General features: G+C 41.9%; 3 protein-coding genes across 39 annotated transcripts in view; all 3 read left to right on the top strand.

Moving 5' to 3' along the window:
• The first annotated feature begins 27,186 nt into the window (after positions 1–27,186).
• Paxbp1 (PAX3 and PAX7 binding protein 1) lies at positions 27,187–57,351 on the top strand. The gene is made up of 18 exons (XM_075959892.1): positions 27,187–27,635; positions 29,028–29,156; positions 34,468–34,644; positions 35,691–35,912; positions 36,332–36,435; positions 37,303–37,520; positions 38,036–38,225; positions 41,333–41,456; positions 44,718–44,817; positions 44,903–45,018; positions 46,285–46,484; positions 47,438–47,582; positions 48,092–48,213; positions 48,796–48,872; positions 49,474–49,540; positions 52,470–52,616; positions 54,443–54,597; positions 56,217–57,351. Exons 1-18 carry the CDS (start codon positions 27,290–27,292, stop codon positions 56,332–56,334), a joined length of 2,757 nt encoding a protein of 918 aa, XP_075816007.1. The 5' UTR covers positions 27,187–27,289; the 3' UTR covers positions 56,335–57,351.
• A 2,602-nt stretch (positions 57,352–59,953) lies between these two features.
• Synj1 (synaptojanin 1) lies at positions 59,954–141,345 on the top strand. Of its 36 annotated transcripts, none has more exons than XM_075959712.1 (33): positions 59,954–60,066; positions 60,933–61,078; positions 84,517–84,603; positions 86,870–87,137; positions 90,338–90,563; positions 91,467–91,550; positions 96,078–96,139; positions 96,892–96,988; positions 97,732–97,901; positions 98,846–98,927; positions 100,915–101,067; positions 103,782–103,938; positions 106,137–106,160; positions 108,684–108,875; positions 110,670–110,754; positions 113,601–113,741; positions 113,841–114,033; positions 114,281–114,439; positions 116,333–116,489; positions 116,995–117,112; positions 117,209–117,424; positions 120,773–120,851; positions 123,895–124,057; positions 127,383–127,592; positions 128,517–128,651; positions 129,249–129,287; positions 131,014–131,061; positions 132,084–132,122; positions 132,282–132,352; positions 134,122–134,230; positions 134,436–134,653; positions 137,088–137,108; positions 138,562–141,345. In XM_075959712.1, the coding sequence occupies exons 1-32, from the start codon at positions 59,969–59,971 to the stop codon at positions 137,103–137,105; spliced, it is 4,044 nt and encodes a 1,347-aa protein (XP_075815827.1). In that variant the 5' UTR covers positions 59,954–59,968; the 3' UTR covers positions 137,106–137,108; positions 138,562–141,345. The 36 variants fall into 36 exon arrangements, with proteins under 36 accessions (XP_075815827.1, XP_075815817.1, XP_075815807.1 ...); XM_075959702.1 differs by having other exon boundaries at positions 137,085–137,108; XM_075959692.1 differs by having other exon boundaries at positions 103,773–103,938.
• A 2,122-nt stretch (positions 141,346–143,467) lies between these two features.
• The window catches only part of Cfap298 (cilia and flagella associated protein 298), a 15,384-nt gene continuing 14,672 nt past the window's right edge, over positions 143,468–144,179 (top strand). Inside the window, exon 1 of one of the 2 annotated variants that reach the window (XM_075959907.1) lies at positions 143,468–143,748. In XM_075959907.1, the coding sequence (XP_075816022.1) occupies positions 143,610–143,748 (139 nt within the window). In that variant the 5' untranslated portion in view covers positions 143,468–143,609. The remainder of the gene's footprint in view (positions 143,749–144,179) is intronic. The other variant, XM_075959915.1, reaches the window with a different exon arrangement.

The following is a 144,179-nucleotide window of genomic DNA, read 5'->3' as shown; positions in this document are numbered from 1 at the left end:
AGTTCTTGTAGACCAGGCTGGCCTCGATCTCACAGAGATCCTCCTGCCTCTGCCTCCTGAGTGCTGGAATTAAAGGCGTGCGCCACCACCACCCCGCACATCTGAGCTTTTCTAGGGAGAGCTTTCATCTTTCTTCTTCAAAAGTTGCACTTAAGTGAACCTAAGAAAATTTAACTGGACACTAACCCGTTATGGGAATTTTGAAAAACATCAGCTAGACAGGAAAAGAGCTAGGATTGGGAGGGGGGGCCTAAAGTGGCCAAGCCTCAGTTTGCCACGACGATGACTCTTCCATGACCGCTTACTTGGTTTGCCATCCTGATTTTTATTTGTATGTATATATGCATGTTTATATATATATGTGTGTGTGTGTGTATATGGTTGAAAATATTATATAAAGTATGTATGAATATATGTGTATGTGTGTATGTATGAATATATGTGTGTATAGGCATGTATGTATGTGTATGTATAAATATATGTATGTATAGGCATGTATGTATGTGTGTATGTATAAATATGTGTATGTATAGGCATGTATGTATGTGTGTGTATGTATAAATATGTGTATGTATAGGCATGTATGTATGTGTGTGTATGTATGAATGTCTGAATATATGTGTATGGATGCCCTTGGAGACAAGTGACTGCAGTGGTCATTGCCTGCACTAGAAACCCAAATCTCTTTCTTGAAGGCAATTTCCTAGGAGCAAATAAGCCAGAATTAGGAAGGAGATGAGTGAGTCATGCAGTTGGTCTTCCCTGCCACCCTCATCTGGCAGAGCCCTCTCACCAAGACAAGAAGCTGTGCACACTTTGTCTGGTGGTATCCTGCCAGTACCCACTGACGGCAGGAGTTCGTTCCATGGGTAGCACCTGCAACAAGGCGTTTCTGCGAACACCTGGAAATGTCCCGCAGCAGGAGGCAGAAAGTGTGTGTGCATGCGGATGAGAATCGAGTATCACCAGTAGATGGCGGCCTTGGTCAGTTCTCGGTCCTGCTGGGCATACCAGGTGGCTTGCTGTGGTGTGAAGCAGAATCTGGGGGAGGGATGCTCGTGGTCAGGATGCAGGTATTTAACGAGGTGAGACCTAAGGATAGTCGGGTCCTGTGTGAGGCATCCATGAGGGTGGGTACCACCAGCGGTCCCACGTCCACGGCTGCAGTCACTCTCTTGGGATATGGAGTTTCATTATGACATTTTCACGGACATACATAATACATTCTGATCATAGTAACTCAGTCCTTATTGCCCATCCGTGTAGCCACCTGAACCAAGGGCCTTTTCACCCAGCTGCTTAATGCCCCAGAACACACCACGCTTGACTGAACGTGCAATCTGTTGACTTCTCAGGACCTGAATTCAGTGACTGCCCAATTGCTAGCCCTCCACCTGGATTCATGAACCTGTCTATCCCTTTACACTGGCTGGCTAATAAATGGACACTGTCTCTCCGTTCTTCTATTTGTCTCCTCCCTCTTAAATATTTTACAAACTGGGCCCTTTGCACAACTGGGGGTCATAAGCTAACAGGTATCTGGCAAAGGGAGCATAGGTTTGCATTCTTTACTTGAGATGGGGCCTCGTGTTAGTAAGTTTTACGTTACTGTAAAAATCGCTGAGATAATCAACTTGTGGAGGGAAAGTTTGCTTTTTGTTCAGTTTTGGAGGTTTATGTTCACGGCTGTTGGCCCTGATGTTTGAGGCCTGTGGTGAGCAGCAGCGGGAGAGACACAGCCCCATGCTGCCGGCTGGTGCCGGAGACACAGGTGACGTCAGGACCCTGACCACACTACAGAAAAGAACCTCAGGGTCAGTCAGTAGGAAGCATGGTTTACTAACTAGAGACCAGAGAGTCGAGTCAGGTGTCTTTACAAAAACTGCGTTCTGTGGGCTTTGAAGTTACACCGACCAAAGGACAGAAGGAAGTTTACTACTTAAATGGAGTCGGGCCAGGCACGGTCTACACACCTTTAACCCTGTGCTTACAGGCAGGGGCAGGCACACCCTGTGGGTTCAAGTCAGTCAGGACTACACAGTGAGACCCTGTCTCAAAAAGAAACAAGTTGGCTGGCAAGAAGTCTCACTCAGTGGATAGAGAACTCGCCATCCTGAGTTCAATTCCTGGATCCCACATGATAGAGAGACCCAACTCCCAAAAGGTGTTCTATGACTTCCAAACATATGTTGTGGCACACACACACACACACACACACACACACACACACACACACAGAGAGAGAGAGAGAGAGAGAGAGAGAGAGAGAGACTTGAAATTGGAAGTAAAGCTGACACGAGTGTGCTCTTTATTCTTTGCCAACCTCAGTGTAGAATCATCACGGAAACACCTTTGCATGGCTAGGAAGGTGTCAGGAGGAAGACTCAGCCTAGGAGGACAGAGCTGCCCTCAACAAGGGCTCATTCCAGAGGCTGAGGTCTGCCTCGTGGAGAAATAGGAAAGGAAGGCGACAGTGAGCTGAGCCCCAGTGCTCATCTTTCCCTGCTTCCTGACAGCAGCTGCAATGTGACAAGCCACTTCACGCTCCCACCACCATGGCTCCCCACCTTGACCTGTGAGTCAGGGGAAGCCCTCTCTTCCTTAAGTTGCTGCTGTATTTCATCAGAGCAACAAGAAGGAACTAATACGGTTGGCTCATTTATTTCTCTTAGCTTCAAGGTTTCCCTTTCTCGCAAATGGAATTGTGGGGCAGTTTTATATGGTTCATTGTTCAGGTTTAGGGCTGAGAGAGGAGTGTTGGGGTCGTAAAACTCAGAAGCCACCTGCATGATTGATCTATTGTGTCTTGTTAACGCTCTTGTTGGAGGCAGTGCTCAGGAATGAGAGGGATGCCCAGTCTTCCTTCATCTTGTCCATTCCTTTGAAATGCCTGATGCTCATAGTGGAACTTGAACTTGTCCAGATTGGGTGTCATGGTCTAAGTTGATGTGGATGACTGACCAGGTCTCTTCCTCAAGAGGGCACCAGATCTCATTACAGATGGTTGTGAGCCACCATGTGGTTGCTGGGAATTGAACTCGGAACCTTTGGAAGAGTAGGCAGTGCTCTTAAACGCTGAACCATCTCTCCTGTGAGAAAACAGACCTGATGGGGAAGGGGCTTTTTACAGCTACCCCTCCCCGTTCTCAGGCATCAGCATCCACTGTCTCACTGCATACTTGACTCAGCCTTTCAGAAGAGCATCACACGCCAACTCACAGATGAGGAAGTGGAGGCTCACAAAGTTTTCAAAACTGTGTAAACAGGTAATGGAGTCAAGACTTCAACAAAGGTGTGCGCTCTGCTGTGCTGTATACAGAGTGTGTAATCATGTGTGTGCTGTATAAGAGTGTGTAATCATGTGTGTGCTGTATACAGAGTGTGTAATCGTGTGTGTGCTGTATACAGAGTGTGTAATCGTGTGTGTGCTGTATACAGAGTGTGTAATTGTGTATGTGCTTTATAGAGAGTGTATAATCATGTGTGCTGTATACAGTGTGTAATCGTGTGTGTGCTGTACATAGAGTGTGTAATCATGTGTGATGTATACAGAATGTGTAATTGTGTGTGTGCTGTATACAGAGTGTGTAATCAGGTATGTGCTGTATACAAAGTATGTTCCTTTTCCTGTTGCTCTGATAAAATACTCCACAAATTCAACTTAAGGGAGAAAGGGCTGATTCTGGCTCCTGGGTACCATCCTCCATGCTGGGGAAGCTGAGATGGCAGGATGCTGAAGTAACTGGTCACATTGCTTCCATCCGGGAAGCAGAGGGTGATGCACATCTGCTCTTGCCCAGGTTCATTCCTTCCCTTAGACAGTCCAGGATCCCATCAGGGAACGGTGCCACCCTGTGGGCAGATCGTTGTATCCTAAAGAACACAGTGAACACAGTCCTCCACAGGCGAATCCAAAGACCAGTCTCTGAGCAGATTCTAGATTGCATCAAGTTGACAGCTCATACCAATCACTACAGTCACTGAGAAAGCCAGGATCTTCTCTGTGGCTATAGGTCTGAAGAATTCATCTGGAGTAGTTCCTACCCTCTTCCTTCATGGACATCTGCGTTAGCCCAAACTGTGATGCCCAGATTATCTCATGGAGCTCGTGCCACCACAGAATCGAGTTTGGGAGAGTCGGGGGGCATTCTTTTAATAATCATGTTTTAGAGGAATTTCATATTTACCATAGAGAACAGGTAGAAGGTACAGAGAGGTCCTTGGCTCATCTGTTACAGCCCATGATCCAGTCGGTATCCACGCACCGCTGAAGCAAACTGATGTAGCTTCCATTTTACCAGCTGTCTTTGTTCTTCCCAGATGTCACATTAGTTTTAGTGGTAACATCCAGAACTCATTTTAAAACTCTTTTAAAAAATCATTCAACAAAGGAATAAAGTTTAAACATCCTTTGCTTCCAAAATTTGTATCTTAAATTACCCAAGGAAAACTCTATTGTTACTTTTCTTTCAAAGTCTGGGGTTGGACCTTTAACTTGAGTACAGAAGAGAAGAAAAAGCCTAAGACTCATAGGTCTAGCTCGAGAGACTAGAGCTGTGAGTGTCTGACTGTGAGCGAGAGACCTAAAACCCTCATGGTTCTGGAAACAGGCAGGAAGCACGGTAAAGGCTTGGCAGTCTTTCCTGTTGCTCATCTCTAAACAAGGTGATCAGTATCTCACTTACTGCTTTGGCAAACTCACCCAGGAATCTGGCCAGCGGTTTGAGCAACGTTCTCCTGGAGTCAGTTTCATAGACCTGGCTCATGAGAGGATGCGGGAGAGTTTCACAGCAATTGCTATCACAATCCCTCAACCTAGAAGGAGGGTAAGGTTTTGTCAGGCTCTTCAGTGTTTGTGAGAACTGTCTCGTTGGTGCTCTGAATCCACAGGTTAACCATCTGTAGATTCAACCAGCCTCAGATAGGAAATAGTCATCAAAAATTTTGACATCAATACTGAACATGTATTCTCTAAATAACACAGCAAAATGACATTAATATAGCATTTATATTGCAATTTAGTATACTTTTAAGTATACAGGAGGTTATAGATACATGTTATATGCAAATACTGTCATTTTCTATAATATATATAAAGTCTGCAGACTGTGAGGCAGGGCATTAGAACTACCACTGGCTATCACGGGGCATCTGAATATGTACTAACTCCCTGTTTCAGGCTCTGAAAGGGTGCGTGTCAGGAGGTGTGAGTGTTCAGAGGCTCTGACATGGGGTTTGTGAACCCCATTCTAAACAAGTGTGTTTAACCCTCATCAGATTCATTGGGTGTTGTAATAGAAGCGGCAGGGTCCCCGGCACCCGGCCGCCCACATGGCTAGCTTATGCCCCGAAATAATTACACGGAAACTGTATTCTTTTAAACACTGCTTGGCCTCTTATTGGCTAGCTCTTACATATCGATCTGACCCATTTCTAATATCCCTGTAACACCACGAGGTGTCTTACCAGGGAAGATCTTAACCTGCATTTGTGTCCGGTAAGCGAATCATAGCAACTCCCTGACTCAGCTTCTTTCTCCCAGCATTCTGTTCTGTTTACTCCTCCCACCTATGTTTTAACCTATGAGGCCAAGCAGTTTCTTTATTACTTAACCAATGAAATTAACACAAAACAGAAGACTCTCCCCCATCAATTGGGAAGTTCTGAGGCTAGCTCACACCTAGGCTAGACTTACTGGTGACGTTACAGAAGCTTGAGGGAAAGAAACCTCATTTAATTTTGTCCAATACATATGGCTTTTAGGATGATGCAAAGCCCAACACAGAGGACACAGAGGACAGTGACCTCAAATGCTTACTTCTCACACCCACACGGAAACTCATCATGGTTTCCTGTCGTGGCTGAGCCGCAGGATGAAATTCTTGTTAAAGGACACGGTGGACTTTGATTTTTGTGTGTTTGTTTTGATTTTAGAGACTGGGTATGTAGTCCTGGTTGTCCTGGGACTCACTATGTAGACCAGGCTCTCCTTTAACTCCCAGAGATCTGACTGCCTCTGTTTCGTGAGTGCTGGGGTTGAAGACACGTGCCACCATGCATGGAAGGATTTGTTGTTTTTGTTGTGTTAGAGCCAGAGCCCTGCTGTGTTGCCCTGGCTGGTTTGCTCTTCCCTCGCCTCAGCCTCTAGAGTCACTGAGAGAGCAGGTGTGTGAAACCCTGACTGGCCTGCTTACTGATTTGACGACATGTTACATTCCACAGTTCTGCAATACCAAAAGCAAAAAGAAACAAAGACCAAGTGGATATATCTCTGGCTTAGCTGTGGCAGGAGATCGCTGGGATGATATACTCAGGGCGCCCTGTCCATCAGGTTCTTCGCTACAGGAGAAAAGCTGTCAGCAAAAGAAGCAGGGCTTTGTCACAGCAGGAGCCTAGCTTCTCCACCTAGCTTCTCTCAAAACAAACAAATGGCTGGAATCAATGCCTTAAGGGCTGGTTCTTTCTGGAAACCCCAGCGGGCTCTGTACTTTGCCTGTTGAGCTGGAGGTTGCCTACACTTTCTGGTTTGTAGTGAGAGCGTTCTCACTGCCTTTTTCTTTCCTATCTCTCCCTGGGATCTTTTCTAAGGACCCCAATGAGTATAGTCAGCTCCCTCTCTTTAGGTCCTTAACTGAATGCTACCTGCAAAGCCTGTCTTGCCATTGGCTATGGTGTGAATGGGAAATGCCCCCCTCCCGACATGCTCATGTGTTTGAACATTTGGTCCCCGGCTAGTGTGCTGTTTGGAGACACTATAGAACATTCAGGAGAGGGGGTGTAGCTGTGAACACAGGTTACTATTCTGTAAGCTTGTGTATCACATGTACCGGGGATTGGGACAGAGGCATCTTTAGGGACCACTGTTCAGTCTGCCTGTCATTGTGGTGTGAATAGAAGATCAGAAATTGAGTATTTTGGAACCGGTGAGATGACTCAGTGGTTAAAATTGCTTGCCACCAAGCCTAATAAACCGAGTTCATGGTGGAAGAGAGAACGAGCTCTCCCGAGTTGTTCTCCGACCTCCCCTCACTCACTGTTGCAGGCAGACACCCCACTCTCATACTCAAAACAACTAACGGGAACTAAAAATAATGTGTTTTACTGACAACTGTACTCTTGCAGTTTCTTTAAAAAGCTCACACGTCCGAAGTGATAGATATGGGAACAGGCAATGAATTCCTTCAGTCCCCAGGTCAGCTCACCAATAGTTTCAGAACTCCCTCTTCCTACACTGGCTGTAACTATGAATTGACTTGTTACGGAAAACTATGCGGTGAAGAGGGGAGCTTTGCACTGAGCCTGTTCTTGAATCAAACTGTTGGGACAAGATGCTGCGAGCACGCCAGTTACTTCTGACTTTGAAGAGGCCTCGGGTACATCTTGACAGGACGTGGTGAGAGAGTCCCAATACCACAGCGGTTTCGGCCCTGGGAAACTGCAGTGTGTGGACAGAGCTGAGTACGGCGGCCGTTACAGTGCACTCGTACACAGCATTGACAGTGCTTATGAACAGGTCTGATGCATTTGGTTTGCTCTGTTTCCAACCCGTGTGGTGGGATTATCATCCGGCACTACTCTCAAAGACATGGGACTCAGAACGACTCTCCGGCTGGCCCAGCCACGTACACTGAGATGAATGTCAACAGTCACAAAGAGACTTTAAATTGAGTTCGATAATGACCCAAATTATATCCTTGAAGCTAGTTTTGCTAAAATTTCAGTATCTGAGACATAAATTTTTACTTTTTTCATACCGATAAGTGTATGAGGTGATAACAGATAGTTTACTTTTAAATTTCAAATTATGCAAAACGTTTAAATCAACCAACATCCTGACGGCATCACTGGTGGGTGTTTGGGTCCTGCCCCACTGTGAACTCTGTAAGCCACAGTAAAGGAGATACACATGCTCTTCACCCACAGAGCGGTGACATCACTGCTTTTAGAGCACTGGAAAAGCCACACAAATTCAGAGGCTCACCCCTTGTGCTGCTGTGGAATGGAAGAAGAAAGAGAAAACAATGCTTATCACATTGAGAAAACAGCAGGAGGAGGTCCAAGTTCACTGAACTTTCCGCCTTATGAGCTTTGAAATATTAAGCAACAAGGACCTCATTCCCCTCTAATCCCCTCTCACACCACGTATCTCTCACCTGCCTCTGCAATGCATTCCTGGAACACACCCAAGAAAGGTCCTAAAACCTCAAGAGGCTTTCCAAGATCCTACACTAAGGCTCTGACAGCATCCTGTCCCTGTGAGCATCCCGCCCACTGTGGTGTGAGTTTTTCCTGGGGCCCCAGCAGGTGGTCATCTCACCTGAGGCCAGCTGGCTGGCCCAGTGAACCTGCTTGCTTGCTCACAGTTGTCATCGTAAAGACACCAGCCTGGCTTCAAATGAGATAGAAGTTTATTCTGGAGCCAAATATGAGTGACCATGACCTGACAACACAGATTTAGGTTACCCATAATTCCACATTCCAATGTAGTAACAGTTTGATGAGGCTTTATAGTAACAGAATAGAGATGTTTCCTAAAGTGCATTGTTCCTGGAAACGTGAAGGTCTGTGAAGGCTGTGTGGTACCTTCTTTCTTCTTGCTTCCCATGATTAGAGTGGATTAGTCTGGTATTGACCAGTGCCCTCGAAACATCGCTTTGACGTGTCCTTTGACCACCCATCGGTGCTATATCTGCTCTGAGATTTGCACCTGTGCACAAATGTCAAACCCCCATGGTTATAGCACTGCCCTTACATCACAGCCCAGTGACATTTAAGGAGGAGTGTGCTCCTCCCCAAGCTTTTCTTGGTAGTTTTGACATCTCCTAGGGCTCTTGAGTCTTCCTCAGAATTTCTTCTCTGTTCCATTGGTTGAAAGTCAATCGCACAGCACCGTACCATCAAAGGAAACTTAGACATGAAGTCAAGTGTGCCAGGAGGGGAAGAAAAGCTGAGGTAGCGGGCAGAGGGCGTTTCTGATATACCCGTACCAGAAGGCAGAAAAGTGGCGGGATGACAAAAACTCAGATAGTGTCAGCAGACCCAAGACTTTCTATCAAAATGGGAACTATGTCACTCTTGAGATCTGAGACTTTAAAGCAGGAGTGAGGTTTTAAAGCAGAGTACTACGGAGACTTAGCTGAAGAACTCCCAGTAGCAACTAATATGAGACAAACTGGGTGACGGCAAAGACTTCTGAAGTAAGCATATACGGACATCATTTGCTTCAGTCCAATTCCACAGAGATTCCTTCCCAGTCTAGATTACACCCAGCATTTACAGCAGGCTTAACCTTAGCTCCAAGAGGACCGTCTTAAACTGGCTAAGTTACATTTATAAGAAGAAACTATGTCTGAGGGAGGAGAGCTTCTGGACCATCACCCCAAACACACTTGGAATGTCATAACTAGTGTGCCGAGTTCTGTAAACTTGGTGGACACAGAGGACCGAAGCATGACTGGGGAAATGCCGTGCTCCCCTTCCAATCATCGCAGCAATGAAAAATCAGACGGGACTGAAAAGTTGAATTCAGAAGTGTATTGAATTTTTAAGTCAGAGGGGATTTTTATTTAAAAATGGAAAATTAACTAGGGAAATGACCCCGTAAAGAAAATGGATGCAATGCAAGCGGTTGATAAGGGCTCCAGGAAGAAGCAAATGGTTTCAGACTTATGCCTAAGCTGTAGTACTGAGGATAAAGGCAGAAAACAGATAGGACCTGGCACTCCAAGAAATGCATTTTAAAGCCAGTATTTGGGGAGCTAGCAAAGAAGTCTATCACAAATGTAGTACCCAAAGTGCCACTGCAAAAATATTAGGAGATTCTGTGGAGGTCATGCAATAAAGAGGATACTAAATATACCCCACAAAGTATATTAGCTTGTTTTCTATTACTATAAGGAAATATTTGAGGCTGAGAGGTTAATAAAGAAAAAAGTTTCTTTACCTTACAGTTTTGAAGGCTAAAAACACAAACAGCACTGGGCCAGCTTATAAGGCCCCATGGTAACCGGCATCCCCCATGGTAAACTGGCATTCCCCATGGTAACTGGCATTCCCCATGGTAACCGGCATCCCCCATGGTAACTGGCACCACAGTGGAAGCATGTGGGAAAGATAGACTGTGGTGAGAAAGAAAACCAGAACTCAGAACGGGGTGGGGGGTGTCCGTCGTTTTTCTAACAGCATTATCACCAGGACCAATCAGAATCCAACAAGAATTGCATCGTTATCTGAGAGCAATGCCCTCAGTGGCCTAATGATCTCCCAGTCAGCTGTGCCTCTAAAAGGCCCCACTACCTCCACCACCAACACACTGGAGACCCACTGAGACATGAACTCTTGGCAAGGAACCACAGAATGGAGTGTGTCCCTACACCATTGGCACACAATTTATCCATGCTTGCTGAGAGCTTTAGGGGCAGCTGGTCGGTTTACACACGAGTTCTGAGGGCACACAGGGTCTGGTACCTTGCCCTACTCTGGTACTGCTCTTTGCAGCCTGCATCTACCCCTCCCCCAAGTCTCTGCCTCCCCGTCCCTTCTCTTCCTCCTGGCCTCCAGGGTGGAGCGCCTGTCCCAGGGAGATGCTTTTCATTTCTATCTATTGGGAAACTTGAGAGAGTGGGGTGGGGCAAGGACTCTTCAACTTATGGCTTTGAAGGCTAAAATTACAAATTCCTCTCGAGTTTGCTCAGCTAGAAGAAAACCTGTCTCTGCCAAGACCCTCTTGTCTGTAGAAAGTATGAGCTTGTCTGAGAATCAAGACTTAAGCTTGAGTACCTACCATTTTAACCAGCAAGATCAAGGTATGCTTAAAATGCTTCCATGACTCTTCAGACATGTAAGTCAGGTTTGGTTTTGCTCTGAACTGGCTTCCTGTGGCTGACATGGCTGAGCTGCACTTTTCCACCCAATCAGCAAAACCGGCTGAGCTAGCTGCAAAGCCAAAGGGGAGCCCCTTTCATCAGGGGGAGGTTCCTCTCCCACTAGAAAGCACAGTAGACTGCCACAATCCCTAAGTGACTGTCTGTCCAGCAGATTGAGCGTGTGCATAACTACACCTTGGTTTGAAGATGCCAAATAAGCTTCACTAAGAAGGTGACATTTAGGGAATGGACTATTTCTTCTTTTCTTTTTAAAAAGAAGCATGCTATGCTTAATATTGCACCTATGTACTCCCATACATCTAAGAGAATATTCCATAAGTCTACAAGAATACTGCATCTATGTACTCCCCATAAACCTAAGAGAAGTCACTTTAAATGGCTGTGTTTTCCTACTCTAAATATTATGTTCCTTTGATAAGACATGGTATGTATTAATTATACGCAATGAATTTATGGCATTCACACACACACATGCACGTGCACATTTTTACATGCCTCCCTTGTCTCTCTCTACTCTCTCTGACTCTGAGCAGGGGAATACTTCTAAAGTGATGAAAAAGGGGAAAAACATAATATTAGCATAGAATGACAAGAATCTGGAAAATCTCAGAAGGGGATACGGGGCTGTGGTAGTAGGAGCGACAGTGGGGAGGGAGCGCTCAGAGGTCCTATTGGGCTGGAACCCTCTGTCCCACCTTGATATGACATCTTTTTCTCAGTATTCCACCTCCTCTTGGCTCCACCATGGAGCAATTGTTCCTCTGCCACAGCAGGTCCCTCGTGTGCTACCACACAATCCAGGCAAAGTGATGTAGCTGTGCCCCTTGTGTGTATATCATGGGCACAAATCAGTGAGCATGCAGCAAAGCTAGGGATACACAGTCTATGTAACAAACATGCAGAGAGAAATCCATGGCAAACCGAAGGAGAAAAATGTCGAAATGGAATGGAGTGGCTAGCAGGCCATTTGCCCCAATCTGCACACCCTTAGTGAAGCTTCCAGCAACTGCCTCCTCATCCGGGCCTTTGGACTCCCTGGTTCAGCAGGCAGGGACTACCTAAGTGCCCACCAGGCCCTGACCATTGTGAAGAGAGTCTCATCTCCTTGGAAACATTCGGCATCCATCTTCCAGAAAACAACGATGCTCTTCCCTTCCTGCTCCTTCTCTTCCCTGCATGCCCTGCACAGTACCTGCACCTGATGGATGACAGCCACGTCCTCCCAGGCTGTGGCTGATGCACAGATATACTCTTTCCACCACTGTCCCTGCCACTGTCTCTTTTAGGCAGGGATCAGAGAGCGCCAGTGATATTCACAGTATTCCTAGTGTTGTGAACACAGGGTTACTAGGACATGGAGTCCCAGAAACCTGATAGAATCTGGGACAACTGACTGTCTAAAATGGTCTAGTCATTGATAAAGTCCCTCCTGTCCCTTACAAAGTGGGGTAGTCAGTCACCTATGCCTTCTGACGACAATTACCCAGGTGAGGCTCTTGTTCAGGGAGCACACTGGCTCCTCAAATTTCTCAGAGAACTTTACTCATACTCTTTAATTAACTCTTTAAGAATCTCCTATGCCTGCTTCAAATTAACACAAGACACTACAGAAAGCTTGTCCAGTCCTCCAGTAAAGCCAGTCCATCTCTCTGCTGCATCTGTATACCTGGCAGCCTGCGGAGAGACACCAGGTTAGAAGGGGAGAGAGCACTACACACCAGGAACTGTTTATTGGGGCCCAGTATAGGCATGGCCCCAAGGAAGGGATCTTCTTCAGAATACAGGAATCCTTCCTTAGCTGTGTGTGCACATCCTAAGACCCTGACGATGCCTGATTCAAAAAACAGCACTAAACCCTATGCGCACTGTATTTTTCCTAAACAGAGAGACTCATGACAAAATCTAATTTACAAATTAAGATCACAATGGGATTAAGAAAAATTGTACCATATGTAAGAAAGTTGCACAAACATGTTCTTATCTACTGTTACAGAGTGCTTGCCATCTCCCCAATGATGGCTTCTCTCTGACGTAGCCGAATTTCCAGCATGTGATGGCAATTACAGAGTAAAACATGGGGTTCTCAGATACTAACATGGTATTCACAATTGATGTGGGATACCTTTCGGTATGCTGTAAATATGTTTTATTCTTTGGTTAAAAAAGAAGCTGATTTTGCCAATAGCCAGGCAGAATAGAGCCAAGAGGGAAATCCAAGCAAAGATAAAGGGAAAAAGAAGGTGGAGTCTGGGCAATGTTAGCAGCTGCTGGAGACGCAAGATGTGAGGTAACGAAGTCACAGGCCTCGTGGTAAAATATAGAATAACAGAAATGGGTTAATTTAAGTTGTAAGAGCTAGTTGATAATAAGCCTGAGCTAATAGTTTGTAATTAATATTAAGCCCTCGGAGTGGTTATTGGGAACTAGCGGGCAGGAGAGAAACTTCCAGCTATACACAATAGTCTGATAACAGAGACAAGCCACTGCAGGGTACATTGTGCTTCTATGACAGGCAAAGGGATGGTTCATGTTCTAGGTGGTACACGGCAGGACTACATTCTTCGCACTCCTCAGAGCAACTCAAAGTTGGAAACTTCTGTCTTACAAGTGAAACTACAGATAGGAACCACTGTGCCCTTCCGCCTTCTTTTCTTCTTCATTTTGTAACATGGTCTGGAATTTTGAGTCACAAATGATAGATTTCAGAGGTGTGGGGACCTAAATTCCTCTAAATGACAAATTCACTCAGCCTGATGCTTTCCAGATAGTTGTTAAGATAGATGCATTGAGGAATTGGGATTTTAAAGGTGCATTTATGGAGATTGGGAAGGTGGCATGTCAGGGATTGGGTGGAACCTTAGCACTAACGAAGGCCTTGGGTTCCTAAGAGAGGGTACATAAGTGAAAACACAAAAGACAACCACACACTTAACCTCAAACTTTTGCACAAAGCACTGTTCCAGAACAGAACTAGGGGAAGTTCTTTTCTGGTCCCCTTTCACAGACCATGGCTCCTCTGGTCCCCCTTTCACAGAACACATCTCCTCTGGTCCCCCCTTTCACAGACCATGGCTCCTCTGGTCCCCCCTTTCACAGAACATGTCTCCTCTGGTCCCCCTTTCACAGAACACATCTCCTCTGGTCCTCCTTTCACAGACCATGTCTCCTCTGGTCCCCCCTTTCACAGACCATGGCTCCTCTGGTCCTCCCTTTGACAGACCATGGCTCCTCTGGTCCTCCATTCATTTACTCTGTTTTTGTTCAAGCATCTTTGATCTCTCCACACCCTGACCCATCTTTATCAACTGCCCTCCCATTCTTTCTGCTCTTGCTCCAGAAATCAGAACTTTGATTACTGTCAATAAAATTGTTAAGGTACATTAAGGATAGCTTGGGAATCTAACAATCACTTGTAACTCAGTGCTCAAATTATAAAGACTTAATTTTAAAATGTAATTTTGGCCCTGAGTCCATCCAGTAGTTTAAGATGAGAAAGTTAAGATATCCCATGTAAGACAGTTAAAACAAACTCATATTATACATTGTGGTCAAAGGAACCAAGCAACTAAAAAGTAAATTACTTCAACGTTACACAAAGAAAAGTTTCTCTCATAGAGACCCAATTTACCATCAGTGTACATTATTTTTAAAACCCATGTCAGGAGGATAGAAAGATGGTTCAAAGCTTAAGACCAGGTTCTGTTCTTCCAGAGGTCACGAGTTCAGTCCCCAGCATCTGCGCTGGCTTGCTCACAGTCATCTGTAGCTCTAACTTCAGAGGAGTTTTTCTAGCCGCCACAGGAACTTGTACATAGACACACAGAAAAATGAATAAGGACCCAAAATTAAAAATTTAAAGCTCATGCCAGTTGTGATACAAATGTCTAAACTTAGACTAAAACAAAGTTGAAACATTACTTTATTCATGACACCATAGTGATAGAAAAAATTTCATCACAAAATCACAGGTTAGTCACGTTTATCTTACATTTTCCCATCTTAACCTTAAGATAAGGTAACTCAACCTGAAATTTCTACATTTTCATAACTGGCAGGGGAGTTGGTCAATCAGACTAATTAACATGGGCCCATAATATCAGCATTTAAATTAGGCCAAACAAAGCCTAAACTATGGATTTTAATAGAACTTGTCATGGCCTCATTACTGATGTAGATCAGCGGCAACATTTAAAGTGAGGAAAAGACAAGGAGTTGGGAAAAAGAGAAGGCAAGAAAGATGTAAGTAAAACAATAAATTATATGTATTTGCCATCACTATTGAATATATTAAAAATTGAATTTTGATGGAAACCTATAAATAATGTGTAAAAGAGTCAAGTTAGAAATATATGTGCCCACAAATGCCTTCCATCTGGTAGCTGATTCTGGCTCAAGAGCCTTTCACATATGACTTATATGATTCTTCTGAGAAAGTGTGGGCCACGTGGCTTGGGGCTAGCAGTTTGTCACCTGCAGCCAGCTGGTAAGAGTTTAGCCAGGGCTTTAAAGAAGGAGGAAGACACACACCTTCCTCACACACTCATGGTGTATTAAAAATTGTGCTGGTATTCAGGTTCTGAAGCACACAATCTATGAATAATAATAGATATTATCCTTTATTTTAAGCTCTGTGCATAATCCTCAAAAAATGTTTTATTTGATTTTTGCCAAATTCTTATATCTAATGGTTAGAAATGGTGAGAAAATAAGGTTCTCATATAGATGCAAAATTTACCTTAAATTTGTATCAATAAACCAAGATCTATACTGTAGTGACAAGGCGAGCAGGCCTGCTTTTCATCCCGCCCGGCTCCTGCATGACTAGCTTAACACCCAAAATAACAACACACAAAATTGTATTCATTTAAACACTGCCTGGCCCATTAGCTCCAGTCCCCTATTGGCTAACTATCACATATTAATCTAACCCATTTCTAATATTTGTATTGCCACTTGACTGTGGCTTACGAGCATGAGTTTAACCAGTGTCCATCTCAGAGAGGAGAGTCATGGCGTCTGCCTGACTCTGCTTTCTTTCTCCCACAATTCTGTTCTGTTTTCCCCACCTACCTATGTTCTGACCAATCAGGCCAAGCAGTTTTCTTTGTTAATTAACCAATGAAAGCAACAGATAGATAGAAGACCCTCCTACATCATTTCCCCTTTTTCTGTTTAAACAAAAAGGAAGGCTTTAACTTTAACATAGCAAAATTACATATAACAAAACAGTTATCAAGCAAGAATGACAGTCAAAATATTTATATCTATTTTATCTTTATCATAATAATGGAAAACTGTAACTGTAACTAACCATTCTTCAACTCCATCAAAGACTCCAGAAGGATATAATATTACCTAAGCAAATAAGAAATAAGCAACTTCCAAACTCTAGAAATGACAGAGACATCTCGCTGCCTATACAGTCACCCAAAGTTCTTTTTTTAAAAGATTTATTTATTTATTTATTTATTTATTAAGTATACAGTGGTCTGCCTGCATATAACCCTGCGGGCTAGAAGAGGGCAGCAGATCTCATTACAGATGGTTGTGAGCCACCATGTGGTTGCTGGGAATTGAACTCAGGACCTTTAGAAGTGCAGCCAGTGCTCTTAGCCTCTGAGCCATTTCTCCAGCCCCCCTCCCCCAAAGTTCTTTTGTACTGCTGGGGCATCCATCTTCAGCCTTCAGGCCCATAGTAACTAGAAGACATTTCCATGAAGCAGGAAAATTCAAAGACAGTTCAATCACTTTCTGCTGTGTCCTGCAGAATGTCTCACAGATTCTTTCATGAGTCAGGAACCCCGAAAGACCATCTCACCTTTAGGCAAGTTCAGCAGTCCTCTCTGTGGGTTCTTTGTGTCCAGTTTATGCAACAGTCCAGGTAAGAGCAGTTTCTTGACCAAATGGCTAACCAACTCCATAAGGAGCCTCTTCGATGCCCATCTTCCTCTTGAAGTAGATTGGTGCTGCCAGGAGCAAACATGTCTCATTGTCATGAAAAACCCTAAGTTATTAAAACATTTTAAATGCCATATTCCGTAGTCTTTGAAAGATATGAAGAATGCCTATTTAACTGAAACATATCTCTATATATCTAGAAAAATCTAACTAACATGACTACAAGCTTGACTATTATTGGTGATTATCCATTAACAACCTATATTTCCTAATCATACATTACATTTTTAAATGAACTACACAATCACAATACCTTAATCAAGATTAGAAATATGCATATACATATAACAAAATTGACCTTAAACTTGTATCAATAAATCAAGATTTATACCAATGCAAATTATTCATCTCTATATCATATCCCCCTTTAAATGTAAAAGAACATTTATAAACAATATTTGGGAATATGGATGCGGTTTTTTCTCTCCAAACTGCTTTGTGCTGAATGGGAGAGCTAATATTTAGGTCTTTTATGGTATAACTTGTGTGCTAGATTCCTCTCAGCAGTTGAGCAAAGTAATTTTTTGAGGGTGCTCATAGCAACCTTTCAGGAAGGCGTGGTCTATCATACCATATTGGGATAGAAGCAATCCACACGGTCTCATCCTCTGTGAAAACAAAAACTTTTCCAAAGTATCATAACATTAGATCCAAATTTTGAGGTCAAGGTATTTTCAAAATATTTGTAACATGAGGGCCAGGCTTGCTTGTTGGGGTTTCCATCCCGCCCGGTACCCCACAGCCGGCAAGCTCCCCAAAAAATCACACAGAGAGCTCCATAAGTTATAAAACTGATTAGCCCATTAGCTCAGGCTACTTATTAGCTCTTGCAGCTTATATTAACCCATTATTTTTATCTATGTTAGTCACATGGCTCTGTACTATTCTCAGCGGGGCAGCTCACATCTTGCTTCTTCTGTGGTCTGGGAAGAACTGTGGAGGGAGCTTCCTGCTTCCCAAAATACTCCTGCTCTCATTGCCCTGCTTCTACTTCCTGTCTGCTTTTCCCGCCTATACTCCCTGCCTGGCCAATCAGCGTTTTATTAAAATACATGATTGACAGAATACAGATAATTCTCCCACACCACTCCCCCCTTTTTTTAAACAAAGGAAAATATCCATAGTCCATTTATTGGGAATGTGTGCATAGTTTTCCAAGCTACTTCTGGCTGCTTGGGGGCACTGATAATCTTATGGGGACCTAAAGAAAATTTAAAGTTATGATCAAGTCCTGATTGGAGTATCCTATGAGGCTTGATCATTGCAGGCAGCAGTCTTGAACCTGTTCTGGATGAAGAACTCAGACATCTGGGCCATCTGTTCCTGCCAGAGATTTCTCAGGTGGTCTTCCTTAATCAAACTGGATTTTTTTTTAACTCAGAATGAATCCACAGCCTCTCATTTTCTGTGGAAACAAAAGTAAAATCTCTTCTCCAAAGTAACATACCTTTTTGACTTCAGTTTTGAAGTCAAGGTATTTTCAAAATACCTATCTTGGATTAATTCAGCAGCATTTATAAACAAATATCTTTTAGCAGCTGTTGTTCCTTCCTCAGCATTCAAACAATTCAAAGAGAGTATAATAGCATACAGTATCAAGACTCTCTGTGTATTTTCCATCTTTATGTGGCGTTACTTTAACCTATATATCTTTTCTTTTTTCTTTTAACTTTTGGCTTTTTGAGACAGGTTCTCTGTGTATCTTTGTCCTGGAACTTCCTCTGTAGACCAGGCTATCCTTGAACTCACAGAGAACCATCTGTCTCTGCCTTCCCAGTGCTGGGATTAAAGGTGTGTGCTACCACACCTTGAAGTCACAGAGGTCAGTCTACCTCTGCCCCTTGAAGTCTCAGAGGTCAATTTACCTCTGCCTCCCAAGTGTTGGGATTAAAGGTGTGTACCACCACACCCAACTACTCTCTTTATTTCTTTACTTTAAGAACTTATAACTTTTTTCAAGCCTGCATATATTTTTAAACACACTGTAAACCATTTAGAAGGGTTTTTTTTTCTTTGAATCTCTCTTTATTGTATATCTCTCTTTTTCTGACTACATGAGTCTTTAAGGAGAGGGTTAAAGCCGTGGCTTTGATTGCTGGATCCAGCCCATTCCTCAGCTTTCCAGCCTCATGGTGGAGGTACTGACTGTAGCCATTTTTATTGCCACAACTCTATGGCGTTTCAAGGTCCCTACCAGCAAGCAAGCTGCAGCATTCTGCTCACAGACCACACTCAATCGAACTACCTGCCTGAAAGAGTCAGAGTTTGCCCTGGCAGGACAGCCCAGAAAGCCAGAATTTTAAAACAGTGCAGCTTTTTCCCTGCTACAGCTGAAAACTGAAAAGCATGCATTCAGGTTTTCATCAACACTGTTTAAGTGTTTCGTGGTAGGACCTCTTAAAAGAGCTGCAGGGTTTTACAGCTAAAGCTGAGTCAGGAAGCCTCTCTTAGATGAGAGCGCTTGCTTGCCTCTAGCAAGCAGAGCAGATCTGAGAAATTGCTTCTACCAAGAAAACATGCTTTATTCTTTCCTAAATATTCTCAGGCTTTCTGTGGATGCAGTTATCCACATGGGCGCCATTCGTAGTGATGAGGCAAGCAGGCCTGCTTTTCGTCCCACCTGGTTCCCTTTATTAATTAACCAATGAAAGCAACAGATAGATAGAAGATCACTATACCAATGCAAATCTCTGCAGCATGAGACACTGGCCTGGATAAAGTACTGTCAATGCTCATTTTGTACAACACATTCAGAAGAAGTATTTCAGGAGATGGGCACTGGGGTTACTGTTAACTGTCATGCAGGACATGCCCTGTCTTCACTCCGGAAATCCTTAAATACTAACAGTAAAGATACTTAATGGCCATTGGTACCTGTGTTAATTTTTTTTAATGACAAAGACACCCCTCTCTAGATCTTTAAAATCTAGATTGGGTCATTATTAATTGCTTGATGAAAAAATATCATTTCACTGAATTAGAATCAGTGGCTAAATTTTAATAGAGTTTAAAGCAAGTAATTTAGAATTGAGGGGAAGTGGTGTGAGGGACTGAATTTAGGACCTCACACAGGCCAATCCCACACACTGCACCTAGGAATTTTTCAGTCTTCTTTGTTAGGGCTGCCATGTGCTGTGGATGAATGCACTTGTCTCTGCACGGGTTGCTTGCAACAGTTGCATATCTCAAAGCAGTTTTAGCTGAACAAAAGGTATAGCTGAAATACTCTTAAGTGAGCAAACTTTTAAAAGATTTTTTATAATTGAAGTGATAAAAATAATATAAAAATCTAAAGACTGACTTATTTTGTAAGAATCTTTTGGTTCTAAGGTTAGTGTGTTGTCTGGGACAGAGTATCGTAATTTAGTCCTAGTTCAGTTAGAATTTACTATCTGGAGTAGACTGGCCTGCTTCTGCTGGGGTTCTAAGTTGTTTTTTTTTTAATTTGATACATTCTAAATAAATTCACACAACAAAATGAAATGTTAACAACAACCACAAAACAAAAAGGAACTTATTAATAAGGGTTCCAGAGCACCCACAGTCCATCCAAGTCCACGGAGTCCGAGAGCAGGGACCCTATCTCTGTACCTGATTTGCTACACTAGCTAGTCTTTCTGGCTCCTGAGTTTCCATGGTGTATAGGGTTCTTGAGAGTCACAGAACTTACAGAATGAATGAATGACTCAATCTCTCTCTTTCTACACACACACACACACACACACACACACACACACACACACACACACACTTTATTGAAATGACTTACTGCTGCAGTCCAACAAAGGCTAGCTGTGAATGTAAAGTCCAGGAATCCAGCAGTTGCTCAGTCCTACAAGGCTGGATGTCTCAGCTGGTCTTCTGTATGCTGGAATCCAAAGAAGCAGGCTCCAATGCCGTGAAGGAATGGATGTGCTGGCAAGGGGAGGGCAAGCAGGCAAAGAGCAAAGCTTCCTTCTTCCATGTCCTCACATAGACTTCCATCAGAGCTGTGGTCCATAGTAAAGGTATGTCTTCTTGCCTCATGATCCTGATCAAAGGTATGAATCCTCTGACCTCAAAGGTCTGGACTAGAACTGGATTCACTCACTTCAAACCAAGCAGACAATCTCTCAAGGGTGCCCTCAATTTCTGGATTTTTGTTCATTCCAGAAATAGTCAAGCTGACAACCAAGAAGCATCACACATGGTAATTTACAGATGTCCTATGGCTTCCGAGTTCACTGCAGTCCCCACCACTGACTGGGACTGCACATGGGATTTCACATGGGAAATCCTGGAGAAAACTGACGGGTCTGCTCTGGGCCAGTCAGGGCAATGTTAACTACCCTTTCCCAATGAGGACAATGTGGCCAGTCTTTCTGCCATCTGCATTATTTCTCTTTGGAGGGGGAAGCTCCCAGAGGTGAAGGGAATCAGTCTATTAACTATCTACATTAAGGGAGCCATTTTAGGGTTGATAAGAGACTTGGCTCTTGAGGTGATCCCAGGTGTCCACAGGGATTTCCCCAGTTAGGTCCTTGGGCAGCAGAGCAGAGGGTGCCTGAACTGTCCTTGCCCCACTATCACACTGATGTTTATCTCGAATATCACCATAGAATCTTCATCAGGCGACAGATGGAGATAGAAACAGAGACCCTCATCAGAGCAACGGACTGAGCCCCCAAGGTCCAGTTGAAGAGCAGAAGGAGGGAGAAGATGAGCAAGGAAGTCTGGACCACGAGGGGTTGGTCCATCACTGAGACAGTGTGCCTGATCTAATGGGAGCTCACCAAATCCAGCTGGACAGGGACTGAATGAGCATGCGATCAAACCAAATGCTCTGAATGTGGCTGACAATGGGGGCTGGCTGAGAAGCCATTGATAAAGGCACTGGGACTTGTTTCTACTGCATGTACTGGCATTTTGGGACCCTGGTCTATTTGGATGCAAAGCTTCCTAGGCCTGGATGTAGCGGGGAGGGCCTTGGACTTCCCACAGGGCAGGGTTCCCCGCCCTCTCTTAAGAAGGGAGGGGGAGGAAGGAGGGTGAATGGGGGAGTGGGAGGGGAATAGGAGGAGGGGAGGAAGTGTAAATTTTTGAATGGAAAAAAATCTAATAAAAAGAATAAAAACTGAAAAAATAAAAAATAAAAAAATCTTTAAAAAAGAACTTATTAATTTCAGTAGCTTATAACAAATACATTGGTAGGATGTCTTGGTATTAAAAATGTCTAAGATATAGTAATTATTCAATCAACATAAAGTAAAACATTGTCACTAGGTAAACAGGATGTGTGCCAGATGCCTACCAAGTCAGATGTTGTTTTAGTTCCTATGAGGACAGCATTGAAAGAGTGTAATCTCTTTTGGAGCTGGAGAGATGGTTTGGGGGTTAAGAGGACTTACTGCTTTTGTAGAGGACTAGAAGTTGATTCTTAGCACCCATACTGGGTGGCTCACACTCCCCTGTAACTCTAGCTCCCGGAGATTTGATGCCCTCTACTAGACTCCAAATGCCCCACACTAATGTGCACGACCCACCACACAGAGAGACATAGCTGAAAAATAATAAAAATAAGCCTTAAAAGTCTCCTATCCCCCAAAGCTTACATTTTAAATTAATAAAAAATGCTTTCAGTGAAGTAAGATCTGAAGACATTTAATTAAATTCAATTGACTACATTTCTTTTTATTCTAGATTAGAATGATTAAGATTTCCAAAGTTATACTTAAAAAAAAAGAAAATCTTCTGGGTCATCAGTTTCTAGAATATTAGAGTTTACCTGTCAAATAAAAATAAAAACCACATAAAAGTATGGAAGGACTCATAGCTTTTGCTACATTTGTTTGCCAAGTAAGAGCATGAAAACACACACAGCAGCAGCAGCATTGATAGGAGAAAGGGAGAAATAAGTACACAATATTATAGGACTATTTTGTTCACCAATGAACATTATGCTCCTTTACAGAAACAGGAGTATTTTTTAAGAGATTCAAAGATTTACATTTGGTAAAATCTGGTCTCCAACTCCAGGAGCTAAGACTGAGTCACCCAGTCAAACTGACTTGACTATTTTGTCAGGATTTCTGAGTCAATTAATTCATGTGAAGTTGTGATTTAGAGGGGGAAAAACAACAAATCGACATTATTTTAAAGAAAACAGTTGATGTAGCAATTGTATAGTAGTTGTAAATGATGATGTGGTTACGTAGCGTTAATAAACACATTAGTTGACTGAATACTCAATGCACCCAGGGCTTTTTCAAATAATTCCTTTCTGGTGTTTGGTCTAGCAGCCGGCAGACAATTAATCCAATCAGCTACTCGGTTTTCAGAACTTACTGCCCACTAGGTTTGTAAAGACTGGTAGAGGGGACTTAGGCCGACTCAGGCAGCAAGTAACACTTAGTGCTTAACTCTGCCCGCTTTATCACCTTAATAGGTAGAACAGTAAACTTACAAACATCTTCTTTAATATTTAAAACAGCAGGTGTTTTCCCTTCTATTCACTTCCACTTGGCAGTTTTACGATATGTCTTTTTAAAGCTTCAGGATGACAGTGCAGCAGTCTGCACTTTCCTTGAAGTTCGGGGAATCAAACAGGCCCTTGCAAACGGCAGGCAAGTGTCCTCGCCCATATCCTGTGTCTAGACTGCAAATCTGTCTCAGGGTGCAGGTGTCTGGAGGCTGACCAGGCACAATTTGAACCTTGTTATTGAAAATGGGGGTACAGTTTCACCAAGGATGCTGTGACCAGAACTTTACCAATGCTGAAAAGCCAGAACATGAGAACCCAGAGCAATGGGAGTAGAGTAGAAGTCATGTGATACCAATTCTCCCCGATCACTGAGAAAAAGGGTTGGGAAGGATGCTTGTAACTGTACATCTGGGTCCTAAGAGGGCAGACCTCAAGTCTAACCAGAGAACAGGAGAAGAGAACCAAACTATAGGAAACAGAAATTCCTGGTAGATGCAGGACCTTCTACCTCATTGTGGAACTTAAAACTCATTGAAAATTGGAGGGCGGGGTATAGGCCAAAAGATACAGCCATGTTTGCTGGTACAAGTACAAACCACACAAGTTCTACACAGGGCAAGAAAGCTAGAATTAGCAAAAATAAAAAGTGCTGCCAGGAGCCGTAGCAGTTCTAATCTGGGATAACCTTTAGTGTAACAACTTGTCAAAGCTCTCCAGGGTAGTGCTGCGTATTACAGGACGAGGGGGGAGATTTCTACTCTCAGAAATTTCAGTAACCGTGTGAACTAAATAGAGCCACAGAACGATGGGGAGGATGCTAGCATGCACAGACACACGTGTCCCATAACACGTGAGACTCAGACAAGGAGACGAGGTTTTAGAACACAGTTGACTACAGAGAGGAATAGGAATGAAGGTTTGGGGGGAGATAGGTGTGATAAAATTTCTGGGGGGAGGAGGCAACAGTATGGTGAAGAATAGGCACCTTGCCACACAGGTAAGTCATGTCGGAGCAGCCATCTGAAGGACAGGTGACAGGGACCCATCTGCCATGGCACCCCTCAGCCTTTCCACTGCTGTCAGCATTCCCCAGTTGATAAGACTCCCAGGGAGGGGACTCATACAATTGTGGGAACTTAGGGGAACTCTATCTTCAGGCTGAAAGGGGAACTTCAGAGAAAGCCTCTCTTTGCATTTCTTTTAACGGGGACAGTGAGGTGATGTTTTTCAGAGATACCTGGTTCTCTTTTAAAATACCCCACAACCCAAGCCCCACAGTTTGAGGTTTGAGATTTTTTTCTTTTCTTTTCTTGCTTCATTTTTCTTTTTTTAAGACATGTTTTCAGCCCAGAAGTGGTGACACACGCCTTTAACCCCAGAACTTGGGAGGCAGAGACACGCAGATCTCTGTGAGTTGGAGGCCAACCTGGTCTACAGAGCAAGTTCCAGGACAGACAGGGCGACACACAAACACAATACTCTTAAAAACAAACAAACAAAATACAGGTTTTCATGTATCTCAGGTTGGCCTTCAACTGGAGGATAGATGACCATGAACTTTTGATTTCCCTTCCTCCACTTCCCAGTACTTGGGATTACTTCCAAATAAGTATACATATTTTAATGATTTTGTTTTATTATGTATGTATGTTTGCCTTCATGCTTGTATGTGAACTATGTGTGTGCCTGGCACTCCAGGAGACCAGGAAGGGTTTAGGATCACCAGAACTGGAGTTATTCACAGCTGTAAGGTGCCATGTTAACCAAACCCAGGTCTTCCACAAAATCAGCAAAGAGCTCTCAACTGATGAGTTATTTCTTTGGCTCCTAGTGTGCATGTTTTAAATCAGTCTCCCCTTTAACACAGATGGTGTGTAACCGAAGTGCTTTTAGCCTACATGTAGGATGACATACACTGCTGGGCACCACATGCATGCAGAGACCAGAAGAAGGCATCAGAGTCTGGACTTAAAGGGTTGTGCACGCTCCCGCGGGTCTAGCTAGCTAGGACTCCAACAGGTGAGAACTCCAGCGGGTTCTCAGGCTCTGTTGGGACCAATTGAGCCCTGGCCTTCAGCTGCTCTTCCCTGTCTAGAGCCTTCTAATTGAAGTTACTAGAAGCTGTGCCTAGCCTAGAGGATCAGAGGATGGGATTTTCACCTGTTGGCCATTGACTGCAGTGTATTTAAGCCTACATGGTGCTATTAAAGATGGGCTTTTGGTACCAGCGTCGGAAGGTCTGTGTGTCGGTCTGTCTCTGCGTGTGTATTCTCAACCTCCAGCCCCTTGCCGGAAGCTCAAGAACTGGGTTTTAGCGCTTAGAGCGAAGACAGGGGTGGGGGGTGTTCTTGCCCTGTTTTGTGGGTTCTGAAACCTGTAATGAGTCACTGACACTCTCACCAGGATGTCTGTGATTGAGGTAAGATAAGACTCAAGCTTGGTGACAGAAAAGAAAGGTGTGTTAGCTCAACTTCAGGCCTCGAGGCTTCCAAGGTTTGTATTTTTTCTTTGTGACAGGAAAAAAAAAAGACAAATTTTCCTTCCATTTTGTCTTAGGGTGTTTTTGCTGTGGACACCATGACCATGGCAACTCTTATAAAGGAAAACATTTAATTGGGGTGGCTCGCTTACAATTTCAGAGGTTCAGCCCATTATTATCACGGTGTCATACAGACAGTCATGGTGCTGGAGAGGAAGCTGGGGATCCTATGTCTTACAGGCAACGGGAAGTCAACTGAGACCCTGGTGGCATGTTGAGCATAGGGAATCTTAAAGCCTACCATAAGCTAGAGGACAGACTTCCTCCAAGGCCATACCCATTCAAAAAGCTCTACCTAATACTGCCACTCCCTATGAGATTATGGGGGTCAATTACATTCAAACTACCACACATTTGTTTCCAAAATTCACTATGCTTTGGAGGAAAAAAACCAGTTGTACTATTAATAGTTAACTTTTTTTTTTTTTTGAATCAACGTTGCTCGCTTGGGAATGGCTGTGGTAACAGGAAAGCAGGAAGGGGTATCATCTCTGGGGCTTTTGGGGGAGGGGGTTGTTGGTTGGTTGGTTGGTTTTCAAGACAGGTTTCCTCTGTGTAGCCCTGGCTGTCCTGGACCACGCTGTGTAGACAGGCTGGCCTTGAATTCGGACATCTACTTGCCTCTGCATCCCGAGTGCCAAGATTAAAGGCATGTGCCACCACTGCCAGCCTCTCTCTCTCTCTCTCTCTCTCTCTCTCTCTCTCTTTCTTATTTCTTTTTCTTCGGTCCCCCTCCCCTTTCTTTTTTTCTTCGAGATAGGGTCTCTCGACCACTTTAACCCCTGGGATGAGCCACCCCAGAGACACTTGGGCACCTTTTTTTTTTTTTTATCTGTGGGGCTCGCCCCAGGGGGATTTTATACTATGTCTTTGGAAGTGTTACGTTGGCATAATCTGCAGAAACGGGAAGTATGAATAGATTTACTGATGATATAGTAGCATCACCTCTCGTTATTAGGAGGAATAGTAACCATGGGAATGCACTTTCCCTCCCCAAACCCAAGTTAGCTAGCTCCTCCCCTCTCTTCGCCCCGCCCGGGCCTCGGGCCTCTGTTTACCCTGCTCGTGCCGCGAGGGAGGTTTCCACACGCGCAGGCTTCGCGTAAGCGCGGAAGACGCATTGCAGCAATATCCCGGGAGGCGACAGACTATACTCTCTCCTCTCATCTCGATGATCCTCTTTGTGACCTGTGGAACAACCCGGGAACGGGCGGGTTCCGCGCCCACAGTCCTCCGGGCCGCCAGAGGGCAGTGCGGAGAAACCCCGCCCGGGTGGGCGGGGGCGCGAGGAGGGCGCGTGCGCACTCGGCGGTGCGTGGTCGCAGACGAGCGCCGCGCCGACCCGGCCGGAGTTGCTGCGAGTGCGCGTGCGCCGTCGCGGTCTCAGCGCTCTCTCGTCCTCCCGGTCTGCGAGCGGGTGCGGAGGCGCGGTGCCGGGCGGCTGGGATGTTCCGAAAGGCCCGGCGGGTGAACGTGCGCAAGCGGAACGACTCGGAGGAGGAGGAGCGGGAGCGCGATGAGGAGCAGGAGCCGCCGCCGTTGCTGCCGCCACCGGCCTCGGGCGAAGAGCCGGGCCCCGGCGGTGGCGATCGGGCCCCCGCGGGGGAGTCGCTGCTCGGCCCGGGCCCGCCTCCGCCGCCCTCCGCTCACGCCCCGGGCCTCGGCCCTGAGACCGGGGGCGGCATCCCCGGCGGCGCGGAACCCGGCAACGGGCTGAAGCAGCGCAAGAGGCCTCGTGAGAACAAAGAGGTGCCCAGGGCCAGCCTGCTGAGCTTCCAGGACGAGGAGGAAGGTAAGCCCCCGCCCGGCCCACGCGGGCCCCCGAGCCCGAGCTCGCCCCGCCGCCGCCGCGCCCCTTTCTCCGCCCCCGGCCTTCTGCTCGGCCTGGGGGCGCGTTCCCGCGCTGCCGCCAGCCGAGGCGACTCCGGCCAGCGCGTGCCCTCCTCCAGGCTGTCAGATCCGCTCCGCCACCGTGAGTGCAGGTGGAGAAGGCCCGGGGCTCCCCGGCCCGCTTCCTCTGTGCCTCGCGAGTTTCAGACTCCACGAGCCCCTCGCCGGACTCCTGCCCCTAGTGCTCTGCAGGCCTCTGGACCTGCGGTTGGGTGGCCCCTCGGTTTCGGCATCCTTGACCAAGAAGGTCGGGTTGATGCAAACGTGTACCTAGCTAGGGCAGGAGACAGAGGTGGTGGAGCTCCAGCCCTGGTTCCGAGTGACCTTGAGCCAATCAGTCCCCTGTCGTTTGTCTTGGTCTCTCGGTTGAAGTAAATGGGCGGAGCAGATGGCCGCGCTAGCTCCTGGCTCTTGGAGCAAGAAGAGAGATCAGGCCGCAGGGGGCTTACATTTCTGATTGTTAATTTTCCCTGCATCTCAGTATAAAAATTATGAAAAATGAGATGAGTTTCGAGTCTTGAGTCGTGACTCTGAAATGCTTCCGTGTTTTTAGAAAGATGCGTGCCTTGTCTTTGGCCTCCCAGGCTGTTCTGTTTGAACCGGAGGTGCAGGCCGACTTTGGTGGTAAATCGGCGGTTTGGTGAAGTTTTTGTTCTCGACTTGGATTTTCAAATAAAAAATGAGGAATAATGACTCAAACTCAGTTTTGCGAAATGATGTACTTAGGCATATTCTTGAAGTAACTCATTGTGATAAGAGCTACTCAGAGTCGGGAGAACCTTGTAATTTGGAGTATATTATTTCAGCTTCTTTGATTTAATATTTTAAGGAAACATTCTGAATTTTTTTCTGACTGGGATAGATGAAATAAGCCAAAAATTAACAGATAGTTGTGAAGTTCCTCGGGCTACCCATTAAAATTTTCAAATTTTCATTTAGTTTCTGGGACTGATGTTTTTGATTTTTTTTTCTTTTTCTTTCTTTTTTTTTTTTTTTTTGAGATGGGGTCTCTATAGTTCTGGCTGCCCTGGAACTCACATTGTAGACCGGGCTGGCCTATAACTTAGAGATCCCTCTGCTTCTGCCTCCCTAGCTCTGGGATTAAAGGCATGCACCACCAAGATTGGCAATATCAGTTTTTGAGGCTATGATAGATTGAAATAAATTTTAAATGCCTTAGTGATTTTTGCATGTGAAAATGTATTTGGGAGAACTCAAGCCTGTGAAAACATGGGGAAAGGAAAACATTTTCTGAGTTTGTTTGCTTCAGACTTCATTTCATTTCTTTTTTAAGAAAACGAAGAAGTTTTTAAAGTAAAGAAATCAAGTTACAGCAAAAAGATAGTTAAATTGCTTAAGAAAGAGTATAAAGAAGACCTTGAAAAATCAAAGATCAAGACAGAACTCAGCACAGCAGTTGACAGTAAGTACTGAATAATTGTCTCTTTCCCACAGAGCTTTACGGTCTGTATGGTGAGTGTGTTCTGCTGCCCAGTGTCTCCATGAAGTTGCAGTGCTGTTCCGTCTTTGCTTTCGCACCCTTTGTTAACTAGGCTGTTGGCTCCTGTATCCTTGCTAGTGTAGAGGCTGCTGTATGGAGAAGGGAGAAAGATTGCTCGTTTCAGCCCTAGAGACAGCCTTAGCGCTATTAAAAGTTCTGTACTACTATTTTACAGGGACAGTCTTTGGATTCCTTTGGTAGCATTTCCATTGTAGATGTAACTCTTAGAGGACTTCCCATAGGGTAACTTAATACCAGCTCTCAGTAGCCGTGTCTGACACAAGACCAGGTACATCTTCATCTCGACACCCCAGTTTGTTTGAATCTGCTTTTCCTTACCTCCCATTCTCTCTCGCTGGAGGCAGACATTCTACCAATAAGCCTGGTCCAAAGCTTAAAATGCTTCAAGCAGTTCTTTTGTATGATTGTGTGTAGTCATTATAATCTAAGTTACTCTTGTGCAGATGTTTCAGAGAAATCTTTATTCTGTAGAATTAAAGGAAGTGTTTCTTAGGTTCTCAGCTACAGGTATGCCATGAATAAGAGTGCTGTTGTATGTCAAATGCACAGTGGAGTTGTGGAGATGATATTATGTAGCATGTATGTAACATTATCCAGCAGAAGTGTTAGCAAAGTGAGTAGGCTAAAGAATGACCTCAGACTGTGTTTCGGGAAGGAGGACAGGGATCTGGGTAGTTGGTGACTAGGATTCCCCAGCTAGAAGACAGGATCCGAGTACCAGCAAGGATGAAGAGCAAGTCCATTTGACGAGCCATTTGGGAAGTGAGTAGTTTGGGGTCTGCGTGTGAAGGCCGCGTTATTGGCGGATGGCAAAGGGTGTGAAGCTCCAGAAGTTGGTAGCCATGATACAACTCTGGTAGCCTGGGGAAGCTCAGCAGGCTTCGCACGAGGAGAGACTGAGGCCTGAAACAGTTGGAACTCAGTGGCCAGCTCTGACGTATTCATAGTGCCGCTAGTAAGCTGAGTAAGAGTGATATCTGGCTCTGGGCAATTGTCAGTGGGTTCAAAGTGGTTGCTGTTGCTGGGTGGCGGTGGTGGCTCACATCTTTAATCCCAGCACTTAGGAGGCAGAGGCAGGTAGATCTGAGTTTGAGGCCAGCCTGGTCTATAGAATGAGTTCCAAGATAGCCAGGACTATACTGTAGAAGGTGCTGTGGGCCTCTTCCTGCCTCCCAGCTCCCGGCCATCGGCTAGCTTTACCCAAAATAATTACATGGAAACTGTATTCTTTTAAACATTGCTTGGCCCATTAGTTTTAGCCTCTTATTGGCTAGTAATCTGTGTAGCACCACGAGGTGGTGGCTTGCCGGGAAGGATCTTAACCTGCATCCATCTCGGAAAGGAGAACTATGGCGTCTGCCTCACTTCCCTTCTTCCCAGCATTCTGTTCTCTCTACTCTACCCACCTATGTTCTGACCTATCAGGCCAGGCAGTTTCTTTATTAATTAACCAATGAAAGCAACACATTGACAGATGACCCACCTACATCACTACACAGAGAAACCTTGTCTTGGAAAACCAAAACCAAAAAACAAGCAAAAAAGTAGTTGTTGTTGTGGGTGTGGGAGATGTGGAAACTGGCTTATTTGAGAACTATTCCTAGGGAAAATAGGTATACTTTCTGTATGCTTTTGCTTCTAGAAGAAGCACCCAAATTAAAGCTTTGTGCCAGAGAAAGTGAGAACTGTTGTAGATTATGTTCTGGTACAGGGAAGGTGGGTTGGGGGAGAGTATTTTTAGGAGAACTACTATTCTCGCACTTGGAAACTGCTGCATGTTCCCCCGTAGTTGTTGAGAGCCATCTTGTGTGGTGGAGTAGTGCTTAGAAGATCACAAAGTAGAAAATAAGGAAGGCCTGGTGGTGTGTGTACCACGTACTGTTGGGCTCTGAATTGAAGCAAATAGGAAGTTTTTAATGCCATCTTTTGTGATCTTCGGTCTTCTACCCTCTCCTAGTTCTGCTACTTACTCATTGGGGAATTTCGTGTTCTCTTTGGAGGTAGAGTCTGTGTTGGTATGTGTCCTTGCTGTTCCTGAGATGACAGTCCTGGAAGCTTTTGTTCACTCATCATCTAGAACTGCTTGTTCCTCTAAGTACTTAGTTAGATAAAGATGAATTAAATTAACTTCAGGCAAAAGCAGCATCCCCTGCCCCAGCTGGCCTCAAACCTGGAGTTTGAGGGTAACCTGGAGCTTTGTTCCTCTGCTTCCCCTTTCAAATGTGGGCCACAGTCCTAGGTATCAAACCTAGGGCTTCCTGCACACAAATAATAACTGAGCCCTACCCTCAGCTTCATAAGTGGAGGCCTAAACAGTGTTAATTTAGCATTGCTGAAGAGAGAGGATTGCTAAAAGGAAAACATAGCCTCTAACAGAAGTGCTGTCTCTGTGCTTTGCCCGTGTGATGTTTTCAGTCACAATCTAGAGCATACGAGCTTCGTGGGTTCTTGAAATGTACAGACAAATTTTAACTGTTGTTTGGAGATGGTATCTACTTTAACAAATTTTATTTGTTAAACTTTATTTGCTATTTATTTTTCTGCTCTCCTTACCTGAATTTGTCCTTCATAGAACTCAATGTATACACATAAGCTTGAAGTGTAGTACTGGAAGAAAAAAAATACATAGGTGTATTTACTAAACTAGTTCCCCCCCCATATATATGCATACACAAAAGCTTGTATATATACTATAAATTAGTAACTTTTAGCTGAGAACCAACTGGGGGTTGTTGTACCCATTAGATGCCTGTTTTTAAAAAAAGAAAAGGGAAAACCCCTCAGGAAATAGCAAATGTTGATAATACAAAGAAATTGGAATATTTATGCACTGTTGGTGAGGAAGGTAAACAACAAATATAGTTGATTTGATTTGAAAGTACTTGGTCAGAATTAATAGCTGGGATAGTTGCTGCCAAGAGCTAGACAGAGGAATAATAAAGTAGAAGATTCAGGAGTGCCATGTGTAACCCACGCTGAAAAGAAGCAAAACCAAGTTCCTAAGTGGGATGGGATTGCCCGTATTCATGGTATTCACAGCAGCAGCACATGGAACAGCAGTCCGTCCGCAGACGACAACTTAGTGTGTGTAGACGGGCAGTGGGACGCTGAAGCTTGGGAGGCAGAGTCTGACACAGACTATCATTGAATAAATCTGGGACAGTGTGATTTCAGTTACAGACGATAAAACAGTCAAAGATCAAGCCTGCCAGTGGTGGCACACTCCTTTAATCCCAGCACTGGGGAGGCAGAAACAAGCGGATCTCTGTGAGTTTGAGGCCGGCGTAGTCTATAAGAGCTAGCTAATTCCTGGACAACCAGGGCTGTTACACAGAGAAACCCATTCTCGAGCCGCCCCCCTCCCAAAAAAAAGTCAAAGACCACTGTTAGAAGGAAGGCTTCCAGGGACTAGACTATGTACGTAAACTGGTGTTGACTCATAGGTGTGTGTTTTCAGTTTAACAGTGTGTGAGGGGTAATGGGAATAAAATTATTAGTGATGGTTACACAGTGCCGTGAGTGTGCTTAGTACTGAACTATACACTTTGAAAATCTTTTAAATTAAATTTATTTGGAATGTATGTGCAATGCATGCTACAAGGTGCATGTGGAAGTCAGAGGATAACTTTCAGGAAGTCGGTTCTCTCCTTCCATATGGGTAGGGAGGACACCTGGATCTGCTGAGCCATCTTCATTTATTTTCAAGTTAGGTGTTATTTACCACAGCAATAAATCGCCAAGGTGACACACAAACACTTACAATCTATAGAATCTTACGTGATGTGAGTGCGTCAGATCTGATTTTAGTCAGAGAAGCCGTTGGACTTGGAGGAGAAGGGAATAGACAAATCAAGAGTTGAAGATGGCTCGGTGGATAAAGGGGCTTGTTGCCAAGCGTGGCCAGCATTAGTGCAGTCCCTAGAAACCCACAGTAGGAGAAAATTGACTCCTGCTGGTTGTCCTTTGACCTCTATATATACACGGTGGAAACATTTGCCCACACACATAAGAAATGAATATCAAAATAAATTTTTAATAAAAAGAAAATGGTACTTCATCTAACCATGTGATTGAAGTCTTGGGCCTCAGGCTGCACTTGGGCAAAGTGGCTAACAGGGTCAGGCAGCATGCTGTAAAGGGCCCTTCCAAGTCCAGAAGAGCAAGCTTGTGGAGAGCATCTTTTTAGAGTAAAGTATTGCACTGCTCTTTAATCAGTACTCATTGTTCCTAGAGTGAGCATTATCAAGGTCAGTGGTTCAAGGTAAAAACACTGGGATTTTCTTGATTTTTGCCTGGAACAAGTGGTAGAGATTATGTTAGTTCTAATTGTTAGAAACCAGGACAGTTTATCACAAAGGTGATGCCCTTGTGGGAATGTAGTCTTAAAATCAGCCTTCAGCTTAGGCTCGCTCTGTACTCCACTGCTTCCTCCCTGCTTTCTTCCATGTCATTGTTCTTAGTGTCGTGTAGTTTCTACCTGTTTCTGTCTCAGTTCTGGGTGTTCAGAACTATCAGGTTTTCTGTACTTCGTGGCATAGTCTTTAACATTGAGTTCTGAGAGTTGGGTCAGGTTTGTACAGTGTAAGTATAATTGTCGGAGTCCCTTCTAGATGAAAAGTCATATTTATACAGTCACTCTTAACCATCAAAAACTTTGTTCTCAACAGAAAATTGTCTTGAATGGGTGTCGTGTTCAGTGGAAAATGGAATGAAGTGTGAGCAGGCACTAGAGGGAAGGCTCAGCAGCTAAGAGCTCTGACTGCTCTTGCAGAGGCCCTGGGTTCAGTTTCTAGCACCTACATGGGGTGCCTTAAAACGGCTTATAACTTCATCTCCAGGGGATTCAGTGCCCTGGCCTCTGAGGGCACCTGCACTCGTGTGTACATCCACACACACACAGCTGCACATAAGAATAATAAAGTTAAATTCTAAAACCATTACCAGTGAGTTTTAGAGAAAGATACTACAAATTTTGATAAGTTTCTCAAAGAATTAACTATAATGTATTGTATTCCTATCCCTGTTTTCTCTGTATTGTATTACCCCTACCCACACACCTACTGAGCTATTTTATATTCATGCCTGAAGTTTTTAAGTACTAGAAATAATGAAAGTTTTAGTGGATTTGAGCTCATGATTTAATAAAAAGTGCATTGATAGTTTATCAGCTTTTGTTTCCAATAAAATTCAATTGCTGTTTTTAAAAATTCAGATGACCAGCCTCTAGACAAAGCATGCCATGCTAAGGACACAAGTCAAGAAGATGGAGTTGTCATCGGTGAGCATGGTGACGATGAGATGGACATGGAGAGTGAGAAGGAGGAGGAGAAGCCCAAGGCTGGTGGCACCTTCTCAAATGCTTTATCGTCTTTGAATGTTCTTCGTCCAGGTGTGTGTTTAGTATATCTTAGCCCAGCCTCAGGATAACTATGATAGGAAGAGAGTTAAGGAAATGTGTTTCTAATTAGAAAACTTTTTAAAGGCAGGCTCTTTTTTTGTAAATGTAGAAACTAAAGGAAACTGGAGTTTTCCCAAGTTTATTATTACTTAAAACACACTTTAAAAATTGTGTGTATATGTGTGTATCTGTGTATGGGTCTGTTCATGCTGAGTACGGACAGGTACCTGAGGAAGTGCCTAAGGAGGCTGGAGAGTGGTTGTTAGCCACCTGATATGGGGGACAGGAACCAAACGGGGCTTCTGGAGAGCAGCCATCTCTCCAGCCCCTCCTCAAGGGAAACAAGTGAACTTAATAAATGCCATATGGTCCTAAAACTTTTCTTTATCTCAGTTGGTTTCTTTTCCATCCCTCCATTAGATAAAGACTCTTTTTTTTATAACTTCTACAAAAACCACAACTAATTGCTATTACTTTAATAAGTTGCAAAAAATTTGGAAATATAGAAAAAGACAAGATCTCCTGAGTAAATTGGGAGCATGGAGACCTTGGGGGAGGATTAAAGGAGGCAGGGGAGCGGAGAAAAATGTAGAGCTCAGTAAAAATCAATAAAAAAAAAAACTTAAAAGGCCAAGAGAAGGTACAAAAGATTCTTTTATTACAATAAATTTTTGGAAAGAAGTCTTTTTCCCTCAAAGAAGTATGATTTCCCTTTATCTAAATAAAAAAAAATCCAAGTTTAAAAAAATGGGGAAATAAGTTGCAAATTTGTACACTAGCTAATCAGTTTTAAAATTAAAATTAGTGCTTTAAGTAGCCAAATGTAAATTGTGAAGAAATACTAAACTAAGATCCTCTGCTGGCCTGGGGAAACTGACTGAGCCCGTTCACCAGCTCACCAGTCGGACTGCATGTAGGCTTTAGGAAGAGACACCAGGAGCAGTGTTAGCCTTGGCGCTAATGCTGACAAGACTGTTGGGTTTACTCTTCCTACCCAGGTACTGCTGTGTTTTATGTTTCTTGACCTTTGTTTCCAGGAGAAATCCCAGATGCAGCTTTCATCCATGCTGCAAGGAAAAAGCGCCAGATGGCCCGGGAACTGGGGGATTTCACCCCTCATGATAATGAGCCTGGTAAAGGCCGCCTTGTCAGAGAGGATGAGAATGATGCCAGCGATGATGAAGATGATGATGAGAAACGCCGGATAGTTTTCTCTGTGAAAGAAAAGTCACAGAGACAGAAGATCGCCGAAGAAATAGGTAACGTGAGGAAATTGATAGCAAGCACGTTGGCCTGAGACTGTCTCAGTTGCGTTTTACTGCCTTGCCTTAGAGGATTGTTCTTGCTCAAGTACAAATATCTTCCATAGCTGATAATTTTTCAGCATTTCTTGGGTAACCAGTATTGTCTTAAGTGCTTGTGCATAAATTTATATAATTTATAAATTACATTTATATAAGTATTCTTAAGCTGTTGGCTTTGTGCTTCCCTTTGTAGAGTTGCTTTTGAGCTTAAAAGAAATGAAGAAACCAGTGATTGTAAGCATAACATTAAATACTGCTTTCCCTTCAAAGAACCAAGTGTCAACTAGCTGAAAAGGGTGTGTCAGCACTTGTGAACAGGACAGGATCTTTCCCTTCTTGCTGTTGGATGTTGATCTCTCTTGTTTTGATTGCAGGCATTGAGGGGAGTGACGATGATGCTTTAGTAACTGGAGAACAAGACGAAGAACTCAGCCGGTGGGAGCAGGAGCAGATTAGAAAAGGAATTAATATTCCTCAGGTAAGAAAACCTAGATTTTTAAAAATGAGAAGAGAAGTAGATGGGAGGGTTTTGTTACTGTCGTTACAGTGCAAACGTCAGTGAGCCTTCGCCACTCATTTCACAGAGGTCACAGAACTGGCGTGCCTTATGTATTCATAATGCCCTTAGAATAAACTGCTTTAAATTCTCCCTTTGTATTAAGAATGGTGGACAACTGTCCAGTTTCTCCAACTGGTCCTCAGCAGCAGCATCTGGAAGCCCATTACAAAGGCAGTCCAGGGTCGGAAGGTGGGGGTTGGGCCCGGCACTCACTTAGTAAGTTATGACAAAAGTTTGAGAATACTGCCTTGATCCTGTTGCTGTTGCTGCTGTTTTAATTCCAAAGACAGTTTTCCAGGTATGCAAACGAATGAGATGATCAAACATATCTTCCAAAGTAGTTCCAATCACGTGTTCTGTAGCAGCATGGGAAGAGTTGCATAATGTGAGTGTTTTTACTGGTAGTGTGAGGAGTGTTGAGAGCAGAATATAGGGAAAGCCTTGGGCTAGTTGCAAGAGGCTTAGTTGTAAATTCTGATTGCCTGTTTATTTTCTGAGCACAGACAAGCCGCTTATCCTGATAAAATATTACCTGGATCATTCCATCTTTAAATTCTGGGAATCTATATTTCTGTAAATCATTAGAAATAAAACCAGTGATTTTTATTAAGAACTAAGAATTTATACAACTCTATATTCATTTGATTTTGAAGAATTCTGCATTTATTTTAATTTCTATTTGGGAACTGGGTATAGCTTCTGCTTTTTGCTTTTTTTGGTTTTATTATAACACTAAAGACATTTTATATTTTAAGTTTAGCTGTGAGTTTTCTCATTTCTTTTCAGGTTCAAGCAAGTCAGCCCACTGAAGTGAATATGTACTACCAGAACACTTACCAGACAATGCCTTACGGTGCATCCTATGGCATACCTTATAGTTACACAGCCTATGGATCATCAGATGCCAAGTCTCAAAAATCAGATAACACAGTCCCTTTCAAAACTCCCAGTAATGAGATGGCTCCCGTTACTATTGATTTGGTAAAGAAACAGCTTAAAGACAGGTAGGGCAGATCAACTTTTTAAAGACCTGTCCGCTTGCTTTCTGGTCCTTCAGGCAACTTGTAGTCTGGGGTAGCGATGCAGAATGCCGGCAAAGAAGACTCACTGGCCCACCTTCAAAAGCTAAAAGAAGATGACTTCATGCTTTGCTCTGCTACCTTCTTGGATTACTCCTGCCGAAGCCTCAAAGTTATTAAAATGCCACTCCATGAGCTTGTCGAAGACAGTGCTGATTGCACCTCTTGGACTCTGAAAGAGTAGTCAAGAGATGGGGGGAGACACAAAGCAGGATACTTTGGGTAGCCCTCCAAAGAACTATTTGAAGTCTGTAAACTGCCTTTTTAAATTTATTTTTTATTAATTAATTTTTTTATAAGAAAAGCAGTACAGACGAAACCATTCCAAATATTTTTTTGTTCTACTAGTGGAACTAAAATGCATTATACTATTGCAAGAGCCCCGAAAACAGTGAGGTCTAGATGTAAATGTGTTATATTTATCCTTTTGTGTTCTTAAGGTTGGACTCCATGAAAGAATTACACAAAGCCAATCGACAGCAGCATGAGAAACACCTGCAAAGCCGAGTGGACTCCACCAGGGCTATTGAGAGATTAGAAGGGTCTTCTGGGGGTATTGGTGAACGGTATAAATTTTTGCAAGAAATGCGAGGGTATGTCCAAGACTTGCTTGAGTGTTTCAGTGAAAAGGTAAGAATGCAAAATTACTAATCTCTTTGAATAAGGCAAAAATAGGGAGGCCTAGATAGCTTTTCTTAGAGCATCTTGTAATTCTCAGAATAATGTGCTCACTCAGCCTTAGAAGTGTTTCATTTTTACTCCATTGGTTAAGGGCAACACAGTGCCTTGTACCAATATTTCTGGCCTGCAACGAATTGGTAGAATAAAAGGAATTCACCTAGCAGTTTTTTGTTTTTGGTTCAGGCCTAAGTTATTTTTATTTTTTTGGTGATTGTAAACATTTTGTAATTATTAGTAGTACATTACATGACAAGATTTGTTTTGCTTTTTTAAACTAGATATTTTGGTGCTGTTTCTGTTAGTAATTTTCATCTAACCAGACCAATGCTTCATTCATTCCAGAAGCCATTCATTATCATAAGTTTTTATTCATTGAACATTGCTCATTTCTTCTGGATTCATTGCTTTAGTATGACAATTGATGCAATCTTTTGATTACACTTAAATAATGCATATGCTAACTTCCCAAGTAAGTTCCTGTTTGTTTGTTCGTTTGTTTTTGAGATAAGTGTACTCTACACATGTCGTGTAGGCGTGTGCAGTGATAATTTAGAGGTTTTAGAGGTGGGAGGAGGAGTGGCGGCTCAGCAGGTGAAGGTCTCCCTGTTCAAGCGCCCTGTGAACTGGAAGGAGGGAAGCAACTCCCTAGAGTCGTCCTCTTGCCTCCACACACACCAGCAAAGCATCCACATACGTCATGCATGCATACACAATAATAAAATTAATGCAGAAAATAGGGGTCTGGCTTGATGGATTGGTTTATAAGCATTCATGCATTTTACCTTATCTTTGAAAAATATTAAATTCATGATCCTTAAATATTCTTTTTCAGAATCTCAGATAGGAAGGCACATTTTCCTTTATTGCTGATGAGATTTTCTCTCGGATCTCTAAGTGTAAAGTATAGTTATATGATTTTGTAAAATGTTTGCTCTACTACACAATAAAACCAAGGGCTTTCAAAAGAGTAGTTAGACTTGTCTCTCTGGATCTTTTCTGGTTCAGTTATGTGTGATCAGGTCTGGGATGGTAGCATTCATCGTGCCTTCTGTAGCACTTAGTACGGTTTGCTACGGTTTTGGAGAAGCACCTGCAGTGTGATATTCCTTGTGGCAGGTCAGTTTGGGGCCAGACAGAAAGCACGAACTCAGCTGTCTGCTGAGCAAGGATTGGGACAAGACTGGAAGTGGGACCTACATGCCAGAACCAGCTAGAATAAGGACCATTGCCTGAAACAGTGCTGTGTGTGTGTGTGTGTGTGTGTGTGTGTGTGTGTGTGTGTGTGTGTGTGTGTGTGTGTCTGGGACCTGCTGCTTTAACTGTCTTGACTTTTACTTCAGAGAACTTACAGACTTAGGCACTCAATTGCAAGCATAATGCTAACATGTAAAGTTAGATTGTCATCCCTGGGTTAAGAAAATATGGTAGGACATAGTGTCTGTTGCTGATTTATTAGTGTGTTTCCTCTCCTTGATTGCCATGGTTGCCATGTTCCTGGAGAAGTTTACTTAGGTAGTGCTAGGTGGCCATAGACTCACTTTGATATTTTTGTACCAGATCTGAAGCCTTGCATAGTGTATTTCAGAGACACCTACTTCCCTTCATTTTCACTTCTTCATATGCATGTGGCCAGCTGTGTGTGCTTCTGAGTGAATTCTGCCATCAGTTGTCATCTGTAGAGTATTTGAAAATTCAAATTTAAAAGTAGGGATAATTGGCTAGATATGAATGTGTGTTTAGTTATGTAGTATAAATATTTTTTCAGAATAAGTTAAGCATTTCTTTTGTTTCTCTTATTAAAGTCAGAGTGATTTTTAAACTTAGCTGTAAATCATTCTAACGTCCATACCTTAGTTTCCCCTCCAGTCATCTTGTTGTGTTTTTCTTCTTAAATTTGCTCCTATATATAGTAATAATGATAATTTTTATTTTGGAGTGGATAAAGAAATTGTGCAAACTCTTGATCAGTCGATATTATAAACCCTTTACGATGCCAGCACAGGCTTGAGCTCTCCCAGTGGGGATTTCTTTAGTTTGGCATGCTTGTGAAAAGGAGGTTGTGTGAGTTTAAATGAGAAGTCACACTGGTACGGCAGTGATTGGGACATAAAGTTTTAGGTTAGATAGTGACTTTAAACCACAGAACACTCATTGCTGATTTGGGGCCATTGCTGCCTCTAGTGTGGCAGATTAGAGAATAAAGTGCCTCTATCAGTTTGACCTCTCTGAACATTTGCCACTTTCACAACAGGGTCGTGCAAGAGTATAAAACTGCTGTATACAGACATCTTTGTATCCCACCCCACCTTTTTTATTTTCCATGTACAATCTGTTCAGTTCAGGAAGATGCTTGTTGCCAGTGTTCCCAAACTCTAAATACAGTGTTTTTCAATTGTACCAACCACCAGGAAACTAGAGTTTCTGGTTTGTTTGGTATGTGCAGTAGCCTTTAGTGTTTTGTGAAAGTTTCATAGCATTTGGTTGTTTTTAAAGTATTAATAAAGAAAGATGTTCTGGTTTTTTAAATTTTAGATGCTATGTTCTGTAATTCTGTATCCATTTTGTATTAAGTAAATTAGCTAAGTGTATTAGGCTAGAAAATTCTGTTGACTTTGAAAGCTGGTAATTTGTGAAGATTTATTACAAAATAAAGAAAACTTAAACATTTACTAGGAAGAGAGACATTTCAGAGTTTGATTTCAGACTGGTTAGTTATAGCTATGTAGTTCATGTTGCTGGAAAACTAAAATGTAAATTTAGAAGACTCCTAAAACACACATTTTCTCTGAAGATGAAGCGCCCAAAGCTTTTCCTTATTCTGTTAACAGAGCGGTCCATTTCTTGAGTCCCTTTGCTGTGGTGACCAGGCACTGGACGTGTAGTTGTAAGCAGCGGTGCTCCCTCACTCAGAGCTGCGCTGCCCTGCGCTGGTCGCGGTGGGACTCACGATTGTTTTGTCCATAGAGTACTTTTTCAGAAACCGGAAATAGCATGGAACCCTCAGATGAGTAACAGCCGAGGAGTTTGGTGTTACGGAGTGTGTTGTATTTTTACAGGTGCCACTGATTAATGAACTTGAATCAGCAATACATCAGCTGTACAAACAGCGAGCTTCCCGCCTTGTCCAAAGACGACAAGATGATATTAAAGATGAATCTTCGGAGTTTTCAAGCCATTCAAGTCAGTCCATCTTGAAGGTTTTTATTTTTCATTAAACAACCTTGTTTACTTAGTGCAGCCTAATTGAAAATTAGACCGTTTTCTTTTAAAGAGCGTCCTTGTCCATCAGTTAGGTAGATCAAAAGTTGTAACGCATGGACTTGGATTATGTTTAAGAATCCGTATGACCTAAGCAAGGAGCTGAAAAATGTACTAATATTCTCTCTGTCTATTCTTTCCTGGGTGTTCTTTTCAGTCACCTGTAGAGCATAGCAAATACATGATCAGTATTTATCTTAAACCACTGTCTCTTTGCCCTAATGAACAGCCCACCCCACCTCTAATTTCATTCTGCTCTTGACACTGATACAAATGCTGGTTTTGATCACAGTAAGATGCTGAATTTAGGGACTTGGGAGTTGTGGGAGGAGGGATGAGGAGGCTGTGTTGTGCGGCACATGATAGCTTTAGGAGTAGAGGAGGAGTTTGGTGCTGGCCCTCTGGGTAGAGCAAATACTTCTATATTTCTTTTTAAATGTGCTTTGTTTCTAGTTTCCTGCATATACGTATTGCGTATTTTCCTATTTTAGTCAGCTAATGTCTACAACTCTTGAAGTTTTTGGAAAATGTAGAAATTTAATTGTATTATGTATGACATGAAATATGAAAAAAACCCAATTAATTGAAAACTTTTAAAAATTCCTGTAGGTGAGATTTTTTTAGCCAGAAGCCCTGGAAAACCTTTTAGTTCCGTTTTCCTCATTGCCCTCCATATTCTTGGGTGGTCTGCTGGGACCTTCCTAGTGTGGGTTTCTCGTGGTTTCTCTGTGCTAGCAGTCACTGTGTATGACGGTTACTTGACATGCTCATTTAAAATGCAGATCTTCTGGTCCCGTACCTGGAGATTCTTCTAGGTTCTTCCTGTCCAGGAATCTGCATGTTAAACAGCTGCTCTGAATGATTTATAAAGGAGCCTAGTGCTGTTTATAGAACAGTACACAGCCCATCCTCCCAGTCAGGCACTGGCTCCATGAGGAGCATCCTCCTGTGTGTCTGATGGCTGTTGGAGAGGCAAAGAGAGAAGCTATAGTGGTTCTCAGCTCTGACCCATGCAGATTCAGCTGCGACCCATTTGAATGGCTTTGGCCTGGCTTTGCTGTAAAAGTTTATATTACATCATTGACATTGGGCACCTAAATGACTAATGCGTCCCTCCCAGATTACTTTTGATCCAGAGAGCCAGATTTCGGGGGCAGATTGCAGGTAACCATTGTACATCTAAAGGAAATAATTTCCTCTAACTTTATAGTGTGAGCTATATATCATGTATACTATCCTTGCTATTTATAATCTATTCTTCATGCTATGAGGCTATATAGTTACCTGGAATTTGAAGTGAGTTCTATGATGCATGCTAATTAGACTGAAAAACAGAAAGTATTACAAGGCAGTGGAAAAGTAAAAAAAATCACTATTTTTGAGGGATATAATTGACCGAGAATTAAGGAAAATTACATGAGATAGTAAGGAATCAATTCATTGCCCTTTTTTAAAAAGAACAATATCAGGTTTATCTCTTTAGGTTATAAAATCTTATCTGCAGTTACTTTATATAGTTTTGACAAAAATGAAGGAAGCCAAATCTTGAGTCTTTGGTTTCTACCTAACCTGTAAGCTCTGGAGAGTATACCCTAATGTCAGCTATTTTGAAGGAAGAATTAAAAACTCAGTTTGGAAAAATCAACTGTTATAAATAGTGAGCTCTAGAATAGTTTGGAGACTTTATACAGAGCAGAATTTAGGGCTTGTTTTTCTGTTGCTCATTTCAGTAGCAAAAATCTCCGTGGACAATCTGCATGAGCTTTAGATGATGCCATTCATTGCGTGTGTGTCTGTCTGCCCACCAACCCCTTGTTTTGTTTTGCTCTTCAATAACTATTCGTATTTTCCAGAATTTAAGTAGAAGTGAGGGAATTGCAGAAGACATTTTCCTTTCACCTCGTACTCTAATCAAGTTTGTCGAGCCACTGACACCTCATTGTAGGAGTGATCTAGTGGACGCTCCTCTTAATTCTCACACAGTGCACAGGGCTTCCACTTTTGCTTTTCTTTTGTAAAAGATTTGTTACTGTGTTTTAAATTACATGGGTGTGTGTGTGCGCGCGCGTGTGTGCGCGTGCGTGCGTGCACATGCACTGAGTGCTGGTTCCCTTGGAGGTCAGAAACAGAACCCTATAGCTAAAGTTAGCAGGCTGTTGTAAGCTCCCCGATGTGGGTACTGAAACCCAAACTTGGGTCCTCTGCAAGAGCAATGTGCACTCTTACTTGCTGAGCCATCTTTTCCTCTCCAATCTTGTGTTCTATGTGAATAGGCACTACCGCCAGAAAGGCCAGTATTAGTAATGGATCAAAGAGACTGAGGAAACAGATGTACTGTTTCAATAGGGAACCTCAAAGCTAATGTATAGCTTCTGGGAGATAATTTATAGGGCGTCCCTCTTTTTAGATGTGTTGCTGGGGGTTGAATGGTCTTGCTACCTGCAGGCAAGCTGTCTACCAGCGGACCTGTGTCCTTGGCCTAGGTAACAAAGGGTGGATGCTGTGAAGGAAGCAACTGCCATTGTTTTGAAACTGGGATGAGGACCTGGGACATAAATGTCCCAGGAGAGGGTTGGAAGCTAAAGGTAGGACTCTGCCATGGAGTTCTCAGGGGGCTGGCCTTGTTACTAAGAGGAATCATAAATTGGCAAGGGTAGCATGGTGTGAAAGTGCTGAGTGCAGCGTGTGCCCGCTCGAGTGCCAGTCTAAGAGCAGTGTTAGTGAGCATCCATGGGCTAAGACAGCATAGGTTATTAAACCCTTGACTACGAAACTCTTACGTCTTTCTACATGTTTCTCTGCTGCCATTGTCATCATTCAGCATCTTTCTTAAAAATATCATTTTTTCTTTGCATGGAGAATGTGATTTTTTGTTTGTTCATTGCAATAGGATAAGGTAGTCCTGTTATTTAGACAGAAATAGCGAGTTAGCCCAGCGATCATTGTGCTCTTAGAAGTCATCGTTTTAATTCTTCTACTTTTTCTCATGGGAACTCAATAATTCCAAGATTTGTTCTATACTAAAAACCTATCTAGTTCTGTATTTAAAACCTATCTAGTCGTTGCAGAATCTTGCTGTTGGGATTAGCAAGCAGTCTTATCATAATGGCTTGATCTGTGCAAATTCTTTCCTCATAATTGTTGAAGGAAGACTGTTAATTTTAGCTATTTGTTGTTTTACAGATAAAGCTTTGATGGCACCAAATCTTGATTCCTTTGGACGTGATCGGGCACTGTATCAAGAACATGCAAAACGTCGGATTGCAGAGCGGGAGGCCAGGAGGTGATTTTGAAAGTACTTGCTGTGTGTTGTTAGGAAAGCTGGAGTTGTTTTTAATCTCATTCAGAAATCAATGTTTGTTATGTAGGACTCGCCGTAGGCAAGCCAGAGAGCAAAGCGGTAAGATGGCAGATCACCTTGAAGGCCTTTCCAGCGATGATGAGGAGACGTCCACAGACATTACTAATTTCAACCTGGAGAAAGGTGAGACTCATCAAATTGTTCTCTACTTGGTTGTGCTTTAAATTTTTTTCTTTTTATGAAATTAAGAAAAAAAACACACACACACTTAGTTTTGTGTATGTCTGCTTTCCACCATGAGCTTGTGGAGGCCAGGGCAACTTGAAAGAATTGGTTCTCTCCTTCACCGTGTGAGTCTCCAGGGACTGGACTCAGGACACCATGCTTGGTGGCCCCCTGAGCCATTGTGATAGCCCTTGTGGGTTTTAATCATCAAATGAACAAAGTTTTTGTGTCTTTTATAATAAGTGAGGTGCTGTTTTACATCCATTTAACAGAGTTGGGAGATTTAATTAATATTTGTATATAAACCATGTGTTGGAGCCGGTGGTCCAGCTAGTGAAGCTGTCTGCTTTGAAAGTTAAAGCTGGAGAGTGATGTGTTATTTCAACCAAGAGTAGGAGTTGGTACAGCTGTATGCTAGGCATTCCTAGAGTGTTCCCTGAGTAAATCCTCTTTTCCCACCATTGGCTGTAGTCATTTGTAATTATAGTGACTATGTGCTATTAGAGAACCTTATTAACTGTGACACCCCCCCCCCCCCAATTGAAGTAGAACTTAAAGTCTCACACTTGCGAGGCAGTCTGTCACTGAGCTGTAGTCTCAGCCTTTAAAAATATATTGGGAGACAGTCTTTCTAAGTTACCCTGACTGGTCTTGAACTTGTGATCCTTTTGCCTCGGCTTCCTAGTGTTAACTAGGCTCAGTTTCTCAGACTTGTGGTTTTTGAAACAGGGCCTCATAGCCCAGGCTAGCTTTAGCTCATTTGTGCCCATGCTGAGTTTCTGCTCGTTACCTAGTCAAGAATGTTATTGAACTCTTGGTCTTCCTGCCTCCACTTCCTAAATGCTGGGGTTGCAGTGTGCATCAGCACAGCTAACTTGACGTGTGAAACATTCGAAAGGGTGATGATGCTCAGCATTGGTCCATTATCCAGACTGAAGATGTTGGCATTTGATTGGTTTGCTATTTCTGTGTGTCCTTGTATGTCATTGCTTCTTTGGAAATGGATCACTATAAACATGACATTCTTTCCACAAAGAATTGGAAACAAGTTTCAGTTCTCCTGTCTGTATTCGGGTTCTGAGGATTGCCCCCAGGTAGCAGGGCTTGGGAACAAGCTCCGTACTGTTGATCTCCCTCAACAGTGAAGACAGTACACTTCTGTGTGCTGTGAACACTTGAGTGGTATCCTGCTGCTTTCAGACTTTATTATTATTATTATTCTAGATCGCATCTTGAAAGAATCCAGCAAAGTTTTTGAAGATGTCCTTGAGAGTTTCTATTCAATTGACTGCATTAAAGCACAGTTTGAAGCATGGCGTTCAAAATACTACACATCCTATAAGGATGCTTACATTGGTCTCTGTTTGCCAAAACTTTTCAACCCTCTCATCAGACTGCAGCTCCTCACCTGGACTCCTCTTGAGGTGGGTGGTTTCTAACACTCTTGAAAAGCAATGTAACCTAGGATTTGGGTTACTTTTGCCTAAAAAGCTAGAGAGGGAAATAGAGCATACTCTGTAATCAGTTAAGATAGACTGTATCTGAGGTTAATCTGTTTTTAAATAAAGTCTTTTTAATTACTCTTCCAAAAACTTTTTTTGTGATGTCAGTTTATATAAAATTTTATTCTTAGCGAAAATTAACACTGGGTTATGAGCATGAAGAGAGAGAAGTTAGTCTTTGTATCCTAGGAGAGCGTGGACCCTGTTGGGAAAGTGCCATAGGAGAGTTGTAAAATGAGGACTTGAGCGGTGGTCATGAAAAGTGCAAAGGGTGAAGTGCATTGCTAGGTGTGAAGAAGGAGTCGGGAGAGCCTGAGGTCCTGCCCTGAGGGCGACGAGGTTATGATTGGTCTTTCTAAGTTACTGACACGGTGACTTCAAAATAAGGAAAGGGGCCTTTCAATGAAGCCTCTTAACAACCTAAAGGAATGTGAGTTCCAGAAACTGCTTGCTTAGTTCCTGGAAAGTACCCGATCTAGTGGAATTTGATCCCGTGAATGTGGTTTCAGTAGGGTGCAGAGGCTTAAGGCTGTGTGGATCGGAAGGATTTTTTATTTAGCTTCTTCCTGTAGCCACGGCTTTTAGCTTTCTTGGACTTCTTGAACACCTTTTGCTGTCCCAACATCTCAGAACTGCTGTGTCCCATGTAGGACCAGCCCTGCTGCATGTTCTGTCCTGAACTAGCAGTTTGCTCCCTCTGCGTCTTTTCTTTCCTGATCATGGTCCTGTGCCCTTCTCCTAATCTGGAAATGGTATTTTGAATATTTTTTTTATGTTTTACTTGCTTGTTACAGCTGAAGGGTAACTCTAACGTGGCTGAAAGTAGAAGTAGACATTGTTTTAAATGTTTGAAAAAACTTTTTTAATATGTTTAGGCAAAATGCTGTGACTTTGAATATATGCTGTGGTTTGAGTCTCTGCTGTTCTATGGCTGTGAAGAACGAGAACAAGAGAAGGATGATGTTGATGTTGCTCTGTTGCCCACCATTGTGGAGAAGGTGATTCTTCCCAAGCTGACAGGTAGGTGTCAGGAGGGACCTCGTTGTACTGGGTTTCTCAGACATGCTTCAAGTTCTTTTGTTCCGTGACCCTTCCATCATAGATGTTACACAATCAGTGTTAGGTACCAGTTAACTGACTGGCCCAGGGATTTTTAAAGATAGAAAATTCTTAGACTGGGGTTTGAAGACCACTGTGAGAGCAATAGTTGCAGTAGGTTGGTTCCAGAGACTCAAGATTGCTTGATGCCGAAGTGAATATTTTGAGGGAGTCATACACATTTGTTTTGTTCATTTTCTTGAAAAGTGAGAAATCGCTGTTACAGAAATCTGTTTAACTGTCAAGAGGTTTGCTGGTAGAGCTGTTTTAAAATTTTTTAACAAAATTAAAAATAAAGTTGGAGTTTAATTAGAAATTTTGGTTGTCCGGGATACAAGAGAACACAAAAGTAAATGAATGCATTTATGACCAAAGGACTGTCTGACAATAAAGTAGGCTGCAGGTTTAACATCTTGTCTCCCTTCCAACAGTGATAGCTGAGAACATGTGGGATCCTTTTTCTACAACACAGACTTCAAGAATGGTTGGAATCACACTAAAATTAATAAATGGCTATCCTTCTGTAGTCAATGCAGAAAATAAAAACACACAGGTACTTTACTTCCTATGCTTGGGAAGTTTTTTTCTTCTTCTTTTGAAATGGACCAGAGTTTAAGAGAATGAATGGTTATTCGGAATCAAGCAGGAATCTGGATTCTCCCAGTTGGGTAATCCGAGCTGTTAAAGCCTGGAATGTATACAATTAAGCTGCTGGTTTTCAGTTGTACAAATCTCTATGAAGAAAGATCCAGTTAGTCTATCACCAGCACAGCCTACTTCCAGTTCCACTGGTCAGGCATCCCTGTAAAAACTGCAAGTAAAACCACTAGATTAGTCCATGATTGATGATTGAAGCTTAAATCGTATAAATAAAATGGCCAGATACTCTTACAGTTAACCCCCAAATGTAAAATTTCTCTCACTGAGCTGGCTGGAAAAGACTTTCATCCTTGTTGAATTTTGACTAACCTCATTTTGAAAACGATCTATGCTGATTTTAAATCTTTATATAGATTTGAGTTTAAAAATTTGTAAATAGCTTTATTGATTAGTAATTGTTGAGAGGTTATCTGGTAGTGTTGTAAGTATTAAAATTATTTAACATAATTCAAATATAATTCTTTTAACTCTATAGGTATACCTTAAAGCACTTTTATTGAGGATGAGAAGAACTTTAGATGATGATGTATTTATGCCCTTATATCCCAAAAAGTAAGTAATTCATGCGAACATTAAGCATAACATTCCATGTTTCCTTTTAGAGTGTAAGCTTCTAGAAAAGTAAATGTAGCTTGAAATACAAACTTTACTTGTGTAGTAAAGACTGGAGGGATTGATCTTCTGAACAGAATAAAGCAAATAATGCTCTTTGTTCTTTCTTAGTATCTCAAAATTCAGTTTTGTGGTTTGGGTTCTGCTTAGACTCTTCCTCTCTTTTTTTAAAATCTACCTCTGTCCTCTCTGATTTTTTTCCTATCCTCTCCCATCTCTCTCTACCCTCTCCTCTCTAGTCATCTCCTTTTCCCTCTCTATCCTCCTCTCTCACTACCCCTGAACCTCTCTCCTCTCTATCCCTCCTCTTTTATCCTGTCCCTCTCTCCTTTCTCTGTCTATTCCTGTCCCTTTCTTTCTCCCTCTTTATACTCCTATGTGTTTCTTCTGGGATGAATGCTAAAGAAACACTCTGTCCTGATCCTCACCCGAGCTGCACACTTCTGGGTTCTGATCTTGTTTATTTGTAGACATTCTTGTTGATAGGAATGAAACAGCATTTACTTATACAGTATTTGATTGTGTTTTATTTCTCTTTTAGTGTCTTAGAAAATAAAAATTCTGGGCCTTACTTATTTTTTCAACGACAATTTTGGTCTTCTGTCAAGGTATGTATATATTCATAGACCATCTAAAATTTGTAATTTTTTGGACTTTATGTAGCATATTTTGAAAGACTTTTTGTTTATTAACTCTGTAGGCTTATATTGGTGTGGTATTACACACACACACCTTTATCTTATAACCAAATATTATCCTAAAAGTTTATTTCAGTTTAATGTTTTCACAGGAAAATTTGAAAGTGAGGCCCAGGCTGTCCCACAGGCTGCTTAACTAAGCTTCAGCACTGAACACAGAGTGACATGTTCAGCAGCCAGAACACCAGCTCCCTCTTGGGCTTCCGGGGACAGCACTGGCCAAGACAAACGCCTTTCTAGTGTGCTGTACACTCGGCAGGTGGATAGCAGACAGATTATACCAGCTGTGGTGGTATAGATAGATAGATGAGGGTCCCCAAGGGAGCTCAGATGGGCAACTCTAGCATTGTGGTAGTCGATCCTGTCTCTCTCCAGGAAGCGACCCTGAGATTATAGTATAAGAGGATTAAGTAGAGTCCAAGTTAAGAGAGTGGGCTTTGATTAGGATTGAAACAAGTACTGGACGGTGGGATGAGGGAGCAGTAGAGTCGTGTATCCTGGAGGTCATAAGAAGCCATCAAATTCTGTCTCTCCGTTTTCCCTTGGGCTAAAGCACACATTTGGCTTTCAGTACAGTTTTCTGAGTTTTCATAATATATAGTTGTCATCACTAACACGATGAAAGACATCTTCATAAACTTCCCCTTCCTGTTTGTGTTCTGTGGTTTTCTTTGCAAGAATGTATTATCAGTGGAAGTCTAAGGTAGGGACTGAGTTTGGCTCTCCTTGAGTGTTTGAGATTCACTGGCATTCTGTTATCAGTAGTTTGCTGCTTTTTACTGCTGGGTGGGATTCTGTAAGGTGCCAGGTATAAGAGTTGAGCTCTTGTTTCTGTTTAGTTCGTTTCCTAGTGAGGAGGAATTGCGATGGTTTCCAGTTGGAGTAATGAGCGATAGAGAGAAAAAAGCAGGAGAGGCTGTTTGTTTCACACCAACAGCACGTGCAGAGGTTCTGTTCACTCCTTCCTCTGCATTTTCTACATTGCTTAGTGGTGTTGAGCCTTCGGTGTGTTCTTAGGTATTTTACTCATGTTTTCAGTTGACTGTTTCCTTATTGAACTTAGAGTTCTGTGTTCTGAAAGGAACATAGGGTTATGATTTTAAACTTTTGTCTCTGCTTTGTCATTTAACTTTTCATTCAAGTATTACAAATTTGGAAGTTGTGGTGGGTTTTTGTTGTTGCTGAATTGGGGTCTCCTGTAGCCCAGGCCTATTTCAGGTGTGTAGCTAATGACGACCTTGAACTCCTGTCCTCTCACCTTAGTGCTGGAGTTGAGACTGCACCACTTGTGATGGTGCTGTGCACTGGGCCTGGACCAGGTGTGTGCCAGCTGAGCACATCCTCAGCTACACAAGTTCTGATTTGTTTCCTTCTACTGTTAGGCTTGTTGTAGAAGTCACACTTAACTATGAACTTCTGAACCTGAGGTTTCAGTTTGGGTTTTCATAGCTGTGTCATCCATTTCCATTTTTAGTTTAGGGGCTGCAGAGACGGCTCAGTGGTTAAGAGCACAAAGGACCCAGGCACTCACAGTGGTTCAAGGGGATAGAACACCCTCCTCGGTTCTCCTTGGGCACGGCACAGATGTGCAAACGTGCATGCAGGAAGAACATCCATACACGTAAAATTGTATTTAGATGGAAGGCCTGGATTAGATCCCTTTGTTCCAGGCTGTGTGAGTTGGGTGAGTGTGTGTGATGGTGGTTTCTAGTATGGAAAGGACAAACACACGGCCACCTTTAAGATGACTTGCTGTATAGATCTTATGTGTTGAAGTAGGTTGAGGATGGTGATAATGAAAATTAGAACTCTTTACTATTTGTTTATTATGCCACATCCTTTATATTGAAACCTCAGAATGTCAAGTAGATACCATCACTGTCAGGGAGGCACAGTCTGAACTGCAGTGCCATTCCATTGGTAAGACAAGATGCGAATCTCATCCATGCCAGCCTGTCTGAATAGTCCGTCCAAATAGGGTACTGCAAGAGAATTAATTCTGAATACCCTCAAGCCTCCATTGTTTGTAATGAGTTTTCTCTTAAACAGGACTGGTTTTTTGTTTGTTTTTTCCTTAAGAAAATTGAATGGAAGTACTTGGGTCCTTTCTGTAGGTTTGTTTCTGTTATGGAGCTCTGCTTGAGCAAAGGTAACTAGTATGCTTGCTGTGACCACTGGAGGAAGGTGCAGAGGTGCACTGAAGGTGGGGCGCAGAAAGGGGGTGATAGCTTAGATTTGTGCAGTTAGAGAGGCAGACAGGTTGGATGGAGGTGGAGTCAAATTACTTGACGAAGAGGCCAAGAATGAGCAATGTGTGCTTCTGGCCTGAATGGTTGGAACATAATGCCACCGTTTACCAGACTGAGACATAGTGGGAAACTAGACCTTATGATACATGGGCTGAGGCCTCCATGTCATGACAGTGTCCTTCATTTTAGACATAAATGTCCAGAGAGTGCGTCTATGCAGACCGGGAGATTTGTCAGCAGTGCCGAGCTAGAGTCCGAGATGAGGTCCTGCTAAGGGCCTGGGTACTGGTTGGTCTGGGCAACAGCGTTGCCCGAGAGTACTTTCTACACTGACAGGAAATGTTCTCTCTGTGTGGTGACCAGTATGGCATCCAGTAGCTACACACTGACGTTCATGTTTTAGCTAAAATTTGAAATTCAAGAATTCTTTTACTGTAGGAAATATTTAGGTACTTCAGAAGTGTTTATTAATACTTTGTCAAGGCATCCATCCATCTTACTTCATCTGGTATTTTACTATGTAAGTAATTTACTTTGTACTTTATAATAATTGCTTGATGTTACCTCTCAATTTCTTCTTTTTTTAATAGCTATTGGGAAATTTCCTTCAGTGGTATGGCATTTTCTCAAACAAAACTCTTCAGGAGTTGTCAATAGATGGCTTGTTAAATAGATACATTCTCATGGCTTTTCAGAATTCAGAATATGGAGATGACAGCATCAAAAAAGCCCAAAATGTAAGTTGGATAACACATATTGTATATTTAAAGCATGTACTTCAAAGCGAATTCACTTTTCTTTGTTTGAAGAATAAGATTTTTGTAAAAGTTAGCATTTAAACTACCCAGGTAGTCCCAAATATGTTACATATTTTTTTAACCCCCAAAAAATAATTGATCTTAACCAAGAGGCCAAGAGATGATACATTAAAAGTATATCTATCTATATTTGTGGTTTTGTGAGTGTTTTGTAGATAACAATTAAATTTTTATTTTAGAAGTAATTTTCTTCATGGTTGATGGCTTTGAGCAGTTTAGAATAACTGCTTTTTTTGCTCTCACTTAAATATTGGGTTTTCTTTCTACTTACAGTCATAGGTTACACAATTTGATGGTTTTAAAATAATATATTTGTAATAACCATTAACAGTTAATCACTAAATCAATATAAATTTATTAGTAGCAGTAATTTTTTTAACCTCTTACTAAATCCCAATACTGACAGGTAGCCTCAATACTTGCAAATACTTGTGTATGTTTCCTGTAAAGCTGAATGTTACTCCTCATGTGGACATTTTACTGTTGGCCAATCTTAGTGACCTATTTTCAGTGTGCCTTTCAATTAAGTAAGACAGCTTCACTGGAAGAAGAAATACCCAGCAGTCAGGAAGACTGCTTCATTCTCTTTGACCTTTACGACCTTGACATCTCTGAAGGCCAGTCATTTGTAGTGTGCTTTTGGTGTAGTTTGTCTAAGCTCTCCATTAGATTCAGGTTCTGCATCTCTGGCAGAGGTTGTTCCCTATTCCCTGAATGTGGTTATCTCTTAGAAGTAGACTTCTGCAACCGTGCAACATGTCCCCACTCTTTTGTTTTGTTAAACTTTCTTTTTATTTATTCTTTGTATCTTTCACATCATGCTTCCTGATCCCACCCATCTCCCCCCCCAATAAAACAAAATAAAATTTAATAGTTAAAAGGAGGGGAAGAAGGGGAAAATCTCATCATGGAAGCTGCAGTGTGACACAGTGAGTCACTCAGTAAACCCCTTTATCCACACATGTTTACATGGGGAGGGGGCGTGTCGGTCCTGCAGACCAGGGCTACAGGATCTCCATGACACAGGGCAGCAGTGGGATGTCCCAGTGAGCGCCCAGTGTCGATGGTGTAGCAGAGATTCTTTGTGATGAATAGGTCCCCTCTTTTTAAGAGAGTGCTTTCTTTCTGGAATGAGATGTTTTGGCTCACTTTATATCTGCTGTATCCCTGGGATAAGTCATATCTTTAGTAACCCTTGGTTCTTATAATGGCTAGTCTGTTTGGATAACAGCTGCCCAGAGTAGATGGTTTTCTTGAAAAAATCAGTCCCATATTTTTTAAGCCTTAGCACTAAGGCCAGAATGTCACAATTCCTTGTTCACTGGGTTAAGGCTCTGCTGTGTACCGTATCTCTGGTGTAGATAGTTTTAATCTTACTTTGGGTAACTGGGTTCCTACAACCAACATGGATACTACTTACTGAAGTTTTCCTGAAGGAAGAGACTATAGTACCATATCTATACATGTGTTTTTACATGGGAAACATAGTTTGTTTAAAGTCACATTGATAACTGAAAAAATATAGGCAACCAGTTATCAATTTTATGTCTGTTTAAATAGTTGGCAAACTATCTTGTTTTGAGTGTCTGAAGCATTGTTAAAAATCAGATGTTGGTTTAGTTAATGTAAGAGGTCAGATTTTTAAAGAGCTGCCTTATGTAGTAGTAAGGATCAACCATTATTTAAGTTTGTGTTTTGGACATTTTCATTCTGTTTTAACTATTTTATTTGCATCTTCTACATAGGTAATCAACTGTTTCCCTAAGCAGTGGTTTGTGAATCTGAAAGGAGAAAGAACCATTTCTCAGTTAGAAAATTTTTGCCGATATCTTGTACATTTAGCAGATACAATTTACAGGAATAGTATTGGGTGCTCTGATGTGGAAAAAAGAAATGCAAGGTAATTTATTTTTTTCAATTAATGAAATGAATCAAATTTCTTTTATAGTCACATTTAATATTAAATAATCAAGAGTAGTCATTTTAACTTGTTTCTTAATTTACTGTTTAAACAATTTCATTACATTATATATGTATATATAGGATATACTCTGATCATATTCTCTTAAATTTTACATGTACTATTACAAACCTACCAAAATACACAACTTCTGGTTTGTACAATTTTTTTCCTTTTTTTTTCTTCAGTACATTAAATTTGGAATCTTTTAGAGAAAACTTAACAGTAAGAGTCAGAGTCATGCCTGAGGCAGTAGATAAACTTGGATTTTTGTCTTCTGTGAAGAAGTGAATAGACTGAGAGTTTTAGGATGTAGTGATCCTTAGCCATTGAGGTCTCGTTCTGTGGACATAAAGCCCGGAAAGAGCGAATGGCCACTGAGATGTGGACTGTGCTAAAATTGAGTATTTAGAGCCTTGATGCTCTCTTGGTCCCTATTATGGACTAAAGAGCATTTCATGATTGTCTTGGGAATAGCTTATGTCTAATTTTCATGAAAAATTTCTAGGACACAGGTGTGAACCTCAGCTTATTAGGAGGCTTCAGAGTGAGCTCAGGGCTAGCCTGAGCACTTTGTAAGCGTTGGTACAACTGGGTCTCGTTAGACATGTGTTCTGTTTTCTCTGTGTCCTGGAGGGAGTAACTCTGGGGGGCGGGGAAGCTTGGAGACGTGCACTTGAGCATCCTTTCAAGAATTGGATGTTAATATCTGAGTTTCTCATAAGGGAAGCAGGCTTTATCAACTGAATTTTAAAGGAGTTGAAGTTTGGCTTTTCATCGGCTGATGATGAGGAGAAATGATTTTATGTTTAAGCTGTATTCCACAAGAGCTGGGACTCTGGTTGGGAAGCAGAGAGATGGACGGATCTCCAAAGGGGCTTGTGATTATAACTGCTTTTCTTCCTAGATATTGATGAAAATCATTTATCAAAACAAAATTATTTCTGTTTAGAATGCATTTCATGTCTCTGGGCCAGTTACTTAAACGTAAGGGTTTGTTTTGTTTTTTTGTTTTGTTTTGTTTTGCTTTTTCGGTTTTTTTGTTTGTTTTTGTTTTTCGAGACAGGATTTCTCTGTAGCTTTGGAGCCTGTCCTGAAACTAGCTCTTGTAGACCAGGCTGGCCTTAAACTCACAGAGACCGGCCCGCCTCTGCCACCTGAGTGCTGGGATTAAAAGTGTGCGCCACCACGCCTGTCAGTAAGTTTTATTTGGATTAATAACAGATTTTTTTTAAAAATTTTTCTGTATTTGAGAGTGGTATACACACTGCCGTGAAGCATGCACGGAGGGCAGAGGCCAGCTTCTAGGATTTGGCTCTTTGGCTCTTTCCTTCCACAGTGTAGATTGGAGGTGGACTCTGCATTAGGTTTGGTGGGAAGCATCTTTATAGTGAGCTGTCTTGTTTTAAAACATGCTGTAGCTTGCTTGTCTTAGTCTTAATATTTTAAAATGTATACTTGGAAAGGTTGTTTTGCAGATTGTTTAAGGTAGATGTAAAATAAAGAACAGATTTTTATCTCAATATAATGTAATTTTTAAATTTTTTCTTCTCTTTTAGAGAAAACATAAAACAGATAGTAAAACTTCTTGCAAGTGTTCGGGCTTTGGATCATGCTGTGTCTGTTGCAAGTGACCACAATGTGAAAGAACTTAAGTCTCTGATTGAAGGAAAATAGATCAATGAGACTGAAAAGTGTTTGCTTTGCCCATTCCCAGTGTGTAAATTTTGTATATATGTAAAGTTTCTTAAACTGTAAAATACTGATTCTTGTTTAAATACAAAAACATTATATTACTACTGTGTCCTTAAATGTGAGTTCTTCAGAATGAAAGGAATTCAGATTATTTCTAGGAGTCTTTAAGTGTTTTCCTTACTGCCTGTCATATTTTGTTTATGGGAGTATTTTGTATCATTAAATTAACTTCATTTAAGTGTCCTCTATAAATGACGTGTGTGCAATGTAAATTGTGTAATTATGCATACATATATGTATATATTTATACTGCCATGGGTTTTCATGCTGGAAATATGGTGTTTGGTGTTTTTCTACAGAGGAAGCTTTTTAACAACAGAACCTTACCCAGTAGTGGTCGTCTTAGGGAACTACTGCACTGCTTCAACAGAAGGGCTGGCAGGTGATGACCCTTCACCCCACTTTAGCTAGCATCATTATCACTTGTAGCTGTACTGCCTTAAAATGAGAGCTGAGTTACGGACGTCGCTGAGTGAGTGTGAATTTCTGTGAATTGGCCTTAGAGGCCATTGTGAGTTTAATATGAGCTCTAGGTGAGATATGCAAGAGTTTGGGGTGGGAGGGACCTCAGTTTAGTTTCTGACAATAAGCCCACAAGCTAAGTGCATGGTTTAGGCTGACTGTCCTTTCTCATTCATGAGTTTACTCCCTATCCAGCTTACAGATACAGATATAGTCTATCATATTTTAAATCCCACATATGTGAGTTATATATGCAATAAAGAATATGCCTTGCTGATTAGACACATCCAAGCAATTTACTATTGGTGGGCTTCTGTAATGTTTATACCACATTGTAAATACTCAGAGAAACTTGTTTTAATGCTTTCTGATTCTGTGGTTTTCAAAAGAGGAACTTTTTGGAAATTAAGGACTATTGTTTGATAATTATATGTGTAATTAAGCTTTAGCCAAGCATTAAATTAATTTTTAAATACATCCTTTGTTGTATTTTGCTGGTGACTTAAGTTTAGAGTATTCCAAATGATTCATATAGTGAGACCATTCAGTCTAGTGCCTACTCTTAAAGCCAGATAATTCTACAGGACAGTGTTGTGCCCTCCTTCCTCCGTCAGTTTGCTTGTAGGAGCATGTCCTAACTCCACGTGGTCATTCTGAGGGAATTTTTTTTATGCTTTATGGGCTCCTAAATGGAATTAAACTCTAAAAAATTCATTCTCAATGTCAGTGGATTAAAACAAACACAAATAGGTTATTGATCCTTAACTATGTTTCCAAGCCTCTCACATAAATCATTTCTGTATGTTTTTAATAACTCTTAGGATGAACACTGAGACTTCCTATCCTAGCTTTTAGTTACAGCCTTAAACACTATCCCAAGACTCTGGAATGTAGCACAGAACTGTGTTTAAAACTTGATCTTTATGTTTCAACAGCTTAGCGAGTAATGAACACTAAATAGGAATTCTCAGTTGCTGTGTCATTGTCACATACTAGTTGAGTATCTTAAAATAATTATTTTTGAATGCTGAAGGCCCAAAATTGGAAATAAGTGTCACCAGGACTCTTGTGTCCTGTCAAGGTTCTTACTCTTGGCTTGTCAGAATTATCCAGTTTGCCGTTTGTCTTCAAGTCATGAGTATCTGACTCCCCTTCTGTCTCCTTTGTACTTGCCTTTTCATATAGATATGTCATGAGTATCTGACTCCCCTTCTGTCTCCTTTGTAAGGGTACTTGCCATTTCATATAGGTTTCCTGCATATACGTGGTAATCTATTGGACATCAGAAACCACCTCAAGACTTTTGCCAAGTCTATCTCCTATTTGCTGGCTTCAAGTATCAGGGTGTGAATATTTTGAGATGGTTTGTCACAAGCCTCACTCACTATTCACTTTCTAAGCCAAGAAGGCAGTGGCATCTCTGCAATCCTTCAGACCAAGTCTATACCACTGAAGTATTTTAAGTTAGCCTCTTGTAAGGACAACAGTTGACTCAAATGTACAGCTAATTGGAAATGCTGTAACAAAGTAATAAATAGGAAGAGGACAATAAGGACCTTAAAAGTCACTGGTATGTTTTTCAAGTCCTGGACTTAGTTATGATTAAAAATTTATTTTGACAGGACTTGGGTAAGCTTTGACTTAAGACTAGAAATGGATCCTGTTTCCTCTAGTTTTATTTGAAGAAAGAAATTGCAACCTAGAAGTTCGAATCTCCACTTCCTTAGTTAAAAAATAAACCAAGAACAGTCAGAAAGCTTCCATTAGAAAGAACCAGGGTTTATGGTATAGTCTCAGATTCTTGAGTGAAGAGATTGATTATAGCTCCACTTAACTATGATTTCCGGTGTCATAAAATGGTACATTCCTAGGGCTGGGGATGCCCTCTGTAGAATGCCTGCCTGGTATGCATGAAGTACTGGGTTGAGTCCTTGTCACCACATGAACCAGGCATGGTGGCACACCGGCCTCGACTTTGACTCTTGGTCTCAGCAAAGGTAGCGCTCCATAGGTAGTTACGTCATATTCAGGCGTCATGTTCTCACCCCTTCCATTTCTTTAAAGGATTGTCCCCAACTGAAATGGACACGTCTCGAAAGGAAAATGACTAACACAGTCCACTGCAGCATTTCAATTATCACTGAACGCTTGTGGTTACTGTAACCACAACAAAAAGCAAAAGTTTTTCTAAGGGGACTACTAAGTGAAAAGAACTCAGAATTAAATCCAAGTGTGTTTCTCCTTGAGTAGAGTGGCTTGTGTTTTTAGTATGTGAAACCAGGGTTGAATTTGTCTTCGATAAGATGGAGAAATGTTGAGTCACATGATAGAGCCTGTTAGAGGAACTAATTTTGTGCAACGCATCATATTGTGGTTTTAGGGGGAAAACAGCAAAAAGGGGAAGAGGCTAGAAAAAAGCAAAGGCAAGCAGAAACATGAATGCTGGGTTCCTCGGGTTGTCAATTCTTTCCTAAAGCCCTATTAACTACATCTTTCCTCTATTCTTGTCTATGAAATAGAAGCAGAATAAAATAATTCTGCCGAACACAAATCATAAGCATGATGGGTTGAGAAAAAGAAACGGTATGGAACAGTGTGAACCTCTTAATTATAAGATTCCACGGTCTGCATATCGGCACATCACTAAGTGACAGCCATGTTTTGTTTTGCAGCCTTGAGGTGGCTGCTGACTCCCTCGCTCTCTTCCACAGTCAGGAGCGGTCTCCAGGGCCTGACACCATGGACAGCTCTCGGGGCGCCAGCCCGCCCGCGCGGCTGGCAGACCGTGCCCAGCCCTCCCCGGCCGGTCGGGCCCGCGGAGGCGGCAGAGGGTGGTCCCGATTCCCGACGCGGGCCCCCGCAGCCCCTCCCTGCTGTCCGCGGGGAGGGCCGGCAAGCTCGCAGGACTCCACGCGAGGAGGCCGGACCCTCTGCCGGTTTCCCTGGACGTACGACCCCTCCGCTCTTGCGTTGACCAAGGCGTCACGGACTCAGGGACTCAGGTCACAGGGACTGCGGGACCCGAGAGGCTCACCGGCAACGGCTCCGCCCCTTCACCCTCAGGGGCGGACCTTCCGCCCCAGGCATCGGTGCAATGCGGAAGAGCTGGGCCTGCTGGAGCGGAAGTGACGCCACCGGCGGCTGTAGCGGCGGCGGCTGCGGGAGAAGGAGGAGGAGGAGCCGGAGGAAGAGGTGAGGCGGCCGGCGGGGGGCGGGGAGCGGCCGCGTCCAGATCCAGCGGCAGCCGGCCGGGCGGGTGGACGCTTCCTGAGCAGCGGCTGTGATCGCAGCCGGGACGCGAGCGGTGAGAGGCGGCTGTGGGGCGTCCCGCTGCGGGTGGTGAGGGGACCGCGGGGCAGCGGGTGGCTACGGTGACAGCGGCTGTCACCCCGCGGGCGGGAAAGAACCCGGTCAGCACAGGCTCCGGGGCATCTCTTGAGGCGCATAATGGAGGCACTGGACTGTCCGGTGCCTCCGTTTCCCCGGCTACCCCGGTACCCCTTGAGCCGCGGTGGGATCCATTCGTCACCGTGACCTGCGTGACTGGGCGGAAGGCGACGGTCACCTGTGTGGCTTTCCCTGCCCTTCGCCACCGCCCTGGGGAGTCCGCGATGCTACAATCCCTACCCTCCTCCGGCCCCCTCAGGGGCTTTGAGGCAGCCCGGTTGACCTTCCCTCCCATCTCCTGGCCTTTTCCGCCTAAGGATCAACCCGAAGTTCCCCCTTGAGTTCCCTTCCAGGAGTGACAGATCGTGAAGCAGGAAGCTGATAAACAACCGAAAATACACTCCAGATTTTCCTGTGGGTAAACATGGGAAATTCACCTTATCCAATTCAGTACCCGCAGTGCTAAAACCCTGCCTTTCCTTGCTGTGCCTTGAGACTTGGAAGCGTTTCCTTGTGCCTTTTGGTAGAAATTTGGTGACGCCTTATCTTTTGGAATAAATGGTTCACCCCAGATTTCTCTTTTTCTCCACCCCCGCCTCCATCAAACTTGGCAAGGAGGGACCCCTGGGTGTCTTGCAGCCTCCTGGCTTGACTTGGCTTGGTTTTCACAGGGCTCCCTCTGAAGAGAGGAGAATGGCGTTCAGCAAAGGATTTCGAATCTACCACAAATTGGATCCCCCACCGTTCAGCCTCATAGTGGAAACTCGGCATAAGGAAGAATGTCTCATGTTCGAGTCTGGGGCTGTGGCTGTGCTCTGTAAGTCACGTGTTTTAGCCTAACTGATTATGATCTCTAGTTTGTAGCTCTGAAGTTCAATAGTTCATAAAAAAAATTCTTGGAAGCCTTCTTATGGAATTTTATCTGATGGACGTATTCTTTGACTTAATTTGAATGAAACCTTGTTTCCTGTAAACTCAGACTTAGGTTTTTGTTTGGGGGAGGTGGTTCAGGAGGTGCAGATTTTGCCCGTGGGATTTTGTTTTTCTTGGGTTCTACTTCTAGAAGAGTATCTTTCTGTGAACTTCTGTTCCTGTTATGTCTTATCACATGAACCCAGTAGGACAGCTGGCTTGACATCTGTAATGCCCAGAATTTTGCAATAATATTATCTGTTATAGGTTTCTGTATTATCTTATATTGAACCCTTATTTATTTTTGTTGTTTTTATTTTATATTTTTTTATATTTTGGTGTGCCTCGTGCGCATGTGTGATGTTGGTGGGTCAGATGCAGGACTTCAGTTACCTAGGCAAGTGCTCTCCTGCTGATCCCTTGCCAAGTGCACATGTGTGATGTTGGTGGGTCAGATGCAGGACTTCAGTTACCTAGGCAAGTGCTCTCCTGCTGATCCCTTGCCAAGTGCCATGTGTGATGGTGGGTTAGTTTCAGATCAGGCACATGATTGATCGACTTCTCCAGCCTAAGTGTTTGTATTTTCAGTAAAAACTGCAAACAGTTTCTAAAAGTTTCATGTGAGATATGCGATTGTTTTCATATTATTTAAAAATGATTTTGATTTTTAAAGAAAAGAACTACTTACTGTAGCACACACAATCACATACACACAAAATAAAGATTGGGTTAATATGTGACAGGTGAATGAAAATAGAAATTCTAATTAACATTATGCTTTTTTTTTACATTTAATATTTGTGTGTAAGTGGGGGCACATGTGGGTCAGAGGTCAGCTGTGGGAGTAGTTTCTCTCCTCCTACTGTTTGTGTTCCAGTGACAGAACTCAGGTGTTAGGCTTGGTGGCCAATGCTTTTTTCCTGCTGAGATACCTCAGGGTGCCCCATACTTCATTCTTAATAGAAAACTGGGGCAGGTAGCCCTGGTTTGGGGTTGTCTTAAGTATGACTTTTTAAGACAGATTTTCTAATGATAATTATTTGTTCTTAGGATTTTTTTTTAAAGCAATCCGTTTTAGCCTGATCCTTCATGATATAGCCAAAGCTGTTGAATTGCAGATCCCCTGCTTCCATGTCCTGAGTGCTGGGAATACAGTGTGCACAACTGTGCTAGGCTTATGAGTGCTGCGGGCTGAACTCAGGCAAACACTCTGCCATCTGAGCTACATCCCAAGCCCTCTTTGATAGATTTTTCTCAGATTGTTTATAGGTCATATATCTATAAATTAAAATTACCGTTTGGACTGGGGGCGTGCTTAGTTGTAAGCATGAGGACTTGAGTGTGATCCTAGCATCCTCATGAAAGCCTGGCATGGTACTACATGCCTATAACCCTAGATCAGGGGAAGCAGAGGCAGGAAGGTCCCTGAGACCCTGTCTCAAGAAATAATATGGAGAGCAATAATGGGAAACATCTGATATCAACCTCTGACTGCCATGTGAACTCTCATTACATATACGTGTGTGTATGTGTGTGTATATTTAATATATAATAAATATAAAATAAAGGAAGGTATTTGATAACAACCTCTGGCCTCCATGAATACTCTGTATGTGTGTATATATGTGCATTTAATTAATAAATATAAAGGAAGACACCTGATGTCAGCCTCTGACCTCCAAGCATACTCTCATGCATACTCATATATATATATGTGTGTGTGTGTGTGTGATATTACTGTGTATACACATAATAATGTTTGAAAAACATATTTACTAACATAAGCCATAAATCTTTCAACTACTGCTCTTTCTGTAGACTCAGTAAGTACAGCATATAATATTCTGACCCATGTATTTATAGGTGAGCCTGACTAATACAGTAAAATGTATCCTGGTGGGGAGAATAATAGTGACATAATGAACAACTCTTAAGCAAAGATCAGTATATAACAGTATATAAATATTTAGTGTATATTTTTTATACATACAGTATCATGGTTTGAAGAAAGAGGCATGAGGCTAGATACATCCAAGAAAAAGGTTAAGTAATATTTAGCATAAACTTTATTACTCTAAATTGGTTTTTATGTTTTAATAAAATAAAAATGACATGCTTTTATGTTAATCCACATAGCCTACATTTTCATACTATAGATGTACTTACAGTAATGAATGCTGAAATAAAACATCAGATTGGAGGGCTTTGCTTGGTAATATAATGTCTTTCAACTGCTTGTGTTTTGGTTGACATTACCTGATTTATTAATGTTTAAATTCTAGTATATTTTTAAATTGTGGTTACTCATAATTGCGGTGGGAATTCAGTATGAATAAATTATGAATTTACCTGTAGTTTTAAGTTATTGCTATACGTTCGAAAAACCTAAGAATAATTATAGTTCTAAAACCTCTAGTAGTTATCTTTTATGTCAAATACTGATTTTAAAAGGCTTTAAAACTTTCATTTGGGGCATTAATTATGAGGTGGAATAGTATTAAGATATTATCTTAACAGTATATACTTATTTTCACTGCTGGTAATTGAAACTAAGTACTGCATATTAAGCAAGCACTCTAACACCGAGCTATATCCGTAGCTCAGTTGTTTCTAATTGTGTTTCTCTTCATTGGATTTAAGCTGTGTAAGTAATCTAAGAGGACGTTTGAATACTGCTTTTCTCTGTAAAGCTAACATAAATGGATACATACTCTCTTGGGTGTGTGTTATGTTTTCTATAAACTCTATAGCAGCACATAAATATATTTTATTTGACTTTTTAATTGATATATAAAAAACAGAAACTACACATGTGGCTACAACACATGATGTTTCAACACATTTATATATTATAGAATGTTGAAATGGGTTGGACATTTGCCATTATGGTGAAAACATGCAAAACTCTTTAGTCTTATAGGACATTGCTACCTTTCGCTCACTACTGTGCAATAATAAAATATTAATCCTTAAGTGAAAACTTTTTTCTTTTTAGATAATTGACTTATAAAATTAGGTGCTAATGTTATGTTAAACATCTATAACCCCAACACTCAGGAGGCAGAAGCAGAAAGAGCTTGTATTTGAGGCTATCCTGGGGTACATAGCAACAGCCTGTCACACAAAAAGTTTAATTTGGCATTTGGTTTGGAGTTATACCAAGATAGATGTTGTCCTGCATGTTTGGCTTCTAAAACAACCTACAGAATTTTGAATGCCTGCTCCATTCTGGAAACTGTCCATAAGATTGGGTGTGTTCTCTTCACCTTCCCTCTTCTCAGCCACTGAATTTCAGGGCAGCCTGCCTATCAGTCTACAAGAAATGTCCTCTAAAGTCATTTTTATAGTACGTCAAAGTGTGGCCCTGTTTTCTTAAGGTTAAAATCCTCAGCCTGTCCATCAAGGTCTTCCTTAGCCTCACTCCGCTCTTTCTGTACAGTGGTAACCTCCTCTGGGAGATGGTTTCAGTGTTCTCCCAAAGTACTAGGACTTACCAGTCTTTATGATGTTCTTTTAGATTTGTACCAACTTAATCAGTCATTGATGTGTTGGGTTGTTTGTTTGTTTGTTGTTTTAGGTCTATTTCTGACAGGGTCTCTCAAAGCATAGGCTAGTCTCAAACTTGCTCCTTAGCCGAAGATGACCTTGAACTTCTGGTCCTCCTAAGTGCTGAGTCAATGGCTTTCTGTGTCTAGGCTGCACAAAATAATCATCTGGGAAGATTTCACAAATACTGGTACCTGGGCTTCTTTCTCATAGTCATATCAAAATGATAATTTCTGAGCAAAACATACATGTAACTTGCTATGATATATTTACCAGGTCACTTTTTTTGACCTATAGATTTTTATCTAAAATAACTATGTTCCAGAATTATAATACTGTGATTGTATATTATGAAGCTAATCGTTTTCTTGAAGCCCTCAGACTGTATCAAAAGGTAGTTTTTCATGACATTTTCAGTACAGTGTTTTCATATCACATGGAACTGTATACATGTTTCTTAAGGTTTCCATAATGCTTGGCACAGTATTTTACTCACAACCAGGGAGCACATAGTTAATGATTGACACTAGTGGGAAAGACTACCCTACATTAGAGATTGACAGACTCAGAGTTGTCTGTTTGGAAATACAGTATATTGGCTAAGCAGATGACTCCATGGATAAAGTTTTGCTGAGCAACTCTGAGGACTTGAGTTCTAGCACCAACTTAAAATTTGAGCTGGGTATTGACTGGAGAGAGGCAGATCCCAGGGATGACTGACTGGTCAACCAGTAGAGACATCGAGCTCTGGCCTCTGAGAGACACATCTGACCTGCCAGCATCTGACTTTCATATGTAATATGCAGGCAAGCACAGCTATACACACACATACCCACATCCCACACACATGTATGTTTTGTATCTTTTTGTTTGTTTCTTTGTTTTGCCTTGATGGATTGAACCCAGGATTCACAGTTGTAGGCAAGCACAATACTACTGAGCTGCATTTCTTGCCCAATTTAATTTTTGATTGGCATATAATAATTTGTATAGTTTTATGGGGTACAGTGTAGTATTTCTCTATATACATACAGCACGTTATGATCAGATCAAGGTAGTTAAGCATATTTATGGTCTCAAACATTTATTGTTTTTTGAACCATTCAAAATCCTTCATAGCCATTTTGGAATATACGTTATTACTGGCTATAATTACCCTGGTGTGTAAATAGAGCAACAGAACTTATTTCTCTTATATAATTGACTTTCTATCCACAGACAGATTTGTCCAACGTCACTCCCATCCTCTTTGGCCATTAGTAACTGTTATCCTAGTCCATGTTTCTGTGATACTGACTTTTCTTAGATTCCACAAATGGTGAGATCATGTCATCTAGTGTTTGTCACGCTTCCTTGCCTATTCACTTCACATTGTGTTCTCCAGGTCCTTCCATCCTGTGAAGATGACAGTATCTTTTTGTGGCAAATGGCATTCATTGTGTGTATATACATATACCACAGAATACCTGTTGTTGTTTGTTTTTTCTTTCTTTCTTTCTTTCCTTTTTTTTTTTTTGTTGTTGTTGTTTTGGAAGACAGGATTTCTCTGTGTAGTTGTGAATGTCCTGTAACTTGCTTTGTAGACCAGGGTGGCCTCTGCCTCCCCAATGCTGGGATTAAAGACATGTTTCACCACTGCCTGTCTGTTGTTGTTTTTCTATGAAATTTATTTTCTGTATTTTAGAGAATTACACTAGGTATCATGGCACACACCTGTGATTCTGCTTGCTTAAAAATTAAGACGAAAGGATCTCTGGAGCTTAGTTTGTGAGAAGCTTGGCCAAGACAGTGTTTGGGGATCTGAACACTGGTTAAAAATGTTTGCATCTGCTGGCTATTGTTTATTCTGGAAACTATTAACATTCTTTTTAAATTGCTGGTCTTTAAATAGAAAATTATTTCATTGATTTTCTCTTATAATTTGAAAATTCTACTGAGACATTCTTATCTTCAGATAACAATATATATGTTTTTGGAAGTATACCCATTTTTAAAAATTATCAATCCAGAAAATGTCATTTACACTGAAGTTTGTTGTCTGTGGAGCAGTGGTTCAATGTATTAGTAGACTGTTGCCTTGAGCAGTATACATACCAAGTAGGGTGCTTGGTCTGTTACATACAGAAGTACACTTTTTTTTAACCATAAATGAATTCATTAAGAATAAAAGAAGACCAATGCTTTTTGTGTGGTTCAGTACACACACACACACACACCAAAACAGACTTTGATAGGAGGACAAATTGCCAGATAGACCTGCTTTAAATTTGCAGTCTTGTATTTTATAGTCCATCCCATGCTTCAGTAAATAAATAATCCATTTCACAACTGTATCCTCAATAGAATATAAAAGAAAAAGGTCACTTAGTGTATGTGAAGTCTTGAATTCAGTGCCCAACATTGTAAAAACATAAACACCAAAAATAAAGCAAGCAAACAAAACCCAAAAGATAGGGTGAGATGATATAATTGTAACTTAAAAGCCAAGCCTTTGCCCCTTCTGAGATGACGCTCGCGTAATGGTGGTGAAGGTAAATGCTCTTTACCCTCTGGTGCTGTCATTTTCAGCCTTTCAGATAGCGTGATTTGAGTCATTCCAGGCGTAAGTCTTGTACGTAATAGATAGCAAAGCCAGAACAGTTAATTCTGGATCTGGTTTTACTCCAAGATCTGCTTCTGAGTTTTCTTTCTACCTAATTCTTCATATTATAGAAGTGTGAGTCATAATACTGCAACCAGTAGTACATTCTGGATACCTTCACAGAAGGTAAACTGTCGTGCTTCTCTGGAACTACAGTTTGAGGAAAAATAATTGTGCAAAAGTAGTTTATTTACTACAAGTTTACTCTGCCATCAAAATGTGAAGCCCTAGATTTGTAAACCTGATTGTTCCATGGTGCCTTTGGGTCTCATTGTATTGTAGAAAACCTGTCGACCACAATAGTATCTGAGAAATCTGCTTTAGTAGACCCAAGCAGTAAGACTTTTTAAAAGGGGATCTTACTCAAGCCCCAGCTAGTTGGAAACTTTTGTTTCTCAGGCTGGCCTCAAACTCAACAATCCTCCAGCCTCAGACCCAAGAGCAGGGATTACAGTAAACATTTAAATCCTAATAACTAGTTGCTGTTTAAGCAAAATAATGCAAACAAGAAAAAAATAATTTATTTTCTTAATAAATAACCGCAGTTACTAATGGGATGTGCATGCTGTTGAGTTACAAAGAGCTTTCACACCCTGGAAGCCGTGGAAGAGCTGCTCTTCTCATTCCTGTTCTACATTGGTTTTTGAGGAGAATTGTCATTTAGCACAGGAACTGCCAGAACCCTAACTTCCCAAAGACGGGTCATGGAATGGATCCTCCGCAGTCATATGTTAAGCTCTGGCCACCTCAGGCTAATAGTTTATCTGATATCCAAAATCTGTTAGAGCCTTTGGTGTTTTCTCCAACTTAAAATAGCCTTTTCCCCAGTTCACTGCAGTGCCCCGAGGTATCTATTACAGTACAAGAGTGTGGTGGTCACATGCTTTATTCCTTTCAATTTTGTGCCTTATGATTTGTTCGTGTTTGCCAGGTATGGAAGTGTGACTTCAAAAGATTAAATCTACCCAGCATGCCATTAATCCCTATACTCAAGCGGGAGCAGAGGCAAGCGGATCTCTTAGTTCGAGGCCAGCCTAGTCTACAGAGCGAATTCTAGGACAGCCAGGGCTACACAGAGAAACCCTGTCTCAAATAACCAAAATTCCAATGAAGTCCTTTCATTTGCTTTTGCTGTTGTGAGGTGATGGTTCTTAGTTTCCTGAGTAGGAAATGAGGAACAAAAGGAACAGCAGGAGCTGGAGAGAGACAGGAGCTCCAAGGTTAAGGGCACTGGTTTCCTTTCCCGAGGACCTAGGTTCAATTCCCAGCACCCACATGACAGATTATAACCATCTTTAACTACAGTTCCAGGGGATCTGGTACCCTCTTCTGTTTTCAACTGGAACCAGACATGCACATAGTACATAGACATATATGCAGATACAACACTCAAACACATAAAAATAAACTTAAAAAAATTAGATATCCGTTCTCAAAAAAGAAAGGCAAACCCATAGAAAAGTTTTCAGTTAAAAGTGAAGTTGGTAGTGTTTTCTAGCGAGAAAATTAATAAATTTATATTTTTGCCTATAAATTATTATTCTGTTAGTATATAGAAGTATGATTAGATTTTAAAATATGGCCATTAAGAATACAGTTGTTTCCTGGGCCAAATTGAATGTCAGCTTGTAAAATTTTGAATGCCAAGTGTAATAAGCAGCAGTGACAAGCAGTGCATTTTTTTTAAATCGCCAAATGCTGCCAGTCAGCATGGTTGCCCTTTAGAGAAGCTGCAGTGTCCCTTTTTAAACCATGAGTGAGGGAAGGAGTGACTTCAGAGCTGACTTTTTAAGTATAAGATGAAGTTAATGTTAAAATTGTGATGTTTTTATATAAAATTGAAATGTACATATTTAATAGAAAGTAAAAAGTAGCTTTAGCATCAACTTTTTAAAAAAGTCAGGGGGAGCCGGACGATGGTGGTGCACGCCTTTTAATCCCAGCACTTGGGAGGCAAAGGCAGGAGGATCTCTGTGAGTTCGAGACCAGCCTGGTCTACAAGAGCTAGTTCCAGGACAGGCTCCAAAACCACAGAGAAACCCTGTCTCAAAAAACCAAAAAAAAAAAAAAAAAAAAAAAAAAAAAAAGTCAGGGAGCTGGAGAGATGGCTCAGTGATTAAGAGCACTGGCTGCTCTTCCAGAGGTCCCGAGTTCAATTCCCAGCAACCACATGGTGGCTCACAACCCTCTGTAATGAGATCTGGCCCTCTCCTCTGGTGTGGGGCATACATGGAAGCAAAATGTTGTATACATAATAAATAAATAAATCTTAAAAAAAAAGTCAGCCCAGACCTGAAAGTGAAGCAGTAGCAGGAAGTGTCCAAAGGGAGGAGCAAGTCAGCAGTTCCATTGCTTTCATTTCCTTCTTTACCTTGCTGTGGGCAAATAAAGAAGATAGGGCCTCTCCCTGTAGCACAAATAATAAAAACCCAGAGACAGATGTTAGGGTTCAACCTGAAGATCAGAAAAGCAAAGCAGCCAACCACTAGAGAGACCTTTTACCTCTACCAAATCCACGAATCCTCAGACTCCACACTCTGGTGAGTTCCTGTCGCCTCCCCTTTATATTCCTCTCTCTGCCCAGTCATATTGCTCCTCTCTCCATCTCCTTAGAGTTGGGATTAAAGGTGTGTGGCTCTCAAACACTTAAGATTAAAGGTGTGAGCCACCACTCCCTGGCCTGTTTGGCCGACTAGTGTGGCTGCTTTGCCCTCTGATCTTCAGGCAAGCTTTATTTATTAAAACACAAATAATATACCACTATGTCTCCCCCTGAATAGTAAAGCTGCAGTAGGTGACATTTTACTACACAGTCTTGGGTCTTTCTATTCTAACTTAATCTGAAACACAAATAGCCCAGAAATACAAATAAGACTTTTGCTTCTGACTGTGCTGGAGTAGTAGGACCTGGAGTTTGCTTCCTATCTGAGATTAGCAACAGAAAACTAAATGAAATGAACAAAATGGTTTTCAGATGTTGACAAGTAAGTCAGATTGAATACTAGAGGGTATTATTTCATTAATGGAGCAAAGTAACTTTAGACTAAATTCTTCTTTGGGCCTACCTAACAAAATTTAAGACCCCAAAGACTCTGCTTTTGCCCAAATTATCATTTCTAGTAATTTTAAGTTTCAAATAACTGTTCTCAGAAGTTTAAGAAATATGTATGTTTGTGTGTGTGTATCTCTATCTATATGGCTGATATATACACATACCTATAAAACAAAATTTGTGTGTTACATGATGCATGCATATCATTCAACCCATACTCACATTGAAAGTTAGTTTACATGCAAAGAAGCAGCAAATACACTTCATAATGAGAAGAAAAGTCAATCTGTAGAAACAGATGTTAGTGTTCGTAAGGGACATTGAAACAGCCTTGAAAAATATATTCCATATGTTCAAGAAGTAAAGTATGAGCATATTAAAGACATGAAAAACATGACTCCAGAAGGCTAGCTGGAAAAGCTTAATGATCCAGAACGGACGGACTAGCTTCAAGACAGAGATAAAAATTATCCAAAGGACACGCACAGAGGGAAAAGGCCAGTGTAAAGAGGTTGCATGGGTGAGTTGTGGGGCAGCTTCAGGCGGCCTAACATCCATGTGTGACTGGAAGGAAGGGGAAGGAAGGGTCTGAAGAAATAACAGCTGGTGATTTCCCAAAGTTGGTGGGAACTGTAAATTTACGAATCTAAGAAGTTAAATCAACACCAGGTAGAAGAAACATGAAGAAATTTTGTGATGCAAAATCAGAAGATGATGAATCAATTCCGAAGCAGAGAAAAGGAATACCTATGCAAACGAAAGAGTAGCAGGCAAGAATGATCTTGTGCTTTTCCTTAGAAGCAGCCCAAGCGAGAGAACTTAGAGAAACGGCGTGTACTGAAAGGGGAGACAGAACCAAGTGGCCCACTTGGGGCTCTGTGCAGCCTCTGAAGGAAGATGGGCTTCCCCACACATCCAGAAGAGGAGGAATCTGGACTCAGTGTGATGGGTAGCAGAGAAACTGGGTTGCTTCTGTTTGCTGGGGAGTCTGCAGCAGTGCGCTGTGAAAGAAGCACAGGGAGCGAGAGACACTAAGGTGTGGGATGGACTGTCTCACTGGGCTAGCAATGCTGCAGTACTGAAGAAAGGCACTTTGCATTTTGATTTGCTTATTTGAATTTATAAGATTATTAATAAAAATTTGTGTTTTATCTTTATATGTGTGTATTGGTTTGTTTGAGGTGTGGAGTGTCACATTGTAGTCCAGACTGGTCTGATCTGTAACTCATTGGGTTAAATTGTGGTAATTCTCCTGCTTCAGCTTCCTGAGTGTGGGAGTTATAGCATGAGCTCTCATATCTGACTTGTGTTTTATTTGCAAGCTAAAATCGAGCTAGACAATTGGAAAGAGAAACAAACAAACATATTTCCTATTAGGTTATTCTCTGTTAGTATTCCTGTATATTAAATGTTATACTCTTTAATGTTCCTTATCTATAGTCTTCATATATATATGTGTGTGTACATATATATATACATATATATATATATATTTCTTTTAAGTCTAACTTACTGTTGAAGGCGTGTTCCTTATAGAAACTGTTCTTAATGGTAAGAATTTATCATGGGTTGTGTGTTATCCTGTTCTCTAGTAACTATAGTATTACTGCAGCCTATTGAATTGCTTTATTGAAATGTAGACTAACAGTCTTTTAATGTCCTGTGGACCACATGTGAAGTATAGACAGGATGACCTTATACTTTGTGGATTCTGGCCACTTGTTCATTAGCGCTTGTTAGTTATTTGTCTCTGGTTAACATTGAAATGTGTCTTGACCTATCTTACTTTTTTTTTTTTTTTTGGTTTTTTCGAGATAGGGTTTCTCTGTGGCTTTGGAGCCTGTCCTGGAACTAGCTCTGTAGACCAGGCTGGTCTCGAACTCACAGAGATCCGCCTGCCTCTGCCTCCCGAGTGCTGGGATTAAAGGCGTGCGCCACCACCGCCCGGCTGACCTATCTTACTTTTAATGATTCTCTTGGAAAATGTGGTCAGAAGCCTAGTTGTCAGCAGTTGCTGGGAAGCTGCATGGGATTATAGAGAGCTGAATGTGCAGGATGACACTGTTGGGTCCAGTGTGTTAATGCTTTAGTAGTGGCTTAGAACTCCATTAGAACTGGCCTGTTGTTGTGGGAGTGAGCCCAGAGCCATGGACATCTTCCATTGAGCTACATCCATGGTCCTTTCATATTTTTATCTTGAAACAGGTTCTTGATAAATTGCCCACACCTGCCTTGAGCTTTTGATCCTTTGGACCCAGCCTGCTGCTGAAGAAACTGGATTGACAGACATTGCTGCCGTGCCTGGCAGTCTGCTAGGACTTAGCATTTGCTTCCTCTTGTGTTCTATCAGGAACTGAGAATCTTGTCACGGGCCTACCTAGTACACAGTAGACATTCACTGAATACTTTGAGCAAATAAGGTTATTTTTTTGAAAGTGTTGACAGTATTTGGATGTATAGGTTATAGGTTATATAGAACAATAATTTGTTTCATGTCTTTCATTTGTAGTTTTGATATTTTAATTTTGTTTTTTATAATTTAATTAAAAAATCTTTACCTTATAAATTTTTTTTGTTTTATGTGTGATGAAATGGAAACAGGCCCTACTGCTAGCTAGTCATATGATCGTGGATGAATCAGATAATTGCTAGTCTTTTTCTGAAAATGAGAAGCTTGGACTACGTGATCTCTAGTACCCTCTAGATGTTCTATACTAAAGTGCTGTTTGCATGCAAATAAGCTGACCACAAATTGCCACCCATGCAACCACAGGCAAATTGTGATTCTAGGAGCAGCATTCTATTTTGCAACTCCCACGCCCTGCCTTTTTGAGAGTGGATCTTGATAATGTAGCCTAGTATGTGGTGTGTAGCAGGGAACTCTCTGTTTAGCCTGCTGCCCTCGAACTCAGACCTCCTCTCTCAGACTTCAGGAATGCCAGGATTACAGGCCCCCCATTCCGTGCTCTGTGCTTTATTGATCCACAGTCTGTTGCTTGATCTTCTGGCTCAGTTGGAGAAGTACAGTCTAATCCCAGTCTGGAAGGTTTGAGCCAAAATAACGTCTACATCGAATAGCATGGCCTTCTTGAGTAGCTCTGCTATCTAGTTTGAATTATTGTAATTCACTGAAAGTTAGAGAAGTTTACGTTGAATTCAATCCTTCGAGAGCCGCTTAATTTAATATAAGAAGCTTAACGTTTTGGGCTAGGAGAACATACTGTTGGACTAGATGTCCAAACATCAGGGAAGAGTTGCTCCAGACACCACTCACATAACCACAAATTGATGCAAAAGCAAGAGGATTTTTATTCTGTCATGACAGGGTCCTTCAGGTTCGGGATGTGAAGGACAATGATAGCTGTTACAGCCCACCTTTTAAAGTGAAAAGCCACAGACACAAGGGGGGGAACCTGTAAGTTGTTTTCCAATTTATTGGATTGGCTTATTCAAAGGGTTACTAGTAGTGATTGCCCTACTAGTAGTAGGGCAGGAGAATAGTTGCGTGGTCAGGTGATAAGGGAGAGCATCTCTGTGGTCTTCCTGACCTTTGGTTCAGTGACTAAATCAATACATCAGGAACTGAGTCAACATCTGTGGATTGTATTTGCCTCAGTTCCCAAAATGGAGTTACGTTTGAAGATTATTCTCAAGGACACAGGGGGATGAGCAGTCCAGTATGGGGGGGGGGGGCGCCACTGTACCTTTTCCAAGATAGAGTGAGTGTAAGGTTTTAGAAAAATGTCTTAGGGTTGAGGGAGCTTACAAATGCATTTAGAGTCTTTCAATACCAGTTTTGTTTTTTGCTTTTTAGATAATAGAGTTGCAATGAAGATGTGAATTTTATGCATCATAAATATTTCAGTGTGTTTTAAAGATATAGGTTGAGTTTTTGTTGTTAGTGGCTTTTCCTAGGAAAAGCCTTACATGGCTTGAACTTCCCATGAGCCTCCTGCCTCAGCTCTTAACTCTGGGTCGGGGTGCAGGGAGGCACCATGAGCTCTCCATTCGTTTGTTAAATCTAATTATCTCATCATCAAGACATTTGAAATTTAATAGTGGTTCTAAAAATATCAAATATGTAATCAGCATTCAGATTACTCTGGTGCTTCAAAGATATTTTCACGAGAATAAGTGTTTATTGTTTATTGCATTTACCTTGTTTAAGATTATGTTCTATGACCTTATTGATATAACATGTTCTCTAGCAGGCAAAATCTGAAAGCCTCTGTAGCACGAATGCTAATTGGTCTTAATTAATAAAACCTGGAGTCAGATATTAGGGAATGAAAGCTGAAGGAACAGAGAAGCAGTGTGGCCAGCCACTAGAGAGACTTTTACCTCTACCAGTGCTCAGACCCAAGGGTGATCCTGTCCTCAGACTGCACTGAACTCCTGTCTCCTCCCATTTTATCTTCCTCTCTCCACCCAGCCATATCCTTTCCTGTCTCTACCTCCCTAGTGCTGGCACTAAAGCCATTGGACTACCTGTTAAAACAAAAGCGAAATATTACTACAGCCTTCAGATATTTATTAGTGTTAGCGATATGCAGATACATTTGAAATATACGTGTAAAAAGTAATAAAATACAGAGGAGCTAGATTAATTTGTAAGGTAGCTCTATGTGCTTAGGAACCTATATTTTCTTTTTTCTTTATCATTTTTATTGTTTTTAGTGCACTATACATATTTTCCACTCCCCTCCCTTCCTCCCCTTTCCTTTTCTACACTCTCCCATGACCCACATGCTCCCAATTTACTCAGGAGATCTTGTCTTTTTCTTCTTCCTGTTGAGATTCATGTGTGTCTCTTAGGGTCCTCTTTGTTGTCTAGGCTCTCTGGGGTTGTAGACTGTAGGATGGTTTTTCTTTGTTTTATGTCTAAAAGCTACTTATGAGTGAATACATATTTGTCTTTCTGGGTTTGGATTACCTTACTCAATATTTTTTCTAATCCATCCATTTGCCTGCACATTTCAAGATGTCATATTTTTTCCACTGAGTAGTATTCCATTGTGTAAATGTACCACATTAATCTATATTTTCATGCTTGAAACCTAAGAAAACATTAGTTCCAAATGAGTGATAGAGCTAACTGCGGCATGAGAAGAGGAGTTGTTCCCTTTAAATAAGCCCTTGTTTATCCCTGGTATATGGAAGCCAAGGTTTGCTTTTGCTTGTTTTTAAACATGTGAACTACAAAAGCAAAGGCCTGGTTGCCATAATTGAACTGCTGAAAATCTCGATCGCTCAGAATCACTCCTAACACAGTGGGCTTCTTGGACATCCAGACCCACTTGTGGTTAGCAGTCAGTAGCTTGTGAGAAGAAAGGTTTGTTTTTCCCAGAGTTTTGTTTGTCTAATAACCACCGTCAGTAGAAAGGGGAATGCAAACTTGTGTACAGAAGACCAGGTGCTGTAGTAATGTGGAGCAGCGGGGCTGCGTCCCCAACACCCCAGCCGCCTGCTCGGCTAGCTTATGCCCCGAAATAATTACACAGACACTGTATTCATTTAAACACCGCTTGGCTCATTTCTACCTAGCCTCTTCTAGGCTAACTCTCGCACCTGGACTAGCCCATTTCTTATCATCTGTATAGCACCGGTCTTACTGGGAAGATTCTAGCCTAAGTCCATCCTGGGTCGGAGCTTCATTGCGTGCATCTTCCCTGAGGCAGGGAGCATGGCGTCTATCTGAGGCGTCTGCTCCAGAGGAGAGCTGTCGAGTCTGACCTCACTTCCTCTTCCTCCCGGCATTCTGTTCTGTTTACTCCACCCACAGGGCCAAGGCAGTTCCTTTATTAGCCAATGACCTTCCTCCATCAAGGTGCAGTGGATGCTGGGGCAGGAAAGTGAGCTGTGCTTCTCTATCACCTGTCCCCACCTCGATTCTGCTCATGTTCCTTCCTTTCCTCTTTGCTGAGCCCTGCCCCTGAAGCCTTGGCCAGCAGTCACTTAGCAGGCTTGTTCTCCACACCCTCCTTTCTGTGCCCACCCTCCCTCACCACACTTGAGATTTTCTAGGCTTTACTTAGGATTGTTAAATGTCATCTTTCGCAATGAGGACATTGGGATTCTTTCCTTGGAAGGGAAAGCGTTTTTGTAAAATGTATTGTGTTCAAGTTAGCAAAACATGCCCTTTTGTGCTATAAGCTTAGGGTTTGTTTTCCCATGAAGTGAGTATCTAGTGCAGCTGGGATGTTCAGTGTCTCTTAGGTCGCTGTCACACTGAGGGGTGAAAAAAAATCAAGCCGGCTTCAATTGCTATTAATATACAAGTGGCAAACTATAGAATAAAAGGAAAGAGTTACTTTTAATTGAGTGATAAGGGCAAAACTCCAGGAAGTGCATTTAGCTAAGATTGAAGGATGGTAATATTTGAGAATAGGAAGAGGACTAGCGGCAATTCCAGATGGAGAGAACACGCTGAGCAGAGGACGAGGGGAACGTGGGCATGTGGACAGCAGTAATGCTTTTGGGCTGAACCCGGTGTGCCTGGAGGTCATGAGAGGGAAAGGAAGACAGGAGAATTGCACATGGTATTTTAAGTGCTGCGTTTCATATCAAGGTCATACACATGTTCTAATATGGTATAAGTGCTCTTATTCCAGACAGTCTCTTCATAGTTGAAGATTCTTATATTATTTTCTAAAATGGGATTGTCGGGGAAGTGGGACAGTGATCACGAGTACCCCTATATATCATCTGTTTTGGAAGCTCACATAAAATACGGACATCTTTTTCTCCACTTAAAGGCTCACCCCAGCTCTCAGTAGGCTGAGGCAGGAAGATGATGAAATCAAGATTATTCTGGGCTACACAGTGAGACTGTCTCCGAAAAAAAAATTATAAAGGGAAAATAGGGTATTGTAAGAATTTATCTTATTGATGCCATCTAGAGATATTTATCTAAGTGTAGGAAGGTGAAACAATTTTAAACATACAGAAAAGTTGAAGTTCAGTTAAAAAAAAAGGATATTTTCTTACCTATTTGAGAGTAGTTTGCTGACATGATACCCTATTACCCCAGATAATTTACTATGTATTCCTTACATCCTCTTGCGTGAAAGTATACAGTGGTACTGGCCATTGCTAATGATCAGACCCTGTTCCACTTTTACCAGTTGCAGCAATGCTTTTTATAATGCAAAGATCCAGTTCAGATCTGCACAGTAGTCAGGTCTTAATCTCCTCAACTCTAGAAGAAGACCGTGGTCTGACACTGGACCCTAAGCCCTGTGCCCGTAAATAGCAGCAGTGCTGTTGTTGAGCAGGGTGCCCCTCCTGGCTGTGCTGCTTCCGCTGTCCCACAGCCTCAGCAGGGCTGTTACAGAGTGACACTGGGTTTTTCCAGTCAGGTGGCAGCTTTCAACTGTCTCATTACTGTCGGTATTCTCTCTGGTAACTGGCAAAGGTAATGGTTTGCCAGGCATGTCTTGTCGGCTTTTCCCTGCCTTATGATTGTTTTGAGGACTTTGAGATGATAAAAATGCCCATTTCCTTGTGGAATTTCTAGACTATAAGCCTATTTGGGGAGTAATAACATATTGTTCCTTTTGTTGCTTGTATTCCACACTTGTCAGTACTCTTGAACATGTCACAAGGAACCCATTCTAAGTACAAGAGCAGGAGTAGGTAGTTCTTTCAGGGCCCCCCAGTGTAGCCCTGGCTAGCCTGGGACTCTGCAAACCAGATGACCTGCCTCTGCCTCCCCAGTGCAAGGATTAGCGTATGAGTCATCACACCCAGCAAAGCTCCATTCTCTCCAATGCTGGCTCCTTAGTAGCCAATTTAAGCCAATTTCCTTGTAGGTCAAATGGAAATTATAGCTTTGTTCCTTAGGTTATTGTGAAAATTGAATAATGCATACAAACACCTGGCTTGTGTTGCTGTCAGAATAATCGGGAGATAATAAACAAGTACTTCAGCAGCAATGCCATTTTAAAGTTGCTGGCAATAGCTTCAAAGGAAAGCAAGACTCTTGGCAGGAAAAATGCAATCTCATCTATTCCTGCGTGCGTGTGCGCATGCGTGCTCTAAGAAGATAATTCCAAAGAACAGATAACTAAACAGCTTGACATTTACTTGCATATTTGAGCTGGATGACAGTGTAATAGAAGGATTGTCATTGGGCCTGAGCTGCCCAATTGAGGAGAAAGTAGTTGTTATTAAACAGTATTTCTTGATAATTTAAGTTGCAGAGAGATTGTTCATATGGGAAGGGAATGACTTAGTATTAAATTACATTTGCTGGCTGCCGTCGTTGAACCAAATGATGAGTGCTGCTGACACCAATCCATCAGTAATTCCTACATTACCATGTTGGTAGCGCGTTTTAAATTCATACAGCGTGTAGCCTACGGGATACTGTAGAGCTATCTCACCTGGAAACCATACCTTCTGCCAGGAGAAATAGACTAAGTGTTTTGCACATCTGTTTTTTTGTGTAGTATACATACTTAAAAAAAATCAGTCGGGTGCTGGTGATGCATGCTTTTAATTCCAGCACTTAGGAGGCAGAGGCAGGTAAATCTCCATGAGGGCATCATGGTTTACAGTACTGGATAAGTGTTCTGCCACTGAGTAAACTCTCAGCCCTACCCATGGTACCCTGAATGAGGAAGTACAGTATTTAAGGAAGGCAAATCTGGTTTCCTTTAGAAAACAGAATTCAATTGATATTGTAAAATTTTATGTTTGTATTGAACATTAGAAGAAGTTAGATGTAACTTCTGTAAATACGTAGAGCAATATCAAGGAATGTGGAGTAAGACACTTTTAGTGTCTTGCAAAAATTCTTCCCCAATCCAGTTTCGTACTGGTTAGAGAAAGGCCCACACTTAATTATGAACACATAGAGAACGTGATGATAATTGAGTCATTTAGCCTTTGCTATGCTGCCAGCTAGCTGAGCACAAGTCACTGGATGGTAAAAGTGAGGCTTACAAGGAAGAACCTTGAGTGGATAGTCTGAAGAGAAGCAGATCTGGAGGTTAGATACTTTGTAGAACTCGGGGAAGAACTTTAAGATAAAAGAAGAGTGTGGAATCCAAGTGGCTAGGAGTGTTAGGTAAACTGAGGCTGAGAAGAGCCCTTTGCCAGCAGTGGAGATAGACAGGATCTGGGGAGGCTGGAGCCATCTGCTTACTTGCTTCCTAGAGCAGCACAAGCGCCCTGCCAAGGTCCGCAGTTGTGCAGTGTAGACAGAGGACAGGGTGAGGGTGGTGTTGGCAGTGTAGACAGGACAGGGTGAGGGTGGTGTTGACAGTGTAGACAGAGGACAGGGTGAGGGTGGTGTTGACAGTGTAGACAGGACAGGGTGAGGGTGGTGTTGGCAGTGTAGACAGAGGACAGGGTGAGGGTGGTGTTGGCAGTGTAGACAGGACAGGGTGAGGGTGGTGTTGGCAGTGTAGACAGGACAGGGTGAGGGTGGTGTTGGCAGTGTAGACAGGACAGGGTGAGGGTGGTGTTGGCAGTGTAGACAGAGGACAGGGTGAGGGTGGTGTTGGCAGTGTAGACAGGACAGGGTGAGGGTGGTGTTGGCAGTGTAGACAGAGGACAGAGTGAGGGTGGTGTTGGCAGTGTAGACAGAGGACAGGGTGAGGGTGGTGTTGGCAGTGTAGACAGAGGACAGAGTGAGGGTGGTGTTGGCAGTGTAGACAGAGGACAGGGTGAGGGTGGTGTTGGCAGTGTAGACAGAGGACAGGGTGAGGGTGGTGTTGGCAGTGTAGACAGGACAGGGTGAGGGTGGTGTTGGCAGTGTAGACAGAGGACAGAGTGAGGGTGGTGTTGGCAGTGTAGACAGAGGACAGGGTGAGGGTGGTGTTGGCAGTGTAGACAGGACAGGGTGAGGGTGGTGTTGGCAGTGTAGACAGAGGACAGGGTGAGGGTGGTGTTGACAGTGTAGACAGAGGACAGGGTGAGGGTGGTGTTGACAGTGTAGACAGAGGACAGGGTGAGGGTGGTGTTGGCAGTGTAGACAGAGGACAGGGTGAGGGTGGTGTTGGCAGTGTAGACAGGACAGGGTGAGGGTGGTGTTGGCAGTGTAGACAGGACAGGGTGAGGGTGGTGTTGGCAGTGTAGACAGGACAGGGTGAGGGTGGTGTTGGCAGTGTAGACAGGACAGGGTGAGGGTGGTGTTGGCAGTGTAGACAGGACAGGGTGAGGGTGGTGTTGGCAGTGTAGACAGGACAGGGTGAGGGTGGTGTTGGCAGTGTAGACAGAGGACAGGGTGAGGGTGGTGTTGGCAGTGTAGACAGAGGACAGGGTGAGGGTGGTGTTGGCAGTGTAGACAGAGGACAGAGTGAGGGTGGTGTTGGCAGTGTAGACAGAGGACAGGGTGAGGGTGGTGTTGGCAGTGTAGACAGAGGACAGGGTGAGGGTGGTGTTGGCAGTGTAGACAGGACAGGGTGAGGGTGGTGTTGGCAGTGTAGACAGAGGACAGAGTGAGGGTGGTGTTGGCAGTGTAGACAGAGGACAGGGTGAGGGTGGTGTTGGCAGTGTAGACAGGACAGGGTGAGGGTGGTGTTGGCAGTGTAGACAGAGGACAGGGTGAGGGTGGTGTTGACAGTGTAGACAGAGGACAGGGTGAGGGTGGTGTTGACAGTGTAGACAGAGGACAGGGTGAGGGTGGTGTTGGCAGTGTAGACAGAGGACAGGGTGAGGGTGGTGTTGGCAGTGTAGACAGGACAGGGTGAGGGTGGTGTTGGCAGTGTAGACAGGACAGGGTGAGGGTGGTGTTGGCAGTGTAGACAGGACAGGGTGAGGGTGGTGTTGGCAGTGTAGACAGGACAGGGTGAGGGTGGTGTTGGCAGTGTAGACAGGACAGGGTGAGGGTGGTGTTGGCAGTGTAGACAGGACAGGGTGAGGGTGGTGTTGGCAGTGTAGACAGAGGACAGGGTGAGGGTGGTGTTGGCAGTGTAGACAGGACAGGGTGAGGGTGGTGTTGGCAGTGTAGACAGAGGACAGGGTGAGGGTGGTGTTGGCAGTGTAGACAGGACAGGGTGAGGGTGGTGTTGGCAGTGTAGACAGAGGACAGGGTGAGGGTGGTGTTGGCAGTGTAGACAGGACAGGGTGAGGGTGGTGTTGGCAGTGTAGACAGGACAGGGTGAGGGTGGTGTTGGCAGTGTAGACAGAGGACAGGGTGAGGGTGGTGTTGGCAGTGTAGACAGAGGACAGGGTGAGGGTGGTGTTGGCAGTGTAGACAGGACAGGGTGAGGGTGGTGTTGGCAGTGTAGACAGAGGACAGGGTGAGGGTGGTGTTGGCAGTGTAGACAGAGGACAGGGTGAGGGTGGTGTTGGCAGTGTAGACAGGACAGGGTGAGGGTGGTGTTGGCAGTGTAGACAGAGGACAGGGTGAGGGTGGTGTTGGCAGTGTAGACAGGACAGGGTGAGGGTGGTGTTGGCAGTGTAGACAGAGGACAGGGTGAGGCTGGTGTTGGCAGTGTAGACAGGACATGGTGAGGGTGGTGTTGGCAGTGTAGACAGAGGACAGGGTGAGGGTGGTGTTGGCAGTGTAGACAGGACAGGGTGAGGGTGGTGTTGGCAGTGTAGACAGGACAGGGTGAGGGTGGTGTTGGCAGTGTAGACAGGACAGGGTGAGGGTGGTGTTGGCAGTGTAGACAGGACAGGGTGAGGGTGGTGTTGGCAGTGTAGACAGAGGACAGGGTGAGGGTGGTGTTGGCAGTGTAGACAGGACAGGGTGAGGGTGGTGTTGGCAGTGTAGACAGAGGACAGGGTGAGGGTGGTGTTGGCAGTGTAGACAGAGGACAGGGTGAGGGTGGTGTTGGCAGTGTAGACAGGACAGGGTGAGGGTGGTGTTGGCAGTGTAGACAGAGGACAGGGTGAGGGTGGTGTTGGCAGTGTAGACAGGACAGGGTGAGGGTGGTGTTGGCAGTGTAGACAGAGGACAGGGTGAGGCTGGTGTTGGCAGTGTAGACAGGACATGGTGAGGGTGGTGTTGGCAGTGTAGACAGAGGACAGGGTGAGGGTGGTGTTGGCAGTGTAGACAGGACAGGGTGAGGGTGGTGTTGGCAGTGTAGACAGGACAGGGTGAGGGTGGTGTTGGCAGTGTAGACAGGACAGGGTGAGGGTGGTGTTGGCAGTGTAGACAGGACAGGGTGAGGGTGGTGTTGGCAGTGTAGACAGGACAGGGTGAGGGTGGTGTTGGCAGTGTAGACAGGACAGGGTGAGGGTGGTGTTGGCAGTGTAGACAGGACAGGGTGAGGGTGGTGTTGGCAGTGTAGACAGAGGACAGGGTGAGGCTGGTGTTGGCAGTGTAGACAGGACATGGTGAGGGTGGTGTTGGCAGTGTAGACAGAGGACAGGGTGAGGGTGGTGTTGGCAGTGTAGACAGGACAGGGTGAGGGTGGTGTTGGCAGTGTAGACAGGACAGGGTGAGGGTGGTGTTGGCAGTGTAGACAGGACAGGGTGAGGGTGGTGTTGGCAGTGTAGACAGGACAGGGTGAGGGTGGTGTTGGCAGTGTAGACAGAGGACAGCTGCCAGAGAGGAGGGAGTAAGACAGGAATTCCACTTTCCAATGTGTTACTTGGAATTTTTTGAAGGACTAGATATGGTTTATTTTTCTTTGGTTCTTTGATAAATTATAAGAGTAAGAGTGTATCTGCTAAATCTTAGGAAGGTTTTTCCTTTAAACTTTGTGGATATTTTTGTTGTTGCTGATTTTTCTTTCAGTAGACTAACCATAGGAGCCTGCTCTATGGAAACTATTGTTTAAACGGTACTTATTAACAAGATAACATCAGCTTCTAGAAGGAAGAAAGGCAAAGGTCAGTAAAGACTGCCCCACTGCTGTGCTAAACTTTCTGGTCAACCAGTGGCTTATAGCACTGTACCTGTTTCTATAGGTATATCAATTATATTTTAATAAATAAAGCTTGCCTGAAGACCAAAACGCAAAACAGCCCCAGTAGTCAGCCATACAGGCCAGGGAGTGATGTCACACACCTTTAATCTCAGAACAGAGACAGAAGCAGATCTCTGTGAGTTCAAGGCCACCCTGGGCTAACAGATTGAATCTGTCTAAAAGAGAAACAGAGCTCACACAAAGGCCATCCCAGCACTTGGGATCACGTGTCTTTAATCCCAGCACTAGGGAGGTGGAGACAGGAACTATGTGGCTGGGTGGAGAGAGGAATGTAAAGGGGGAAGTGCAAAGAACTCAGTGGAGTGTGGAGTCTGAGATTGGTGGAGAAAATTACAGGATCATCTCTTTTTTTTTTTTATCTTAGCCTTGGTAGAGGTAAAAGGTCTAGAGAGTGGCTTGACTGCTTTGCTTCTCTGACCTTCAGCTTGAACCCCAATATCTGTCTCGGGGTTTATATTATTTGTGCTATACCTGTTTATTCAATTTCTGTGTTCAGGCACTATTCTAAGTGTCAAGGATTAAAGGGTGAATAAGACAGGTCATCAGTGAGAAAAGATGAATTACGTAGGTGGTTGGAATTATTTAACTCCAACAAGAAGGCTGTATCACTAGTTGGAGAAAATGCCTAATATAATACACTGGTGTTAAGGCCCCATTGCTGAAGGCAATACCTATATAGAACATGGAGATGTGGAGCTGGTGCCTACATAGAACCTTCATCTTATGTTTCAGCGTCTTCAACACAGAAAGATATTCTGCATATTATCAAAAAAGTAATGTAAACATCTGTCTGCAAGAGATGCTAGGGTAATGGTGGCACAAAGCTTGTGGAAGCGATCAACCAATAACTGATTTGACTTAAGTCCCATTCCACGAGATCTAATCTAGAACCAACACTGCTTGGCCAAGAACCTGAGACTAGATAGCCCAGGGACACAGGGAAAACCAAATAATAATAAAGAGAGAGATGGGAGAAAAGAGGAAAAAATTTAAAAAGTGTCACATTTTGAAATTTTTTTTTCAAATTCTGGCTTTATAGCTATATAAATTCTGATGTCACTTGGGAGGCAGAGGCAGGTGGATCTCTGTGAGTTCGAGGCCAGCCTGGTCTATAAGAGCTAGTTCCAGGACAGGAACCAAAAAGCTACGGAGAAACCCTGTTTCGAAAAATAAAATAAAAAAAAATTCTGATGTTTTCAATTATTATTTTTTAACAGCATCTGCAGAAAAGGAGGCAATTAAAAGTACATATACCAAAGTACTGGATGCATATGGACTTTTGGGAGTTTTACGATTAAACCTTGGTAAGTCTGTTATTCAGTGTGACTCATCTACTTCTCCATTTCTTTTTTATAACCTCGAAGATTACAGAGACTGCCTACATATTATTTCAGACTCAGTATCTGAGCTTTAAGTGTTATATATCTTTTTAACACTAATTAAGATAATCTTTTAAAAATTTTATTGACAGTGATAATTTCATGTAATACATTTTGATCATATTCACCCCCAACTCTTTCCAAATCTACCCCCACATCCCTACCCAACCAAATTTCTGTCTGTCTGTCTGTCTGTCTGTCTGTCTGTCTGTCTTTCTGTCTTTCTGTCCCTTCCTACTCCACTTCTTCCCTCTCCAACTACTTCTCTCAAACTTATGAAGTCCAGTTTATGTTGGTTAACTACTCTTGGAAGTGGAGTTTACCCTGGAGTGTGGTCAGTCTACCAGAGATTACACCATTAAGGAAATGACTGTGCCCTTCCCAGCAGCTATCTGATCTTTGGTGAAGAGCACTTGCTGCTCTTCCAGAGTACCCATGTTTGGTTCCCAGGATCTCATGGTAGCTCACATAGATACATTCAGAGAAAACACTCCTATACATACAATAAAAATATTTAGGCTAACCTTATATGTTTCTTTCTTAGAAAGACATGCAACATTTTTAAAATCAAAGGAGAGTGTCTTGTTGAAACACATTAGCAGAAAATGAGAACAATCCCTTTGTTTTCTTTCAGCACATTAAGGAATAGGTGTGTGGGAAACACTGATTCCCTAGTATACGATGGAAAAGGCATCTGTTTTAGATTCAGAAATGTCTGCTATATAGTATTCTTTTGTAACTTAAAATCATTGATTTTTACGTATGTGGACGTTCGGTGATGTCATGTATGTCTGTGAACGACATGCTTGTAGCCTGCTGCATCAAGAACGGTGTCAGATCCCCTAGAACTGTTGTGAACCACACCATGTGGGTGCTGGGTATCGAACTTGGGTCCTCTGGATGAGCAATGCTCTTAACCACTGAGCTGTCTCTCTACCCCTGACTTAATGTTACCATAATCTTCAGGATAACTTTTATGATTAGCAGTTTGTCTACACAGGTATGCCTTGAAATGTGGTCCAGACACTGCACCTGGTTCTTGCTTTTATTGGTCTGTGTGAGAAAGTAAGCTTGCACTATTGTGCATATACAGCAATGGTTTTCTTCATTGATGAAATCTAACAATGAGACTAAAAGAAGAAAAGGAAGTCAACTAAAGGGGGGATTTAGTTATATATTAGATTTTATTATGATTTAAGCACCTTTCTTACTGGGGGCTGCCAAGAGCTGACAGACTCTTTTGATGGAGCATTTGAGCAGTACTGGCCTATAAAATGGAGATTTGTCATTTGTTATTAATTTATCATATGCAGAAGACTGTGCTGGACTGTTAACTGTTATTGTTTAAATAATTATGAAATAAATGTTTTAATTACCTTTCACAAGGGATTATATTACAGGCTGGCCGTGCTCGCACACTCAGTTTAATCTGGACAATGAGTAAGGAGCCAGGATTTGGGGATCATTCTGCTTATGCCATTGCCAGTGCACTGACTCTAATATAAATAAGATTTGTGTTATAATTAAATGAAAAAAAAATCCTGGTGTTCAGGAGTTAGGACCACAGAGTAAACCCCAATATCATGCCATTTGCTGTAAAAAAGAAAAAAGGAAAACCATAGAAAGTCTGTGAAAGTTTTCATGAACCAGATTGCTTTATAAATAGTCACAAAGGTCTTATTCCCATATGCTGTCATCTTCATTTTAAAACTTTACCATTTACAAAGATATTGGACATTCATTATCTTATCTGAGTCTCCTGTCCAAGGTAAGATTATGAGGGCAGCATTTTTTCAAGAAGTTTTGTAGCCTCAGATTAAGGTTGGAAATAACTTTATAAATGTGACATTGTCTTATTAATGTCTTAGTGCTTGGCATACTGAATTATTTAACTGAGAATATTTTTTTCCCTGAAAGAATACCTCTGGTTGTCAATTTAAACATGTTCATGGTAAGTTTAGAATAATCATAATGATCAGGCATGGTGGTACGCGTCTATAATCCCTACTCTTATAGGCTGAGGCCAGAGGGTTGGGAGTTCCAGGCCATCTTATGCATCACAGTAAGACTGTTTTTTAAAAAAAAATCACAACATAAGATTTTAAAGATGGAAACACAGGAAGAAGTCAGAAGAAACTATAGAGCTTGAAAATGTTGGCGTTCTGCCCAGTAAAATCTTTGGTTTTTGCAGGTGATACCATGTTACATTATCTGGTCCTAGTCACTGGATGCATGTCTGTTGGGAAAATCCAAGAATCTGAAGTTTTTCGAGTAACTTCCACTGAGTTTATATCACTTCGAGTTGATGCTTCAGATGAGGATCGCATTTCAGAAGTCCGAAAAGTTTTGAACTCAGGGAACTTTTATTTTGCGTGGTCTGCATCTGGAGTCAGCTTAGATCTGAGTCTGAATGCACATCGCAGCATGCAGGAGCACTCGACCGACAACAGGTTTTTCTGGTGAGTCTGTGTCTCCTGCTGCCTTTGTGACTATCTACTGTGGTAGCTCGGGGATGTGAGGCGTGATGTGTTCAACAGTGACTCTTTATGGACAGATGGACATGGGTGATTGAGTGTGCGCTCTTTTTCCTGCCCTGAGTCCGCAGCAGAGTAGGGCAGGCACCTTGATGGAGTGGGAGTATGGGATGAAGCCCATTTGCTGCTCTTCCTGATCTTGACTGAAATGTGCTTATTTGTGGAATTTGTAGTGTAGTTATATCACTCCTTCTGGTCTTATTTCTGAGATCTCATCTCTGACATTTTCATCAATCTAAGCAGTGTTCCCTTATTTTCAATGTTAAGATTATAAGTAGTTGATCCTCTTTCTTTGTTGGTGCTGGGAATTGAGCATACTTGGTGCATAGTAGGCAGGGGAGCCCTCCTCTAGCCCAAGTAGATGCTCTCAGTGCAAGAGCAGCAGGTTCTGAAGAAACAGTGCACTGGGACACAGTCTAGCACTGCACTAACTAAAGCTTGGGTAGGTATCTGTCACTGCAGGTTTCTCTCCCACCCACCAGTTCCCGGATATCCACTCTAAGGCTTAATATTAATTACAAACTGTTTGACTGATGGCTCAGGCTTATTATTAACTAGTTCTAGTAACTTAAATTAACCCATTTCTATTAATCTATATATTGTCACATGGCCATGGTGTTAACCTAACATCTTGCTTCCCTGGTGACTACTGGCATCCCCCTGACTCCACATTCTTTCTCCCTCTCTCTTTGCTTGGATTTTCTGCTTAGCTCTGTTCTGCCCTGTCATAGGCTAGAGCAGCTTCTTTATTAACCCGTGGTAATAAAACATATTCACAGCATCCAGGGTCTGTTACTTGATACTGCTGAGGTGCCATGTTATAGCTAAGCACATGGTGAGCAGAAGCTAGTGATCATGACATGCACTTTGTCAAGTGTGTAGAGATATGCTTTCCAGGGTGAAGCCTTTGCCAACCCTGTGTGTGTGTTTTCTGGTGGGAAACCCTGGAGCCCTCTGAAGTAAATGATGATAATCCAGCTGTGCTTGGGCAGCTGTCCATACCTTTTTTGTTCCCTACTTATGTCTGTCCCCAGTCTTAGAGGGACAGAGGAAAACTTTCCCTCACATTAGAAATCCAAGCAGATACAATTGTGTTTACAGAGTTAATAATTAGTAGGAATAGTTCTTTCTTTTTTTTTAATTAAAGGTAGAGATTGGGACATGTTTAAATCACTTCCTGAAAAAGTTTGTCCAGTGGTTGATAGGCTGAACTTTTGCTTTGCTAAACATTGAAATACTTGAGTTTAATTTTACCTAGAAAAATGGAAGCTTAGAATTCACATCCTTGTAGCTTTGTCTGTCTGTCTTTCTTTCTTCCTCTCCCTCTCCCCCCCCTCCCTCTCTCTCTCTCTCTCTCTCTCTCTCTCTCTCTCTCTCTCTCTCTCTCCCTCTCTCTCTCTCTCTCTCTCTCTCTCTCTCTCTCTCTCTCTCTCTCTCTCTCTCTCTCTTTTAAGATACAATAAGCTTTGTAGCTAGACTGCCAAAAACTCCCACAAAAACTGTAGTTTTATTTCATTGGAGATTTTAAGTAGTACTGTTTCTGCTCAAGACTTGGCATAAATGTAAATAGAATAAAACCTCATTGCCCCTAGAGTAAAGGACAATGTGAACTGACAGCATAACAAGGACTCTACCTGCCTATATATAATGCCTTAGATCCAAGCTGTCTGCTCCATGACATAGCTCTCGGTTGTGCCCATTGGACGTACTGGGTCATAATCTGTTGAAGTTTGTCTCAGATCAGGGTAAATCATGGTAAAGTATGAGAGCATGCGTCATGGGATCAGCTGAATGAGTTATGGTCGTTGACTTTCATATCACCCCAGTGTAGTCTCATCACTCAGTTGCATTCCATTTCATTTTATGAATGGATAGGAAGGGTTAGCATGGTATCTGGTCTCCTGGAACTGCATGGCCACCACCGAGTGGATCTCAATGGTAGCCTGTTAACTGAAGGGCAAGGAGTTGAGGACTCCTGCTCTTAGCAACTTTGCTCCTTGTTACTGTTGTTAATGACGCTGGGTGTTCAGGAAGGCACTGTTACATTTCTGTTACCTTTTTCATAAGATACCGGGGTAGTGTAGAACACTTAAAGTCCACTGAGAATGATCAGAGTCTTACATAATCTTATTGAAAAGTAACTTTTGAATTGATGAAGTCATTTGCTGAATGACATCTTTTTTTAGTAGGTTTGCTAGAAGTTTCCACAGAACCTTCCATGTGTACAGTGGAAGACTAAGGTTCCAATAGCGACCTCTGCAAAGAGCAGGGTGAGAAGGCTAAGGTGGTGGGTTCACTCCCCTGTTCATGCTTTAGTCATTGGGACTCTAAGTATTTTTATCTTTTGTTTCTTCATCATTGGGCTATGTGTTTGCTGGAATAAAACGTTTTTCCTTTCACATTTGTAAACCAGGCCCCATCTAATACCTCTAGTTGTACAGCATTTAGGCTGTGGGTGTGCTCAATGATAGAACCCTTATCTAGCACGAGTGAGGCCCTGGAATACATGACTAAAGGTGAAAAAGATTTTGGAGCATAGAAAACATTATGCCTTCCTTACACTGTGTGGTACATAGCTACTAGCTATGCCAGCTATTTATTTTATTTCATTTACTCTATACACCAACCAGTTTCCCTTCCTTCCTCTCCTCCCATCCCCCCTCCCATCCCATCCATCTTCCTCCCTTTCATCTCCACTTAGAAAGAGACAGGCCTCTTATGCCCCCCACACCAGCACAAAGCATAGCACATCAAGTTGAGGCAAGACTGAGCTCCTCCCCCTACATCGAGGCAGGGCCAGACAACCCAGCTTAAACTTAATTAAAATACAGCCTTACAAAAGTCTTCTATGTAAATCTCTTTGATAAAGTAGGATGTGTTTGTGTAACTCCTTCTGGAACATGTCAGTTTATGTGTGTGTTCTACGAAGTAGACTAGAAATGTTTTATCAATACTACAATCACAAGGTTTTAGTACAATAAGATATTTTATTTTATAGCCCTGTCTTTAGCATAGCAAATGCTTTGCTTGGGGAACCTTTTAATAATATTCCATTAATGTTTTAAAATGTATTTAGTGTTGTTTTGTACTTAGTAATTTAATCCACTTTCTTCTTTTACCCTTAGGAATCAGTCTTTGCATTTGCATCTCAAGCACTATGGTGTGAATTGTGATGACTGGTTATTGCGCCTCATGTGTGGAGGGGTAGAAATCAGAACAATTTATGCTGCCCACAAACAAGCAAAGGCTTGCCTCATTTCAAGGCTAAGCTGTGAACGAGCTGGGACAAGGTTTAATGTCCGGGGAACGAATGATGATGGTCACGTTGCCAATTTTGTAGAAACAGAGCAGGTACATAGTGTTTTATATTTCTTACCACATGTTGTGAAAGAGACACAGGAAATATTAGAGTAACACAGACTATGAGAGGGAGACAGGAGATACTGGAGTAACAGGCTTTGTGGGAGACACAGGAGATACTGGAGTAACAGGCTCGTGTGGGAGACACGGGAGATACTGGAGTAACAGGCTCGTGTGGGAGACACGGGAGATACTGGAGTAACAGGCTTGTGTGGGAGACACAGGAGATACTGGAGTAACAGGCTTGTGTGGGAGACACAGGAGATACTGGAGTAACAGGCTCGTGTGGGAGACACAGGAGATACTGGAGTAACAGGCTCGTGTGGGAGACACAGGAGATACTGGAGTAACAGGCTCGTGTGGGAGACACAGGAGATACTGGAGTAACAGGCTTGTGTGGGAGACACAGGAGATACTGGAGTAACAGGCTTGTGTGGGAGACACAGGAAATAGTAGGTAATAGTTTTAACTAAATGTAGATATGTTTTGGTGTGTATAATGATGTTCGTGGCTACTTACTAGCCTTAGAAAGGCTTCCCTAGAATAAACTTAATGAGTAATTAAGTAATGTGATATAATCAGTGCTGTACATTTGACAATGAATTTTAAAATCTTCATTTAGAGACCAAGATGGTTTTATATAAATATTTTATGTGAAAATAAGCCCAACTCGTAATGATAGATACGTATTACCTAAAATTCTAAAGTTATAGCATTTGACTGTGGAACTATGTAATCATAAAACTTCACTCTATAACACAGCCCGACTCAGTTCTTCAAATTATAAAAAACTAAGGAACAAATGAAAGAAAATATAAGAATATATGTATATAATACTGAGATTTAAAATTTTCTTCTTTAAAGTTGTGATTCTTAGATGTTTTTATTTTCTAGGTTATATACCTAGACGACTGTGTTTCTTCCTTCATACAAATCCGAGGATCTGTTCCATTGTTTTGGGAACAACCAGGGTTGCAAGTACGTATATGCCTGATATCCAATTTGTTTGTTTGTTTTCCTCTTTGAAAGCATCCACATTGTCCAAATTTTCAACATGGTTCTTCAGTTTCACTAATCAGTCTGTTGTGTGTAGTACTAGACTCACAGGTGAGGGCCTGAGGAACATCTCATCGTAGACATCGTCCCTTTGGTTCTGTGTTAGTTGCTTTTATATTCCTATAGTGATTCATCTTAGTTATCCCAATTTCATAAAAAAAAGTTTTATTTTGGCTTATAATTTTAGAGATTGGAAGTCACGATCGGACAGGCTTGTTGGTTTGACAGCTAGTGAAACAGGGTGACACTTGGTGGCCTTACCCCGGGCTATGTGGAAGGAAGAGAGCACATATTTAAACAGAAGCCAAAAAGAGTCAGCTGTATTCCGCTCAGACTCCTGGAGCTACTAGGCTCCCATAAGAGTGCCAGCAGAAAACCAGCATTCCCTCCACATGGCTTCTCTCCCATCTAAAGGTTCCAGGCCATCACTAATGCCACCCTAGGGACCAGACTTCGAAAGCATGAAGGCTTAACGGAACCACATAACATAGCTGTAGCAACTCAGGAGCCTGTTAATTTGTTAAATTTTAAAGTTTTTTAAAAGTGTTTTTATTTATTTGGTTTTTTAGTGTAAAATTACTTAGTTTCTTTAAGCAGAATTTGGTAGCTTTAAAAACTAAAAAAACAAAAACCCTCTGTTCCCAGACTGTATTTACACCGGTATTCTACCATTACTGGTTAAGTGATCTTGAACAAGTGATTGAATCCTTTTTCTGTCTCAATATCCTCATCTGTGAAATGAGAATGATATCTTCTTCCTGGTGGGACCGTTCTGAGGATTGAATGAAAACCTCTTCAAATGGTACCTGGCACGCAGCAGCACATCAGGACCAGCCATCGCTGTGACTGCACTTTGGCTTTGTAATCTGTGATGTCTTATCATCCTCAGGATAGTCCTGATAATTTTTAACTTGATTTTTAAAAATAGAATTCAGCCAATTCTCCCGCACCACTTTACAACAAACAGAACCTTCATGTTACATTAGCTGAGACCACAGCCAGAGATGGTGTTTGTTAGGCTGTGGCAAAAGGCTGGTTTCTGAACCCACTTTTTATAGTAGGGGCACCAAGCTCTGAACAAAGGAATTTTTACCATTTTACCCTGACCCTAAGGATGGGAGTGAGTTTTAACATCAATGGGTAACTAGGCAGCTATCATGAACTATATTTTAGATGCTGGGCGGTGGTGGCGCATGCCTTTAATCCTAGCACTCGGGAGGCAGAGGCAGGCGGATCTCTGTGAGTTCGAGGCCAGCCTGGTCTACAAGAGCTAGTTCCGGGACAGGCACCAAAGCTACAGAGAAACCCTGTCTCGAAAAACAAACAAACAAACAAAAAAGAAAGAAATATATTTTAGAGTAGATTACAGCGAAAGTTACTAATTGCAGGAAAACAGACGTCTTTAGCAATAGTCAGAAAAGGGACTGCTAGAAATACTAGAAGGTTAATAAATTAGAACTAATTGGTTCTTGGGCTAAGAACTTAGAAGATAGCAGAAAGCTTTTCACACTATCTCAAGGTAGAACTCAGATACTGACTGTCATACTTTACAGCCTTCATTATCATTGTATTTGTCCACTATCTTCTGGTACCTCCAGGTGTATTCTGGAGCTCCATGCCTCCTCTTTGGTGGTGCCAGTTTTCCATAACAGAGATAGTGTCTAACCCAGAGGTCACATATCTCTGTCTCCTAAAGGTTAACTCAGTTCACATCTTTCGTTTATCAGGGTTGGCCAGGACACTCACTACTTTCAATTTGTAGGGAGAAGCACTGGCCTTGTAAATAAAACAGCCAGTTGTAAAATGAAATGACCTGAGTTGATGGAGGCTTCCCAAGCATCCAAGAAAATAGCTCACTGTGAATGACTGATCCTTGATCTGCTGAGAAAGCTGCTGACAGCCTGTTCTCATTCTCCTAGACTTATAACTTTATATTTCTTTATTTTTACATTCTTATTTTTAGAATCTACATTTTTATTTTCTTATTCTTGGACTTTTCATTAAGTAAAGCTATGAACTCTAAGGGCTTAAAATATATGCAAATTTTAGCATTTGAAAAAAGTACTGCCTTTGATTTGATAAATTACTTGCACAATTTATGTGCTTATCACAAAGTTCTTACTGTCTCCCAGCTTCTTCTGCCAGCAGTCAACTTGTTTACCTTGATAAAGATGCCCTTCATTTCAAAAGTCAGGGTGTTGGGGCAGAGAGACCGCTGGGAGGTTAAGAGCACTTCCTGTTCTTGTGGAGGACCCCAGTCAGGTGCTCAGCATCTACATGGTAGTTCTGTCTGTATCCAGTTTCCAGGGTATGATGCTCTCTTCTGACCTCATGCACATGATTGAAAGCGTCACCCCAGCCCCTGGCAGTCATCCTTGGGGTGCCAATGGAGCACCAATGTAGCAAAAAGCTCCATCTCAAGCCCCCTTTTCCTGGGAGTTGCCTTGGTCCGGACTCCACCTCCAGAAAAGCCTGCCAAACACTGACCCCTCCCCTGCCATGCTCAGGACCACCTGGGAGCGCTGCATTCATTAAACATGAACATCTTTGATTTGGTCTAATCTGGTCTAATTGGAGTTATTTTGCTTCGGCGGAGAGACTCTTCTTAAGATTTTTCCTAACGTACACACACACACGCCGTCACTTACACATACACATAAAACATGTTTTTGAAAAATAGAATGGTAAAAAACCAAGCTTTGTTTTGTTGGTTTGTTTCTCTCAAGCAGGCTTTGAGTTTCTTAAGCAGAGTTACCTCTGTTATTTGGGTGGCCAAGGCAAAACTTGAGCTCAGAATTTTTTATTAGACTCTGTAGTAACTTGATTTATAGGCATACACTGCTATTTTTGGCCAAAAGCTAAGATTTGTTTTAAAGCAGCAGAGAGGGTGGTTATTTAAACATTATTAAAGCTGGGGATGTGGCCCAGCAGTTGGAAGCATATGCAGCGCTTTTCTGAGAGCCTGAGTTCAACCTGCAGCACCCACACCTGATGGCTCGCAGCCATCTGTAGCTCCAGCTCCAGGAAGTCAGAGCACCTGTGCTCATGTTAGCATAACCACACAGAGGCACGTAAGCATAATTAAAAATAAAATGAGTATTCTTAAGAGCTCTTCGGTGTGTCAGAACAATGGAAATGCTGCAGAGGAGTGAGTGTTTGCACTGTGCTTTAGATGATATCTAGCAAAAGTAGAAGTTTAAGAAATAATAAAACCAGATTATAATCTATATTAATTTTACAAAAATTCATGCAATACCATATTAGGAAAAGAACCAGTTCTATTCTAAATTTTCTAGGCCTTAGTTATGAACTATTAAACAGTTTGATGAGTTAAAACTTTAAGAATAAAAGTAATGATACATTGGACCAGCAAGATGGCTCAGCAAACAGTGGTGCTTGCTGCACAGAGTCCAATTCCTGCAACCACATAATGATAGAAAGAGGAAACCAACTTCACAGAGTTGCCCTCTGACCTCAACACATGCACTGTGGCCCTACACACACATTATACACATATACACATTATAATGGCAAAAATTTATTTTAGGAGTTCAAAAAAATCTCAGACACATTTCACTAGTGTATGAAATCTTTACTCCTTCAGAAAATATTACTTATTACAGAAACACACTGCTTATCCAATGATTAATAATCACTCAAGATTAAGTAAAGCATCTTTGTTACTTTTTGTGATTGTTATTTTGATTTTATTATTTATTATTATTATGTTTTTGTTTTTTGAGATAGGTTTTCTCTACATGTAGCCCTAGCTGTCCTGGAACTCACTATGTAGACCAGGCTGGTCTCAAATTCACAGAGATACACCTGCCTCTGTTTCTCGAGTGTGCACCATACTCAGCTGTTTTGTTATTTATTTCTTTTTAAACAGGGCCTCATGGTGTAGCCCTGGCCAGGATCTAGTCTAGTCTTAAATTCAATGTCATTCTTCCTATCCCTGGGTCCTGAGTGCTGGAATTAACAAGTGTACCACTATACCCAGCTTCCTTTTATGTCATGGAAATAAAGGAATTTTACGTGTTGGCAGTTTCAGGTTATATATTTCTTCTTTCTATCTCTATTAGGCCTTATAAGTTATAAAACTTGGAGAAACCTTCTTTGCTAACATGATAGATTTAGATGGTTCACACAACAAACAATAGCCAAGCTCTGATATTACTTCTTAAATCTTAAGTTTTTTTGGTTTTGATTTCCAGTCAGTAGGGTGTTGGTGTTCTAAGTGTGTATCATCATGCCTGGCCACTGTTCTTTTTACATGAGAGTTTGTCTGAAAACTAGGAGTAGGGAGCCCTGGAATGCTAAACAATTCCCACGAGTGAAGCCCAGGCCATCCATCCACTGTCACTGGATGGATCACTTGCATTGCGAATGCTGATGTTTCTTTGTATTGATAGTGGTTTGGGTAATGATTAAATCTTTTTCATGTCTAAGGTGGGATCCCATCGTGTCCGAATGTCGAGGGGATTTGAAGCCAATGCACCTGCTTTTGACAGGTAGAACTGATGATTTTTCTGTACTATAACGAGGCTCATATTGTATTTGCTTTGTATGGTATCTCTGGATTTAGCAGGACCTTATCTTTCCTTTTCTCTGTTTTTTAATTTCTTTTTTTTTCAGTAGTACATTTTATCCTCATGGATACATGTGTACCATAACACCTTACATTTAAGTTTCTCTTGAACATACTTAAATATGTTAATGTGTAATTTATAGATTAGACACAGTGTGAGACATACACAAGAACTAATTATATTATATGCATTTATGAAATTGTTAATAACAACTGAAAATAGAGAATTACAACAGTGTACTGTACTAAAATGAATGCATGAGTGTAGCATCTTTCTGGAAAGAGTAAGTACAGGTGGTAGCATTTTTAGAGTCTCGTTGAGCACAGGTAATGAAAACTATGGGAAGCAAAGCCACAGATAAAGGGAGCCTCCAAAGGCTCAAGCTAGTCAGGCAGCCCTTTTGAATACTCCTCAAGTAGATGGTCACCAGAAGGTCTGTGTCCAGCTTCACAATAGAAAGTAAACTGAAGGCTGGCCTGTTCCAGGGTAGGCCAAGGTGAGAGTCTTGGCATCCATAAGTCAGAGGGGAAACTGTACTTACTGAATTTTATAAATTCAGGGGTTTGAGACATGTAGAATGGATTTGTATCCAATTTAGAAAATTTTATGAGTTTCTAGTTTACTGGGGGAAAGGCTATAATTTTAATATGCTGTTTCTTGTTTTTTATCAATAGGCATTTTCGAACACTTAAGGATTTATATGGTAAACAAATAGTAGTAAATTTGCTTGGATCCAAGGAAGGTGAACATATGCTAAGTAAGGCTTTCCAGGTTAGTGTGCCTGCTTTATATTCTGTTCATGGTCACCTAGATGGGAAACAGAAAACAAAGTAACCAGGAAGAAAAGCACTTCCTAGACTAAAGTTAGGTATGCCTCCAACTCTTTGAGGCTATTAGAAAATAGCGTAAACAAAATAATCAATAATGGATCAGTGTAAACTATGTTATAAAAGCTGTCAGACAAACTAGAAACCATTTTCTAAGGTTTAAATTAGGTGGAAATAAGGTTTCATTGAGTGGAAATAACCTAATTAGCTATTTTTTTAAGATTGCAAGAAAATTATTGTTAAACATTATGCTTTTAAGAGTGATATTTTAATGGTAAACTTAAAAAATATACATATGTGTTGATTGAAGGATTAAAGATGAATCTTTGATCTCTGATTTAGACTTCGTGTTACAAAATAAGGTGCTTTATTTTAGATTCTGTAGTAGGTAAAAGTACTCACTAAATTTATATCATAACAATAAAATACTGGTGATTGGAAACTATTACATTTTCTAATCCAAACCAAAGTATTAATTAGGTTCCCTGAATTAATTATGTCACTCAGTCTCTCAGGGATAGTGTGTGGGGTTTTAGACAACAAATGCCATTAGGGATCAAAAAATAATTCTCCCTTTTGCTGCCAGTGTTAGTGAAGGTTTTGGGGGGGGTCGCACTTGGAATGTGAGTGTGCGTCTGCGATAGCAATGGTCTCCAGCTCCTGCATGAGCCTGTGCTTTCTTTCCAGAGCCATCTGAAAGCTTCTGAGCATGCTTCTGACATCCACATGGTGTCTTTTGACTACCATCAGATGGTTAAAGGAGGAAAGGCAGAGAAACTGCACAGTGTTTTCAAACCTCAAGTCCAGAAGTTTCTAGATTATGGATTTTTTTATTTCGATGGCAGTGAAGTTCAAAGGTTTGACTGTTCTATCTCTCTTCTCTGCAAATTGGAATTTTGCTATAACTTAATAATCATTCTTAACATTAAACTTTGAAATTTCCTTTTTTATATTGATGTTTAGAATTTTAAGTATTTTAATGCTTTATGTTAAGCTTGTTTTTATCTAGATTTAAATAAATAATAAGAAAAAAGTTTCATTATCTAGAACATATTGTGGGACAGCAGTGCATTAGTCTTTGTATCAGTTGCAGTCTAGGGCTAGGATGTGTGACTGTGAGGAGAACGAGACGTGGGCTTGCTCCAGGTCTCATAACTAGAAGCATTCGAGCCGCTTTCACCTGGCTTCCAGGCTTCGTGCTGCCAGTAAAGCTGGTTTCAGCAGTTCTTCACCCTAGTGAAGACTACTACATGCAAAGACAGGGAAACCATGTCATTGCCTGCATTAGTGTAACTTAAATCCTTAGTTTTTTCATATGGAATAAGGAAAAGGTACATTGAAAAGTTTTCAGATGATAGATTGAAGTAGACATATGAGCAAAGCTCAAAGTTATTATCATTTCAGATTGTAGTTTCTATGTCACAGTGGCTTTATGGGGTAGTCAAGAGAAAGCTTGTTGTTGTTTTAAATAATCATTCCCAAAATTCCAAAATTTTGTGGAAAGAACTATAGGATTATAAACCTGAATGTATATTTAGCTCCTAACTACGGACCTAATTAAAAATAAGCCTGTGGTAGATAGGTAATAAAAACACATGACAAAACATTAGCAGATGTAGGGTCTAGGTGTGTGTGTGTGCTATCAGTTTAATATTTTCATTATTATTTTGTGTCTGGCTGGTGATGATAGAAAGTTGGAACTAGAAAGATACTCGATTTTCATCATCTCTGTTGCTGTCTGTTCATTTATGCTTTATTCATGTAATAGACGAGTCATGTAACTTTGTTGAAATTGTTACAGGTGCCAGAGTGGTACAGTTCGAACAAACTGCTTGGATTGTCTTGATAGAACAAACAGTGTGCAGGCATTTCTTGGCTTAGAGGTAAAAAAAAAAATTAATGCTTATGCCATATGCATCCTGAGTGCTCGTGTAAACTTCCGTTTCTCAGTTGTATAAAGTAACTAAGCTAGGCCTTACTGGAGACTTGGTGCCCTTCCCCTCAAACCTTGTGACTCCACAGTTCCCTTCCTCTCTCTCCATGTCCTCATAGCTGCCTCACACTCCTTGTAGACACCCGCGTGTGTATTGGAGGAACCATTGCTTTCTTGGCCTTTCTCTTGAAACAGTATGCATGAATTTAAACTTTCTGTTGATGCTTTCAAGGTCTTATTTTAGAATGTTGAGAATCTGTTTATACATCTATGTTCCTATTGGGTTATATTTTTGATAGTTTGCAGCTCAATCTAGGTGGGCATTTTCAAGTCAGAAGCTTCAGATTTTAATTAATTAATTAGAAGTTCGTTAAAAATGCCATATCTAGTCAAAGTGAAAAATGACAAGCTCAGTCTAGAACAGGCACAGTCTCAGCTACTTAGTAAACTGGAACAACAGCCAAGCTTTCCTGGGTCTCCCCTGCCCACTAAGTCAGGGTCACAAGGAGGCCATGGATTCGCTTTGCATCAAGACTTGGTTTCCAAGCACTCCAAAGACTCTCTGGCTAATGATCTTAAGTTTGGCCTGTGCATTAGTTAATTAGTTACAGAAGCTCAACTTCTGTCTCAAGTAAAAGTCCAGTTGTAGAAGGTTCTCTAGGGCACAGATGTTTTATATAAGGAAATAAATTTTACTGTTTTGACTTTTTTTTGAAACCAATCATTGACATTTATCTTACTTTTCTTAAACTATGACACATGAGATGTGAAAGAAGGCAGGTCGTATTTAGATGAGGTCACCTGGCTTAGGTCTGCTCGAAGCCTTGGCTGTCGTTGACTGGATCTACCCAAGCGCAGTGAAGGTTTTAGACCTAACTACAAGCGTCATTTCCAGTCCGTCTTAGCTGACTCTCACTATTGGAAATGTGACTTGAGAGTGTGCCCCACTGTCACATTTGGTTAACTGCTTACAAAATTTATTGCTAACTTAGACAAGCTAATAATGCAGTGAAGTTTTGTTTTTCCCACTTCTTCAAAGACTGAAAGGTCTAACGTATAAAGGAGACCCTGGGGGCTATTTTATGCCCCGTGTGAACACAGAGTAACTCTAGCATAAGCCCAAATAATCAAATGAGCCCACTGAGGGGCTTTATATACTTCTAAATCTTTTGTAATTAGAGATAATTGCTACACCTAATAGAGATGGAGGAAGCAAATAGGAAGGAGTTCAGTAGACGCAGGCATCAGTCAGAGGAACAGACATGGCTTCCCGACTGCTCAAGTCCAGGCTAGAGTCCGGAGAGTAAAGATCAGTAGCTTGTGGAATGCTTTTATTGCCTTCCAGGGTGGAGGGTTTGTTGCCCAAAGGCCCTTGAAATTGTGCCCTTGGCTCCCCACCGTTGTTCTAGACATGGCGTCAGCATTGCCTCCACACGGGAAAGCTGCCATGGCTTTCTCACTGCCCGTCTTCTCTTGCTCACCCACACTTGATTCCCTGAGTTTCCAGAATGAAGTCCAAACCACAGAGGTAGAACATATGCTTAGGTGAACTCGGGACGTAGTTCCCTGCTCTCCTGCCTACTGGGGACTAGCTTGATTTCCAGTGAGGGAGGCAAGTTGTTCTGACTGCAGGGATGGCTACAAGATTAATTGAGGGACATTACTTCTCAGATTTCCAAATTCACATTCTCTTTTGAATCTACTGAAATGACATTTTACCTTAAAACTACAAGTTTTACCTTAAAAATTGAAATGGTGGTAAACATATCCCAATAAGGTGTTAATACTTTCAAAGTCCTATATTTATAAATTTTAAGTTTAATTCTAATAGTTGTAAAAAGTCACATTACAGGGAATATGCATTTAAATAGAAATAATGTAATTATATGCAAATATATTTATTCATTTACCTTAAATATTCTCATTTGTCCTTTCAGATGCTAACTAAACAGCTGGATGCTCTGGGCTTGGCTGAAAAGCCTCAGCTGGTCACTCGCTTCCAAGAGGTTTTCCGGTCCATGTGGTCTGTGAATGGTGATTCCATCAGTAAGATCTATGCAGGCACCGGAGCCCTTGAAGGGAAGGCCAAGGTAGAGCCATAGCTGTCATAGCATTAATTTCACCTCTCTCCTCTCTAGAAAGTTTTGAAATGACATTTTAAATGATGGGTTTTTAAGTTAACAGGCGTGTTCTAGGATTGCCTCCTAACGCTTCTGTGTCCCCTCTGATACACCCTCCCTCGGTTGTCGACTCTGGTGTTGGCTAAATGCAGCATAGGGAATTCTTTAGTCCTCAGGCTTACGTGTACTTTTAGAGGTAATCCATTGTAGATGTATGTGTGTGTGTATAATTTTATATGACTTAATATTGTGCATCTCTCTTTTTACGTTGTTTATATTGATTCTAAAAAAATCCATAGTCCTGATAAAGTATCCTGTCTCATCAGTCTTTGTATCCCCTTTATTTGACACAGTGCTTCTATTGAGAGGTATGTCACAAATAGTGGATGGACATACAGTCTGTCACTGATTTATGCAAGCAGAGTAATGAACCTGGTATACGTGGGCTTAATCGCTAGTTTTGTACTTTCTGCTTATGTGTTTTAAAAGGGAGCTATCATTGCAGTAAAGGTAGGGATGTGAACTTATTTATGATGCTGTCTCACCAGCACTTATAACTGCTTGTGTTAGCTTCAGGGTTCTTTCCTGCCTGGTACTTGGCCTTTGTTGTAGGATTTGGGGCTATATTTGGAATACGTTTTGTGATTCCATTGTAGCGGCGCAAATAAAGGCAGACAGAAATTATAATAATATATTCAGGTTTAATTGGGAAAAGACTTACAGAACCCGAGGTTCCAGTGGAGAACAGGAAAACAAAAGGGAAGGGGGAGAGCACACCAGCAATATTTATTAGTAAAAAATATCCTCAGGCGACCCCGCCCTTCAAGCAAGGTGATTGGTTGGGGCTACCCCTACATTCCATGTACTTAAATATTGTTTAACTCTTTAAGGAACCCTGGCCTTAATTTAATTTATTCAAAATCTCTACAATTCCTCAAATTATATCTGGATAAAAATGAGAACATTTAGCTAAGCATGGTGTTTCATACCTATAATCCCAGGATCAGAAAGGTTGAGAGAGGAGGATTGTAGCAAGTTCAAGACCAACCTAGGCTATATATTGAGTAGCAGGCCTGACAAAACCCAGTTTAAAACAAAAACAAACCACCAAAACAGTCAGCAAAAAGAGAAAATGTTAGCTGTGTTAATGGTCTCATGAGCAGCAGCATAGCAGCTGAGGTTCCATGAAGACTGTTCATCATCTCAAGTCTTTATGTTCAGTCTGCCTCTGCAAGTACTTGCCTCACCTTCATCCCTCAGCAATGTTACAGACCCTCGCCCCTAAACACTGCTTTCTTTTGAAAACCTGAAATTGCTTGATTTTTCATTTATTCCTTTTAAATAGCATATTTCTTATTATTAAAACCCGATTCTCAACTGTCGCTCTAAAATATTCTTCTATGTGCTTCTGCCATGTTTCTGCTGTGATTAGGACTGTATATGTGCAGACATTGCACATATTTTCAGTATTCTTATCTTTACCATAATATATAGATACAAAATCTTTATATATTAATGTTAAATATACTAGTCTGAATTGAGCTAAAATCTAACACCTGAACTGCTCTTTCTTTTCCTTTCTCTTGGCTCCTTTTGATTAATTGCTGATAATGTGAATGGTGAGTGTTCTTTCTTCGATAGCAACGTTTTATATATTACATGACGGTAATGATTTCATGCCATATTGCATTTAGAGGCACATTAGAAATTGTCTCCTTATTTTGAAAAGCAGCCTGTAATTACTATTTTTTTGAAGGAATGAAAGAAAATAACACATTACAAGCCAAAAATTATTTTTGGCAGTCAAAAGTTTATAGGCTTAAAATAAATATTATCTGATAATATGCCTAAGTGAAATTCCTGTTCATTAAAAGTTGTGATCAGCCCTCTCAGTATTGGAATAGGTATTTATTTTTTAGACTTATTTGTATAGGCAACACAATGTCTTTAATATATGAACTAAAATTTATGTATTTATATTTATGAAATGTAAAAAATTATTTAACTGGACTGGAGAGATGGCTCAGAGGTTAAGAGCACTGGCTGCTCTTCCAGAGGTCCTGAGTTCAATTCCCAGCAACCACATGGTGGCTCACAACCATCTGTACTGAGATCTGGCGCCCTGCTCTGGCGTGCGGGCATACATCGAAGCAAAATGTTGTATACGTAATATATAAATAAATCTTAAAAAATAAAAATAAAAAAATTATTTAACTAGACCTTCAATTTTAGGTTCAGTTTTGTTTTTAACTAGCCTTGAATTATTGGGGAGCAATTTCACTTTTATGCATCAAAACACTTAGAGGGTTTTCTAGGAGTTGAGTTCAGTAAATCATTCTTTTTCCCCCCTGCCTTTTCTCATCTAGCCCATCGTAACATTTAAAAGTTACGATGTAGAAAGGAATCGTCTTAATTCAAATAAATATGTGATGATGTATTTACTGCTCAATATATTACTAAATGGGCTGTACTGGTTAGTTTATTATTTTCTTTGTGCAAACTATGAGGGAACAGTTACATTTTAAAGCCTTTTAATGTAGTTATAGATTTAAAAGATAAGTTATTTAAAAGATAAAATACTAGAATTTTATGGAATCAATTTAAAATTGCAAAATACACATTGGGTAAATCAGCAGTATCTTGAGCAAGGGCCCATGCTCCTTTCTTCCACACAGGCTGGAAAGTTAAAAGATGGTGCGCGCTCTGTCACCAGAACCATTCAGAATAACTTCTTCGACAGCTCCAAGCAAGAAGCTATTGATGTCTTGCTGCTGGGAAATACTCTGAACAGTGACTTAGCTGACAAAGCCCGAGCCCTTCTAACCACTGGAAGTTTGCGTGGTATGCCACTTAATACTTTCCTTACTTTGTTTATACTCCTAAAATGTCCAAAAAGTAAATCTAAACTAACTGACATGAGAAGTTTTTAGGCTGTCATTGGTTTACATGAAATCATTTTGGAAGGAATCTCTGTACAAGTGTTTTTTCGAAATAGCATTCTCTAGTTAAGATTTTCTCTTGTCACGTGTTAATGCTATCAATGATACTTAGCCACAAACTGGCTGGATTTTGTTTTTGTTTTTTTTTCTGAACACTGTGTGTACTTTCTTTTGCAGATTATAACTGGGGCTTTTTGTGCTATATGTGCTGCTAACGACACAAGGCAGGCTTCTATAGACTAAAAGCTAGCACTTACAGCATTCAGTAATCCAGTTACATAGGCAGGGCTTTACAGAGACAACCCTTTATCTGTACTGGTTAATTTTTCATGAACACCACAGATATTTCTGTAACCACATCCTGACTTTGGTTGTTATTGTCTGGATCAGCTTACGTCATAGTAACAGTTTAAAGCAGTAGCCACTAACTGCTATTTTCTGTCTTAGTACTTGACATAAATATATAGCCTTCAAAGTAGCCTTTTTCCCCATGGTGGCTTTTTCCTTGTTGTATATTCTTTTACTAATGTCAGAAGATGTGAACTTTTCATGTTAATGAGTACCTAAAAGCACTATTATGAGGAAATTCAACATTCCTTGTGCATGTAATAGGCGAGACCTCCTGCCTCTTGCCAGCTTTATTGAGTAGTTGACAAGTTGAATTAGATTCCTAGTTCTGTTCTTTTTAGCCCCAAACCTTGCAACACACAGTCTCCACATGGGAAATTTCCTATAGTTTACAAGGAATTTCCGGTAATGTCCTCTTGGGACTGTCCCTGTGGGTGATTGTGGACTGTCAGATTTCATGACAAGCAGCTACTCAGGAATGGATGAGCAGCATGGGGCTGGGACCTACTCAGAACTGAAAGTCTGATGCTCACTACGTCTTTGAACTTCAGACTTGACTTCTTCCTGGCTCCCACCAGTCGAGACTGGCTGACTGTGTTTGTCACCTCTTTCCACCGTGCCTGCTCTGATGCGGAGGCATTAATAAGCAGCAGTTGAAAGGAAGTGTGTGAAGGAAGAGGCGGAGCAAAGAACCTCAGTAACTCCCCAGGCTAAGCCTCAGGTGTCTAGGTTCCTGCCCATCTCACCATGTGTAATGTGCCTCCCAAAAGTAGTCGGTCCACTGCCATGCTCGGTGTGAGACTGAGAACGGTTCCAGTGTGGTTGACACGTTAGGTAATGATGTGAACATGATGCTAATTTTGCATGAGCTTATGCGTGACTTTGCTGGCAAGTGACATCAGGCAAATGCAGAAAACTACTCAGCAGAAGCAATATGGGTCCAGATAAATAAAACGTACATAGCCATATGCACAAACCTTAAACATATCCCTTCTGCAGTTCAACATGTGTTTTGAACCATACCCACCCACATCTGATATTTCAGCTTCCCATCCATTTTCTAATAGCCCTTCAGCTACCATTCATAATTGTTATGCCCTTCTGATGCCTATTTCTACAAGCCAACTTCATATTTTTTAAAGATGTAGTGCCTTATACATTATATAGTCATGAATTTTACAACCATTTTACATACACATACTATGCTGCTTTTAAAATTAGGTTCTTCTTTGGTGTGTCACTTTTGATGTTTTCATGTGTGATCCCCAACCCCAATTTTCCCATGAGCTTTTAGAGCCACGGAACTTTGCAGAGTTTTGTATAGTGTAGTTGGTGCTTTTAGGACACACTTGTCTTGTTTTAGCTGAACTGATGGTACTTATCGACTGGTGGGTCCCAGAAAAAGAATATTAAAAGTTATGTATTAAAACATACATCTCCATGTCTTAGATTTTCATACCCATAAACACACACCCACATGCACATATGCACACACAATCATCTGGAAGAGGAGGACCTTCACGTTGTGAAGCAGTGGACCTCACTGGGTCAGGGCAGACACATGGGTTTGTATCAGCTATTGTTATTTATTGTGTTTGGTGTTATAGCTTCAAAAAAAAAACAAATTCGAGTTGTCAACATGAAAGAAATGAGTAAGGCCATCTCAGGATTTTCTTGGGTGACACGCCAGGCATTAAATGTAACTTGTTGTTTTACTAATGATTTTTTGTTTTCTTCTTGATGCATCCATAGTTTCTGAACAGACATTACAGTCAGGTACAGTATAGAAAAATCAATGTATAAATAAAAGCAACCTTTATTTTTCTAAAGCTAATGTGCACATACAGATATAATTTTATCTTCATGATATTACAGGATAAATTAATGTTTTGTTTTACTCTGAGTAAAAAATTTAAATGGGCAGAAATTAAGTACTTTATTCAGGAAGAAATGTCCAGGATATTTTGTCCTTCTGCATCACAGGCTTATGGCAGTGAAAGCAAATTCAGCTAGATTAAATCGCTTTATATTTCCGTGAACGTTCTCATTAGACCCTGCTCTTCAGAGACTGCAGGACCAGTTCTGAACTGGACTGTTCTGCATTGGTTCAGATAGTGCTCGTGCTGTTTATAACCTCTCAGCATTCGTTCTCTTGCTTTGTGGACGGCTTGTTTTCTTTAGCTACAGACCTGCACTAAGATGAGCCAGCGTCAGTGCTGGGCGCCAAGTCAGAGCAGGTGCATGGGTAGTGCTTAAGGCAGTTCCCCTTTTCCTTGCCTGTGTGTTCATAGGAATTTCATCTCTTCATTCCCTGTGGCTTATGGTCTTGTCTTTAAAGGTGAATCTGTAGCAAACATGACAAAGCAAAAGTCTTTCCAGAAATTTAGCTGAAATAGTGTCTTCTCTTCCCCTTCCTAGGGTGTTTTGCCTGGTTACCATTGTGGCTCTTCTGAGAAACTGCTGCTTGTTTGTTTTAAAGGAAAGTGAGAGGGAGCACAGGCTCTGGGTTATAGTGAGCATCACTTCTGTAAGGGTATGGTGTTAGAGACAGACATCTGTGGCTTTAGCAGACTCATTTCTTTAAGCACATTAAGGTGCCAGAACATGTTAAGGATAAACTAGGATTATGCTTTACCTTCTTACTCTATTTATAAAGTGATTCGACCTTGTTAATTCAAGCAAGATGGCAGCCTGGCTTTATTCACATGTCGTTACTGTTTTGCTCAATTCTTTAAGCTGTACAATCACAGAATTGACATCTTGGCATTGAGTGGATTTTAATGGGGTTTTCACAGTGACAGTGACTTTAGTTTAAAATTCAGTGATATCCATAATAATATGGAAATGGTAGCTGTATTGACAGAACAGAAAAAATGACCTGCTTTTATCATCACCCAGTCACCTCTATAAATAATCAAACCAGATAGGAAGAGGTTTAGAAATATACACATCTTCTCTCAAGACAGTGGGTGTAACGAGTCTTTCTCTGTCCCACCAGCTGGTTCCCAAATAATGACATGGAGACTTATTAATTATGAAAGCTCAGCCTTATGTCAGGCTTGTTCCACGATCTCTTCAACTTAAATTAACTCATTTATATTAATCTATGTTTTACCTAGTGGTTCTTTACCTTATCTCCTTACTACCCATCCTACTTCCTTCGTGCCTTTTGCTTCTGAGCACCTAGATCCCTCCTCCTCTTTCTCTTTCTGCCCAGAAGTCCTGCCTATACCTCCGACCTAGCTATTGGCTGTTCAGCTCTTTATTAAACCAGTCACAGCAATATATCTTCACATAGTGTACAGCTGTCCCACAACAATGCAGACATGGTTATCATCCAGATAAATCTTCAGTTCCTTCCAGGGACTCAGAGGTCAAGACTATGCTCACGATACTGACGTTTTACCTTTCCCAGTCCCAGTTGCTCAGAGTACTGCTAGTTTTGGATATCATAAAATAATAGCTAACATACTGAAGGGATATTATTTGGTAAAATATGGAAGATTATGTGAAAATAAGCAAGGGTGGACAGTGGTCCCCGAAGGCATAGCACAGTTTTAACTAAGGGGATCAGAGGAGCTTGTTGAACAGTAAAGAGATGAAGAAGGAAGGGATGGCCATTGCAGGCTGTGGGAAGTGCAGTCTGGCTGCTTTGTCATGCCTGATAAGAAAGCACTGCTGAGTGGTTAGTGAGCAGAATGGTCAAAGATGGGGACAGAAAGACCAGAGCCCCCTGCAGGTCACTGCTAAGCACTTGAGCTCTCAGCAAGGTGGGCAGCATTTGCATTCCGTAGTGATTTCATTTCAGCATCTCATTTTCTTCCCTAATACTCATTTTCGTGAGGGAGCCACTATTCATCAAGCCTCCTGTCAGTAATGTGAATCTTAAATGTAGATGGTTTTAAGTGTCTTTGTTTAGGGAAAAACAACATGTATATTTTTACCATACTCTTAATAAAATTGTCTTATAAGTCAGTTGCTGTATTCCTAAAAAATATGGCTTTTAGGCTTTATGTATTATAAAACTGCATACCATTGAACCAGAACTGTTTCTCCTGCATGCTTTATGTTACTAAAGTCATTCTGTAGTAGTTTTTATGTTCAGTCTTTATTCATTGGCTCAGTGTGGTTAATGCCTCCGGCTGGGCTTGGCATTCAAAGCTGATTGATCTCTTCCTTGTGCCTGCGCATGCCCTTTATTTGTGCTTGTGACAATAATTGTATTTTCCAGATATCATCTATTAATGAATAACACCCTTGCAATTGGTTTACATTCTCTTGCATCTTATTTTTGATTAGCATCTTCCAAAGTCTTAAAGAACATGTGTGAGAACTTCTACAAATACTCAAAACCCAAGAAGATTCGAGTGTGTGTTGGAACCTGGAACGTGAATGGTGGGAAGCAGTTCCGCAGCATAGCATTTAAGAACCAGACGCTCACGGACTGGCTTCTTGATGCTCCCAAGTTAGCTGGCATCCAGGAGTTTCAAGGTTGGATTTTTATATCAGGGATTTAATAAAGTCCTAACTGCAGTGTGACACTTCACTAATTTAGCAAAGAAACTTGGGCTTCTTTTGTTAGTTTGAGAGCCAGCATTTCTTAGGTTAAACCTTAGGAAGTTTTACCTGAGTTGTTATTTCTAGACATTCTCTACTTAGTGAATAAACAGTGGTGGCGCTGGGTTTGGGGGCTTACACCTGTAATCCAATCTTCTGAGACAGAGACAGGATTGCCCGAAGCTCTAGGCAAGCCTGGGCTACACAGTAAAATAAAAGTAATAGAAAATTTGAAATTTTTTTTTTTGGCCAGTTTCTCAGAAAATCAGGATTCGTTTATAAATAGACGCCTGTGAGGGCAGCACACATGCAAGAGAAACTACTTCTGTTTGTATTTGAGCAGACAAGAACCAGGATTATTTTGTAGTTGATAGTTTAGTATTTTATTTTTAAAGTTCGGAATGCTCCATTTTCCAGGGTGGGTCATGAGCAATTTTATAGAAATTGTAATAACTTGCTTGTAGAAGGGGCCTGGAGAGGTAGTTCAGAAAGAAAGGGGTGTATTGCTCTTTGATCATGGGGATCTGCTCAGACATGATGCGCATGTGCCCACACAGGCACATAAGGAATAAACTAAAGATACTCTGTCACCAAGTGTTCACAGCAGAACCTTCCACATCACTATGGTCATTAGAAACGGGAACTGAAGAATCAACTCAAACTTCCTTTAAAAATAGTATATAATTCCCAATGTGAAGGTGCTATGTACAGGAAATTGTATGACTTGGAAATTTTCCTTTTTAAGTAATTTTTAATCAATCATGTCTTAGCTTTTGGAATTTCCCCCAGATATTTTTTAAAATTAGGCCCTTTTCAGTTACATTAATCCAAGAAATAGAATGAACATAAAACCATTATAATAGTTATGTTTTTCACATTTTTAATCTCATAGCAGACCCATTACAATGAGGCTGTTATTCCAGTTTCATGGAGAAGAGCCTTAAATCCAGAAAGATCTTGCAGCCAGTGTGCCAGAGTCTGGAGCTGAGTTCTGTCCTTTGGATCCCAGCATCTGTATGTCAGGCTGCATCATATGTGTGGTCTCTGGCAAGTTTCTAGCTCCCGTAAAGCTCCTGTTCCCCATCTGTAGCAAAGGGCAAGAACTCTGCTTTACCATGTGTTGTGTGATGGTGAGAAGTCAAGGGTTTGAGTCTTGCACACAGTCCCAGCCAGTTAATAGTTGCAGTCTTGAGTCACTGTTTAGAGTGATTCCTTTAACTGCAGGATTGATTCCCTCAGCCTCTGAAAAGTGGCCATTCCTGTTTACAGTGCTACATATCTTGTTTTTAAGGGATTTTATTTAGTTCTTAAGGATCGTTAAAGAAATCTTAAACAGACTTAAGATATTTTAGTTAGAAAGTAAATTTAAAGTAATGTAGCTCACTGCTTAATTTTTGTTTTTAATATAAATTTGGTTAAATTGAAAACACAAAAAGGGTTTGTTTTTGGGGGGGTTGTTTGTTTGATTTTGTTTTTTATGGTTTTTTGAGACAGGGTTTCTCTGTGTAGCCCTCACTGTCCTGGAACTATCTCTTGTAGACCAACCAGGCTGGCCTTGGACTCAGAGATCCACCTGCCTCTGCCTCCCAAGTGCTGGGATTAAAGTCCAGTGCCACCACCGCCCAGCTACAAAGAGATTTTTATGTCATCTGAGATTGTGTTTTATTGGGTGAGGTTGCTATTTGACCAATGCTATATTTAAAGGTATTTTCGGATCCTTAATTATAGATAAAAGAAGTAAACCAACTGATATATTTGCAATTGGCTTTGAAGAAATGGTGGAGTTGAATGCTGGGAACATTGTGAATGCAAGGTAAGCTAGCTGATGAAGGCACTGGAGGACAGGTAAGGGGTTGTCACCATAGTGCTGCCATTGAGGAAACGTGCAAACGACCTTTAAACTATAAGTAGTATGAGAATCTTTCTAAATCTAAATTGATACTATATTAGAAATTAAGACTGAAAATTATACTTATTTTAAAAACAATAGGAACAGACAAGATGGCTTTTCTCCAAATCTAACGACCTGAGTTTGAGCCCTGAAACCAATATAAAAAGTAGAAGGAGGGGCTGGAGAGATGGCTCAGAGGTTAAGAGCACTGGCTGCTCTTCCAGAGGTCCTGAGTTCAATTCCCAGCAACCACATGGTGGCTCACGGCCATCTATAATGAGATCTGGTGCTCTTCTGGCATGCAAGGAAGGAATGTGGTATACATAATAAATAAAATCTTTTTTAAAAAAAGTAGAAGGAGCTGGGGAGTAGCACACATCTTTAATCTCAGCACTTGGAGGTAGAGGCAGGCAGATCTCTGTGAGTTCAAAGCCAGCCTGGTCTACAGAGCCAGTTCCAGGATAGGCTCCAAAGCTACTGTGAAACCCTGTCTTGAACTGTCCTGTCCCCCTCAAAAAAAAAAAAAGGAGAGAGACCAAATCTACAAAATTGTCTTTTGATCTCCACATGTATACTGTAGTGTGCATGCCTTTGTACATACACATACACACAAAGAAATAACTTTTAAAATGAATACAGTAACAATAGAGATTCCATTATAGTTAAAATAAATGTCTTTTCTTCTTAACATTTCTAAATCCAAAGTTTACTGGGAAGCATGGCATTGTTTTATTGGTTTTTTACTAATTGCTTAATGTCTGCATTAAGATAACTGGGTGGGTACCATATACTTCTTCATGTACTTCCATATTGTACTGCACTATTGTTCTGAGAGAATTATGTGAAGAAAAACTACATATATAGTCGGATAAAACACTTAATAACCTTTCTAGAAAATGTCTCCTCTGCCAGGTACTACATAGAAACTCAACAATTGGTAGTTAAAGGTTACCTGGCAACCTGGAAACCTTGTTGTGAACTTTAAAAAAAGATATAGTCATCCGTGTGTGTATGAGTGTTTGTAAATGTCCCTCGTGCAGACACTAACTGCAAGAGGTCAGAAGAAGGCATCAGCTTCTCATAAAACTGGAGTTACAAACGGTTGTGAGCCACCCTCTGGGTGCCTTGCAGGAGTCGCCAGTCCTCTTACCTGTGAGCCACCGCTCCCGCACTGAGGAGTGGGCTGCTTGTGTTGTCACTGTACTAACGCCAGTGGTCTTTACCATGGCGTGATCGTGTAACACTGCGTGCTGGTCATTCACAAAAGCTTACTGACTATATAGGTCTTCTAATTCTGATACATTTGTCTGGTATGAATGTACTGTTTTGGTTGGGATCATCAATGATTATTTCAACAAAATCTTTAAATATTTAGAAACTGCAAAGATCACAGTAGCTAATACAAATTTTACAAAATTCTTAGCCTTTACTTAAAATGCAAGTTTTGGGCCAATAAATAGCCAGTTGTTAAATCACATTCCTATACCAGTCAACATAAAGAAATATAAAGAGACAAGGTAAGACATCACAAGAACACCTTAGCCACATGTAGACAGCTGTCATTTTATAGACTAGTGGTCTGGTTGTTGTTGTTTTTTGTTTTTTTTTGTTTTTGTTTTTGGTTGCCATTATAAAAGCAAAGTGACAAGGACATTGGAGGACTAAGAGCAGGTGAGAGGTATGACCATAATGCATTGTAGAAACCATATTTGTCCTGTTCTAAGAAACAAGTAATGGCAAGACTTTCATTATTAGGAAACAAGGGAAGTTTAAATACTAGGTGAGTGTTAAGGGATATTAAGGAAGTATTACTGTTTAAATTGATGATGGTATTTTGGTTATGTAGATAAAAATGTTCATTGTATTTAAGATACAAAAGTAATTATGAGTGAAATGGTGTAATCTTAGATTTGGTCTACAATATCCCAGGTTTATAAGAAAGAGGGAGGGAGAGAGAGATTTTGAAGGTAAATAATGGGGTATATTGTGACTTTACAGTTACCTATTTCAGGTTTTTTAACTTGTTTTCCATAACAAATTATTGAAAAGATTTTTTTTAAAAAAATTAGCTTAAGGGACTGGAAAGATAAGTTATCAGTTAAGATTTTTTGCTGTTCTTCCAGAAAAACAGGGTTCAGTTTCTAGCACCCACATAGGGTGGCTCACAACAGCCTGCACCTCTTGTCTCCAGGAGTTCTGATCCTTTCTCTGTCCTCTTTGAGTGCCTACACATACTGACATACTCTTACACACACGAGTAGTTGTTAATTAATAAACTTAAATTCATGACTAGAAAACTGGAGCTGGGGAAGATGCAGTGATGTGGAGAGGGGTCTGCATCCCCGTGAGCCCAGGAACACTCGAGACGGAAGTGTCATTTCCTATCTCCTTTGTTTTCTTTCTTGGTAGGTTTTTTCTTTCATTTTAGCATCTGTGTGTTGTGTGTGTGTGTGTGTGCAAAGGCACACATGTGCAGTGGCGTACATGCAGAGGTCAGAGGGTAACTTCAGGGTCAGTCCTCCTTCCCCAAAAGTCATGGGGATTGAACTCAGGTCGTCAGGGTTGGCAGTGCACCTTTACATGGTAAGCCAGCTCTCCTCATAGAGGAGTTATTCAGTAGATTTTGAAATGCTATATTATTTTGGTTAAGCTTCAGATTTTTCTTTTTAATGGAAGAAAAACATGCATGAGATTTTCTTCTTTTTAAGAAATCAGATGTATAAAAGTGTGGCATCTTCCTAAAAATTTCCTCTTTGATACATGGGTAGCACAACAAACCAGAAGCTGTGGGCAGTGGAGCTGCAGAAGACCATCTCCAGAGACAACAAGTACGTCCTGCTGGCTTCGGAGCAGCTGGTGGGTGTCTGCCTGTTTGTTTTTATCAGACCACAGCATGCTCCTTTTATCAGGTTAGTAACAGACACTTGGCTGTGGCTTTTCTCACTGAATGACAAGGACAGCCCTAGAGTGTGTGACGTCATCTCTTTCTTTGTAATTATGTTTTAAAGGGACGTGGCGGTGGATACAGTGAAGACGGGAATGGGAGGCGCAACTGGAAATAAGGGAGCAGTTGCGATCCGCATGCTCTTCCACACCACCAGCCTGTGCTTCGTCTGCAGCCACTTCGCTGCAGGGCAGTCTCAAGTCAAAGAGAGAAATGAAGATTTTGTAGAAATAGCACGGAAATTGAGTTTTCCCATGGTAAGCTTCTACTGTTTATTCTTTAAGATAAACCTTTGGATTCTATTTTAATTTACCCTACATTTTATGTCACCAGTTCTGAAGATTTAAAGCAGTTCTCAGAAACATCAGCAGTGCCCATCTACTTGTCTTATTACTATTGGCTCAAGAAACAGTGGTGATAGTGGCAGGCACATCTGAAGCAAAGCAATAATGTGAACACATTAAAATGTTGTTTTGAACTTAAAGTGCCATCTTGTGTTTCCAGGGAAGGATGCTGTTTTCCCATGACTATGTATTTTGGTGTGGTGATTTCAACTATCGAATTGATCTTCCTAATGAAGAAGTTAAAGAGCTCATAAGACAGCAAAATTGGGATTCTCTTATAGCTGGGGATCAACTCATCAATCAGAAAAATGCAGGGCAGGTAAGAACATACTGGGAAGATGATTGTGTTACAAGGGGGACTTTTGGAAGGCTCAAGAGATGATGGCTCAGCAGCTATGTGAACTTCTGCCCTTGCAGACAATACCTGGTGCCCACACACTGAGAGCTCACACCACTTGTAATTGTCCAATGTTCTCTTCTGGCCTTTGCAGGCAGGCAGCTGCCCATTACATGGCGTACAAGTAGAAAGGTAGACATAAACAGATGCACAGAAATAAAAAGAAATGTAATATTTTCTTCTTAAAAAAAAGAAAGAAAATAAAAAGATTGGGGGGCCAGAGAGATGGGTTGGGGGTTTAAATCACTTTCCATGTAATCCTGAAGATCCAAATTTGCTCTCCAGAACCTACACACAAAGCCCCAGGTGAAAACCCTGGTGCAGTGGCATGCACCTGTAACCGCGGGTAGATAGGAGGTAGATACGAGAGAATCAGCCAGTTGCAGAAGCTTGTGGAACAGCCAGCCTGGGGTATACTGCACTGGACACCAAGATAAGTTCTGTCTCAGTGAGTGAAGGGTGAGAACCAGCTCCACATGTGTCCTGTGCACACACATGCCCTGCTCACTCAACATACACATAAAATTACAAGCATGCAATAAATAAAAATTGTAAAAGACTATGAATTTTGACAAACATATTTCTTATTCTGTTTCTGTGTTTATTGGGAACTGTACCTGTGGCTAAACACACAGAATTATTTTTTTCTTGAAAGAATGAAAGATTAGAAATAAGAAAGGAGGGAGAAGAGAAAAATTTTAAAAAGTATATAATTATTCCTAGGAAGAAAAATACATCCATGTGTTTATAAGCTGTGCTTTCAAACAGAAGGCTTAAAATTTTTAGGGAATGATTAATGGTAGGCTAAGTGATAGCAAAAAGGTCACATGCTGGGGTTGGGGGCTGTTGTTGTTACTCAGTTCTGTTAGAATTTTTCACTGGATAGATAGATACTTTGTAGGCGACTATTCAACACATAAAAATAAAAGTGTAAGACTAGAGAGATGGCTCTGTGGTTAAGAACTCTTGCTGTTCTATCAGATGATCCTGGTACAAAGCCCAGTTCTGGCTCCATGGACACCTGCACACACGTGCAGACACACAGACATCTTAGTCAGGTCAATTCCCAGTACCAACAGACTTAGGTTGCTCTCAGCCTTGGTGCTGCTTCTTCCAGTGTCGGCAGTCAGTAGGAAGATGCGTAACTGCCACAGTGCAGAGAATAAGACACTGAGTGTTCATCCTAGATCACACATGTTAATTCAAGGACACAGCTGTGCCATTCATGAACTCAGAAGCTGTAGCTGCCTGCACAAAACGTAACATTGCACACTTTACGGGGGAGCCATTGACAGTTGATCGTTGCCGGGGGCATTACTTTTCTGAGGATATGGTGTGAGCACCGGTAGGTGTCCCTTGCTTTAGTGCCGTGGTTCTCAACCTGTGGATTGCGACCCTTTCACAGAAGTCACCTAAGACCACTGGAAAGCTCATATATTTACATTATGATTTATAACAGTAGCAAAATTACAGTTATAAAGTAGCAGCAAAAATAATTTCATGGTTAGGGTCGCCACAACAGGAGGAACTGTATTAAAGGGCCGCAGCATTCGGAAGGTTGAGAGCCACTGCTCTATGGATGGCTCCGCCCCCATGCACATATGTATAACACTAATTGGAGTTAGTGAGTCATCAAAAGAAGAATATGTGATGTTGAGAGGAATGGGGGAGAGTTGGAGGGGAGAAATAGAGGGTGAATATGGTCGGATTTCATTACATACATGGAGCCTCCAAAATGAAGAAATTTTTTAAACTTCTGAGTAAACACATGAACATTTATGTGTTTTGGAATAAATTTGTGTGTGTTTATTTTAGATTTTCAGAGGATTTTTAGAGGGAAAGGTGACATTTGCTCCAACCTATAAATATGACTTGTTTTCTGAAGACTATGACACCAGCGAGAAGTGCCGCACGCCAGCGTGGACAGACCGAGTCCTCTGGAGGAGGAGAAAGTGGCCTTTTGACAGATCAGGTAGGGAGCGGACTTGCTTACATAGGGAAATTCATGTGAATTTGTGAAGGGCAGAGTGAGAAACACTGATCAACAATAAGAGCTTTTTATACAAAGGTTTTCTAGCATAGAATAAACATTTTAAAAGCATTTCATGCCAATTTTTTCAGTGACATAATTTCATGTAAAGTGAAATGAAGAAACATTTATTTTGTAAAATTTCTGGTTGCAGTTCTGAAATTGAAGGTTTTGAATTATGCTTGGCTATTGAACTTTTATGAAACAGTGTTTGGTCCCAGGTCCCAGGTAATCTTAGAAGTGAGCAACATTGAGGTTTTTCCCAAGTGAAGAAGAAAATAACGTGACAAATACATCCCTAAAGACCTCTCTGGACTCCCTTCTTCCAGGGTTTGGCACTTTAGCCTCAGACTGCTGCAGATTGGACCAGAAAGTGAGCGCTCATTTGTGTCCTGCTACCACTCCTGTTCATGTGGCTTCTCTTGATTTTCTTTTATTCTGATCGCAGCTGAAGACTTGGATCTTCTGAATGCTAGTTTCCAAGATGAAAGCAAAATCCTTTACACATGGACCCCTGGCACTTTGCTGCACTACGGGAGAGCCGAGCTGAAGACTTCTGACCATAGGTTTACAGCCTCAGCTTTTAATGATGCTTGAAGTTTGTTTGAAATAAATTCCTTCAGAAGCATCTCTAATGCATCTCTCTACCTCTGTGTCTGAAGGCCTGTCGTCGCCCTGATTGATATAGATATATTTGAAGTTGAAGCTGAAGAGAGACAAAAAATTTATAAAGAAGTCATTGCTGTCCAGGGGCCACCAGATGGCACAGTGCTGGTCTCGATCAAAAGTTCTGCACCAGAAAACACTTTTTTTGATGATGCTTTGATTGACGAGCTTCTGCAGCAGTTTGCACATTTTGGTGAAGTCATACTCATTAGGTGAGTGAGGCATCTGACCACACTGCAAACCCTAATCTAGTGACTGACCAGTGTGTAAGTGGGACATTTCCGAATGAAAGGGCTATACTTGGGGTGTTATTCAAGAGCTCCTAGGTTTTCAAAGTAAGTTCTTGACTTAGAAAACTTAAAATGAATAATGAAGCTTCTCCATGAACAATTGAAGACAAAGGTATGCTTGAGCTCAGGAATGCCCTCGTCAGGTTCCTCTCCAGCAGCACTGTAGTGAGCTCTGGGAGAGAGCAGAGCTGGGGGAGTAATGTGGTGTTTGCAGGAGAGAGGAGGTAAAGAGACTGTACCCCAGCATTCAAGAGGCTGAGGCAGGAGGATCGTGAGTTGAAAGCCAGCAGACTACATAAGGAATAAGTAAATAACGATCTTTAGTAAATAATAACCTGGAGGGACTTTTTATTACTCCCCAAGTTTAAGAAACATGATGTTTGAAGTTGTTACAAATGCCAGCAGAAGGGTGAGTTGTAGGAGCCATCCATTCCAGCCCCAGCCCCTGTCCTAAGGGGCTTCCTGCGGAGCCACCCAGTTTGGGGAAATTGAATTTCATGTAAATGAGTACTTGTTAATTTCTTTGTATGGTGTCCATCTGCTCGGGTGTGCTTTCTTTGTGTTCTAACCTCCATACTAGGTGCTGTAGAAGAGCAGAGGAGAAGGAAAAGATGTGCCATGTGCTTAGACTGGAAAAGTCGCTGGTCCATAGAATGAAGATAGGGTAGTTTCTGCAGAGGGGAACGCATGCCTGAGACACGAGCTCCTTCCAGGGAGCAGAGGGACAAACAGAAAGAAATTGTGTTTAGACTTCAGATCCTTTGATTTTTTTTTCCTACTCCTCCCCTAACATCTTTGAGAGAAATCTATATTAAATCTTCAAAATCTAATCAAATCTGAGCCTGAGAGCTGGCTTGGTAAACAGAGGCACTACCTGAGTCCATCCCTGGGATCCATGTGAGGGTGGACGGAGACAGCCAACTCCACATGCATACCCTAGCAATAATGAGTTAGTTAGCTCTAGAAAGTAAAATATCCCAGATTTCCAGATGACAGAAGGCCTTGCCAAGTATAGAAATGTCAGACTGTCGGAAACATCTGTGACTCTGAGTGTGACTCTGAGGGAGTAGCTTCATGAGCAAGTGGAAAGTGCAGCCTTGAGCTAGAAGGGTCTAAATTGTATGAGACAGAGAGACTTGTGCCGTTCCAATTCCCTGGGTTCCTCTTAGTTCAGAATTGAAGCCAAAAGCCTTCCGTAGAGTATTGGCAACATTAGGGAAAGTGTTGATAAGAAAACCGGGTGTTACTGTGATATAAAGCTATGGGGTGTCTGGACACTTATGATATTATGTCGGCTTCACCAGTGATACCAAACTGCTAGAGAGAAACAGATGCTAAAAGTAAAGTAGAGGTGGATGTGGAGGTTACAGCTGTGGTCATGTGCAGTTAGCAGAGAACAGATAATATTTGGAGCTCAGGACACGGGTACATCTAATAACAGTTTTACAGGGGGCTCCTCCATGGCCAACCGTTTGTAGTTACTTAGGTAAGAATACCATCCCTGTGTATTTCAAATGACAACATTCTTGAAACTTAAAAACTTCCTGTCAGAGAAGCAGAGTCAGATGTCTATGGTCATGTCTGAGTGATTATAAGATGTATCCCATTTGCTCCTGACTTCAGTACAGTAGTTTGGTACACTTTTATTTTGACCTTTTCTCCTTTTTTTTTTTTTAGAAAAAAAGAAAACAAACTATCTTTTTTCATTATACATATCAATCCAAGTTCCTACTCTCTCCCCTCTTCCCATTTCTTCCTCCTACCCCCCTCACCCCACCCACCATCCACTCCTCAGAGAGGGTAAGGTACATTGCTTTGGGGAAGGTCCAAGGTCCTCTCTACTATATCTAGGCTGAGCAAGGCATCCATCCAAAGAGAATAGGTTCCCAAAAAGCCAGTACATGCAGTAGGGATAAATCCTGGTGCAACTGCTAGTGGTCCCTCAGTCTGCCCCAGCCACATTCAGAGGAACTAGTTTGGTCCTATGCTTGTTCCTTCCCCGTCCAGCTGGAGTTGGTGAGCTCCCATTAGCTCAGGTAAACTGTTTCAGTGGGTGAACCCATCATGGTCTTGACCTCTTTGTTCATATTCTCACTCCTCCCACTCTTCAACTGGACTTTGGGAGCTCAGTCCAGTGCTCTGCTGCAGGTCTCTGCCTCTGTTTCCATCAGTTGCTGGATGCAGGTTCTGTGGTGATATTTAAGATATTCATCAGTCTGACTATAGGACAATGCCAGTTCAGATACACTCTCCTCTATTGCTTAGGGTCTTAGCTGGGCTCATCCTTGCTAGAGAAGCTAAGTAATAAGGTGAACTCTAAGAAAAACATATACAGATCCACCTGGAAAGTCGAAATAGACAGGATCACCTGACAAAATTGGGAACATAGGGGTGGGGGGAGAAGGGAGGGTGAAAGGGGAGGGCAAGGAGAACTTGAGGGAACAGGATAGTTGAGATGGAGGAAGGACAGAGATAAGAGCAAGGAAAGGGATACCTTGATTGAGGTGGCCAGTATGGGATTAGCAAGAAACCTGGCTCTAGAGAAAGGAATTGACTTTTTTTTTTCTTTTTTAAAATCCATAATCTTTTAGATTCTGAGCGTGAGAAAAAAAGGCTTTCTCCATACAGTTGGGGAAGCTCAGTTTGCAAAATTGCTTTTGTAAATAAGATAGATAAACACTGTTTTATTCTTTGGTTATGAATCTCATCATATAACCAGTGACTCTTCAACATGTCTCCTTGGTTTTATTTTTCTGCTTTTGGGCATTTCTTGTTTCCAAACTGTAGACTTGGAATCATAGCAAAGACCCAGAGAGAAAGACAGACTCCTAACCTGAAGCTCCTTGTGACCAATTAGTTATGTTGTTTGGAGTTTCTTTCTCTCTCTCTCTTTTTTTTTTTTTTGGTTCCCTGACCGGAAAACGAATTGGAGTTTCTTTCTCATAAATAGTTCCTATTACCTTTCTCAGTCAAAGGAAATGACCTTCAGGAAAGTCATGGAAACAGTGATAATGCTTACTTAATACCTCACTGTGGAGACAGGAGATGTAGCTTCTAACACAGGGTCGCCATGAATGAGGCCCTTTCTCCTGCCTGTTTTCCTCAAGGGGAAGGAAGCAAGAGGGAAGTGCTGTGTTGGAAGAGTGCCCTCCCCTGGGTGCCAGCCCAGTGGCTCCATGTTCTCTTCTTGGCCCCAGTTGTCCCTTAGGAGCCAGTGCCTAGAGATTGAGCTTAATTGTATTCTTATCTATCACTTTTTTTTTCTTAAAGATTCGTAGAAGATAAAATGTGGGTAACATTTTTGGAGGGAAGCTCTGCCTTGAATGTTCTGAGCCTGAATGGTAAAGAGGTAAGGTAGATTTGATGATTCTAAACATTTGAAATGTCTGAAGATTATGTTTTTACAAGCATACTATGAGAGTGTCTAAATGTATTTTCAGTTAAGATAGAGTACAGTGAACTGCATAAGGGTTACTTCATATTTTTATTTAGACTAGTTTTCTGCCTAACTTAAGGTTATTTTACTTTCTCCTTAGAGATATTAACCATTGACAGAAATGAAAAGGAAAGCATTTTCACTGCCTGATTTGATTTTACCATATTTAATGCAAAATATTTAAAAATTTTAGTTAAGCACCAAGGCCAGCTGGCCTGGGTCTGAAAAAGCATGGGATAAATCCGGACTAGCTGATCATAGAGGACAATGAGGAATACTGAGAACTCAGGAACAATCGCAGTGGGTTTTTGATCCTACTGCACGTACTGGCTTTGGGGGAGCCTAGGCAGTTTGGATGCTCACCTTTGGAGACCTGGATAGAGGTGGGCGGTCCTTGGGCTTCCCACAGGTCAGGGAACCCTGATTGCTCTTCAAGCAGATGAGGGAGGGTGACTTGATCGGGGGAGGGGGAGGGAAATGGGAGGCGGTTGAGGGGAGGAGGCAGAAATCCTTAATAAATAAATTAATTAATTAATTAATTAAAAAAAGAAGGAAGTTTCTCCAGTAACCTGTGCTGGTGGAGGTGAGCAGACAGATGGTAGAGAGGAGAATCAAACACCAATGGGGGCAAGGTGAAGTAGTCTCAAATTTCGATGACCTAAATTCTTGGTCAGTAAAATCACTTTTATTCGCCCCAGTGAGGGAATCTTTGTAATCAAGACAGCTTTTGAAAAAACACTTATGCTTTTGTATGTATGTATGTTTGTTTTTCAAGATAAGGTTTCTCTGTGTAGCCCTGGCTGTCCTGGAACTTGCTCTGTAGACCAAGCTGGCCTCAGACTCAGAGATCCACCTGTCTCTGCTTCCCAAGTGCTGGAATTAAAGGTGTCAGTCACCATTTTCCAGCAAAAGATAGTTTTGTTTATGTCTATTGTCTGTGTCTTCACTACCTTGTTCAGCAGAAGTAAACATGTCCTCAATAGAAAAAAAAAATTTTAGTTAAGGATAGATAGTCCAGCTCCTGTTGTCAAGTGGAGGACTTGCTTTGTTTACAAGAACCGGGGGCAGAAGGTCCTCATCATTTCCGAGGAATTACCTGGAAGCTAAGGAAAGGCTTTGCTCTCCCCTCTTCCGGCATGGATACGTAATTGCCACAGATGGCAAACACCACACTGTGGCACTTTCAGATGGAACAGCTGAGGGTGTTCTGAGCCTGTGATTTGAAATGTCACCGATGGGGAACTTAGACCAGTGACTTGTGAAAGGATGCATCTGTCCTGCGTTGCTAAGGATATGGTCAGTGGGTACACTAGACCGAACTCTGGGTTCAGTTTCTCCAGCAATGAGCTGCTCCCTCTGAAGTTTACCAGCTTTCTCTTGTCGTGTTACTTTTGCTTCCTTGAAGAAACATGTTTGCATGTGTACATTGCTTGAGTTTCTCTTGTTTTTATGTTTTGTTTTTTTAATGCAGTGCTAATGTATTCATGTCAAAATGAATGAATGAATTAGAGGGAAAAACAGAGAATGTAAGATAATAGATTTAGTTGACCCTTTTAGAAGCTACACATTTCTACACCTCTAATGTATTGCCTTTGTTAGAACCACTAATTTAACCCAATTTTTTTTCAGGAATTATCCAATTTCAGAGAAAAATCTGAAGAGGCTGGGCATGGTACCACATACCTGTGATCCTAGCTCTTGGTAGGCTGAGGAAGGGGCCTTACTGAATTTTAGGCCAGCCTGGGCTACACAGTGAGACTGTGTCTCAAAAAACAAAAAGCAACACAAACACACACATACAAACAACAAACAAATAATAAAAATAATTTTTAAAATATAATATTTGGTAAATATAGAAGATTTTTGTTGATTTTAAAAGATGATCTGTGAAATATGTAGGTAAATGATGAATTCAACTGAATTTAATACTTGAGTTTGATAAGCAAGTAAGAGATTTAAGCCCTCTGGCTTCAAAGCTCTGTTGCTGTTAGACAAGCCATGAGTAGCTTTTGACCTCTGTGCCTTCAGGAATCCTGAGAGCAATAATCCTGGAATCTGTCCATAGAATTGCCCCTATTAGCACAGTGTGTCGACCATAGCTACACAGGTCATTTATAAAATATTTATTAATATTTTAAAAGTTTAGTCTTCTTATCACTAAAGAACTCTTCAAACAAAAGAAAGTTGAAACTGTATAAAAGAGCTGGTAACTAGGAAGCTAGTCTGTTGTATATTGTGGACTTTCAGTGAGACCTTTTCCTCTCTAGCATCTCCATGTCCTTGACGAAGGACTCTTATGCCCAAGAACAAAGTTTTAAAGAATTTAAAAACTACACCACAGTGTAGCTTGATTATAACATATTGGTGACTTTATGAAATCATATTTAGACCTAAAGCCACTTAAAAGCATAAGGAAAGCTGAAGACTTGCTTGGTAAGTGTCAGCCATTCTAGCTCCAGAACAGCTAATTTTTGTAGAAGATCTAAAGTAATCTTCACAACATAGCATTCTTCATACATGTGAAATGCTAAAGCCACAGGTTCGCATGTAGCAGCATACAGTAGAGCGGCTCTCAGGGCCATCATGCCAGAGTAGAGAGGACCACGATAGCAAGTGTGTGTTCAAGGCCTCTGTCTCCCCTGCGGTTGTTTCCATTTAGTTTATGGGTCCAAAACGGAATTACACAATAGACTATCAGTAGTTTGTATTTAGCCAGGAAGAGATGCTGGCTAGAGAAAAGGAATCCTAATTACTTTTGCTTGACATCATAGGCTTTTATAGGCAGAATGGTGAAAACCTGCAAATGGGAGAATTTTAGTATGTGGGGAAGACTTTATTTTGATTAGAATCCAACTAAACCATTGGTGCCATTGCATAAGGTAACATAGGCACCCTTCTCCCATGTTAGTTTCTGTGTTACTAAGCTTTTCTTCCACATCTTTTTTATGCCAACTAGTTATTAAATCGGACTATAACAATTACCTTAAAAAGTCCAGACTGGATCAAGAATTTGGAAGAAGAGATGAGTTTGGAGAAAATCAGTGTCACATTGCCCTCATCAACGAGCTCCACCCTGCTCGGTGAGGACGCAGAGCTCACAGCCGATTTCGACATGGAAGGTTCGTATGTTGACCAGACTTACTCTGTGTTGTTTGCACCCTCCCAGCACTGCTGACTTAGAGTCCAGTTTATCTTTCTCCTTATATCTCATTATATTAGACTTGGGAACGCATATGCTGTTTTATCATTAAATAGTAAATACATTTGCATATTTTATTCTATATTGTATAATAAAAGCACAGGATGGTATTTTGTTTGTGCCAATAATTAGTGAAGCATAAGTTCCAAATGATTCTTTTTACTGCTGAAATGAGTTCATAATAATTACTACAAAAGAAATGTTTCAAAGGAATTCAGAGAGAGTCCAAGTGACTAGGAATACATTCATGTGAAACTGAACCCATGCATAGAAAGGTATCTACTTCAGTTGAATTTTGAGACAAATTATCTGGGTGTTGTAGTTTTCTTAAACATTATTTGAAAGTACATTTGCTTTCTAATACTATGTTATATGTGTGAGCATAGTTTTCATTAGGATATACTTTGTTTTTTGTTTGTTTGTTTTTGTTTTTTGAGACAGGTTTCTCTGTAGCTTTGGAGCCTGTCCTAGAACTACTAGCTGTTATAGGCCTCGAACTCACAGAGATCCACCTGCCTCTGCCTCCCGAGTGCTAGGATATACTTGTGACAAAGTGAATGTTTAATGTGTATAAGGCCCTGGGTTCCATCACTGGCCTCCCCAGAAATGTGTACCTGACTCTGCACCTCTAGATAACACATCTAAGTTAGACATCTTTTAGGATAATCACTAGCTTTTATATTGGTCATTTACTTGATCCACACATAAATACACAATTTTTAGATGCTAAGTTATGTTGGTTCCCTTTCTAGTTGTGGCCAAATACCTTTCAGAAATAAGTTAAGGAGAAGATAATATTTTGGCATATGTTTTCAGATGTTGAATCCTTGGTTGATTGGTACATATACTTGGAGGAGCAACATAGAGTTAGGAGCAGATGGTGGAAGCCGGTCTTTTCTTCTTAGCAGATAAGAAGCAAAGAAAAGGCGGGAGGGGTGCATATGAAAATAGGCCAGAGCAGGAAATAGACCCAGAGACAAACTCCTACTGACCTAGTCCTCCAACTTTCTACCACTTTCCATTTGTTATATCAGAGCTGTCTAATCTCCTCTGGGCAGGAGGAGATTAATCCTCACAGGCAGAGCCAGAGGTAGGCTTTACTGCTCTCCCAGCTATTTGTCCCATCAAAATTAACCATCATTGAGGTGCATGCCAGGTGCTGCAAATTCTGTGACCGTGTTCTTTGTTAGCTCTAGAACTCACTGTGTGCTGGGTGCTTTGCAGGCAGTCATAGTAAGTGATATCAGTGTGATAATGAACGGTGGTATGATGCCCCATGGGAAAGTTTGTAGTCTAGAAAAAATAAAATCAAGGGACTGCAGAGATGGCTCAGTGGTTAAAAGCACTGGCTGCTCTTGTAGAGGACCCAGGTTTGGTTCCTGTAGGAGGGAGGCTGTTTGTATGTTCTCAGTAGTCCAGACCCAAAATAATCACACAGAAACTATATTATTTAAGTCAGTGCTTGGCCCAATAGCTCTAGCTTCTTATTGGCTAACTCCCACATAGTACTTTAACCCATTTCCATTAATCTGTGTATTGCCACATGACTGTGGCTTATCAGCAAAGTTCCTGCTTCTGTCTCTGGCAGGGGCTATATAGCTTCTCTCTGACTCTGCCGCCTTTCTCCCAGCATTCAGTTTAGTTTTCCCTGCCTAGCTCTGTTTCCCTATAGCTCTGCTACAGGCCCAAAGCAGTTCCTTTATTAACCAATGATATTACAGCATACAGAGGGGAAACCCACATCAGGGTCCCAGAACCCACATGGTGATTCTGTAACTCCAGTTCCATGGGATCCAGTACCTCTTGTGGCCTCTTCAGGCACGGCACTTGTGTTGTGCATACACATACATGTAAATAAACTCTCATACACATAAAAGTAAAGACATTGTCAAAGTCAAGAAAGTATAAACAGGAAAGAATGGTCCATGACATCTCAAACTTCAGAGAGATGAGGGACAGAATAAGGACAGAAACTTGCCTAATTTAGGAGCAGTGAGGGAATCTGTTAGTGACCTTTGTAAGAGTGATTTTGGTATGGTAAAGGCAGATGGTGAAATTGCTCTGGGTGGCAGGTGAAGTAGGGGTGCAGAACAGTTGCTTTAAATGGGGGGGGTGCTGAGAGTGCTCAGTGGTGCTCAGTGCAGGCAGATACTGTGAGAGCACTGACAGAAGAACAAGGTCTCTGAGGGGAGAGGGCAGTGCTGGCCTGAGTACCAGCTGTGCGGTGAGAATGCAGCTCACGGTACTTGGTGATGGAGGCTCCACCTGCAGACTTCTCTTCGTTCTGAACCTTAAGTGCTCAAATGGTTTGCTGGACTGGGACATTCCACATTTTAGGGGACTTGAGGAGACACTTTGAAATAGTGTTTCTGGCAAAAGGAAATGAGAAGAATAAATAAGAAATCAGAATTTTCAGGCAACTTGGGGGACCCAAAGGAAATTGAAAACTACAAACTTGTCATTATGACCATGAGGATGGTGTGGTTTTCTTCAGGAAGTGGCACTCCCTGACGAGTGCACTGTCGAGACGTGAAGTAGTAGGACTGGCCTATGAAAGGGTTTGTTGGGCACAGGCAATGGAAGAACCGTACAGTGGGGGTGGTCAGGTGAACTGCTGAAGCTAAACACAGGAGGGGCCGCCTTGGACGGGGCTGGAACACTAGGAAGCAAGCTAGATCTTGGTGGGGTGAAAGAAAGTGACCGGAATGAAGTGTTGCCAGTCAGTAAGTGCCCAGAGGTCGGGTAGGCTGGGGCTCTTGCTGTCAGTGGGGACAAAGCTGAGGCATTCGGATTGTTCCACTTGCTGTCCATAGGACTTTGGTGTATGCAGAAAGGTGATAGTGCCCACGTACCATTGTGCTTTGTGCTTAGTCCTGACTGACTATCCTTACTTCTAGTCACTGGAAGGTCGGAGGGTAGAGATTTCTGAAGTGGGTGGGATAAAGGGTGTTCCAAACTCCTGGTGACATTGCCTTAAAAATAGCACTCGGGAGGAAGGCTTATGTTCTGGGTTAGGAATCCTGTTGCACGGGGTACCCTGATCCTGCTTTCCAACCCTTAGGTTAAGTGGAGATGAGCCCTGATGGGAGAAACTGGATCTATGTTGGGTGGAAGAGCGTGAAGTGGGAGACTTCTGGTTAAGGCAGCAGTTCTCAACCTGTGGGTCATGATCGCCTTGTATCTTTTAGCCCTATAAAGCCTAATATGAAAAGTTAAAATGATGGTGGCCTTGCTTTTTTTGTTAGGTGATGTCGATGACTATAGTGCTGAAGTAGAGGAGCTTCTCCCTCAGCATCTACAGCCGTCCTCAAGTTCTGGCCTTGGCACTTCTCCAAGCTCTTCACCCCGGACCAGTCCCTGCCAATCACCTACAATGCCAGAGTACTCCGCACCGTCTCTTCCCGTCAGACCCAGCCGAGCACCCTCAAGAACTTCAGGGCCCCTGAGTTCCCAGAGTGTGTACTTACGTTGTGTTCGTGTGACTCTGTCTAGCCAGTCTGGGGAACCGTTGTGTCCTAGTTTGCTCTCTACTGCTGTGCTAAAACAGTGGCCAAAGCCAGCCTGGGGAAGGAATGATTGTTTGGCCTACAGATTCATTAAGAGAAGCCAGGACAGGAGCTCAAGGCAAGAACCTGGAGGCAGGAGCTGATGCAGAGACCATGGAGGAACACTGCTTCCTAGCTTGCTCTCCATGGCTAGCTCAGCCTGCTTTCCTATTCCACCTGGACCACCTGCCCAAGGATAGCACTGCCCACAATTGTCTGGGCCTTCCCAGGCCTGTCTGATGGAGACAGTTCCTCAGTTGAGTTTCCTTCTTCCCCAGCGACTCTAACGTGTATCAAGTTAACAAAACTCACAAGTAAACATTGTTTAGCTTTTTAGCCCATGCGCTGAGTGCCCTGAAACAGGAAGCAGATTTCCTCAGCCATGACTCATAGTGGAGCAGACTCTCAGTCGTTGCTGCTGATTGGGAATTATCCTATTGATGTGTGTTAGGATTGTCTATGTTTTACAACTTGTGATTTTCTGTTCTATGATGAGATTGTTTGTCCATTTGGGCTCCCCCTCCCCCTTTGCCGGCCAGCAAGTTGTGTATGACATAGTTGAAAGAGTAAACATTTGTCCCTTAAGAGAATTCCTCAGCAAGTCAGCTCTTAGCACCTCTGCCAGATAAGAGGTCAGCACAGGGTAGCACATGGTGCCCATGGTTCCAGACAGTGGTTCCTTTATTCACTGTTGCTTTATTCACACTGAAAATGTTTTACTATGCTTTTAGTACAGAATTTTTGGAGGATAAATTTAGGGCATTATCATTACATATGTACATTCCTTCCCACTGTGCCCTGGTTGGCCCCTAATCTTACCTCCTCCCTTTTTAGGTTCTCCAGTTGACACTCAGCCAGCAGCCCAGAAAGATTCTTCCCAGACCTTAGAGCCCAAGAGGCCACCCCCTCCCCGCCCAGTTGCTCCTCCAGCACGCCCTGCCCCACCACAGAGACCACCTCCACCTTCAGGTAACCAATTACTCTTGGGTGTCTGCTTAGCTTAAAATTCTCTTCCTCCTCATTTTGAAAGCATTGTGCATGTTTTCACGCTGCTAGACTCTGGATTCTGTTTGTGTTTGTATGATCATTATTACTTCTTAAGCTTCTCTAAGAGGAGCCACAGGATGATGTGTCTGTCAAGCAGATTTCTTGAGCATGTGGTAGGCTGCCTCTTTGCCTGTGCACAGGGGAGGCTTCTTTGGATCTTGCTAACTTGATGTATTTTTGTGCATGTATGATGTTCTTGGGTAAAATGGGTTTAATTTTTTTTCATTACTCATCTATAGCTTTTTAAAGACAACTAACATTTATTTGTGGAAATTTTATTTTAAAACTGAAGAGCATACATGTTTTTAATATGCTTTACATGTGTCTTTAATGTTCTCTTAGCTAAATACAGTGTTCACTTGCTGTGGGCATACGCATTGAAGAATGGCTTTGTGTAGTGTCTGGATATTTACATAGTCATACATATGTGCTATCATGACTGTTGGAGCAGATCTTGACATCTCAACTCTTATTTAATGTCATTTCCTTTCTGCTGCCTAATTTCTTATGAACTCTAAGGGGCTAGGAGTCCTGCACCTGCTAGGAAAGAATTTGGAGGTAACCGTTTACATTTGCTATCCTGTGTGAATGCTGGTTTATTGTTTTGGAGTTTGAACTCTATAATCAAAGACAGTTTAGGTCTGTTTGGTAAACATCAAAATGAATGACATTTATTCTCATATTATAAAGTTCCAAACTTTATATGTTTCTGTTAACGTACTAGAGCTTGGTTTTATCTGTGAGTAGAACTAATAAACTATATCTTACTTTGCATTTTGAATAACTCATCGAATTCTTGCCTCATCTGTTTATGCAAAACTATGATTTTCTTCTTTTCAGTGAGGCAATTTTTATTCAGTATTGGGTGCTTTTATTTAAAAAGTAATTTATTTAGTTCACATGAAAACTGGAAGTAGGAATGGGGATGCGCCGAGTGTGCTTACCTGAAATGTACCAGCCATGGGTAGTCCCAGCACTTAAACACGGAGGTAAAACTGACAGCTCATTCTGCAGGGTTCATTGCTGAGTTCATATCGTCTAAGTCTCAAGAAAAGATGGAGATTGTGCCAATTCTTCCAAGAGCTGAGCAGCTCCAGTGTTAATGATGCCCCTAAAACCCCTGGCCATGCAGAGTTGTTGTGTTCAGCTGCCTGTCGTTGTCAGCTGAGATTCAGGTCAGCTGTGGCCACCTACCACTGCTTAGGTGAAGATTTTAGTGACTTTGTAATAAGGGTGGCTACATGATTTGAACAGGATAGCTCCTATGAAACATTTCTTTTTTCTTTAGAAAATTCTTTTTATTTTTAGGGTGAATTCCACTTTACTAGGAAACAAATCTGTAGAAATTAAATTTTAAAATGAATTTGTGAAAACTTGTATCATATTAGCAAATCAGTAGCTTTTTTAGAAATCTGTTTTCATTTTAAAATGGCTCCCTTCATAAGTCTGCTACAATTTATCTTATCCTGCAGCCAGTAATCCTCCGAGACAGTAAGTTTAGGGAATCCATCAGAAACTCCTAAGAAAGTAATGTCTTAGCCGGGCGGTGGTGGCGCACGCCTTTAATCCCAGCACTCGGGAGGCAGAGGCAGGTGGATCTCTGTGAGTTCGAGGCCAGCCTGGTCTACAAGAGCTAGTTCCAGGACAGGAACCAAAAGCTGTGGAGAAACCCTGTCTTGAAAAATTGAAAGAAAAAGAAAAGTAATGTCTTTTTGTAGAAATTTAAGATGGATTTGAAACTTTATTTATGATTATTTTTCTTTTTACTATCAAATAATGTATTAGTAATCTAGACATAAGAAATGAGATGATTAGCTGGGCGGTGGTGGTGCACGCCTTTAATCCCAGCACTTGGGAGACAGAGGCAAGTGGATCTCTGTGAGTTCTAGGCCAGCCTGGTCTACATGAGCTAATTCCAGGACAGGCACCAAAACTACAGAGAAACCTTGTCTCGGAAAAAAAAGAAACAGAGAAGAGAGAGAGAGAGAGAGAGAGAGAGAGAGAGAGAGAGAGAGAGAGAGAGAGAGATAATCATAAAGTTTTGCATTAGATTTTTTTTTGGGGGGGGGTTCCTTACTGCTGGTAATTTCAGATATGAAAAGGAAGCAATGCTCCTGCTTATGTTCTTAGATCTGAGAAAAAGGAGGAGTCAGCTTTGAGCTAATAACTTCCAAGAGATTTAAAGCAATAAAAGGCCCTTCATGCAACAATAATCGTGTCCCTGCCTTCCATCCTGTGCTCTGGACTCTGATCTATATATAGCTTTTGTTCTTTCTCTGAAAAGGTGTTGGAGCCCCTCCCAGTCCTGGGGTAGCTAGGAGAGAGATGGAAGGTAACAAGAATTTTTACATTATAGATATGGTTCTTGTTCTCAATGTCAGCCCCTCCAGTGTTTCATGGCTTAGTAAATCCTACCAAAGTAGACACCTCTCCTTGTCCTTACACACACCTTATGCTTTTCTCTTTTCCTTCTCTGTTGTATGTCTAGTTCCCAGTGGCTACCCATTTAATGTCTTAGCCCTGAGGTTCCTGTGTTGTTCATACCTAGTCCTGTGTACTTGGACTATGAACTTACTGTTGAAAGAATGAATAAGTCACATGTTTACTAATGCTCTTGATTAACCTGAAGGTTAGTAGATTAGTAACTGTAAGGTACTAGAATCGAGTATTTTATAGATTTTTCTTTTTATAAAAGGTGTTTCTAAATATTTTTGGTATTGGGCTAGATTGCTTAAAAGACCACTTGTTGAGGCCGTTCGTTAAGACTACAATTATTTATGAACTGCTGTATTAATATAACCATTGTACTCAAATTTCTCCTCACAATGGAAAGTCAAGGATAATGCCTGCTGGCGTCTTTACTCTTTCTGTCTCCCTGAGTAATTTCACTTGATTTTTAGGCTGCCTTCCTGAGTTTGAACCATACTGTAACTCTTCATGTCCATTTGTCTGTACTTGTCTTCTGTCTTGGTCCTGATAGTCTATTGTAGATTCTGAAAGACCTCATCCTAAGGTAACTTTACCCACAGTTAGTCCTGTGCTATGACAGGCAGAGCTGTAGGAGCTGTGGCTCAGGAGCCATTTGTCTGCCAAGCTGTAAGGAGCAGCTGACCAGGTCTTCAAGGTTCATGGACAGAGGTCTGTGAAGACTGTCACCTTAGTGTGACTCCCTTTGTCTCCCATGCAGGTCTCTCTAATACTCCAGTTTCTGTCTTTACACAAAGCTACGTGCCTGTTTTGTTGCCGTCTCGTGCCTTTGTCTCTGCTGGCAATGAACAGCGCAACCAGGTGATGCCATGCACTGTTGATTTCTTGTTTACCTATGGTTGGTTCTTTTTCCTTTCTGTTCCAAAGCACCCAAAAGCCCGGGAACAACACGGAAAGATAATATAGGTAAAAACATTTGAATGTAGTTACTCCCCCTTAAAACTGGACCATACAATAGACACTTGAAATAGAAGTGCATGGTTTCTTATTTCTTTATACTTTTCACTTTTTTAAAAAAACTTTCTTTTTTATACTTAACTACACAATGTGATGTCTTTGTTTCAGGACGTAATCAGCCTTCACCTCAAGCAGGACTTGCAGGCCCAGGCCCTGCTGGATATGCTGCAGCCAGACCGGTAGGTAACACCTGGCCTGGGAGTGAAGAGGTATTTCTTCTAAGGTCCAGTTTGCAGCTAATCTGTTTGATAACCTTGGAGGAAATCGGGGAAAACCTCCCAGGCTTCAGCTTTTCAACTCTAAAATAAGGGAACTGGTGATCTCTAAGCTTTATCTCAACTCTCACCTTTCTCCCATACCTCCAAATGACCACACTAACATCTTGGTGTCTCTTAAAATATGAAGGAGTAATGTATTTTCTTAGTATCTCTTAAAATATGAAGAAGTAATAATGTATTTGGATAGCTGTTTATCACATAATCTATTTAATCAATGGAAATACAAAGTTATCCTTCCAGCCAGGTATGGTGACATACAACTTTAATCTCAGCACTAAGGATGCAGGATCTCTGTGAGATGGAGGCAAGCATGGTCTATATAGTAAGTTCCAGAATACTCAGAGAGAGACCTTGTCTTTAAAAAAGGCTTTTTAAAGAAGGACTTTAATTAGCATAAAATTATAATACAATACTTAAACTGGTTCTGAAGATACTAAAACTAGGAAGGCAGATGGCTTATAAGATTTTTTTGCCCTAGTTTATAAAACTTTATAAATCTCTGGCTTCTGTTTGTTTAGGATATATTTTGTTATATACATACAGTTTCCATTATTCACTCAAATGAAATTTTTCTGAGCTGTAACAGTTATTTAGAAAGAAACAGATAGGGCCATGGATGGCTCGGTGGGTAGAGTGCTTGCTACGCAGGCCTGACGACCAGAGCTCTATCCCCTATAGCCCATGTAATGATGAAGAGGAGACTGCTCAGCAGTGTCCTGTGACATCACACTGTGCCATCCATGAATGCCTGCACACACACAAAGAATAAGAAAGAAAAACCATAGGCTAGAGCACCACTGTGCCAAGACCTTGGGAACCTAAGACACCACTTCTTATGAAACAGAAACCAGTGTCTTTTTTTTTTTTTTTTTTTTGGTTTTTCAAGACAGGGTTTCCCTGTAGCTTTGGAGCCTGTCCTGGAACTAGCTCTTGTAGATCAGGCTGGCCTTGAATTCATAGAGATCCACCTGCTTCTGCTAGGATTAAAGGCGTGTACCACAAGTGCCTGGCAAAACTGGTCTGTCTTTAGTAGCCATCTACTTAACAAACTGAAGTCCATATATATAATACAATCCTACTCTTTAAATTAAACTGTCTGTAAAATATATCTCAAGATAGCTGTTACTCTGTTTCACAAGAGCTAAGTTTGCCATATACTGACCACTACCACACCCCCACAGCACCTCGATTATGTAGGGATGGGGAGGGAAGTTGGGGTTTCTGTGAGGCTAAAAGTTCTCTTAACACCAGGCTGGGTGTCTTATATCTGTAACCTCAGCATTTAGGTGGCTGAGGCAAGGAAATTGTTATTGTGAGCCCAAGGCCAAACTGATCTGTGCAGTGAGTTCCAGAGCAGCCTGGGACCACAGTGTCAGGCCTTAGCTTGACCTTAAAGTTCAGGTAACAAATTACATATGAAGTTATTTTGAAAGTTAAATAAAAATGCCTATATTAAAATAATGCCTATATCATACTTGCAAGTGCCTGGGCCACAGTACACTGTCAAAAATAAAAGGGAATGTATTGTGTCACTGTTTCAGCTACAAACAGAAAAAGTGGTGAGGTGGGGACTTACACCCAAGAGTCAGTGAGACATGAAGACAGGCATTTTTTCACAGACTCTAACTGTTGAAGACAGGTTAATGTCACTAGTGTATCCCCATCTCTAGGCAATTCCAGCACGTGCTGGAGTGATCAGCGCCCCTCAGAGCCAGGCACGAGCATCTGCCGGAAGGCTGACTCCTGAAAGCCAGAGCAAGCCCCCAGAGACATCGAAAGGTAGGCGTGCTGGGAGCACACTCCCTCTGCTCTCCTCCTTTCCTCTCTTCTCCTGCCACCTAAGATCCAGCTTACTCGGATGGGATCTTCTCCCTTGGCTCCTGGAAATAAGGGGAAAATAGAATACCTTTGCACATTGCCCTAAAGAAAGAGATGGCTTGTGGCTTTTTCAGCACGGTTAACATGACAGCCCTTGGTGTTTTAGGTCCAGCTGTCCTTCCAGAACCACTGAAGCCTCAGGCTGCTTTTCCTCCGCAGCCTTCTCTGCCCCCACCTGCTCAAAAGTTGCAGGAGCCTCTTGTCCCCGTGGCAGCACCTATGCCTCCTTCTGGCCCCCAACCAAATTTGGAAACCCCACCACAGCCCCCACCTCGGAGCAGATCATCTCATAGCTTGCCTGCAGACTCCTCACCACAGCTGCAAGTAAGTGTTGTCTCTGGTGCATATGCTGTATAGCATAGACTCTTAGGCTATCTTAATGACCAGGGGTTAAGAGTAAATATGCCACTTGAAAGTAATAGCCCCTTGAAATGACTTTAGTATCATTTGATTCCTGAAATGAATTGCACTCTATTGGCTATTTGAGAATTTTAAGGATTTGTTTGTTTGTTCATATGTGTTGCTTAAGTAAGAAAATCTCAGAGAGCAACAGGAGTGCTTAGGTAATCCCAGGTTAGGAGGCAGAGATTCACAAGTTCAAGGCCAATCTGGTCTTTGTAAAGCGAATTCCAGGCTAGCAAGGGTTAATCAGTTAAAGAGTTTTCAGATCCCCTGATACTGGATCAGGGTTGTTTAGGAAAAGTCCAAGTGGTTCCTCATTTGTAACTTTAAATACATTGTTTGCTTTAGGCAGTTTATTATTTATATGAACAATAATAAGAGTCCTCTTATTGCTGAGATGATATTAGTTTTGGAGAGATGCAATCAAGACCTGTTCAGTGTTTAGACATTGGCCTGGTGGTCCATTTCCTGCAGACAGAGTGAGTCTTCACTGCCTCCTGATGTAAGCAGTAGTTCTGTGTTGAGCTGCCACTGGGTTCCTGGGGTTGCTGTCTTATAGGAGGGGCTCACACGGAAACCACAGATGACCACATCCTTTCATTTGGGTCTCACAGAAACCGCTCCATGGCCCTGACATGAAGTCATGGACATTCCTGTTGTCTCATATCGGCAGCGCTGCCATGAGATCTATAATTGCTCTGCACTGTGCTCATTATACTTAAAAGTGTTCTATATTTACCTTCGGGTTAGTTTTGTTGTGTGCATGTAAGTAAAGTTGATAAAATTAATAAGTACATTTTGCTGAATCACCATATACAAAATCTTTACTTGAAAATGCCATCAAAACCAAAGCAGTATATAAAGTTTAGAAGTCCATGCTTTCATCTGAAATGTTGTGTATGCAGTAGTCTTTGAACATATTTATCAGTAATAACTTGCATTTGTTTTACAGATAGATGGTTATATTGACCTATTTGGCAGGCCATTTCTAACACAGATCTCTGTTGCCAAGCAGAATCTAAAGTAGCTAAGACTCAAAGTAGTCATTAGCAGTTGGTACTTGCTAGACTGTTGCTTACATTGCTGAAAGCTAAAGAAAGCAATAGAAAATAAAAAGTGTTCTCAGCTGGTTAATACTAAAAGTTACTCTTACCTTTTAGGTTGAAGTAGAGGTGCTGAAGATATTTAATATAAACCCTTCAAAGAATAAATAGCTACTATTCTTTTCCCTCTTCCTCCAACTTTAAAGATTTATTTTTGTACTGTCTATTTAAAAAATTAATTAGAAGGCAGAAATTGTTGAAACTAGTCATCTTGAATACTGTAAATACAGTTTTAAGGCATTCATTTTAGAGTAGACACACCTTCACTCCACCCACTTTGTAATGTCTGTATCCGAGGTCCATTTCATACTGATGACAGTGCCTTGAACCTTTAACGTAAGCCTGTTCTTTGCTGTCCTGTGCCAGACAGAACTGATGCACATGACTCCAGAGTCATCAGGATGGTGGGGACTCAAGTCACAGAGCATCACACTGATGTATGTCAGTGGCTGGACACTGGCCACTCAGGCACATCGCTGGGTCATCACGACAGTGGTGACTTGAGTCACAGCATCACACTAATGTATATCAGTGGCAGAACACTGGCCACACATATTCAGCCTTGGGTCATCCCCTGCCCTGGAAAAAGGGGGAGAAGGAAGGGTAAGAAGTCGAGAAATTCTAAGGTACATAATATATTTAGGATGACATCTTTTTTTTTATTTTCAAAAAGCTTTTCACTTTATTGAGAAAGACCCAGTTGAGCTTACCAGTTACTAAACTGCACATTCTGTTTATTGCTCACACGCCAGAGTTTACATATAACTTCAGTATCAGAAGGGCCAGTGCCTTAAGAATGCCAGATTTTTTTAAAATACAGCCAGATTATTGAAAGTTTTTTATTTCAATTTTAAACAACAAAAATTGGCTTCTTACCTTGTTGTATCTTCCAGCTATGAAATTATAAGGGAATTAATTTTCTAAGTCCTTTAGAAAACTTGAGCAGCACTAGCAAGGCTGGTGCTGACACTCTCCGTTGGGTGACCTGTATCTCAGCAGAGCGGTGTTGAGTACATTTTCTCCAGTAAGAGAAGTAGTGATAAGAGACTTGAGTTGGCTGGTACTCAAGCTGGACACTGGTAAAGCTTACATCCTGAGGTCACAAACTGACGGCATCACCTGCACGTGCTCTTCTTGAGCCCCACGTGTGACTAGAGCCACAGCTTTCTGAGGACTGTCTGGTTGGGGCTGCGGCTGCTCTGGAATTGTCCTAACTCTTTCCTTTGATGTCTGTGTTCCTTTTCTCAAAGCAGGAGCAACCGTCAGGGTAACAGGTACCTGAGTGTTTATCACCTTCCATTTGCTATCCATCCGTCTCCCCAGCGCAGATGTATGAGGCTTTCGCGTCATACATCTCAAGTTTCACCCATTTTTAAATCCACTCGTCCACATTAATAAATTCTATTACCATGCCATAAACTCATACCTGCTTGTTCTTAGTATTTTGGATTTTTAGGAACCATTTTAGTTCTTGCTAATGCGTTACCATTTTTTTTTTGCTTTGTTTTCTATACAAATTAACAAAACTAAAAAGTATAATTTCAAAAAGAAATGATTTGTATATGAAAGCCTACTTGGCTAATCCACTTTGGTTCTTGGTTTTAACAATGGCATAATTACATAAACACAAAATCTAATTGTTTATTCCTTAGATTTCTTTTGGGAAGTCTTTTTTCAGATAATTTTAGAAGCCAGATTCTTTTTGGTAAGAAAGAGTTGGTACTTTAAAATTAATAGCATTTAAAAAGCCCTTCCAACACCTTTCTCTGCAGAAGCTCCTCTGATGTCAGCACATCTCCACCCTTCCCAGATCCTGCTTAGGTCACAGTTAATCCAGTGTGGATGGTGGTCTGGTCTCACTGTCATGTGCACGCCGGTTTCCTCTAAGCCTGCTCAGTCCAGGGGCCGGGCTGCCCAACCAGCTTCTTGGTGGACAAGGGATTGGGAGGGAGTGCGATTTTCATGGCTGCAGTGTTGACTCTGAACACCCCTCCCATGGCTCTCTGCTCACAGCCAGTGCACTCAGCGCAGCCTTTTTGGTTTTAGAATTTTTAGAATTGGTGTTCATATAAAATGGAGTGTCCCCACCCCACACTTTAAATAACCCTTGCTTTTATCTGTCTTGCTTGATAGGATGAGGAAGGTTCATTAAGGAAAGTTGTGTCATTCAGTGAGCCAGCTCTCATTAAAAAGCAAAGAACCTTTGAAACTCTACTTTTCCAAACAGAAAGGAAAAGACTCCATCCGCAGTTTTGAATTTATGAATATGTTCATAAATTAGCTTTTATTCCTAAAATTGAATTTCTGTGGGGAATTTAGGTGAAAATATAGCCTCATAGATGGGTGTTGGAAGTTTATTATGCATATTTACCAAATGCTCTTAGCATATAAGTTTAAGTTTGTGTTAAAATTTAAAAGAACAGGATATGAACAAACTCATATAATTCTCTTTCTTACCATTTCAAAAACTGAGTGAAAGAAATTATACCATCATATTTCTTTGAGATTTAAAACATGGGTTTAATAGAAGGATTTATTTAGTTATAAATTCTTCAAGAACATAATTTTACCTATTTCATTCTATTTATTAAGCCATCAAAATAAAATTTATAGTTACTTTTTAGTTTCTAATTTGTATAGTTGCTCAAGAAAAGGAGAAATAATAAAGATAAGAAGAAAAGGAAATAATAAGTAAGAACCAGTCATTCAGTGTTCATTCTTTTCCAGGTAAAAACAAATGGAGTTTCTGGTGTCAAACAAGAGCCAGCGTTGAAGAGTGACCCATTTGAAGCTCTCTCACTTAGTCTGCTTGCTGTATCAAAGGCTCGGCTGTCTGCTCAGATGTCACCTGTTCTAACCCCAGACCCAAAGATGTTGATTCAGTTGCCTTCTGCATCGCAAAGTAGTGTTAACTCTTTGAGTTCTGTGAGTTGCATGCCAGCCATGCCCCCAGTTCCAGCTCGGAGTAAGTCGCAGGGAAGTATGGGAACCTCAGCAAATCCGTTTTCCAGCCTGCCCAGCAGGAATCCTTTTACAGACAGGACTGCTGCCCCTGGAAACCCATTTCGAGCTCAGTCACAAGAGTCAGAGGCAACTTCTTGGCTGTTCAAAGAAGAGCCTGTTCCTAGCAGTCCTTTCCCTCCTCTCCTGCCTCTCACTCATGACACGAGCAAGCCATCCAGTTCACTTGATGGTTTCGAGGACAACTTTGATCTGCAGAGCCAGTCTACAGTAAAAACAAGCAACCCCAAAGGATGGGTAACCTTTGAGGAAGACGACAACTTTCCCACAGTGGGAACGTCCAAGTCAGTTTGTCCAGCGCTGCTGGGTACCACGCCAACTTCATCTGATGACTGGAGTAAAGGTGCAGGTGTTGCTTTCTGTGTGCTGCCAGCCAGAAGGCCACCACCTCCTCCTGCCCCTCTGCTCCCCCCCAGCACGAGCTTGTCTGCAGGACCTTGCACAACGCTAGCATCTAAGGCCTCTCCCACACTGGACTTCACAGAAAGATAGTTAGTTATATCATGGGAAGGGAGTTCCTGCTGGTTTGCTCTGGCTATTTGTTTCTGTTTTGTCGGGCTAGACTCGGGAGAACGGGGCATTAGTTATTCATTATGTGCAATAAGTAATCGTTACGCGCACTGATATCTATATAAAGACCACCAGAGGTGTGGTCAACGCTGGAGTTTGTGTATATTGGAAATAACCAAGACATCCTCTTACTAACTGGAGTTCTGGTCTTTCTCTTCAGATGAATAAGGAAGAGCAGGAACCATTTTAAGAAGTGCTCAAAACTACTTTAAAAACTAGTCCTTACTCAAAAATTCACATAAACACCACACAAAGCCAACACAGCTGTAGCTGACACTCTGCCAGCCTACTGCTGTTTGACAATTGGTACTCACGGATATCTACCAAAGAGCTTCCAGAGTTACAGTTAAACCGTTCTGAGGGCATTGCTTTAGCAAGAGGTCTATATGCATGTGTTTATATACACACAGACATACATATTTATAAAACTTAAGTCTTGAGATACAATTCAGATACAGTTTTACCCAGCAGTTCTGACAATGTCCTTTTTTCGGGATCTCATCATTAAGAAGATGGCTACCGCCCAGGTGTGCTTTAGATGCTTTCGCTAGTTTTAAAGCCCAGAGTAGGATGACTGCTTTACAGAACTGCCATCTCCTACTATACACCAGCCCTTCAAACTCACCCTCATTACCTCCCTCCCCGTACCTCTAGTATGCCTTTCTCTGGGGTTACAGTTGGCAGTCCAGGCCTTGTGGTCAGTCACGTGACAGACACTCAGACCGGCAGGGACAGAATAGCAGAGCTAGTATGCTCTCTTCTGTGCGACCCTGTCCCTCTCCACCCCTGTTCACCGCTTTGCTCTGAGTGCTCTGAACTGGGAACATATCCCTGGCGTGTGCCCTCCTGTGTGAGGCCGTAACCCATCTGTGATGCTGCTTTAAGGTTTTAGAGGCTATACCTCAAATTTGCTGTGGATTCTATCTCCTGCACTGCCAATATGCGACCCATCTTGCTCTTATTAATTTTGTGAAGAAGTACATGGAATTTTAAAAAAAAAAACATTGTATTTTGATATCGTTAAGTAAGCCAGTTGGGAAAACTCCCTAAGGTGTTGTTTGGTTGGTTGTCAGTTGAAGTTAAAATTATCCTTACACATTAAGACTTTAATGTTCTTTTTATATAAAAATTACATATATACACTTAAGTTCCAGTGTCCACATGAACCTTTAAAGATGTGTATTGTGAGACTAGAAACATGTATAGCTGCCGTCACATCCTTGTAAAAGCACAGCAGACTGTGTTGCACTTGTAATGTAGAGCCATCTGTTAGGACAGAGCACTTTGCAAATGCTCAGTGTTATCAAATACTATATCTATAGTGTCCTCGGCTACAGCCAGAAGGGGCTGGAGCAATAACTCCGTGAGGTTTCCATTGTGCTTGTGGGTTCTAATCATTTCAACAGTAGTAGCTCTTAAACCGCAGTATTACGATAGCAGTGTGCTTCAAAATGTGAATTAGCTTGTTCCATCTGTGTGACTGGTGTGTATGGTATCCGCTCCCCATTAGCAAGCTAACCCATCGTTAGGAAGCTGACGCAGTGCGACTGCAGCCCTAAGCAGTGTGTCTCGGGTAAACCACTGTCAAGTCTGTAGAGCAGCCGCTCAGCCTTGTCTGGCCTGGCACACTGTGGAAACGCACAAAGGAAGTGAAAGTTTGCTACAAAAAACTAGATATTATGTATGAATATTTACCAGCTCTGGTTAAAGCAGAGCAGAAAATAGACACTAAGAATCTGTGAATGTCTGTTCTCTATAGTAGACTGATGTTTATATGTATGTAAGAGTTTTATTGCTTATGTGGCATACAATATTTATAACTATACTTTATAGAAGTACAGTATTAAAGTCCGTGGTATACATTCTGTACATATCCTGTGAAACGTGCTGTCATATGAAATAAATATGTCTTTACTGCTAGATGGCTTCTTTACTCAAAAGGGAAGATTTTCTCAGCTATTTTTCATATTTTACATAGACAAATTTTATGACATTTGAAGAAAATAAGTTAGTGCTTTTTTTCCTTTTCTTTCGTGTGTGTGTGTGTGTGTGTCCATGCGTGAATAAGAGGTAATTTATTCTGGGATCAAATTTGAACGGTCATGGTGGATTTAGGTTACCCAGAATTCTATGATCTACCATGGAAAGCAGTTTCACGCAGTTTTATAGCTCTGTAAAGTCATAAGGCATGGCAATTTTAAAATACACCGATGGATGCATCCAACAGGCAGCTACAGGATGATACTGCGAGTTGTTTCTGTGGGCATCAGAACTTTGTATTAACTTTTGTTACTGGAAGCTTAGTTTATAGCTTGCAAAGGTTTTAGGGACGTTAGGTCTGACCCAGAGGAGGGCAGTGGATAGCTAGCTGTTCAAGGGGCTAAGCTAGCGAGACAGGTAATCAGCTCCAGACCTGCAACAGTCCAGTGTCCGCGCATCACTGCAGTACAATCAGTTACAGGGGCAGCAGCTTTTTCCACCGGCAAGTAAGTAATATAAAGTGCCACCACACACACACACACAAAGAAGAAACCCACTATTTAGCCAAACTGAATTTGGAATCATTTCAAGGCTACAGAGCAGTTACCCTAGTTAATTTTCTTTATTCCTCTATTTGAATTTCCTCTCCATTTGTTTTTCTTTCCCTTTTGTCACACTTAAAGCATCAAGGGCTCCTCCACTATGTCTGAGCACCCTGACGAATAGTGCTGCGCCTGCTTGCTGTGAAGGAAAAGGGGCAGCCAAAGAAACCCACCCCAGCCCTGGAACCAGAGCCACTGAAAGAAACACACCCTGGCTCTGACACCCAAGCCAGTGAAAGAAATTAGCCCTGAACCAAGAACCAAAGAAATGCACCCAGAGTCTGAAACCTGACCCTAGAATCAGTCAGTGAAAGAAATATGCCCTGGCCTTGAAATAGGAGCCAAGGAAAGAAACACTTTGGTCCTGAAACCAAATCTGCTCTTGACCAACTAAGCAAAAAAAACCAACCAATTCCTATGCAAGAAAACGAACCAATCACTGAGCAGAAAACCATTCAATCCCTGGGTATGAGATTTAGCTAATCTGAGCTCAAGGGTCTAAAGTCTGACCAATTTCCACCCTGAAAAATCTCCCTGGAAAAACTCCACCCCTAGAAGCCCTATATAAGCCGGGCGGTGGTGGCACACGCCTTTAAGCCTTTAATCCCAGCACTCGGGAGCAGAGGCAGGCGGATCTCTGTGAGTTCGAGACCAGCCTTGTCTACAAGAGCTAGTTTCAGGACAGGCTCCAAAGCTACAGAGAAACCCTGTCTCGAAAAAACAAAACAAACAAAAAAAAAACAACAAAAAAAGCCCTATCCACCTATATATAGTCACTCTCCTGGATTCTTCCCTCCCAATAAATGGTTTGAATGTGTTTTGGGTGAAGACCTTGCGCTGGAATGGAGCGGAGCAGAACTGTAACACGAGCTGTAACAGCTTAGTTGAGGAAGCCTCTCGCTAGGGCAGGACTGTAAACTACTAAGCTTACTGTGACCTGTGGTATTCCCTGGCTCCCGATTGCCAGAATACTTTTTCATCCGAGCTGTGGCACTTAATATTCCTTGGTTCCCGACTGCCAGGATCCCTTTCCATTAGAGCTGCAATGCCTACCCTTGCCCTTTGTGAGATTGTGGGGACAAGACTTAGCCGTACAGTCTGGGGGGCACTGTGACTTCCCCAGATCTGAAGCAGAAGGCATTTCCGGAGGCGATCAGTGCCTGTGCGGAAACGAGTCTGGGCTTGGGGGCGACTGTGGTCCCGTGGTGCCCACCATCCCACTCAGTTCTCAACTGGGAGCTACCACGCTCTGTCAGCTCATCTCCCGGGTTCCCTGGACAGTCCGCTCACCTCTAGAAGCTTGGTTTGGGTTTCTGTTGCCCGGACCACTGCCACTTCCGGTAGCGGCGACTGTGCGTCAGGCTCGGGCGCAGGAGGCCCTTCCGGCTCAGTGTTTGACTGTTGCTCCTGGCAACAGTCACTTCCGCGAGCGTGCGCCGATCTTTTTACTCACCGGACGGACGCGTGAGCCCGAGTTCCCGAGTTCCGCCACTGGGCTGCAGTTAGTCTCACTGCTGTACCGGACGGGCTGGCCTCTTGAGCCTGCAGGCCTCCTGTTCCCTGCCTGCCTCCCTACCCCTCGGCGGGGCCTTCGGCGCAGCTATGGTGGTGCTGCACGTGAAGAGAGGCGACGAGAGCCAGTTCTTGCTGCAGGCGCCCGGGAGCACTGAGCTGGAGGAGCTCACGATTCAGGTGACCCGCGTCTACAATGGGCGGCTGAAGGTGCAGCGGCTCTGCACAGGTACTGCCGGTGCACAGGGGAAGGAGTGGGGAGGGCTCGAGGTTTGAGGATTCGGAAAGATTTACAGTAACCTGGGGACTGGAGAAGGAGCATCAGAGTTGACCCGGGATGGAAGACCAGCAACCAGAGAAATCCAGGCGAGGTTGGTACCCCAGACTCAAGAGATGGGCAGCGGGGAAGCCAGAATTTGGCGTTGGGCCCAAGGGCAGTAGGAGGGAGCCGAAAGATCCCAGCAGAACCAAGGAGTTAGCCCGGGTGAGGGTGGTGTAGTAGCCGCGGGGAGGGGATTGTCAAGTACGCCTTTTTAAGACTTTGAGAGCTTGGGTCCTGGCCTTGAGACCGCCCATCAAAAGTGAGGGACACTGGGAGAGCCTTGGTGTTGTTTTCTGTCTCCTAGGAAACACGTGTTATATCTGCATTCTAGACAATGC

Source organism: Microtus pennsylvanicus, chromosome 1 (assembly GCF_037038515.1).
Source record: "Microtus pennsylvanicus isolate mMicPen1 chromosome 1, mMicPen1.hap1, whole genome shotgun sequence".
NCBI classification, from domain to species: Eukaryota; Metazoa; Chordata; class Mammalia; order Rodentia; family Cricetidae; genus Microtus; species Microtus pennsylvanicus.
This window is presented reverse-complemented; position numbering and strand designations above follow the sequence as displayed.

Excerpts from the sequence above, each read along its gene's own strand:
- Paxbp1 (XM_075959892.1), top strand. The coding sequence starts at position 27,290 with ATGTTCCGAAAGGCCCGGCGGGTGAACGTGCGCAAGCGGAACGACTCG. Across the intron at positions 48,214-48,795 it reads CAGAAAATAAAAACACACAG|GTATACCTTAAAGCACTTTT; the intron begins GTACTTTACTTC and ends TTAACTCTATAG. Across the intron at positions 49,541-52,469 it reads AATTTTGGTCTTCTGTCAAG|CTATTGGGAAATTTCCTTCA; the intron begins GTATGTATATAT and ends TTTTTTTAATAG.
- Synj1 (XM_075959552.1), top strand. The coding sequence starts at position 59,969 with ATGCGGAAGAGCTGGGCCTGCTGGAGCGGAAGTGACGCCACCGGCGGC. Across the intron at positions 97,902-98,845 it reads GATGGCAGTGAAGTTCAAAG|GTGCCAGAGTGGTACAGTTC; the intron begins GTTTGACTGTTC and ends AAATTGTTACAG. Across the intron at positions 129,288-131,013 it reads TGCTAGGAAAGAATTTGGAG|GTGTTGGAGCCCCTCCCAGT; the intron begins GTAACCGTTTAC and ends TTCTCTGAAAAG.